Source organism: Podarcis gaigeae, assembly GCF_964106915.1.
Source record: "Podarcis gaigeae genome assembly, chromosome: 18".
In the NCBI taxonomy this organism is placed as follows: Eukaryota; Metazoa; Chordata; class Lepidosauria; order Squamata; family Lacertidae; genus Podarcis; species Podarcis gaigeae.
This window is the reverse complement of record NC_139696.1, coordinates 4,786,436-4,894,529: the sequence shown is the minus strand read 5'-3', so window position 1 is coordinate 4,894,529 and position 108,094 is coordinate 4,786,436. Positions and strand designations below refer to the sequence as shown.

Genomic DNA, 108,094 nt, shown 5'->3' with positions numbered 1-108,094 from the left:
GAAGGAGAAATAATAGTGTGGGTTCCAGACTCCCCTAAATTCCTGTTTCCAGTAGGTGTTAGAATTTAATCAAGGCTTGGGGAGTTAAACTGGATGCCGGACTCCTAATCCCTGTTCAGGAGATCATCTGGGAGATGGGCCATTAGGAGGACAAAGGAAGGGTAATGGGTCATTAAGAAAACCAAGGAGAGGAGGCTCTGTGCTAGATCGAAAATGGGTGGGACCCATCCTCCATCTCTGAGTTAGTTAGAGAACATGTACCATAGTTTAGCATTGAGAGCTGGCTGCGATGCAGCCCAGAGGTTGCAGGCTGTTAAAGGCAGCAAGCTGGAGAGAGGGCTGGAGCATGATGGCTGATTCCTGTTTGATCCTGATGCTCCGGCTGCAAGGGAAGAGGTTGCAGACTGTTAAAGGCGGTGAGCTGGAGAGAGAGAGTGCCGGAGCACTTGAACCCGAGGCTCCAGCTGTAGGAGAAGCTTGTTGCATATATGAGTCGATAAACCACGGATCCTTACAAAGGGCTGCTGTACGTCTGTTAATTTCCCGGATTTTTGGGGAGATTTTGCAAAGAAAGCTCAGCAACTTTTGTGTCTGGATTTCCCCTTTTTGACACACAGCAACCCTAACTTACGACACCCAGTCGCGACTCATTCCCAAAAGGAAACAAAAGGCCTCCTGGAGTCCAGTGCTGCTCAGAAATTGGGGAGGTGGGCAAAAATTGTTGTTGTTTAGTCGTTTAGTCGTGTCCGCCTCTTCGTGACCCCCTGGACCAGAGCACGCCAGGCCCTCCTGTCTTCCACTGCCTCCTGCAGATTGGTCAAACTCATGCTGGTAGCTTCAAGAACACTGTCCCACCATCTCGTCCTCTGTCGTCCCCTTCTCCTTGCACCCTCCATCTTTCCCAACATCAGGGACTTTCCCAGGGAGTCTTCTCTTCTCATGAGGTGGCCAAAGTCTTGGAGTCTCAGCTTCAGGATCTGTCCTCCCAGTGATTTCCTTCAAATGGAGAGGTTTGATCTTCTTTAAGTCCATGGGACTCTCAAGAGTCTCCTCCAGCACCAGAATTCAAAAGCATCCATTCTTCGGCGATCAGCCTTCTTTATGGTCCAGCACTCACTTCCATACATCACTACTGGGAAAACCAGAGCTTTAACTATACGGACCTTTGTTGGCAAGGTGATGTCTCTGCTTTTTAAGATGCTGTCTAGGTTTGTCATTGCTTTTCTCCCAAGGAGCAGGCCTCTTTGAATCTTGCGGGGGGAAATACACGAGCAATTCTGGATCATGCCAGCGGCCTGTGAGATCTGGCGTCCTGTGGTCACCTGGGAAGCCAGCAAACAGCACCCGACCACGAGAGCAACACCCTCCCCTCCTGCGGTACTCAGCTGTAACCACTAGCCGCTGCTGCCCCCATTCCAGAAAGCGTGATGAGCCGCAGCGGTTTGGAGGCTCGTCGTTCTTCGGTTCGGAAGATCCACCTTAAGCTCGTCGTTTGAAAGATCATCTTCCCCTGGGCTCGCAATAGCAGCTGCTTTTGCAGACAGGGACTGCTGTTGAAATCCGGCCAGATTTTCGCCTGACCTTCTGTTTGCGCTCTCCCTCTCCAGCTCCCTTCCCTCAGCGCACCCCACCCCGGCCAGCCGGGCTCCCACCCCCGACAACTCCCCCCCCCCAAACATCTCCTCCCTTTTCTTTCCAGCAATTCCACAAAATCTCCTTTTGCTCCCATCCCACTGAGTCTCCTGACCCCCACATTCCAATGGGGGCGAAATTTCCTCCTCTGCTACTTCCAGCCTTCGCAAAGGAAATACTGTTTTTTTTGGCACGGTTTTCTTTTAAGGGATATAATTCTTTTTAATTGATTCAAAGGAAAAACAACAACAACAAGCCTCTACTTAGATCTGTGGAGCTTCGAAACGGGGGGGGGGGGAGTTTTTTCTCTCTTCCCCCCCTCCTTTTGCTTTTCGAGTTATTTCCCCCTGGATAATCTGAAAGAAGAAAAAAAAGGAGTCTCTCCTTTTTCCTCGGGTGGGTTTTTGGGGTTTTTTGGAGGCGGGGGGGGGTTATCCCCCAGGATGTATCCACAAGGACGGCATGCTGTAAGTATCAATATTTGGGGTGTTTTTTTTGGGGGGGTCGTTGTTTGAAGGAACATGCCAAAATGTCGTGAGAAATAATTCAAAGCAATAGCTTTTGGTGAAAGAATCTGGGTTTTTTTTTTTGTGTGTGTGTGTGTGTGTGTGTGTTTTTGGGGGGGAGAAGGGGGTTTAAATTGTGCCACGATTCTAAACATTTGCAGGTTAAAAAAACACAAGTAGACCCTGAAACCCTAGGCATCTTTACTGTGCAGAAACCTGTGCAGAAACCTTGGTTTGAGAAGATGAATTATCCCTTGAAATCCTATTGCTTCTCTGATATACTGGATAGCAGAGGCAGTTCTGCCTCCCAGCCCATGATTACGGATTAATATTGTGCTTAGAGTGTTGTTGTTGTGTCTTTTTGCACGGTATATTTTTCTCCAATGGGGTCCTCCCCAAAGGAATTAGGGATGTTTCAAGATGCAGTTTAAAATACAAAAAAAAAAAAAAAAAGAGGGGGGAAACGTAGCGTTGTTTGTGGGACAGGGTCTGGTGACAAACTGAATGCGTGCCGCTAGCTGCAAAGAGTTGACTCACTCAGGGGTGCAACAGGGAACCTCGCTTCCAGGTACGCATTCCTGCTGCCTCATTTGCTTCAGCGGGGGTTCCTTGATACGGGCGCGCCTGGCGGATGGTTGTGGCCGAATTAGCTTCTCCCTGCCCGAGGCTGGTTGGCAGGAATGGGGACTCGCCAAGAGAAGCGGCAGGCAGCCTCTCCCGAGGGCAGCTACTAAGGCCGTGTCTGTGCTATGGGCCCAGATCAGAACAACTCACAGGCGCAGAAATAAGTTGACCCGAAATGAACTTCCTGGGTTTTCTTCTTATGATGCATTTTGCTTTTCTTAATCTTGTATTTTTATGTTGCGATCTGCTCCAAGATCTTAATAATAAATAGTGCAGAGTGGAACCCGGATCTCTCAAGTCTTAGCCCGATGCTCTAACCACTGCACAACCGCTGCCTTTTTGTTCGAAAGAGAGATGTTTTGGAATCTATCTATCTCTCTCACACATACAATTTGCAGGGTCTTCCTGCCCTACATAACTTTTGGGCACCATTAACTTTTTCGGACATGGTTTTCCAGCTGCCAAGGGGATGGCACTCTTACCATGCTCAGGAGACCCTGCTCAGGGGCAGTTCTTCTCCGCAGGTGTCTCCCTGAGAATGGCTTGAGGGGAAGGCAGCAAAACTGGTGAGGCTTTCAATACCCAAAGGGGTTTCTGCAGCCCCCCCACAAAGCTCACGAACAAGTTGCAGATTTCGGGTGAGCATTAGGAAAAAGTTATTTGGCAGTGGGGTCCATACCCTAGAGAAGTGGGGTCCATCCCTCGCTGGAGGAGTTGAAGGAGGCCACAAGCTGTCAGGGAACTGCAAGATTTCGGCGTTTCCTCCCTTGACCCGGCATTAGGGTTGGACTAGATGACCCCAAAGAGCCCTCTTCTCACTTTTTCGAGCCCGCTGATATTTCAGAAGGGTCTCTGAGGCTTCTTCCTCAAACGTGAGGAAGGAACCAGGGTGGGAGTCGTGGGTCCCCAGCAAACTAATGTGCTGAGGAGGGAGAGAAAAAGATCTGGAAACCAAGCTGGATGAGGAACAGTCGAAGGAGCTAAGAGTACGTATAGCTGAGAGGAGATAGGATAAAGGTAAAGGTAAAGGGACCCCTGACCATTAGGTCCAGTCATGGCTGACTCTGGGGTTGCAGCGCTCATCTCGTTTTATTGACCGAGGGAGCCAGCGTACAGCTTCCGGGTCATGTGGCCAGCAGGACTAAGCCTCTTCTGGCGAACCAGAGCAGCGCACGGAAACGCCGTTTACCTTCCCGCTGGAGTGGTACCTATTTATCTACTTGTATTTTGATGTGCTTTTGAACTGCTAGGTTGGCAGGAGCAGGGACTGAGCAACGGGCGCTCACCCCGTCCATCGTGGGGATTCGAACCACCGACCTTCTGATCGGCAAGTCCTAGGCTCTGTGGTTTAACCCACAGCGCCACCCGCGTCCCTTCAAATATCTTCAAATATCTGAAGCACTGTCGCGTGGAAGATGGAGGCAGCTTGGTTGCTATTGCTCCAGGGGGTCAGATTTGAACCACTGGGTTCAAGTTGATGATAAGGAGATTCTGACTGAACATCAGGAACAACTTTGGGTGCTAAGAGTTGTTCAGCTGGCTCTCTCAGAAGTTGGTTGGTGGTTTCAAAGCAGAGGTTGGGTTGCTGTCTGTCAGTGATTCTTTAGCTGATATTCCTGGGGGTTGGATTAGATTACGGTTTGCCACACAGTGGTTCTTTGGTTCTCAAACTTAATCCGTTCCGGAAGTCCGTTCCAAAACCAAAGCGTTCCAAAACCAAGGCGCGCTTTCCCATAGAAAGTAATGCGAAACACATTAACCCGTTCCAGACTTTTAAAAACAACCCCCGAAACAGCAACGGAACATGAATTTTGCTATCGAACGAGACTGTTGATCCATAAAATGAAAGCGATAAACTATGTATAATAATAGTAGTAGTAGTAATAATAATAATAATAATAATAATAATAATAATAATTTATACCCCCAGCCACTCTGGGCGGCTCCCAATCAAGTGTTAAAAACAGTACAGCGTTAAATATTAAAAACCCTGGGCAGCTCCCAACAGAATATTAAAAACATGATGAAACATCAAACATTAAAAACTTCCCTAAACAGTGCTGCCTTCAGATGTCTGCTTAAAGTCAGGTAGTTGTTTATTTCCCTGACATCTGACGGGAGGGCATTCCACAGGGCAGGCGCCACCACCGAAAAGGCCCTCTGCCTTGTTCCCTGTAACTTGGCTTCTCGCAGGGAGGGAACCGCCAGAAGGCCCTCAGAGCTGGACCTCAGTGTCCAGGTAGAACGATGGAGGTGGAGACGCTCCTTCAGGTATACAGGACCGAGGCTGTTTAGGGCTTTCAAGGTCAGCACCAACACTTTGAATTGTGCTCAGAAACATACTGGGAGCCAATGCAGATCTCTCAGAACCGGTGTTATGTGGTCCCGGCGGCCGCTCCCAGTCCCCAGTCTAGCTGCCGCATTCTGGATTAATTGCAGTTTCCTGGTCACCTTCAAAGGTAGCCCCACGTAGAGTTCGTTGCAGTAGTCCAAGCGGGAGATAACCAGAGCATGCACCACTCTGGCAAGACAGTCCACGGGCGGGGGAGGGGGTCTCATCCTGTGTACCAGAGGGAGCTGGCCTGGACACAGAATTGACCTGCGCCTCCATGGACAGCTGTGAGTCCAAAATGACTCCTAGGCTGTGCACCTGGTTCTTCAGGGGCACAGCTATCCCATTCAGGACCAGGGAATCCTCCACACCTGCCCACCCTCTGTCCCCCCAAAACAGTACTTCAGTCTTGTCAGGATTCAACCTCAATCTGTTAGCCGCCATCCATCCTCCAACCGCCTCCAGGCACTAACACAGGACCTTCACCGCCTTCGCTGGTTCTGATTTAAAGGAGAGGTAGAGCTGTATTGCAGTCACACAATCAATCCATCAGTAGCTGAACTGGGTTCCACACAGTCACAAAAACAAAAAGAGCCGCAAAAACGCAAAATAAATAGCAAAAACAGACCGACCTCAGCGTAACACTCAAATCAGAAGCGTAAAATTCAGAACGAAGCACGTTCGACTTGCGGAAAAAGTTTGTAAACCGGAACACTTCCTTCCGGGTTTCCAGTGTTTGGGTTCCAAGTTGTTTGAGTACCTAGGCGTTTGAGAACCAAGGTACCGCTGTATTCCCCAAAGTGACAACCCAGAAATCTAGGCCTTTTGCAGATTCAGCAAAAATGGTACCCGAAGGTCATTTTGCTGCCCGAATCCCGGACGTGTCCAGGATAAACCCGGACTTATGGCAGCTCAAGAATAGATGGTCCATGATTCTGTGATTCCAGAGAGCATATCTTGTCTATATGCAAGGCGAATGGGGATAGTTTCTAACCCGGCGTTATTTGATCATTCTTTTCTCCCTGCCTCGTTCCTGCTCTTTTGCTCTTTTGCAAAGTCTGGACAGCCCTTCAAGTTCTCGGTTTTGGAAATCTGCGACCGGATAAAGGAAGAGTTCCAGTTCCTGCAGGCTCAATATCACAGGTATTTGCCAGGGAAGGGAAGGAAAAAAGAGGGATGGCCTCAAACTGTGCCGGCTAAAGTAGAGCTTCAGAGTTCAGGGGCAGTCTACCTTTGAACACAACCTTGCATTTCCGAAGGGCAATTTCAGAGGATCCATTCCTTCCTTCCATGGACGTTGGATCACCATCTGTTAGGGATGCTTTGGCTGAGATTCCTGCATTGCAGTGGGGTTGGACTAGATGATTTTATTGGGGGGGGTGTCCCCTTCCACCTCTACAATCCTACGATTCTACATGCTTTGCTTTATTATTTATTGGTCTCCTTTTGTGGGTGGGCTGTGTTAGACCGCCCTTTTACGGATCCAAACGCTTCTAGCCTTTTATCATTCTAGTTTTAAATTATTATATTTATTGGGGGGGAATTCTGTTGCAAGTCGCTTTGAGGTTCTGTTCCGTTATAAACAACAACAGTTCACAAGTCCAATTAATCGTCACTGCCAATCTATATTGGACTTTTAAAAAATGGCTTTGATTTTTTTTTATTATAATTCAAAGTTATAACAAGACATATTATCCAAAAACATATCCTTATTCCCCCCCCATTTTTCCTCCCTCCCCCCCACAGAACCCCCCCCCCACTCCACCCCCCCAACTTCCCTCAGTTCCAGTCTTTGGTTTCTCCAATAATGCTGTCTTCTGCATGTTACAAAGTTGTATAGATCCTCAAACTGTTTAGCTGATTATTATCAGTAAAAAAAATTGTGAATGTTTATTCAAAACCTGCCAAGGAGTCCAGTTCGCTTTGTTGCGTCTTCAGATACTTTGCGAAAGGTTCCCATTCATCCTTAAAGTCACAGTTATCCTTGTCCCGTAGCTTATATGTCAGTTTTGCCAGTTCTGCATAGTCCATCAATTTTTCTTGCCATGATTCTTTAGTTGGGATTTCTTCAGTCTTCCATCCTTTTTTCCAGGTTAAGGTTTTATCGCTGCCTTGAACTTTTGAGACAGGAAGGCAGCATTCTGAATCTCCGTTTATTTTCTAAACTTATGTCCCAGTTTTCCTCCAAAGATATGTGGTTATTCCACCCGGTTTTACCTCCCAAAGACCCTGAGAAATAGGTTAGAACTGGTCATCCCAGGACTGACTTTTGACCCAAACATACCAGTTTCTCAATCTTTTGCTGCAGCTTGGATCAGGCCACAACCCAGCGGGTTAAACTGAGAGACGGCATCTAGCCCACTGAGCTTTGTGGCTGAGTGGGAGGATTTGAACCCAAGTCCCAGTCCAACGCTCTAACCCAGTGGTACCCAACGTGGGTCCTAGCACCCCCTGGAGGCAGATTACCTGGGGGCGCTAAGAGTCGGGTTAGTGTGTGTAAATACTATTTTTTTTGCTCTATAAGACTCCCTTTTTCCCTCCTCAAAAGTCAGGGGAAATGTGTGTGCGTCTTATGGAGCGAGTGCAGGCTGCGCAGCTATCCCAGAAGCCAGAACAGCAAGAGGGATCGCTGCTTTCGCTGCACAGCGATCCCTCTTGCTGTTCTGGCTTCTGAGATTCAGAATATTTTTTTTTCTTGTTTTCCTCCTCCAAAAACTAGGTGCATCTTATGGTCTGGTGCATCTTATAGAGCGAAAAATATGGTAACCACCCGATTTTGTAAATCTGGTATCGCTGACTCCAGTTCATCCATTTTGCCCAATTAATTAAACCGAATAGTTTTAATTGAACTTTGAATAAATGTGCAATTAATTGCTAGGGCTTTGAGTTTGCGTTATTATCTGCCTTCGTGAAAACCGCTGTTCCGGATAACAGGGCACTGGGGGATACTAGGGAACCGGGGGTGAGTTTATGGAAAGCAGGGCAGGCGGTGGCCTCAAATAAAATTGGGGACCGCTGCTCCAACCACTAGGCTGCGGAGGTGAAGCAGGCGGGGTCTGCAGCAAAATGTTGCAGCGTGTCCTCGGCTCCTAGAGAGCGCATCTTCGGAGTTCCTGCCAGCCGCAATCCTTTCCGGGATACGGAGACATAAGTGTTTTGTTTTTCCTTTTCAAAAGGCACTCAGGATCCCATGACTATAGAAAAAGGCTTGTTGCCACTGAGATCATGCATAAATAATCTCCCGCTCTCGATTATATTTTTCGTTGTTCCGCAAGCTCCCTGCCTGTGTTGGAGATTAGAGGGACCGCTCTAAGTGCAAGAGGCATTTTCCTGTCTCCTTGTGTGTTCCTTTCATTTCTCTCTCTCTCCCCCCCGTCCCCCCCCCTATATTTCCCTCCTCTTCTCACTGTCCCTCCACCCTGTCTAAATTTCCCATCTCAATGGAGGGAAATGTCAAAAACATCACTTGGGTCTCATACCCAGCACTGAGAACCCCACAGTCATTTTGCGTGCGGTCTTTGGTTGTTTTTTGGGGGGAATTTGTGGGCTGGGGAGGGAAGGTCCCCCCCCAGAAAAAACACAGTGAGGAGGTTGCAAATAACGCTCTCTTTTTCTGCAGCTTGAAGTTGGAATGTGAGAAACTGGCTGGCGAGAAGACAGAAATGCAGAGGCATTATGTGATGGTAAATGCTGCTGTTTGTTTGTTTGTTTATTCATGTTTGTTTATTTGTTTATGTCTGTCTGTCTGTTTGGTGGTTGCGCATGCGCATAAGCGAGAATCATGCTTTGTGCATGCACAGAAGCACAGAATCGCAACCGTGCATGTGCAGACGCACCGCTGCGGGTTGCAGACACTGCGGGTTGCGAACGTGCACCCAGCACAGATCACGTTCACAAGCTGAGCGTCCACTGTATTATTATTATTATTATTATTATTATTATTATTATTACCGTGGCTGCAAACCTGGTTGGGTTAGCTCATGTGATTGTATGACAATAGACCAGACCTAGAGATGCATATAAGCCTTGAATCTGCAGGGATGTGGTCTTTACAAAAATTGCCTGTCTTGGTTTTGTTTTTTTTTTAAACCCAAGTTTCTAGACTTTTTAAACCCAAGTTTCTAGATGCCTCTCTCCCACTTTTGGCTGAGCAAGGAGAGGCTCTCATCTCTGAACATTGGAAGCTAAAATGAATTATCTATTACATCTCCCTTCCTCCCTCCCTCCCTCCATATTAATTTTCCTTCCTCCCTTCATCTTTCCCTTCCTTCCTTCCTTCCTTCCTTCCTTCCTTCCTTCCTTCCTTCCTTCCTTCCTTCCTTCCTTCCCTCCCTCCCTCCCTCCCTCCCTCCCTCCCTCCCTCCCTCTCTCCCTCATCTTTCCCTTCCTTCCTTCCTTCCTTCCCTCCCTCCCTCCCTCATCTTTCTTTTCCTTCCCATCTTTCTTTTCCTTCCTTCCTTCCTTCCTTCCTTCCTTCCTTCCTTCCTTCCTTCCTTCCTTCCTTCCTTCCTTCCTTCCCTCCCTCCCTCTCTCCCTCCCTCCCTCCCTCCCTCCCTCATCTTTCTTTTCCTTCCGCCCTCCCTCCCTCCCTCCCTCCCTCCCTTCCTTCCTTCCTTCCTTCCTCCCTCTCTCCCTCCCTTACCGATATTTGTTCTTGATCTGTTTCAGTATTACGAGATGTCTTACGGCTTGAACATCGAGATGCATAAGCAGGTATGCGACTTTCAGGTTCATCTGGAGGAGGAGCTGGGAACTGTACACTCCTCGGGGCAGAGACTTCTGATTTATTTCTTTAATGGCGTCACACACAGAGAGACAGATGTTTCAGGCTTTGTTTCCTGACTAGTGGTGAGGACTGAGGGCTTAAGAGGAAACAAGGGAGACGCTGGGTTTCAAAGACCTCCAAATGCTGCTGTCATCATTGATATTTGATATGCATCTTATGGAAAACGACGCACATTTATTTTCTGGCCTAACAGATTTCCTTCTGGGGGTGCCCCATAGCCTTTTCCTCCACTCTCTGGGTGGTGGCGATCCCTCAAGGGAGGGATTTGTATGCTCAGGAGCACTCTTGCCTATAGCATGCCCTTGCTTATTCCAGATACGTGGCCCATGGCATTTTAAAAAACGTGAATCCAGAGACTGAGCCCTGAATTTAAATTACATCCTTACGTCACCTCCACCTGCTTTGGAATAAAACTCCATTCAGCCCCAGCTAAATTAAAATCAAATCAAATCAAATTAAAGAGCATTGCAACCTACAATTTATTTTATTTTATTTTATTTTATTTTATTTTATTTTATTTTATTTTATTTTATTTTATTTTATTTTATTTTATTTTGCATTGCATTGCATTTTGCATTGCATTGCATTGCATTGCAATTATATCCCACTTTTTCCACCACGTGCTTCAAAATGATTCTCCCCCTTTTCTCATTTGATCCTCACAACGACCATGTAAGGAAGGGAAAGCTGAGGGAAAGCAGGGATCCACCCAAACACTTCTTGCAGCCGCGGAAGAAAACAGGGTGGCGTTTAACCACCGGGAGACTGTCGCGGGCACAAACTATTGTTTATGAGCGATACAAAGCGATGTCTCGGGAGAGGCCAGGAGCAGTCTGCCTGACCTAACCGCTTTTAGCTTGGGCTCCATGATCACTGCAGATGGTGACAGCAGCCACGAAATTAAAAGACACCTGCTTCTTTGGAGAAAAGCGATGACGAACCTAGACAGCATCTTAAAAAGTAGAGACATCACTTTGCCAACAAAGGTCCGTATAGTTAAAGCTATGGTTTCCCCAGTAGTGATGTATGGAAGTGAGAGCTGGACTATAAAGAAGGCTGATCACCAAAGAATGGAGGCTTTTGAATTCTGGTGCTGGAGGAGACTCTGGAGAGTCCCATGGACTGCAAGAAGATCCAACCTCTCCATTCGGAAGGAAATCAGCCCTGAGTGCTCACTGGAAGGACAGATCCTGAAGCTGAGGCTCCAAGACTTTGGCCACCTCAGGAGAAGAGAAGACTCCCTGGAAAAGACCCTGATGTTGGGAAAGATGGAGGCACAAGGAGAAGGGAACGACGGAGGACGAGATGGTGGGACAGTGTTCTTGAAGCTACAAACATGAGTCTGACCAAACTGCGGGAGGCAGTGGAAGACAGGAGGGCCTGGCGTGCTCTGGTCCAGGGGGTCACAAAGAGGCGGACACGACTAAACGACTAAACAACAACAACCGCTTTTAGCATGCAGAGATAGCTAACGTTCTTGGTTTCTTTCCAGCAAGGGAAGAGGCGGGGGGGGGGGGGCGGCGGAATCTTAAGGCACGTAAATCCTCCAGACCTCTGTATTCTGTGTGTTGTTTCATCAGAAGAAGCCAGAAGTCTCTCTCTCTCTCTCTCTGGTTTCCCAAGATCTCCCCGCCCCACTTGTAATTTGCTTCCTGTCTCTGGGTTTATCAATCCAGGGCATCATGGGGGGGGGGTTGGGAGCGGCTGCCCGGGAGAACAAGCTTGGCAAGGGGCCCGGGGAAAGTGGCAAGGCTGCCAGCCTTCCTGTGTGTTCGTTTGCTTGGGAGAAGACAGGGAGCCTCAAAGCGAGAGTCACTTGTTTGCTTGTTGCTTTCTGGCCAATATATTTCCCCCCCTTCTTCTCCTTGCAAATCTAGAGAGTGGTGTGTTAGGAGGGAAGCTGTTTTTTGCAGCAGCCGTGGCAATGTGTTGTTCTTTTTTAATATTTAATTTTTCATTTTTTAACTATGTTCTATACATTTAAAAGGGACGCGGGTGGTGCTGTGGGTTAAACCACAGAGCCTAGGACTTGCCGATCAGAAGGTCGGCGGTTCGAACCCCTAAACGACGGGGTGAGCTCCCGTTGCTCTGTCCCTGCTCCTGCCAACCTAGCAGTTCGAAAGCACGTCAAAGTGCAAGTAGATAAATAGGTACCCCTCCGGCGGGAAGGTAAACGGCGTTTCCATTCACTGCTCTGTTTCGCCAGAAGCGGCTTAGTCCTGCTGGCCACATGACCCGGAAGCTGTACGCCGGCTCCCTCGGCCAGTAAAGCGAGATGAACGCCGCAACCTCAGAGTCGGTCATGACTGGACCCAATGGTCAGGGGCCCCTTTACCTTTTTAATCCCCATGTTACACCCCCAGAAACTACATCACTCATATATCATGGTTACATCATGAAAGGGGAGGTCTGGTGGTAGTAATCTGAGCATTCTGGATCCTACCCCATGGTTCCCCTTGCCCTCCACCAAACACCCACACAGAGGCCCTTTGAACAGATAGGAAGAAACTGTGATGAAGTGGGAACAATCACAAAAGTCACAAAAGTGATTGTGCTGATTTTGGTAGTGGGCTGCATGTGAATGATATCTGCTGAAGGGGCAACCCCCCCCCCCAACCTATACATAAATTCCTGCACCAGCTTAAACTCTGATGTGACTGAGACCCCTGTCTCTTTTTGTTTTTCCAGGCGGAGATTGTTAAACGGCTCAGCGCTATTTGTGCCCAGATCATCCCCTTCTTGACGCAAGAGGTAAAAGAAATTTGTTTGTGTTTCGTATGGAAAGCAGTTAGCGTTTCACATGCAACACACTCTGGGCATCGGGGGTCCGCAATGACAAAACCTCAAACTGCCTTCGGCAGACTGAAGAATGGTTTGCCCCCAGGGCCGGATTTAGGTTTGATGCGGCCCTCAGCTACTGAAAGTAATGGGGCCCTTTCTATGTCCAGTTGTCCTTTGTCAACACAAATTGTCGCTGCTTTTTGTGTTTGGTATATGCTATATGGAGGGATGCGGGTGGCGCTGTGGGTTAAATCAGAAGGTCGGCGTTTTGAATCCCCATGATGGGGTCAGTGCCCATTGCTCGGTCCCTGCTCCTGCCAACCTAGCAGTTCGAAAGCACGTCAAAGTGCAAGCAGATAAATAGGTACTGCTCTGGCGGGAAGGCAAACGGCGTTTCCATGCGCTGCTCTGGTTCGCCAGAAGTGGCTTAGTCCTGCTGACCACGTGACCCGGAAGCTGTACGCCGGCTCCCTCGGCCAATAAAGCGAGCGCCGCAACCCCAGAGTCGGCCACGACTGGACCTAAACGGTCAGGGGTCCCTTTACCTTTACCTATATGCTATATGGTAATTTATGGACCTCATAGGTATCTCGGACCATTTGCCCATGTTGCCCTGCAACCAGTCCATGCAGAATGTCTGCACCCTATATATAGAAAGGAGCAAACCAGTGATATTTTAGGGAGCAGGCTAGCAGGGGGGGCCCATGACCTACATCGCAGGAGCCTACACAACACAAAACATTGTTGCTGTATGTAGGCTTTGTTTTATTTTTTATTTTTTATCTTATATTTTTTATCTTTTATCTTTTATATCTTATATTTTCAAAATGTAAAAAAGGTAAAGGGACCCCTCACCATTAGGTCCAGTCGTGGCCGACTCTGGGGTTGCGGCACTCATCTCGCTTTACTGGCCGAGGGAGCCGGCGTACAGCTTCCGGGTCATGTGGCCAGCAGGACTAAGCCGCTTCTGGCGAACCATAGCAGCACATGGAAACACTGTTTACCATCCCGCCAGAGCGGTACCTATTTATCTACTTGTACTTTGACGTGCTTTCGAACTGCTAGGTTGGCAGGAGCAGGGACCGAGCAATGGGAGCTCACCCCGTCATTGCAGAGATTCGAACCGCCGACCTTCTGATCGGCAGGTCCTAGGCTCTGTGGTTTAACCCACAGCGCCACCCGCGTTCCTTTCAAAATGTACATGCAGGTTTTTTCCCTTTAAAATATTATCGAGAGAGGGAGAAAGACCCCCCCTAAATTTCCTGACGTGTTTTTTTCCTCCTTCCAGCACCAACAACAGGTGTTGCAAGCTATGGATCGGGCAAAACAGGTGACAATGGGTGAATTGAACAGCATTATTGGGGTGAGTGGCTGGGTCAGGCCAAAGGCCGGCTCTTTCCTGTTTACAATTCATTTCCTCAAGTTCTTTGCAAGGAGTTCTCATTGGAGCAGCTCCTCTCTTGCAAAGCTTGTCTTCTTGCTGGGCCATCTCATCTCTTGCAAAGCTTATCTTACTGTGGCAGAAGAGGCAGAGAATGGGCATTTAGGGATGCTTAGCTACCCGGAAGTAGGCAAAGATCCCAAGAGAGGGAACCAGCACATCCGTAATGGGCTAGGAGTGGAATAGCACTTTTGTTTCCTTTATTGATTTCATAAAATTCATATATACCACTTGATGGTAGGAGAAATGTTGACAGCAGGAATTTCAAACGTTCAGAAGCCAGACTAAAAACAGATTATAATAATTGATTATTTATATCCCTCCCATTCCCAGTCACCCTGGGCAGCTCCCAACAGAATATTAAAAACATGATGAAACATCAAACATTAAAAACTTCCCTAAACAGTGCTGCCTTCAGATGTCTGCTTAAAGTCAGGTAGTTGTTTATTTCCCTGACATCTGACGGGAGGGCATTCCACAGGGCAGGCGCCACCACTGAGAAGGCCCTCTGCCTTGTTCCCTGTAACTTGGCTTCTCGCAGGGAGGGAACTGCCAGAAGGCCCTCAGAGCTGGACCTCAGTGTCCGGGTAGAACGATGGGGGTGGAGACGCTCCTTCAGGTCTACTGGACTGAGGCCGTTTAGGGCTTTCAAGGTCAGCACCAACACTTTGAATTGTGCTTGGAAACGTACTGGGAGCCAGTGTAGGTCTTTCAAGACCGGTGTTATATGGTCTTGGCGGCCGCTCCCAGTCACCAGTCTAGCTGCCGCATTCTGGATTAGTTGTAGTTTCTGGGTCACCTTCAAAGGTAGCCCCACATAGAGCGCATTGCAGTAGTCCAAGCGGGAGATAACCAGAGCATGCACCACTCTGGCGAGACAGTCTGCAAGCAGGGAGGGTCTCATCCTGCGTACCAGATAGAGCTGGTAAACAGCCGCCCTGGACACAGATTTGACCTGCGCCTCCATGGACAGCTGTGAGTCCAAAATGACTCCCAGGCTGTGCACCTGGTCCTTCAGGGGCACAGTTACCCAATTCAGGACCAGGGATTCCCCCACAAAAGGCCCTTCTCGCCTCAGCCTCCAGTGACAGCTGAATCCAGGAGCGACCCCAAGCTGCAATCCTGTTCCTTCGGAAACAGCGCAGCCCAAGCCAGAGTACCGTATTTTTCGCTCTATATGAGGCACCAGACCACAAGACGCACCTACTTTTTGGAGGAGGAAAACAAGAAAAAAAAAATTCTGAATCTCAGAAGCCAGAACAGCAAGAGGGATCGCTGCGCAGTGAAAGCAGCAATCCCTCTTGTTGTTCTGGCTTCTGGGATAGCTGTACAGCCTGCATTTGCTCCATAAGACGCACACACGTTTCCCCTTACTTTTTAGGAGGGAAAAAGTGAGTCTTATAGAGCAAAAAATACGGTTTCCCAAACCCTTCCCCGTCTTCAGGAGTCTCTCCTTTTCTCTCCAGCAGCAGCAGCTCCAGAACCTCTCCCACCACGCTCCTCCCATCCCACTGACCCCACACCCTTCGGGCCCACAGACCTCCAACTTGGTGGCAGTCAGCACCTCCTCTGGGCTCCTGGCGCTGTCCGGGGTGCTGGCTGCTCAGACGGCGCTGGCGGCGAAGGAGGAGAGGTCGTCTCGCGACTCGGAGAACCACCAAGGTAAGCGGGGAGGGTGCGTGTGTACGAGGCAAGCTTGGCAGCCACAGGTTGGGCGAGGGTCTTGGGTTCGAATTCCCCACTGAAGCCCAGGGGGTGTGGGCTGTGCACATGGAAGGCTGCAGATTTAATAAGAGGAGCCTTGTGCATCGGTCCAATGGGGGAGAAATCTAGTCACGTTCTCGCAGGGGCCCCTTAAAGGAGTGCGGTAATAAAAATAACTGTGTTTTCGGAAGCTCTGTAACAGGAACGCAGCCGGCCGGTGGGAGCTATCGGCCGCCAGTCCCGGCAGAATTCGAACCCAAGAGCACTCTCCCCTCCCACAATTCTGTTGTTGTTTAGTCGTTTAGTCGTGTCCCCCTTTGGCCACTGGCTTCTTCTTAGTTTCTTTGTTGTTTAGTCGTGTCCGCCTCTTCGTGACCCCCTGGACCAGAGCACGCCAGGCACTCCTGTCTTCCACTGCCTCCCACAGTTTGGTCAAAGTCATGCTGGTAGCTTCGAGAACACTGTCCCACCATCTCGTCCTCCGTCGTCCCCTTCTCCTTGCGCCCTCCATCTTTCCCAACATCAGGGTCTTTTCCAGGGAGTCTTCTCTTCTCATGAGGTGGCCAAAGTCTTGGAGCCTCAGCTTCAGGATCTGTCCTTCCAGTGAGCACTCAGGGCTGATTTCCTTCCGAATGGAGAGGTTTGATCTTCTTGCAGTCCATGGGACTCTCAAGAGTCTCCTCCAGCACCAGAATTCAAAAGCATCCATTCTCAGCGATGGTCCAGCTCTCACTTCCATACATCACTCCTGGGAATACCAGAGCTTTAACTATATGGACCTTTGTTGGCAAGGTGATGTCTCTGCTTTTTAAGATGCTGTCTAGGTTTGTCATTGCTTTTCTCCCAAGGAGCAGGCGTCTTTTAATTTTGTGACTGCTGTCACCATCTGCAGTGATCATGGAGCCCAAGAAAGTAAAACCTCTCACTGCCTCCATTTCTTCCCCTTCTATTTGCCAGGAGGTTATATCCCTGACAGGGACGCAGGTGGCGCTGTGGGTTAAAGCCTCAGCGCCTAGGACTTGCCGATCGAAAGGTCGGCGGTTCGAATCCCTGCGGCGGGGTGCGCTCCCGCTGCTCGGTCCCAGCGCCTGCCAACCTAGCAGTTCGAAAGCACCTCCGGGTGCAAGTAGATAAATAGGGACCGCTTTCTAGCGGGAAGGTAAACGGCGTTTCCGTGTGCGGCTCTGGCTCGCCAGAGCAGCGATGTCACGCTGGCCACGTGACCCGGAAGTGTCTCCGGACAGCGCTGGCCCCTGGCCTCTTAAGTGAGATGGGCGCACAACCCCAGAGTCTGTCAAGACTGGCCCGTACGGGCAGGGGTACCTTTACCTTTACCTTTTACCTTTATATCCCTGACATGCTCGGTGTCTATTTGCAGGGAGATGTTGTTCACCCCTTTCTCCTTTTTCAGAAGGGGGGGGATGTCTCCCTGAGCTGTAACTCTGAAGCGAGGCAGCCCGTTCTCCTTCTGCACATGTAGACACAGACACATTGAGTTTTTTTTTTGGGGGGGGAAATATTATTATTAATGTAAAAGCATCGATAGCGTGGTCGCCTGCGGAAGAGCCCTCTCGCCGTAGGCGACCAGGAGGCTTTTGAAATCAACACAGATGTATTAGACAGCGGTATGGAGGGAGGGGGAGAGAGAGAGAGAGAAAGAAGCCCTTTATTCCCTCCCACCCACCTAGAACAGAGAGGAAATTTGCCAAAAAAAGGAGGGGGGGGTCCTAAGAGGCGCTGGATGCAATCCCACAATGCAAGCCTGCCAAAAAGCTTTTCTAGGCTACATTTGGCTTTGATCACAGCCTGCATGCAAAGCAATTTGTAACAAAGGGGGGGCGAGAGAGAGCCCCCCCAAAAAACCACACACACTTCTAAGAGCCAGCTGGGGCGACTCCAGATTCCACACGCTTGCCCCCATTGCTCCACAAGTCTAGACAGGTTCATCTTCAATTCTGCAATTCTCCCAAATTGGTTTCTACCTGAGCTGTAAACACAGAGATTTTATATTCTATCTATCTTTGGGGTGGGGTGGGGATAGAGAAGCAGGATTACGCGCCTCCCCGCATAAATCATGCAAATTAGGCATGTATTGAGGGACACGGGTGGCGCTGTGGGTTAAACCACAGAGCCTAGGGCTTGCCTCAGAAGGTTGGTGGTTCGAATCCCCGCAATGACGGGATGAGCTCCCATTGCTCAGTCCCTGCTCCTGCCAATATAGCAGTTCGAAAGCACGTCAAAGTGCAAGTAGATAAATAGGTACCGCTCCAGCAGGAAGGTAAACGGCGTTTCCGTGAGGTGCTCTGGTTCGCCAGAAGCGGCTTAGTCCTGCTGGCCACATGACCCCGAAGCTGTACTCCGGCTCCCTCGGCCAGTAAAGCGAGATGAGCACCGCAACCCCAGAGTTGTCCACAACTGGACCTAATGGTTAGCGGTCCCTTTACCTTTACCTTTAATGATAATGATAATAAGTGCCAATTAAAAAAAATTATTGAGTCCCCCGCTGCTATGGGAAAGCACGCCTTGGTTTAAGAACGCTTTGGTTTAAGAACGGACTTCCGGAACGAATTAAGTTCGTAAACCATGGTACTGCTGTATTGTTTTAGTCTCCTGGTAAACCACCTGGAGAAGTTATTGTTTGTTGTCGTCGTCTTACAATCAAGGGGCGCACAGTTTTTCTGGGGGTGGGTAACCCCATAATAGGGACGCGGGTGGTGTTGTGGGTTAAACCACAGAGCCCAGGACTTGCCGATCAGAAGGTCGGTGGTTCAAATCCCCGCGACGGGGTGAGCTCCCGTTGCTCGGTCCCTGCTCCTGCCAACCTAGCAGCTCGAAAGCACATCAAAGTGCAAGTAGATCAATAGCTACCGCTCCGGCGGGAAGGGAAACGGCGTTTCCCTGCGCTGCTCTGGTTCGCCAGAAGCGGCTTAGTCCTGCTGGCCACATGACCCCGAAGCTGTACGCCGGCTCCCTCGGCCAGTAAAGCAAGATGAGCGCCGCAACCCCAGAGTCGGCCACGACTGGACCTAATGGTCAGGGGTCCCTTTACCTTTAAAGGTATAAGCTTCCGGGTCATGTGGCCAGCATGACTAAGCTGCTTCTGGTGAACCAGAGCAGCGCACGGATCTGGGATTTGCAAGCTGGGGGGGGGGGGGGCTTGGCAAGGCTCCCAGACCACAGCCTTAATCTATCAGGCTGCGCCTCTCATTTTAGAAATCAACAGCCCACGCTAGAGTTTAGCCACACCAGACCATGCAGCTGTTCCCCGGGTCAAAAATAGTGCCAGTCTCCACGGCATGTTGGAGAGACTTAATTAGCAAAGTTATTATTATTAATCGAACCGTTTCCTCCCAAAGAAACAGCTGCAGCGTGGAAAGAGGGGGGTTGGGTGGGGGTGGGCGGTCGGAGGGTGCGAGAGGAGCCCCCCTCACGCAAACCCTACTGCAAAGGTCTCTCACCCACAACTAGAAAGAAGCTTGAAGTAACTATATTCCTATCCCTCTTCCCCATCAGACAAAGCTCATTTTGATTGTAAGCGCTTTGGGGCAGAGGACTCTTCAATCTGGAGACCTTATGCTTTTTAACATGAGACGCCAGTGAGGAGAGAGGAGGTTTTTTCCCTTGTTAGGAGTGGTTGCAGCACTCGGGGCTTTTTTAGCTTACGAGGAAAACGGCAAACGAGAAGGGGAAACGCTAGATGTATTGCAAAGTCAGTCGTAGCGCAGAGAGTACAGAGAGAGGAAAGCTCTCCTCACTCTCTTGTAACACAGCTGGAGATAAGTTATGCGCCTGGGTACAATTGTGGGCCCATCACCTCCTGGCAAATAGAAGGGGAAGAGATGGAGGCAGTGAGAGATTTCACTTTCTTGGGCTCCATGATCACTGCAGATGGTGACAGCAGCCACGAAATTAAAAGACGCCTGCTTCTTGGGAGGAAAGCAATAACAAACCTAGACAGCATCTTAAAAAGCAGAGACATCACCTTGCCAACAAAGGTCCGTATAGTTAAAGCTCTGGTTTTCCCAGTAGTAATGTATGGAAGTGAGAGCTGGACCATCAAGAAGGCTGATCGCCCAAGAATGGATGCTTTTGACTTATGGTGTTGGAGGAGACTCTGGAGAGTCCCGTGGACTGCAAGAAGATCAAACCTCTCCATTCGGAAGGAAATCAGCCCTGAGTGCTCACTGGAAGGACAGATCCTGAAGCTGAGGCTCCAAGACTTTGGCCACCTCAGGAGAAGAGAAGACTCCCTGGAAAAGACCCTGATGTTGGGAAAGATGGAGGGCACAAGGAGAAGGGGACAACAGAGGACAAGATGGTTGGACAGTGTTCTCGATGCTACCTCCTTTATTTACATGCATGCTTTAGCTGAGGTTCCTGCATTGCAGTGGGTTGGACTAGATGACCCTAGCAGTGGGGAGGTCCCTTCCAACGTTACAATTCTGCGCTCTGGAGCAGCGCCTCTCTTCTCCCCTTTGGGGGGCTGGCGTTGAATCACAACGAAACTCGCATCCGGTCGCTGTCTTGGATTAACGATAGCCCTTTCCCCCGTTTCCCATGATCCTCCCTGGCCCGCAACTCAACGCTCTCGTTATCACCGCACGGTTATATTTTTGCTTTTCTCTAACTAAATGTCTTTGTTTCTTTGTGTGTCTCCCTCGGTTATCTGAATACCTTCTTGGCTGGGCTCGCCTGTTCCAGAACACACTTCGAGTCGGGTAAGGCTTTCTGCAATAGATACAACTATCTGCTCCCATTTGTACTGATCCAGGTGACTCAAGTGTCATAAAATATATTTTATTACTGGTAACCTCAAGGTTAGATTACTGCATTCTACGTAGGACTGCCTCGGAAGATGGTTCGGAAACTTCAGCTGGTGCAAAATTCATCGGCCGGGTTGTTCACTGGAGCAAGACTGAGCATATTGCACCGATCCTGATCCAATTGGCTACCGATTAGTTTCCGGGCCCAGTTCAAAGTTCTGGTTCTGACCTATAAAGCCTTAAATGGCCTTCTCGGTGGTGGCTCCCTCCCTGTGCAACGCCCTCCCATCAGATGTCAAGGAAATAAACATCTATCTGACTTGCAGAAGACATCTGAAGGCAGCCCTGTTTAGGGAAGTTTTTAATGTTTGCTGGTGATTTTAATATTCTGTTGGGAGCCGCCCACAGTGGCTGGGGAGGCCTGGCCAGATGGGCAGGGTATAAGTAATTTTTTATTATTATTATTATTATTATTATTATTATTATTATTATTACACCACCTGGAGCCTCCGGATCAGGCCCAAGAGCAGCGCCACGGAGAGCAATGCAAGGGGGAAAGAAGCATCTGTTATAAATGCATACATTCGTTATTTTATTTTTTTTCCAAAAAAAATATTAGTTTTCCAAATTTACATACGAATCGAAAGAAAACATCAAAAAGAAAACAAACAAACATTTATCCTAACTGTAATAATTCCACTTTTGTTAACATTGTTGGGTGACTTTCCTCAAGTCCCCCTGGCTGAGTTTCCATATAAATCATTGTAGCAGTTTTCCAAAACTATTTTACTTAGTCAATTAACATCTTTCTTTCTTTTCAATTTTTTTTTTAACTGTAATATTCTACAACATCACTTATTTAAATCCTAGGCCAATCTGATGCTCGCAAGTAATTCTATTTAAATTATCTGAACATATTTAGCTAAATAGACTTTAAATTTCTTCTGTTCCTCCTGGTACTCCTCCTCCTCCTTCTGGTCGCGGACTCTTCCGGTCAGGTCGGCTAGCTCCCAAAAGTCCATCATCTTCCTCTTGCATTCGTTATTTGATTTGAATCAATTTTATAATGAATGATTTTAGAGTGTTGTTTGTGCTGTACCTTTGTACTGTTTTAATGTTGTTAGCCGCCCTGAGCCCGGCTTCGGCTGGGGAGGGTGGGATATAAATAAAAATTATTATTATTATTATTATTATTATTTGCAAGAAATAAAAAGCCTACTTTAGGATGAACGCTCGCTAAAATGTGAATTAATTTTCGTGAGGACGGGCAGTGTTTTTGATGCCGGAAATGCTCTCATTCTCTCTCTATAATAAATAATAATAATAATAATAATAATAATAATAATAATAATAATTTATTTGTACCCCGCCCATCTGGCTGGGTTTCCCCAGCCACTCTGGGCGGCTTCCACAGAGACCAATAATACACTAAGATGTCACACATTAAAAACTTCCCTGAACAGGGCTGCCTTAAGATGTCTTCTGAATGTCAGGTAGTTGTTCTTCTCTTTGACATCTGACGGGAGGGCGTTCCACAGGGAGGGTGCCACCACCGAGAAGGCCCTCTGTCTGGTTCCCTGTAACCTGACTTCTCACAATGAGGGAACTGCCAGAAGGCCCTCGGCGCTGGATCTCAGTGTCCGGGCAGAACGATGGGGGTGGAGACGCTCCTTCAGGTATACGGGACCGAGGCCGTTTGGGGCTTTAAAGGTCAACACCAACACTTTGAATTGTACTCGGAAACGTACTGGGAGCCAATGCAGATCTCTCAGGACCGGTGTTATCTGGTCCCAGCGGCTGCTCCCAGTCCCCAGTCTGGCTGCCGCATTCTGGATTAGTTGTAGTTTCCGGGTCACCTTCAAAGGTAGCCCCACGTAGAGCGCATTTCAGTAGTCCAAGCGGGAGATAACCAGAGCATGCACCACTCTGGCCAGACAGTCCAAAGGCGGGGGGAGGGTCTCATCCTGCATACCAGATGGAGCTGGTAGACAGTCACCCTGGACACGGAATTAACCTGCGCCTCCATGGACAGCGGTGAGTCCAGAATGACTCCCAGGCTGCACACCTGGTCCTTCAGGGGCACAGTCACCCCATTCAGGACCAGGGAGTCCCCCACACCCACCCGCCCCCTGTCCCCCCAAAACAGTACTTCAGTCTTGTCAGGATTTAACCTCAATCTGTTAGCCGCCATCCATCCTCCAACCGCCTCCAGACACTCACACAGGACCTTCACCAACTTCAGTGGTTCTGATTTAAAAGAGAGGTAGAGCTGGGTATCATCTGCATACTGATGAACACCCAGCCCCCTCCTTCGCCCTCTCGCACCCTGCTCTCTTGGAGACACCCCCAATGAATTTTTGCATTTCTCCTTATTTTCTTCCTCCCCAAAGAGCAATTCTGCCTCTCCCCCCGAGAGCCTGCAAGGCGAGGAGCCGCTGGACAGCGCCGGAGCAAAGCGCAAGCAGGAGGGCAAGGAGGAGGTGAGGCTCTACGTAAGTGTCGCTTCCGGATCCGGCCCCGGCCACCCCAGGTCGGAACCCGGGAAAGGGTCGGCTTGGCGGCCAGAGCACTGAAGACCCCTGGTTCAGTTCCCCAACCAAGCACAAAACTCGCTGGGTGACCTTGAGCCAACTGACTCGCCTCACAAGGTTGTTGTGAGGGCTAAAGCATAGCTGTCAACTGTCCCTTGTTTGGCGGGAAAGTCCCTTATCCCAGCGCCGTGTCCCGCTGCTGTCCCGGATTGATGATGTCCCTTAAATTTCCCAGGTTTCAAAGGAAGCAGCTCCTCTCCCTCCCTCCCTGCCGGCAAGAGAGGAGGGAGGCTCCAACCGTGTTGCTTGGCTGCGTTGCTCACCCAATAAGACGTCTAAGAACGACTGGGGGGTGGAGCTTGCATGCCTTGGGCCAATCAAATCGGCCGCGTTGACTGGGGACTCGCCTTTGCTCAGCGCTTCCCAGCGGAGAGGTGACGGTGGTTTTCCTTGCTGCATCCCCTTTGCCGGGTTGCTGCGCTGTGGGAACCACTGCTTAAGGCTTCGTTTGGCTGCTGGCTGGGCTTTCTGCCTTTGGCTCGGAGGGGCTCAAAAGCTGAACGTACCCGTGCCCGGAAAATCCCTTATTTTGGCTGCTGATCCCTTATTTTCGAGGCTGCTGGTCCCTAATTTCAAATCTGTAAGTTGACAGCTATGGGCTAAAGGAAACGGGGAGGACTCTGTGTCGGTCGCCCCAGATTCGTTAGAGGGGCGCTGGTAGCAAAAGGTGGAACGCGAACTTGTCAGAACACTCTGAGGCTCGAGGCGTGTCTGAAACCGGCCTAGCTGTCATTCCTTCCCCCTGTGGGGACCCTGGAAACTCTCATTCCTGCCTCCAATGGGGAACGTGGAAACTCTCATTGCTGCCCCCAATGGGGACCCTGGAAACTCTCATTCCTGCCTCCAATGGGGAACCTGGAAACTCTCATTCCTGCCTCCAATGAGGACCCTGGAAACTCTCATTCCTCCCTCCTCGTGTAGACCAATAGCAGTTAATGGCCATGACTAACTCAGGTCTCTTTGTTTCGGTGGGTTGACTCCTGAATACAACTTACTCCAGTTTTTAGGGAGCTGGATTCGAGAGCTGTGCCCGACGAGGTATTGAGATGCATAACGACCCTGCCCCCTTTCCCCCCCTTCTCTTGCAGGAAAGCGACGGGGAGAGGAGCGACTACAATTTGGTTGTGGACGAGGTACGTTGGCATCCTGGTTTGCAGAGACGGAGGCAGAATTCAATTATGCAAGATGGCAAACACCGGCAGAGCAAATCTGCATAATTCATGCGGGTCGCGGAGTTTATTTTTCCCTCCCCCCCCCCCTTAGCGTAGGACTGTGCTTTTAAAAAACATATTCATAAAAAATTGAAGCGAGGGAAGGCACGGGGCTTGCCCCCCACCGAGGTGTGCTTTTTCTCAAAGGTTTTTTGAAATCACTGATGGCACGATCCGAGGGGCGCCAGGGAAAAAAGAAGCCCCCCCTCCTTTCTTGTTGTTGTTGAGTCGTTTAGTGGTGTCTGCCTCTTCGTGACCCCCTGGACCAGAGCACGCCAGGCCCTCCTGTCTTCCACTGCCTCCCACAGTTTGATCAAACTCATGCTGGTAGCTTCAAGAACACTGTCCCACCATCTCGTCCTCTGTCGTCCCCTTCTCCTTGCGCCCTCCATCTTTCCCAACATCAGGGTCTTTTCCAGGGAGTCTTCTCTTCTCATGAGGTGGCCAAAGTCTTGGGGCCTCAGCTTCAGGATCTGTCCTTCCAGTGAGCACTCAGGGCTGATTTCCTTCAGAATGGAGAGGTTTGATCTTCTTGCAGTCCATGGGACTCTCAAGAGTCTCCTCCAGCACCACAATTCAAAAGCATCCATTCTCCGGCGATCAGCCTTCTTTATGGTCCAGCTCTCACTTCCAGACATCACTACTGGGAAAACCATAGCTTGAACTATACGGACCTTTGTTGGCAAGGTGATGTCTCTGCTTTTGATGCTGTCCAGGTTTGTCATTGCTTTTCTCCCAAGAAGCAGGCGTCTTTTAATTTCGTGGCTGCTGTCACCATCTGCAGTGATCATGGAGCCCAAGAAAGTCAAATCTCTCACTGCCTCCATTTCTTCCCCTTCTATTTGCCAGGAGGTGATGGGACCAGGGGCCATGATCTTCATGATCCTTAGATCATGTATTTGTCCGATTCTCTTTTCAAGCCGTCCAGGTTTGCGGTCTCATCCCTGTTTACTGAAGCAGGGAGTTTTGTTTCAGTGTATAGCATTCTGTGATTTTCATATCTACATTCCACGCAGCCTTTTCAATATTATATCCTAGATCTTCTTTGGCGATCCCTTGTAGCCGAGTAAGATTGCCTTCCATAAACATGGTTTTAACAATGAGTCCATAAGCGACTGTGGAGGCCAATTCTGGACCCACACATCCTTCCACAGTGGGGACATTGGTTTCTGGACAGGAGTTGATCCCGGTGAGGGTTTGCCAAGTGTGCCTTCCTCTTAGCACGTTTCTCGCTTGCGTCCTGAGTTTGAGTGTCTTCAAAGCCCACAACACCTTTGGCAAAGGCTGTTCTCCAACTGGAGCACTCGCAGGCCAGTGTTTTCCAGTTGTCAGTGTTTATACTACACTTTAAAAGATTTGCCTTGAGAGAGTCTTTAAACCTCTTTTGTTCTGTACAGTGGTGCCCCGCAAGACGAACGCCTCGCAAGACGGAAAACCCGCTAGACGAAAGGGTTTTCCGTTTTGGAGGCACTTCGCAAAACGAATTTCCCTATGGGCTTGTTTCGCAAGACGAAAATGTCTTGCAAGTTCCTGCGGGTTTTTCCCCCCTCCCCCCCTTTTTCTAAGCCGCTAAGCCGCTTATAAGCTGATCCGCTAAGCCGCTAAAAGCCGCTAATAGCGCTAATCCGCTAATCCGTCAATGGGCTTGCTTCGCAAGACGAAAAAACCGCTAGACGAAGAGAATCGCGGAACGGATTCTTTTCGTCTTGCGAGGCACCACTGTATATAAATTTTCTATTAGTTTTTTAACATATCATTTTCAACAGTAATTAAACATACTTATGCCATTTTTTTTTTACTTCCATCAATCCTGTCTGAAAATTTTCCAATCTATTCTCTTAGTATGCATTTCTTATCTTCCCTATTACATTTCAAACTCATAACCAATAACTCTATCGTTTTCTACTTTGTAACACTTTGTATACTGCATTTCTCCTTATAAAACTTCTTTTAAACCTCTTTTGTTGACCACCAGCATTACGCTTTCCATTTTTAAGTCCGGAGTAGAGTAGTTGCTTTGGAAGACGATTGTCAGGTGTCCGCACCACAAAGTTGATGTTGAAGAATCATTGCTTCGACACCTGTGATCTTTGCTTCTTCCAGTACACTGGCATCAGTTTGCCTGTCTTCGCAAGTGATGTGTTGAATGTATCATCACAGAGACCAACAAATTTAATGAACTAAGGAACGAACAAGCGAACGAACGAAATAATAGGGACTGGAATTGACCAGTTTTTGGTTTTTTAAAGCACCGTATTTTTCACTCTATAAGACGCACCAGACCACAAGACGCACCTAGTTTTTGGAGGAGGAAAACGAGAGCGAAAATATTCTGAATCACGGAAGCCAGAACAGCAAGAGGGATCGCTGCGCAGCGAAAGCAGCAATCCCTCTTGCTGTTCTGGCTTCTGGGATAGCTACGCAGCCTGCATTCGCTCCATAAGACGCACACACATTTCCCCTTATTTTTTAGGCGGGGAAAAGTGCGTCTTATAGAGCGAAAAATGCAGTACAGTGGTGCCTCGCAAGACGAAAAGAATCCGTTCCGCGATTCTTTTCGTCTAGCGGTTTTTTCGTCTTGCGAAGCAAGCCCATTAGCGGCTTAGCAGATTAGCGGCTTAGCGGCTTTTAGCGGCTTAGCGGCTTAGCGGATCAGCTGAAAAGCGGCTTAGCGGCTTAGAAAAAGGAGGGGGGAAGGGGAAAAAACCCGCAGGAACTCGCAAGACATTTTCGTCTTGCAAAGCAAGCCCATAGGGAAATTCGTTTTGCGAAGCACCTCCAAAACGGAAAACCCTTTCATCTAGCGGGTTTTCCGTCTTGCGAGGCGTTCGTCTTGCGGGGCACCACTGTAATTCATTTGAGCACTTTGCCCCTTCCTTCCTGCAATCCCTGCTGTCTCTTTTGCCCAGGACCCCTCTTCTGAACACGGCAGTCCACCCTGCGCATCTGCCACGAAGGTCGTTCCGGTCCGGAGGGATCTCCCGGGCAGCCCTGCCTCTCTGCCATCCAGCAGGAGCGACACCCCCCTCAAAGCGAAAAAGCAGAGCCCGGTAAACAAAGTGGGGTGCATATCACTTGCCAAACCCATCTAGCTGGCTGTTGTCTACCCTGGCTGGCAGCTGCGATCCAGGAGTTCAGACATCTGGGGTCTCTTCCATCTAGGGATGGGCAAAGGGGTCACGACTCTTTCTCATTTTCCACCCACCCGACAGTCTTCTCCGTGTTTGCAGAGATGCTGGTTATCCCCCCCCCAAAGGGATGCGGGTGGCGCTGTGGGTTAAAACCACAGAGCCTAGGGCTTGCCGATCAGAAGGTCGGCGGTTCGAACCCTGCGATGGGGTGAGCTCCCATTGCTCGGTCCCTGCTCCTGCCAACCTAGCAGTTCGAAAGCACGTCAAAGCGCAAGTAGATAAATAGGTACCACTCCGGCGGGAAGGGAAACGGCGTTTCCATGCGCTGCTCTGGTTCGCCAGAAGCGGCTTAGTCCTGCTGGCCACATGACCCGGAAGCTGTACGCTGGCTCCCTTGGCCAATAAAGCGAGATGAGCGCCGCAACCCCAGAGTCGGCCACGACTGGACCTAATGGTCAGGGGTCCCTTTACTTTTACCCCCCCCCAAGTTCTGATGAAAACCTATCAGCGTTTTGATGTGACTTGCTCTGAACATAAGGATTTCCGTGAGCCGTTTTCCCTAATGCACACATTTCTGCAAAGCAGTTTTGCATAATAATAATAATAATAATAAATTTACTTATACAGTGGTACCTCGGGTTACATACGCTTCAGGTTACAGACTCCGCTAACCCAGAAATGGTTCCTCGGGTTAAAAACTTTGCTTCAGGATGAGAACAGAAATCGTGCTCCAGCGGCGCAGCGGCAGCAGGAGGCCCCATTAGCTAAAGTGGTGCTTCGGGTTAAGAATAGTTTCAGGTTAAGAACGGACCTCTGGAATGAATTAAGTACTTAACCCGAGGTACCACTGTACCCTGCCCTGCTGGCTGGGTTTCCCAGATGGGCGGGGTATAAGTAATAAATTATTTCTGGGTGTTATCCAGAGATAGACTGCCCCTGATGGTGGGTGTTCTACTTAAGAAGGAACTCGTTTCTGCAGGAAATTGCTCACTGTGCAATATTCTTTTCACCATCTCTGACCCCGCAAACTTTTATTCTGTTCTTCCTTATGCCCCCTGCCCCCCCACAAAAAAAACATCCAAAAGTTGTCCCGGTTTTGCAATTTTCAGCCCAGCAGATTCGCCGCCTTGCCAGAGCCGGACGCCTGGGTTCCATTTTGAGATGCGCCTCCTACTGCTTCTGAGTCACCCCCCTCCCCTTATTCTCCTCTGGTTTTGTGTGCATGCCTTCCCCCCTTCCCCAAACCAGCCCCCTCCTCAAATGCACGGGGGGGGGGCACGTGGCTCGGTTAATTAGTGGCCCACAGGGGAGCTTTGAGATTCCTCAGAGGATTTTAATGTATAATTAATTGCTATTAGCGCTGCCTTGCAGGGAGCGAGGGGCTTGTGGGGGGGCAATTGCAGAGGTGGGGGGGCTTGGCGTACCATCTGGGTTAGACTGGGAGGAGAGCGTCCCAAACAGAGGTCATTGAAGTGGTGATAATTCTTTTCGTGGAGGGTTTTTTTGCCGTCCCCTCCTTCCTTCCTTCCTTCTTTCCTTCTTTCTTATTTTCTTTCTTTCCCTTCCTCCCTCCCTCCCTCCCTCCCTCATTTTCTTTCTTTCTTTCATTCATTCCTTCTTTCCTTCCTTATTTTCCTTCCTTCCTTCCTTCCTTCCTTCCTTCCTTCCTTCCTTCCTTCCTTCCTTCCTTTCCTTTCTTTCCTCCTCCTTCTCTCTCTCTCTCTCTCTCTCTCTCTCTCTCTCTTTCTTTCTTTCCGGCAGGCTGAATTTCTGCCTCTCTCCCTCCTTTCCTTGCGGTGTGTGTGTGTGTGTGTGTGTGTGTGTTTAAAACACACAGTGCGACCGAGGGAGAGAGAGAGAAAAGCAAAGCCTATTGATCTCCCCACAACCTGCCAAGATCTCTGGATTGAAACATCAGTGCGGGAGGACGACAGCGGCTGGAAGGAAGGAAGACGGCATTGATCCGCCTGTCAAATCCTCAAGGCTTCATTTGCCAGCCCGCCCCCCTCCCTCCCTAACTCCCCAGACAGGCTGGAGGGCAGACTCTCCCCCCAAATGCACACTGGGTGAGTGGCTGAGCTCAATCGGATTAGCACGGTCTCCGCTCCCTGAATAACGACAGCCCTGCTGTGCGGCGAAAAGGCTTTTCCTACCTCCCCACCACCACTAAAAAAGGAGAAGGCGAAAGAGGCGGAAAGCCCCTTGCGATTCTTCCACATACCACCCCCAAGATCTTGGCTACCCACTCATCCCTGATTCGCTGAAAATTTTATTTTATTTTATTTTATTTTATTTTATTTTATTCTGTTCTACTCTATATTCTGTATTCTATTCTATATTCTATATTCTATATTCTATATTCTATATTCTATATTCTATATTCTATATTCTATATTCTATTCTATTCTGTATTCTATTCTGTATTCTATTCTGTATTCTATTCTATATTCTATTCTATTCTGTATTCTATTCTGTATTCTATTCTATATTCTATTCTATTCTATTCTATATTCTATTCTATAAGCAGTTTGTTGCGTCGCTGCAAGCTGAGAGAGAAGGACGCAGAGAAAATGCAGCTTGATTCAGATGGCTGTTGGAAATTGTAAACGCGCTATTTTGTTTCAATAAAGAGACTTTAGGACAGAAGAAACGTTTGGGACTGATTTACTGCCTTTTCGACACACAACCGCTGTGCAACTTTGCTAATTGCTAATTGCTTTACGACCTGCAGAGGTTCGCAGGGGGAAGCGTGCTGGACGCCGAACAATAAAGCAATAAATCTATTCCGAAGATATTCTATTCTATTCTATTCTGTAGTCTATTCTATATTCTATTCTATATTCTATTCTATTCTCTATTCTATTCTATTCCGGAGGTCCGTTCTTAGCCTGAAACTGTTCTTAACCTGAAGCACCACTTTAGCTAATGGGGCCTCCCACGGCCGCACGATTTCTGTTCTCATCCTGAAGCAGAGTTCTTAACCCGAGGTACTATTTCTGGGTTAGCGGAGTCTGTAACCTGAAGCGTATGTAACCCGAGGTATCACTGTATATAAATTCTCATTCGTTTTTTAACATCATTTCCAACAATAATTAAACATTACTTTTACATCTTATCCAATTTTTTGACTTCCATCAATCACCTCTGAAAACTTTCCAATCTGATCATTTAATATACATTTCTTACTTTCACTCTTCCATTTAAATCTCATAACTAATATCTCTCCTCTTTCTCTACTTTGCAATGTTTTGTATATTTCTCCTAACGAAAATATGAGCCGGTACTTTAGAACAAGTTTGTGACGTGTGTGTGTGTATATATATATATATAAAGGTAAAGGTAAAGGTACCCCTGCCCGTACGGGCCAGTCTTGACAGACTCTGGGGTTGTGCGCCCATCTCACTCAAGAGGCCAGGGGCCAGCGCTGTCCGGAGACACTTCCGGGTCACGTGGCCAGCGTGACATCGCTGCTCTGGCGAGCCAGAGCCGCACACGGAAACGCTGTTTACCTTCCCGCTGGTAAGCGGTCCCTATTTATCTACTTGCACCCGGAGGTGCTTTCGAACTGCTAGGTTGGCAGGCGCTGGGACCGAGCAGCGGGAGCGCACCCCGCCGCAGGGATTCGAACCGCCGACCTTTCAATCGGCAAGCCCTAGGCGCTGAGGCTTTAACCCACAGCGCCACCTGCGTCCCTTAATATATATATATATATATATATACACACACATACAGTGGTGCCCCGCAAGACGAATGCCTCGCAAGACGGAAAACCCGCTAGACGAAAGGGTTTTCCGTTTTGGAGGCGCTTCGCAAAACGAATTTCCCTATGGGCTTGCTTCGCAAGACGAAAATGTCTTGCGAGTTCCTGCGGGGTTTTTTCCCTCCCCCCCTTTTCCTAAGCCGCTTATCAGCTGATCCGCTAAAAGCCGCTAAACCGCTAATAGCGCTAATCCGCTAAGCCGTCAATGGGCTTGCTTCGCAAGACAAAAAAACCGCTATACGAAGAGCCTCACGGAACGGATTAATTTCGTCTTGCGAGGCACCACTGTATATATATATATTATGAAGATCACCCACTCTGAGACCCCACAGCTGATTCTCCCCTGACCTCCTCGCTGGCCTAAGTAGGACCAATTCAGCCAGCTAGCCCTGGAGATTATCTAATTGATTTTTGAATTTTGAATTTTACTGTTACTATGTTTTTATACTGTATTTCATGCTGCTTTTATAATTAAGTGTTTTAAATTTGTGGTTAGCCGCCCTGAGCCCAGTTTTTGAACTGGGAAGGGCGGGGTATAATAATAATAATAATAATAATAATAATAATAATAATAATAATAAAAAATAAATTATTTATACCCCACCCATCAGGCTGGGTTTGCCCAGCCACTCTGGGCGGCTTCCAACAAAACACTAAAATACAATAACCTATTAAACATTAAAAGCTTCCCTAAACAGGGCTGCCTTCAGATGTCTTCTAAAAGTCTGGTAGTTGTTGTTCTCTTTGACATCTGGTGGGAGGGCGTTCCACAGGGCGGGTGCCACCACCGAGAAGGCCCCCTGCCTGGTTCCCTGTAACTTGGCTTCTTATAGCTTTATTATTATTATTATTATTATTATTATTATTATTATTATTATTATCAAGAGGTGTCTTGGAGGTTGGAGCCTCGTTCCTTAAAACGGACACCCCCTTTTTCCTTTCCCTCCACAGAATGACGACAACCCTGCCCCATGCAAATCCGCCAGCCTCTCTCCGCCCCACGATTCCTTAACCCCCGGCCTCGGTCCCAGCTGCGCCCCTCAACTCCAACAGATCTCCTCTAAGCCATCCACCACAGATGCCATCAGTAAGTCGTTTGTGCAATTCCTTTTTTTTTAATTATACTTTATTGAAAATTTCCAGTAGAGTGAAAAAAAAAGGTGTAGAGAAATCCCCCAGGTCTGGTCTGACGCTCTAACCAGTGCATCACTGTCGATGTTTTAAGGGATGCCCTTTTGGGCAGAAACACAGAGAATTGTTTGGTTTGGAATACAGCGGTACCTTGGTTCTCAAACGCTGAACACCCGGAAGTAAGTGTTCTGGTTTTCAAACGTTTTTCGGAAGCAGGACGTCCGATTTGGCTGTCAGCTATTGTTTCCGGGGCACTTGCACCAATCAGAAAACGCGCCTTGGTTTTCAAACATTTTGGAACGGATTAAGTTGGGCGCTTTTGTTTTTTGCTATTTTGCGGTTTTGTTTCTGAGGCTTTTTCGGTTAATTTGTTTTTTGTGACTGCGTGGAACCCAGTTCAGCTGATTGATTGATTGTGCGACTGCAGAAATGGATAAAATCCCCCCCTCCAAACAATCAGAGCAAGTAAGAAAAAAAAATATTTTAATTTCTATCATCTACAATACAATATTTATTTTATATTACAGCACATTGATTATTGCTTTCATCTTATGGATCAACGGTCTCGTTAGAGAGCAAAGTTCATGTTTAAGGCATTGTTTTTAAAAGTCTGGAACGGATTAATCCATTTTGCACTACTTTCTATGGGAAAGCGTGCCTTGGTTTTGGAACGCTTTGGTTTTGGAACGGACTTCTGGAACGGATTATGTTTGAGAACCAAGGTACCACTGTACCTTGGAAATGGTTTGTGTCAATTTTGCAGCCACATTTATATTTGTATTTGCACGGATCTGCTTCTCCTTTGCGAGTTTGCCCCACAAGCCTGTTTTGCATATAAATAAAATGGCAGCATAATGTAATCTATTCGGCTTTATGGAGTCTCCCCCCCCCCCCAATCTTTCTTTTCTTCCTAGCCCTCCGGAGCCCCCTGAGTATGGCCAGTTCATATGCTTCATCCTTCGGGCTAATGCCTCAAGCCACACTCAACGGCGATCTCACCTCTCCGCGATCGTACGTCAGCATACACCTCTCCCCGCAAATTAGTGGGACGGTTCTGTACGGACGTTCCCCCATGGTAAGCTGAGAGGCTGTTTTTACCCCCCACACGTAAATATATGGGACGCGGCTGGCGCTGTGGGTTAAACCACAGAGCCTAAGACTTGCCAATCAGAAGGTCAGCGGTTCGAATTCCCGCGACGGGGTGAGCTCCCGTTGCTCGGTCCCTGCTCCTGCCAACCTAGCAGTTCGAAAGCACGTCAAAGTGCAAGTAGATAAATAGGTACCACTGTGGCGGGAAGGTAAACGGCGTTTCCATGCGCTCTGGCTTCCGTCACTGTGTCCCATTGCACCAGAAGTGGTTTAGTCCTGCTAGCCACATGACCCGGAAAGCTGTCTGTGGATAAACGCCGGCTCCCTCGGCCTGAAAGTGAGATGAGCGCCGCAACCCCATAGTCACGTTTGACTAGAAAAATACCACTGATCTAGATCAGGGTTCAGCATACTTTTTCAGCAGGGGGCCAGTCCACTGTCCCTCAGACCTTGTGGGGGGCCAGACTATATTTTTTTGGGGGAAATAATGAATGAATTCCTGTGCCCCACAAATAACCCAGAGATGCATTTTAAATAAAAGCACACATTCTACTCCTGTAAAAACACGCTGATTCCTGGACTGTCCACGGGCCGGATTGAGAAGGCGATTGGGCCGCATCCGGCCCCCGGGCCTTAGTTTGCCTACCGATGGTCTAGATCAGGGGTCTGCAACCCGCGGCTCCGGAGCCGCATGTGGCTCTTTTACACCTTTGCCGCGGCTCCGGGGCGGATACTAGCGAGGGGAGGAGGCGCATTGTGCGCCCCGACACTCCCCACTGTGGCGGGCGCTGTACTGGCTGTGACGTCGCATGGGTGTTAGTCACGCACCGTCCCGCCGTCACCTTCCCGCCTGCTCGCCCGCCCGCTACATTGTACGCTGGTCACTGTTTTGAAGGGGAGTGAAGAACACACACACACAAAAATGTAACTTGTTAATTTAACATTTATTTCTATGAGGAGGAGTAATTCTGAGGGGTCAAACAAATAAATAATAAAAAAGTGACAAAAAAGTTATTTTTATAATGACAAGTTTTGCGGCTCCCAGGTTTTTTTCCTTCGGAAACGGGTCCAAGTGGCTCTTTTTGTCTTAAAGGTTGCAGACCCCTGGTCTAGATGAACGCTCAGCTGAGCATTTGTGACCATCTGTGTTAAAAATGCGCAATGGAGAAATTTCTGTGGTGCTCCCTTCCTTTAATGTACATGCTTATTATTTGAGAACATGGAGTTGTTATGCACCCCATTTTTGAGCTGGAGACCCGCATTGTGAACTTCAGCAAAAGAGCAAGTTTGAAAAGGGCATTTTGATCCACTGATTATTCTGGTAGGTTTACACTAAAATGCAAGCAGGACAATTCCCCCCCTTTTTTTAAAAAAAGCAAGAGTCTGGTCCTCATGGTTTGAACAAAGTCTGATCAAAACAGGAATGTCATTCCTCCACAAAATTTAATATTCTGCTGGTTTGTTTGTTTCTAAACAAAAGCCTCAAAGCTGTTTACAAAAAAAAAAGATAAGAAAAAAGATAAGAAGAATCAACAGCAATAATTTAGGGTTAAAACGAGAGGCGAAAAGCCGATTGAAGCTTGTGCCGGCTCCCTAAATGTGTGTGACCAAGAATTTGAGCCGGTGTCAGAAAGAGTGCAGTGAGGGAAACCTCTCAAGTGGCAGGGAGTTCCATAGGGCAGACGCTGCTTTCTGTTGTTCTTTAGCCGCAGATCCCAAGGGCTGAGCCCGAGTTTGTGTGCCAAGCGGGTGCTCTAACCACTCGGCAACACTCTCTCCCTGTTGACAGCGCCTCTTCTTGATTCCGCCCGCAGGTAGCCTTTGAATCTCACCCCCACTTACGAGCGTCGACCGCTTCGGCTTCCCTGTCTTCCGTTCCGGGTGGCAAACCGTAAGTAACTGGCCGCCTGTGGCCCTATGGGGAGAGGGCGCTTCATGGGGGCTGGAATTGAGCGATCTGAGCCTCGAAAGCGAAGGAACGATGGCAATAAACCGTGTCTAAAAATCCTCCCCCTTTTGCGTTCCTGTGTCTGAGCCTCTGAAGCTAACAGACGCAGCAATAATAGATTGAGAATTTCCATCTGGCGACCGCCTCCAGTCACCAGTCTAGCTGCCACATTCTAGATTAGTTGTAGTTTCCGGGTCACCTTCAAAGGTAGCCCCACATAGAGCGCACTCTGGCGACACAGTCTGCGGGCAGGGAGGGTCTCATCCTGCATACCAGGTGGAGCTGCCCTGGACACAGAACTGACCTGTGCCTCCATGGACAGCTGTGAGTCCAGAATGACTCCCAGGCTGCACACCTGGTCCTTCAGGGGCACAGTCACCCCATTCAGGACCAGGGAGTGCCCCAAACCTGCCCGCCCCCTGTCCCCCCAAAACAGTGCTTCTGTCTTGTCAGGATTCAACCTCATTAGCCACCACCCATCCTCCAACCGCCTCCAGACACTCACACAGGACCTTCACCGCCTTCACTGGTTCTGATTTGAAAGAGAGGTAGAGGTAGATAATAGACAATAATAGATTGAGAATTTCCATCTGCATTTTCATCCCCCTGCTTTCTTCAGAAGATCATTGGGCACTGCTGGCTTTGAAATGTAACCTGTTTAGCCTTAAATAAATAAATGGGGGTTCACAACAGCCCTGGGAAGTAGGTTAGGGAGTTTACGGGGAAATGGCTTGGCTGGCAGGGCAAGAGAGGCCCACACCGCAACAACGTTTTGCAAGGTCTCCCTTGTTTGGTGCAGAACTTTTCCTTAAGTCGTGCAGTTATTTAGTTCAAGGGCGGCAAAGATTTTAGGCGAATGGCAGTTCACGGCGCCTTCCCACTATTCCCTTCCTAGGCCCCAGTGTGGGAATAGCCAGTGTGGGAAGAGCCAGTGTGGTGTAGTGGTTAAGAGCGATGGACTCGTAATCTGGTGAACCGGGTTCGATTCCCCGCTCCTCCACCTGCAGCTGCTGGGTGACCTTGGGCCAGTCACACTGCTCTGAAGTCTCTCAGCCCCACTCACCTCACAGAGTGTTTGTTGTGGGGGAGGAAGGGAAAGGAGAATGTTATCCGCTTTGAGACTCCTTCGGGTAGTGAAAAAGCGGGATATCACATCCAAACTCATCTTCCCCTGGAGGGGGGCCTTACCCCGCAGGGAATGGCGGTCTGGGGTCTTTTGGCCATTCCGTTCCCACCCAAAGCCTTCTCCCCGCTTCCCCTGCAGAGCGTACTCCTTCCACGTCAGCTCTGACGGGCAGATGCAGCCGGTGCCCTTCCCGCCCGATGCCCTCATCGGCTCGGGCATCCCTCGCCACGCCCGCCAGCTCCACACACTGACGCACGGGGAGGTGGTCTGCGCCGTCACCATCAGCAATTCCACGCAGCACGTCTACACGGGGGGCAAAGGCTGCGTGAAGGTGTGGGACGTAGCCCAGCCGGGCGCCAAGACCCCCGTGGCGCAGCTGGACTGCCTGGTACGTATGAGGACGGATGTGCGTGTGTGTGCAGGCGCGTTGGTTTGTGTGACTCGGTTTCCCCGGCGCAAGATGGTTTCCTGCTGCGGCTGCCATTTTTATTGCTTCCTGTCTTTTAAAAGAAACTCCGCCTGCTAAAATAAAAAACAGTTTAAAACATTTAAGGAATCGTTAAGATCCATGCCAAACTAAAAATTAAAAAATCATATCTGGATACCAAAAAAATGTTTTCAGCAGGAGGTTGCGAAGATGAGGCTTGGAAGTGCATGAGCTAATCTTGCAGAGATGTTATAATAATAAATTCTTTATACCCTGCCCATCTGGCCAGGTTTCCCCAGCCACACTGGGCAGCTTCCGACAGAATATTAAAAATACAATAAAACACCAATCATTAAAACTTCCCTTAACAGGGCTGCCCTCAGATGTCTTCTACAAGTCAGATAGTTGTTTATTTCCTTGACATCTGGTGGGAGGGCGTTCCACAGGGGAGGTGCCACCACCAAGAAGGTCGTCTGCCTGGTTCCCTGCAACCTCCCTTCTCACAGTGAGGGAACAGCCAGAAGGCCCTCGGAGCTGGACTTCAGTGTCCAGGCTGGACGATGGGGGTGGAGACGCTCCTTCAGGTCTACTGGGCCCTTTAGGGCTTTCAAGGTCAGCACCAACACTTTGAATTGTGCTCGGAAACATCCTGGGAGCCAATGTAGGTCTTTCAGGACTGGTGTTATATGGTCTTGGCGGCCGCTCCCAATCCCCAGTCTAGCTGCCGCGTTCTGGATTAGTTGTCATTTCCAAGTCACCTTCAAAGGGAGCCCCATGTAGAGCGCATGACAGTAGTCCAAGCAGGAGATAACCAGAGCATGCAACACTCTGGCGAGACAGTCTGTGGGCAGGGAGGGTCTCATCCTGCGTACCAGATGGAGTTGGTAGACAGCCGCCCTGGACACAGAATTAACCTGCACCTCCATGGACAGCTGTGAGTCCAAAATGACTCCCAGGCTGTGCACCTGGTCCTTCAGGGGCACAGTTACCCCATTCAGGACCAGGGAGTCCCCCACACCTGCCCGCCCCCTGTCCCCCCAAAACAGTACTTCTGTCTTATCAGGATTCAACCTCAATCTATTAGCCGCCATCCATCCTCCAATGAAAGATCTTCCTGGTTGGGACGTGACGTCCTGCTTCTGTGTCATTCTCTTGCCTCTTGTCTCCCCACCCAGAACCGGGACAACTATATCCGGTCGTGCAAGCTCCTCCCAGATGGGCGGAGTCTGATCGTGGGCGGGGAGGCCAGCACCCTGTCCATTTGGGACCTGGCGGCTCCGACTCCCCGGATCAAGGCGGAACTGACGTCCTCTGCCCCGGCCTGCTATGCCCTTGCCATCAGCCCCGATGCCAAGGTCTGCTTTTCCTGCTGCAGCGATGGCAACATCGTGGTCTGGGACCTTCAGAACCAGACTATGGTCAGGTGAGATTTATTGGCGAACGAGGTTTGATGCAAGGTCATTCATGGAACGCCCTTCCACCCTCAACACCTGGATAAACGGTGCACACCTTGAGATACCCTGCAATCATTATTCTACAGTGGTACCTCGGTTCTCAGATTTAATCCTTTCCGGAAGTCTGTTCCAAAACCAAAGCGTTCCAAAACCAAGGCGCGCTTTCCCATAGGAAGTAATGCAGAACGGATCAATCCGTTCCAGACTTTTAAAAACAGCAATTTAATGTGAATTTTACTATCTGACGAGACCACTGATCCATAGAATGAAAGCAATAAACAATGTACTGCAGTCACACAGTCAGTCCATCAGTAGCTAAACTGGATTCCACACAGTCACAAAAACAAAAGAGCCGCAAAAACGCAAAATAAATAGCAAAAGCAGGCAGACCTCAGTGTAACGCTCAAATCGGAAGTGTAACACTCAAAACGGAGCACGTTTGACTTCTGAAAAAAGTTTGCAAACTAAAACACTTCCTTCCAGATTTGCAGTGTTTGGGTTCCGAGTTGTTTGGGTATCAAGGTGTTTGAGAACCAAGGCACCACTGTATCTGTTTATTTCACGAGATTTATATAGCGTTTCAGAGGAGTTGGCACCTATGTGCCTCTTAATTGTGGGGTGCGTGGGTGGGGAAATCCTCAAAGCAGTTTGCAATATTAAAACGTTCGAATCATCAAGTCAAATCCTCAGGCAACCCCTGGAGATCTCTGAGAACAGCATCCCTTCCTTCCCCCTCCCTTTCCTTTCCTTTCAGAAAATAGCACACAGTGCTTTGAAGGCCCAAAGTTCAGCTGTCTTATTGGGGCTTCAAAGGGTGTGCAAGACCCAGCCCATTCTTCTGTGATGCAGGGGAGACCCATAAGTCAGAACTGCTTCATTTGCCAGCCAGGGGTTCTGAATGCTTTTAGAAAACAGCACCTGGTGCTTTGAAGGCCCAGAGTTCAGCTATCTATTGGGCCTTCAAAGCACCAGCGCTGTGCGAGACCCAGCAGATCGCTTATTCCGACGTGTCTAATCTGTCATTCCTGGCATATAGGGTGACTCCCTTCTCCCTTCCTTTCTAGGCAGTTCCAGGGCCACACGGACGGCGCCAGTTGCATCGACATCTCCAATTACGGCACCAAGCTTTGGACTGGGGGCCTGGACAACACCGTGCGGTGCTGGGACCTACGGGAAGGGCGCCAGCTACAGCAGCATGACTTCAGCTCTCAGGTCAGCTTTGGGGAGTCAGGGGGGTCGGCTGGGTATGTGACATGCACAACGCACTTGTTTAAAACCACCTCTTTTGCTTGGCACATTCCGGAAGTGGTTCAATGGGAAATGTTTCTCCCCTGCCTCGCAGCGCTCAACGAGGCTGTTGGACACGATCCGTTTCAGGGTGCCGTTCGCACCCTGAAAAGTCCGTAAGTAGAGCGCCACCACTGCGAGTGCGCGAAGCATGGTAGATCGCTTCTGCGCATGCGCAAAGATCGCGATAGATCGCTTCTCTGTGTGTGCGCGCGCAGCGAACCCAGAAGTTAACACTTCTGGGTTTGCTGCATTCGTAACCTGAAAAGCCGCAACATGAAGCAAACGTAAAACGAGGTATGACTGTATATACCATTGCCCAGAAAGCCATTTCCTCTTTACAAGTCCACCACATACGGCAAAAGATACCGTATTTTTTGCTCTATAAGACTCACTTTTTCCCTCCTAAAAAGTAAGAGGAAATGTGTGTGCGTCTTACGGGGCGAATGCAGGCTGTGCAGCTATCCCAGAAGCCAGAACAGCAAGAGGGATTGCTGCTTTCACTGTGCAGCGATCCCTCTTGTTGTTCTGGCTTCTGAGATTCAGAATATTATTTTTCTTGTTTTCCTCCTCCAAAAACTAGGTGCGTCTTGTGGTCTGGTGCGTCTTATAGAGAGAAAAATACGGCACTTTGCGAACATAATCCGTTCCGGAGGTCTGTCAGGAGGTCGAAACGGGTCGCCGGGAGAGGTGCCATTGTGCACAGGCGTGGACGGCGATCGCCTGGTTCTGCGCATGTGTGAACGGCAATCGCCGCTCCTGCGCATGCGCAGACAGCGGCAAACCGCCGGTTACTTCCGGGTTTGCCGCTGGCGCGACTTGGAACGGCGGTGGGAGTGCCCCAAAATCCAACTATTCTGGACAACAGCCATACGAGAATTATGTAAAATAACTAAGCAAGTACAGTGGTGCCTCGCAAGATGAAAAGAATCCATTCTCTTCGTCTTGCGGTTTTTTCATCTTGCGAAGCAAGCCCATTAGCAGCTTAGCGGATTAGCGCTATTAGCGGCTTAGGGGCTTAGCGGATCAGCTGATAAGCGGCTTAGCGGATCAGCTGTTAAGCGGCTTAGCGGATCAGCTGTTAAGCGGCTTAGCGGATCAGCTGATAAGCGGCTTAGCGGATCAGCTGTTAAGCGGCTTAGTGGATCAGCTGATAAGCGGCTTAGCGGATCAGCTGTTAAGCAGCTTAGCGGATCAGCTGTTAAGCGGCTTAGCGGATCAGCTGTTAAGCAGCTTAGCGGATCAGCTGTTAAGCGGCTTAGCGGATCAGCTGTTAAGCGGCTTAGCGGCTTAGAAAAGGGGGGGGAGGAAAAAAACCCCGCAGGAACTCGCAAGACATTTTCGTCTTGCGAAGCAAGCCCATAGGAAATTCGTTTTGCAAAGCACCTCCAAAACTGAAAACCCTTTCGTCTAGCGGGTTTTCCGTCTTGTGAGGCATTCGTCTTGTGGGGGACCACTGTATTAGACATCACCTCAGAATTGGCCCATCTGAACATCTTCCAAGACAACGATGCCCACTTACACCACAAAGAACTCATAACCCACCTACTTTCAGCAGCCAGAAACACCATAACCAGACACTGGAGAGACCTGTCAGGAGTAAGCATGGACCAATGGTACCAAATAGTATGGGGAACAGCCCTACTAGAAAAATTAACCAATAAACTGAAACTGACACGGGGACAAACAGAAGAAGACGCCTTCACCCCGGTATGGCTTCCCTTTATCACATACACAGCCCAACAAGACAATGACAATAACCCACCAACAGCATACAAATCAATATGGCTAACCTGATCCAAAACACCCACCCACCTCACTCACACACGAAAACAAAGATCACCACAGCCAACCACAAGTGAACAGCCACACCCTGGGACAACCCCAACCTCTCTCACCACCAAAGGAACACAAGTGAACAGCAGGAGCAACGCTGACACCAAACCCTACATACATTAAGCAAAATAGAAACATCGCCACCCGACCCCCCTCCAACTCCCGACCCCCAATGTCTCAACAAATGAAACTGATTTGTAAAAATGTTACATGGAAAAAATACGAGAGACATTGCACATGCTTCTGTAAAACAAGAAAATAATAATAATAATAATAATAATAATAATAATAATAATAATAATAATAATAACAACAACAATAAATAATAATAATAATGTGGTGGTAAGTAGATATTCGACTGTGCCTTCCTTTCCTTTACATTTGCAACACTCGTTGGAGATCTTGTCCTACGCATTTCAGCAAATTTTGATGGTGTTAAATGCTATCTATACATTATTTATCTAATAATTTATTTACTTATTTATTTATAAATAATAATTTATTTATATAATAATACGAGGGATGCGGGTGGCGCTGTGGGTTAAACCACAGAGCCTAGGACTTGCTGATCAGAAGGTTTGCGGTTCGAATCCCTGCAACGACGGGGTGAGCTCCCGTTGCTCAGTCCCTGCTCCTGCCAACCTAGAAGTTCGAAAGCACGTCAAAGTGCAAGTAGATCAATAGGTACCACTCCGGCGGGAAGGTAAACGGCGTTTCCATGCACTGCTCTGGTTCGCCAGAAGTGGCTTAGTCCTACTGGCCACATGACCCGGAAGCTGTACGCCGGCTCCCTCGGCCAGTAAAGCGAGATGAGCGCCGCAACCCCAGAGTCGAACACGACTGGGCCTAATGGTCAGGGGTCCCTTTACCTTTTTATACATTATTTTCTTTGCGTGCAATGACCTGACTCTGACCACTCTCGCCTGCAGATTTTCTCCCTGGGCTACTGCCCCACGGGCGAGTGGCTGGCGGTGGGGATGGAGAGCAGCCACGTCGAGATTCTTCACGTCACCAAGTCGGAGAAGTACCAGCTCCACCTGCATGAGAGTTGCGTTCTCTCCCTCAAGTTTGCGTCCTGTGGTAGGTGTGTGAGCCGTCTCCCTGCCCTAAGGCTTCCAGTTTAGCTTAAGCCCGCCGGTGTGGTGGTCCGGGGTTTCAGGGAGTCGGGAAACACCCCCTCCGATTTGTGCCATTTCCGCCGTCCTGGACCTCCACCCAGCGAGCAGGAAAAAGGAGCTTTTCTGCCGCCGCTGGGAATTGTAGTGCCGCGAGGAGTCCGCTCCAATTCCCAGGGTTCTTTATATGCAAACTGCTAAAGATGAGGTAGGGATGCGGGTGGCACTGTGGGTTAAACCACAGAGCCTAGGACTTGCCGATCAGAAGGTCGGCGGTTCGAATCCCTGCAATAACGGGGTGAGCTCCCGTTGCTCGGTCCCTGCTCCTGCCAACCTAGCAGTTCGAAAGCACATCAAAGTGCAAGTAGATAAATAGGTGCCACTCTGGCGGGAAGGTAAACGGCGTTTCTGTGTGCTGCTCTGGTTCGCCAGAAGAGGAAGGAAGATCCTTTCTGGGCTCTGAACCCGCCAATATCTCCCCCTTTCTCTCTCTCCCTACAGGAAAATGGTTTATCAGCACAGGGAAAGATAATCTCCTCAATGCCTGGCGAACGCCTTACGGTGCAAGCATATTCCAGGTATGGTGGGGGCTGGAGCTATCATAGAATCCTAGAGTTGGAAGAGACCACAAGGGCCATCGAGTCCAACCCCCTGCCAAGCAGGAAACACCATCAGAGCACTCCTGACATATGGTTGTCAAGCCTCTGCTTAAAGACCTCCAAAGAAGGAGACTCCACCACACTCCTTGGCAGCAAATTCCACTGTCGAACAGCTCTTACTGTCAGGAGGTTCTTCCTAATGTTGAGGTGGAATCTTCTTTCTTGTAGTTTGGAACCATTGCTCCGTGTCCGCTTCTCTGGAGCAGCAGAAAACAACCTTTCTCCCTCCTCTATGGGACATCCTTTTACATATTTGAACATGGCTATCATATCACCCCTTAACTCCTCTTCTCCAGGCGAAACATGCCCAGCTCCCTTAGCCGTTCCTCATAAGGCATCGTTTCCAGGCCTTTGACCATTTTGGTTGCCCTCCTCTGGACATGTTCCAGAGGGGTTCAGGGTGTGGGGAGACCCCCGATTTATATATTTCATTTATATCCCAACTCCCTTCTCTTGTTTTATCCTCATAACAACCCTTTGGGGTAGGCTAGTTCGAGAGGCGGCCTCAAGTGAGCTTTGCTGCTCAAGGGGGGATTCAAACCCAGGACCTCGCATGTGGCTCCCGTCTGGTCCAGTAATCTGTTCTCACAGAGGGTCCCTTAACACGGGGAGGGGGCGCTCCCTCTCAACCCCACCAACCACATCCCTGAGTGGTTTGCTCACACGCGGACGGGAGTTTTCAATGCTTTTTTTTTTAAAAAAATCCGAGTTTCTGCAAGTTTGTTTGACCTATGTAATGTCCAGGGCCGGATTTCAGTTTGATGCGGCCCTCAGCTACTGAAGGTAATGGGCCCCTTTATATTTCCAGCTGTCCTTTGCCAACAACAAATTGTCGCTGTTTTTTGTGTTGAATACAGTGGTACCTCGGGTTAAGTACTTAATTCCTTCCAGAGGTCCGTTCTTAACCTGAAACTGTTCTTAACCTGAAGCACCACTTTAGCTAATGGGGCCTCCTGCTGCTGTCTCACCGCCAGAGCACGATTTCTGTTCTCATCCTGAAGCAAAGTTCTTAACCTGAAGCACTATTTCTGGGTTAGCGGAGTCTGTAACCTGAAGCGTATGTAACCTGGAGTGTCTGTAACCTGAGGTACCACTGTATATGGTAATTGATGGACCTAATAGGTATCTCAAGCCATTTGCCCATGTGGCCCTGCAACCAGTCTATGCAGAATGAAGGCACCCTATATATAGAAAGGAGCAAACCAGTGATATTTTAGGGAGCAGGCTAGCAGGCGGGGCCCATGACTTACATCATAGGAGCCTACAAAACACAAAACACTGTTGCTGTCTGTAGGTTTTGTTTCGTTTGTTTTTTATCTTATATTTTGGAAATGTAGATCCAGTGGTTTTTCCCCCCTTTAAATTATTTTGGGGCCCCCATGAGAGTGAGGCCCTAAGCTATAGTTGTTTAGCTTATACAGTGGTACCTCGGGTTACATATGCTTCAGGTTACAGACTCCGCTAACCCAGAAATAGTACCTTAGGTTAAGAAATTTGCTTCAGGATGAGAACAGAAATCGTGCTCCGGCGGTGCGGCAGCAGCGGGAGGCCCCATTAGCTAAAGTGGCACTTCAGGTTAAGAACAGACCTCCGGAACGAATTAAGTTCTTAACCTGAGGTACCACTATACGTAAATCCGGCACTGGTAATGTCCATTTGTAGGAGGCGCACGGCTGTCCCCCATTGGAAACACAATGCCAGGTCAAAAACGTCCCAATCGAGGCAGGCCGCTCGCGTTTTCGAGCCGCGAAATTAAGAATTCTCCCTTTGCTTTCCTTCGGCAGTCCAAAGAGTCATCTTCGGTGCTGAGCTGCGACATCTCGGCCAACGACAAATTCATCGTGACGGGATCGGGAGACAAGAAGGCCACCGTTTATGAACTGGTGTACTGAGAAGGAAGGAAGGAAGGAAGGAAGGAAGGAAGGAAGGAAGGAAGGAAGGAGGGAAGAAAGAAAGGAAGGAGGGGTCTTGACTGTCCTTGTAATCCCCCAGCTAGAGCCTCTAGCTCCCACCTCCCTCTGACAGCCATGAACTTGATGGACGGAGACTTGGCCAGAAAATCCTATCCGGCGATCTTCTTCCCTTTTGACGTCACTCGCCACCTCATGAGGACTAGGAACCTCCCTTTTTCAAATTGAAAGCAGCGGCGAACGTTCTCAGGAAGCTGCACTGGAATCAAGGGGTCCCCAAGCAGTTTTGCTCACCTAGAGGGGTCTCCCTGCCACCCCCCCCCATGAGCAAAGGAGATTTTCCCCTTCCCCACACTTTGATTGACAAGCAAGAGACCAACCGCTGCCCTTCTCTATGTCTCCTTCCCACCACACAGACGTTTAAAAGCACCGCCAACTTTCCCCTCTGGTGCGTGCTAAAGAAATCGGCCGTCTTAAATCGCCCCCTAATTAAACGTGTTGGAAAACGGTGGCTGGATCTGTGGGTCCGCGTGGGGTGGGTAAGGGGAAGAATCAATCACAGAATGGATTATCAGTGTCGGGGGGACCCCCAGAGCTCATCCAGCTCAACCCCTTGCACGCCGCTAAATAAATCCCCGATGCGATTGGCCGCGGAAGCAGCAGCCACCGTTCATTAACCGGAAGAACTGGCTCAAAAGTCGCAGAGAGCATAGCTGTCAACCGTCCCTTATTTGGTGGGAAACTCCCTTATCCCAGCGCCGTGTCCCGCTGCTGCCCCTTATTGTTGTTGTCCCTTAAATTTCCCGGGTTTCAAAGGAAGCAGCTCCTCTCCCTCCCTCACTCTCTGCCGGCCAGGGGGGAGGGAGGCTCCAGCTGTGTTGCTTGGCTGCGTTGCTCACCCAATAAGGAGTCGAAGAACGACTGGGGGGTGGAGCTTGCATGCCTTGTGCCGATCAAATTGGCCGCGTTGCCTGGGGACTCGCCTTTGCTCAGCGCTTCCCAGCGGAGAGGTGACAGTGGTTTCCCTTGCTGCATCCCCTTTGCCGGGTTGCTGCGCTGTGGGAACCACTGCTTGAGGCTTCGTTTGGCTGCTGGCTGGGCTTTCTGCCTTTGGCTTGGAGGGGCTCAGAAGTTGAACATACCTGTCCCCGGAAAATCCCTTATTTTGGCTGCTGATCCCTTATTTTCGAGGCTGCTGGTCCCTTATTTTCAAATCTGTAAGTTGACAGCTATGGCAGAGAGACGGGGAAGTTTTGCAGTCTAGGAAAGGCTGCTTTCGTCAGGCCGGAAGGGAAGAGATGGAAAAGGCACAGTGAGGGGTCCCGTTTGGCTTGTGGCGTCCTTTTCCCCAAACCCCACCCAGTTCCTTCAAACTTCACCAGGGTTGCTGCGCTACGGTTCCCAGAATCCCCTGCGAGAAAGGATTGACTACCCCCTTCGAGTATCACAGCACCCTGAGCAAACTTGACTTCCCAGGGCTCTTTTGGGTGGGGGGAAGGCTGGCTGTTCAATGGGGAAAAACACAGGAAAAGGGCCTCCCCCCCCCATAAAAACTTGCTGTAGGTAAGGAGGGGGGAACAGGCATTGAACAGCTCACCTGGGTCAGCCGACCGTTCCTCGCTCAGCTGTCAAATTGCAGTGTGACAACGTCATTACATTTCCATTTATATAGGCAGATAATGAAGAGGTTTGTTCCCTCCTGGTTTCCTTTTTTGAGTTTGTCTCCGCCATTGTTTATTCAATAATGACAATTATCAGTGGAATTTTCTGGTTTTGTGCACACCTGAGGGATCTCCCTCTCTCTATATATATCTATATAAAAGCTCAGGGTACTAATTGGCTGGAAAAGAAATTCGAGCAATTGTAAAATCTCAGCACACAATTCCTACAATGTTGAAGAGTTGGGACCCCAAGAGTCATCTAGATGAACCCCGCTGCCATGCAGATTCTTGCCCGATATATCCGGTGCAGAATTATTATTATTTTAAAAAAATGTGGTTTGCTTTATGCAGTTTTCTGGGTTTGGGAAAATCCGAGGGGTCAAAAGGGGGCAGGAGGGAGGGAAAATACCGTATTTTTCGCTCTATAAGACGCACCAGACCACGAGACGCACCTAGTTTTTGGAAGAGGAAAACAAGAAAAAAAATATTCTGAATCTCAGAATCCAGAACAATAATAGGGATTGCTGTGCAGTGAAAGCAGCAATCCCTCTTGCTGTTCTGGCTTCTGGGATAGCTGTGCAGCCTGCATTCGCTCCATAAGACGCACACACATTTCCTCTTACTTTTTAGGAGGGAAAAAGTGAATCTTATAGAGCAAAAAATACGGTACATGCTTCCATTCTGCACTGGGCAGTTATGAGCCCAGGCAAAAAAAGAAACATTCAAGTGTTGGGGAAGCAGCAGGTCTACAAAGAGAAGCATCGCACTGAATAATCTGCAACCCTGTGTGGAGGGTTTGGAGCCCCATTTCCCCCCAAATTTATTGGGTTGTCCCCAATACCTCAGGTTACAGACGCTTCAGATTGTGTTTTTTCGGGTTACGGATTGCCAAAACCTGGAAGTATTGGAACGGTTTACTTCCGGGTTTCGGCGGTCGTGCATGCGCATGTTAAATCGTGCTTTGCACATGCGCAGAAGCTCTGAATTGCAACCTGCATGTACGCAGATGTGCCGCTGCGGGTTGCGAATGTGCACCCTGCACAGATCACGTTCACAACCCAAGCGTCCACTGGATTGTGTAAGCCTGAATTTACGAGGCGAAGCATCGAGATTGGTGGTGTTTTGAGAGTAAGGCTATGCGAATTTGCGGAAATTATACAGGAACATAAATGGCTGTGTGCGCACAGTGAATTCTGGCGTGGGCAAGCCCTCTGTCGACTGTCAGCAAGTCCTTCGGGGTTTCGACCGGACGCCTTTCCCATCCCTACCTGGAGATGTCGGAGATTTGACCCCGGGTCCTTCCATGTGCTCTCTGGCACAGACCACGAGAGCCGGGACCACAAGGGACGTGGGTGGCAGTGTGGGTTAAACCACAGAGCCTAGGACTTGCCAGTCAGAAGGTTGGTGATTCGAATCCCCGCAATGACGGGGTGAGCTCCCGTTGCTCGGTCCCTGCTCCTGCCAACCTAGCAGTTCGAAAGCACGTCAAAATGCAAGTAGATAAATAGATACCACTCCGGCAGGAAGGTAAACGGCGTTTCCGTGTGCTGCTCTGGTTTGCCAGAAGCGGCTTAGTCATGCTGGCCACATGACCCGGAAGCTGGACGCCGGCTCCCTCGGCCAATAAAGCAAGATGAGCGCCACAACCCCAGTCGGACACAGGGGTCAGGGGTCCCTTTACCTTTACCTTACCTTCCACGTGCTCTTTGGCACAGACCACGAGAGCCAAGTCCACAAGGTGCCTCAACCGATTTGGGCAATCTCGCCTTGAAGGGGAACGCAGTAAAATCCATTCACATTTCCACAGGGTGCTATAAGCACTCATCCGTAGGGGTGGGGGGGGGGAGTAGAGGGCTCTCTTGTCTGGCCCTTGGGGCTGTTCCCCAGGCCACATGTCCCAGCCACGTTCCTTGAATGTCTTTGCCCGTCTGGAAAAGAACCTTGAACCACAATATACCATATTTTTCGCTCTATAAGACGCACCAGACCAAAAGACGCGCCTAGTTTTTGGAGGAGGAAAACAAGAAAAAAAATATGCTGAATCTCAGAAGCCAGAACAGCAAGAGGGATCTCTGCGCAGCGAAAGCAGCAATCCCTCTTGCTGATCTGGCTTCTGGGATAGCTGCGCAGCCTGCATTCGCTCCATAAGACGCACACACATTTCCCCTTACTTTTTAGGAGGGAAAAAGTGAGTCTTATAGAGCAAAAAATACGGTATGTTCTCTAGCTTGCATGGGAAGATGGAGTTTCTTGTCAGCGCAGAGAATTCTGGGATTAAAGGTCAGTCGCATCCTGTCGTTTCGAAAAATACCTTCAGACCTGTCCCTTTCTCCCTGGAAGCTCCCCAGGGAAAGAAGGAAGGAAGGAGACAGAAAAGATGAAAGAGAGAAAGACACAGAGAGGAGGACGGCTAGTAAGAAAGAGATGAAAGACAGGCAGAGAGAAATATCCCAAACAAAAGGAACAGAAGCCGAGTTGTGCCACAAAACAACCCATCCCGTTTTTATTTTAAAGATTCTGAAAAAAAAGAGATCAAAACACACAAGAAACAGTTCTGAGAGTTTAGATTTGAACACACAATTAAGGAGAGAGCGAGTTGCGGGGAAAGAGACAACCCTACTCCCTCTTGAACCCACCAGGAATAAAAATTAAAAAATCAGATCGGGGAGAATTAAAAGCAGCAGCAGAGTCCTATTTCTGAAATCCGTGTTTCTTTCCCCAAACGCAGGCACACACACAAACCCTCATCCACGAAAGGAACGTGCTTAGCAGGAGAAAGGAGGTCCAACTTTGCTCTCCAGGCTAAGTTTGTTTTAAGTGTATTCTTTGGCTGGGGGGTGGGGAGACACTATGGGGCTCATCCGCCCCTCTTTCGGCGAGGAGGCCGACTTGTCCTCAATACATCACTTCGTAGACGGACGCCTTCTTGTCTCCGGAACCGGTGACGATGAACTGGTCGTCGGTGGAAACGTCGCAGCTGAGGACCGATGAAGATTCCTTGGACTGAAAGTTTTTATAAAAAGGGGGAGAGAAAGGGTTAATGTTGAAAGGAAGCCGGGCTTGGTTTTCACGAGAGCAGGAGGTCACCACCCTTCTCGCCCCGAACCTCAGGAAACAAAACTTTAAAACTAAAACCCTCCCATAAATGCTCGGGTGCTACACTCTATATGCCAGCAAGTTTGGAAAACTCAACAGTGGCCAGAAGATTGGAGAAGATCAGTCTACATCCCAATCCCAAAGAAGGGCAGTGCCAAAGAATGCTCCAACTACCGCACAATTGCACTCATTTCACACGCTAGCAAGGTTATGCTTAAAATTCTACAAGGAGGGCTCAAGCAGTATGTGGACCGAGAACTCCCAGAAGTGCAAGCTGGATTTAGAAGAGGCAGAGGAACCAGAGACCAAATTGCAAACATGCGCTGGATTATGAAGAAGGCTAGAGAGTTCCAGAAAGACATCTACTTCTGCTTCATTGACTATGCAAAAGCCTTGGACTGTGTCGACCACGGCAAACTATGGCAAGTTCTTAAAGAAATGGGAGTGCCAGATCACCTCATCTGTCTCCTGAGAAATCTCTATGTGGGACAAGAAGCTACAGTCAGAACTGGATGTGGAACAACTGATTGGTTCAAAATTGGGAAAGGAGTACGGCAAGGCTGTATATTGTCTCCCTGCTTATTCAACTTATATGCAGAATTCATCATGCGAAAGGCTGGGCTGGATGAATCCCTAGCCGGAATTAAGATTGCCGGAAGAAATATCAACAACCTCAGATATGCAGATGACCCTGATGTTGGGAAAGATGGAGGGCGCAAGGAGAAGGGGACGACGGAGGACGAGATGGTGGGACAGTGTTCTCAAAGCTACCAGCATGAGCCTGACCAAACTGGGGGTGGCAGGGGAAGACAGGAGGGCCTGGCGTGCTCTGGTCCAGGGGGTCACAAAGAGGCGGACATGATTAAACGACTAAACAACAACAACAAATAAATGCTAGGGAAAAAATGGAAGCAGAAAAGTTGGAAGGAACCCAAAGGTCATGCATCCCAACCCCTCTGCAATGCAGGAATCTCAGCTAAAGCATCGATTGAACTTCTGCCTAAAAGCCTTCAAGGAAGGAGAGAGCCCATTTCCCAATGGAGTCCGTTTTCCCCGTGCTGAAAATTTATTCCTAATGTTTAGTCGGAACCATCACTGGAACCTGTGGGTTCGAGTCCTACCCTCGGAAGCAGAAGAAAACAAATTTTCCCCATCCGCCATGCGACAGCTCTGGAGATATTTGAAGGTGGCTCTCATTATCTCCTCTATCTCCCAAGCTAAACATACTCAGCTCCTTCAACCGTTCCTCATCAGGCTCGGTTTCTGGACCCTTGACCGTCTAGAACAGGGGTCAACAAACTTTTTCTGCAGGGGGCCGGTCCCTTAGACCTTGTGGGGGGCCGGACTATATTTTGAAGAAAAAAATGTACGGATTCCTATGCCCCACAAATAACCCAGAGGTGCATTTTAAATAAAAGGATACATTCTACTCATGTAAAAACACGGTGATTCCCGGACCGCCCGCAGGCCAGATTTAGAAGGCGATTGGGCCGGATCCAGCCCCCGGGCCTTAGGTTGCCTACCCCTTGTCTAGAAAAAAACTCTCCAGACAACTTATTTGATCAGAGAAAAGGGTGTGGGTTCGAAAGCTAGACGAATTACCACCAATTCTTATGGATAAATGAATTATTGGTCCACAGCCACTTTGCATAGGTCTCCTCTCTCACCCATCAGCGGCCTGACCCTGGCTCTCTCTTACCTGGAATATGCTGGCTCCGTACGGCGTTCGCCAGGCGTTCAATAAGTTGTCCTTGCCAGTGCTTACGAACCATTTTCCTGTAATGGGGAAGAAACAGGCTCTTTGCTGCCTCTCAATAAAGAGAATAATCTCATCTGACCATAGTTGTCAACTTACAGATTTGAAAATAAGGGACCAGCAGCCTCGAAAATAAGGGATCAGCAGCCAAAATAAGGGATTTTCCAAACACAGGTATGTTCAACTTCTGAGCCCCTCCAAGCCAAAGGCAGAAAGCCCAGCCAGCAGCCAAGCGAAGCCTCAAGCGGTGGTTCCCACAGCACAGCAACCCGGCAAAGGGGATGCAGCAAGGGAAACCACCGTCCCCTCTCCGCTGGGAAGCACTGAGCAAAGGCGAGTCCTCAGGCAAGACGGCCGATTTGATCGGCACAAGGCATGCAAGCTCCACCCCCCAAGTCGTTCTTAGACTCCTTATTGGGTGAGCAGCACAGCCAAGCAACCCAGTTGGAGCTTCCCTGGCTGGAAGGGAAGGAGGGAGAGGAGCTGCTTCCTTTGAAACCCGGGAAATTTAAGGGACATCATCAATAAGGGATAGCAGTGGGATACGGCGCTGGGATAAGGGACTGTCCCACCAAATAAGGGACGGTTGACAGGTATGGCTGGAAGGGGCCCTATCTTGCAGAAGCACCCGTCGGTCTGTCTACTCTTTACCTCCTCCCCCGATTTAAAAGCTGCACTTGGCAATTTGAGCTGTTCATAGTACAAAAGATGTCTCTTATGTAATTTTATTCTGTGAACTGCACCAAGACGCTGTGCTGAAGGGCAGTATATAAATCAACAATAATAATAATTTTAGCAGAAACCCCAGGCTTACCGCAGGAGGCGAACTTGAGGGAGAGGACACAGCTCTCGTGGAGATGGAGTTGGTACTTTTCGGGCTTCGAGACGTGAAGGATTTCGACGTGGCTACTTTCCATACCGACCGCCAACCACTCCCCCGTGGGGCAGTAACCCAAGGAAAATATCTGGAAGGGCAAGAGTGGGGGGGGGGGGAGATGGGAGACAGTGGAGGATGAGCCATTAGGGTGAAGGGAGCAGTGCAAAACCTACTTCCAGCCTGACTTCTCACTTCAACCTGTCAGGAAGTGGCTCTGCCTGCCATGAGCTTTAGCACCACCAACTGGTCAGCTCCCAACCTCCCGCCCAATCAGGGCTTCAGTGAGCACCAGCCATCACTGATGGGGACAGAGGGAAGAGAATTGAAAGCAGGCCACGCACCAGGGTTGTGGCCGAGCGGTGGCCACAGTCCCGTGGGTTCCGCACGCCTCTGCCTTAATTTCAGCCCCCACCAAGTTTCTAGACCTCAATTCTAGTTGCAACGCGGGCGGAGGCGAGAAGCAAAAATGGAAAGTGCTGGGCGGATGGTGTAATTTTTTCGGTTGTCCAGGACGCAGTGATTTCTCTCACATGTGCACCCAAGTTTCTAGTTCTCGTTAATTATTGACAGGGAACAACCTGCTGAAATCTCCAAGAAACCAGAGGGCGAGTGGATGGAAAGAAGATTGCCAGGAGTTTGGAGACGGATTTGTTTTTTTGTTTTTTTGTTTGTTGTTGTTTTTTGAGACTGTAGCACCCCTCTCTGCTCCTCACATTTCTGAATCCTTGTTTTTAAGCTAAAGAAAACACGGCAGAAAATCCCCCGGGGATTTACCACCTCCCCATGCCAAAAAGTATTTTGAAAACAACAAAAAAGGCATTTTTTAAAAAAACAACGATGTGATATGTATAAAGTTATGCCCAGTGCCAATATAAGAAAGAAAGCTTTTTCTCCCTTGTTCATAAATCTAGAAATTAGTAAGGGAAGTCCTTGTTCACACAAGGACTCGCTAACCTATGGAACTCACCGCCACAAGAAAGCGATAGACGCTAACACAGATGTCTTTTTCAAGAGGGTTCTGGGAGGCTGCGTCTATCATTGCCGACTGTTAATGGCTGCCCAGAGGCCACACCCACTTCAACCAGGTGAGTCTCCTCCCCCTTCTGCCCCCTCCTTTGCCCCCCTCCCCATGCCTGTGAGGTGAAGTCGTGCTGTTGAAGCTGGCGGCCTTCGCGGAGGTCCCAGCACCGCACGGTGTTGTCCAGGCCTCCCGTCCAAAGTTTGGTGCCGTCGTTCGAGATGTCGATGCAACTGGCGCCGTCCGTGTGGCCCTGGAACTGCCTGGAAAGAAAGATATAAAAGGAGAAGGGAGTCACCCAATATTCCAGGAATGACAGTGTGACGCAGCAGCTAAAAAAGCCAATGCAATTCTGGGCTGCATCAATAGGAGTATAGCATCTAGATCAAGGGAAGTAACAGTGCCACTGTATTCTGCTCTGGTCAGACCTCACCTGGAGTACTGTGTCCAGTTCTGGGCACCACAGTTCAAGAAGGACACTGACAAACTGGAACGTGTCCAGAGGAGGGCAACCCAAATGGTCAAAGGCCTGGAAACGATGCCTTATGAGGAACGGCTAAGGGAGCTGGGCATGTTTAGCCTGGAGAAGAGGAGGTGACGGGGTGATATGATAGCCATGTTCAAATATATAAAAGGATGCCACATAGAGGAGGGAGAAAGGTTGTTTTCTGCTGCTCCAGAGAAGCGGATCCAAACTACAAGAAAGAAGATTCCACCTAAACATTAGGAAGAACTTCCTGACAGTAAGAGCTGTTGGACAGTGGAATTTGCTGCCCAGGAGTGTGGTGGAGTCTCCTTCTTTGGAGGTCTTTAAGCAAAGGCTTGACAACCATATGTCAGGAGTGCTCTGATGGGGTTTCCTGCTTGGCAGGGGGTTGGACTCGATGGCCCTTGTGGTCTCTTCCAACTCTAGGATTCTATGATTCTATGACAGATTAGACATGTTGGAATAATCGATCATCTGGGTCTCGCACAGAGCTGGTGCTTTGAAGCCCCAATAGACACCTGAACTTTGGGCCTTCAAAGCACCAGGTGCTATTTTCTGAAAGCATTCAGAACCATAGCTGTCAACTTTCCCCTTTTCTTGCGAGGAATCCTATTCGGAATAAGGGAATTTCCCTTTAAAAAAGGGGAAACGTTGACAGCTATGCTCAGAACCCCTGACTGGCAAATGAAGCAGTTCTTACTTAATGATGGTGAAAGAGGAGAGCGCAAAATATGGTCTGAAGCCCATCATCAAAAAAACGAAGATCATGGCCACTGGGCCCATCACCTCCTGGCAAATAGAAGGGGAAGAAATGGAGGCAGCGAGAGATTTTACTTTCTTGGGCTCCATGATCACTGCAGGTGGTGACAGCAGTCACAAAATTAAAAGACGCCTGCTTCTTGGGAGAAAAGCAATGACAAACCTAGACAGCATCTTAAAAAGCAGAGACATCACCTTGCCAACAAAGTGCGTATAGTAAAAGCTCTGGTTTTCCCAGCAGTGATGTATGGAAGTGAGAGCTGGACCATAAAGAAGGCTGATCGTCAAAGAATTGAATTCTGGTGCTGGAGGAGACTCTTGAGAGTCCCATGGACTGCAAGAAGATCAAACCTCTCCATTCTGAAGGAAACCAGCCCTGAGCGCTCACTGGAAGGACAGATCCTGAAGCTGAGGCCCCAAGACTTTGGCCACCTCATGAGAAGAGAAGGCTCCCTGGAAAAGACCCTGATGTTGGGAAAGATGGAGGGTGCAAGGAGAAGGGGACGACGGAGGACGAGATGGTGGGACGGTGTTCTCGAAGCTACCAGCATGAGTTTGACCAAACTGCGGGAGGCAGTGGAAGACAGGAGTGCCTGGTGTGCTCTGGTCCAGGGGGTCACTAAGAGTCAGACACGACTAAACGACAACACTTAGGGGTCATCACAGAAGGGTGACATTTTTGCTGGCCAAAAGGCCTTTGTTCTGAAACCGGTGTCCCACTAAAGCAGTAATTTCCAAAGTTGGTTGTTTAGTGTCCGGGTAGAACGATGGGGGTGGAGATGCTCCTTCAGGTCTACTGGGCCCTTTAGGGCTTTCAAGGTCAGCACCAACACTTTGAATTGTGCTCGGAAACGTACTGGGAGCCAATGTAGGTCTTTCAAGACCGGTGTTATATGGTTTCAGCGGCCGCTCCCAGTCCTCAGTCTAGCTGCCGCATTCTGGATTAATTGTCATTTCCAGGTCACCTTCAAAGGTAGCCCCACGTAGAGCACATGGCAGTAGTCCAAGCGCGAGATAACTAGAGCATGCACCACTCTGGCGAGACAGTCCGCGGGCAGGAAGGGTCTCATCCTGCGTACCAGATGGAGCTGCCCTGGACACAGAATTGACCTGTGCCTCCAGGGACAGCTGTGAGTCCAGAATGACTCCCAGGCTGCGCACCTGGTCCTTCAGGGACACAGTCGCCCCATTCAGGACCAGAGAGTCCCCCACACCCGCCCGCCTCCTTGGACAGACTGCCAGCAGGTAACACTCACCTAACAAGGGTCTGGTTCTGGAGGTCCCAGACCACGATGTTGCCATCGCTGCAGCAGGAAAAGCAGACCTTGGCATCGGGGCTGATGGCGAGGGCATAGCAGGCCGGGGCAGAGGACGTCAGCTCCGCCTTGATCCGGGGAGTCGGCGCCGCCAGGTCCCAAATGGACAGGGTGCTGGCCTCCCCGCCCACGATCAAACTTCTGCTGTCGGGGAGGAGCTTGCACGACCGAATGTAGTTTTCTCGGTTCTGTGGCGAGGGAGGAAGAGGTTTAAGGAAGCGGCCGGCACGTTTGGAACGGATAAAACGATCAGCGCTCACCCCTGAAGATCGCGAATACAGCCGTACCTCTGGAATCTGTTCCTGAAGTCCGTTTGACTTCCAAAACATTCGGAAACCAAAGCGCGGCTTCTGATTGGCTTCAGGAAGCTTCAATCGGAAGCCGCGTCGGACGTTCGGGTTCCAAAGAACGTTCGCAAACCGGAAGAGGCACCTCCGGGTTTGCGGCGTTCGGGAGCCGAAAGGTTCGACTTGCAAGGCGTTCGGGATTCGACTGTAGAGGGAATGGCGATATTCCCAGTTTCTTTCGTAAGCGATAGAAATAGCACACGCAACACAGAAATATCCCACACGTCTGAATTCTAGGCCAACCGAAGAGGCAAACGGTTTATTAAGTCGCGCTTGGAAAATAAAATTGCAGCTGGAGTGATCCTGCTCAGGGCTGCAGCCTGCCAGTTACAACCTTTGTCGGAGACTCCATTCCATGTCCGCATCCCCCCCCCCACCTGACCCCATTCCAGATACTCCCCATTCCAGCCTTTAAGCAGCTTAAGGTTTGCTCTAGGTTAGAATATAAAACTGCAAATGGAGTGATTCTGCTCAGGGCTGCAGCCTGCCAGCCACAACCTTTGTCGGAAACTCCATTCCATGTTTGCTTCAACTCCACCCCCCGACCCCATTCCAGCCTTTAAGCAGCTTAAGGTTTACTCTACCTTAGAATATAAAATTGCAAATGGAGTGATCCTGCTCAGGGCTGCAGCCCGCCAGCCACAACCTTTGTCAGAGACTCCATTCCGTGTCCTCTTTCCCTGACCTGACCCCAAACAGAAAGTCATAATTCCAGGCCCATCCCTCATTAACTGATTAATTTTTAGCGGGTTGACCCTTTGGGTTTTCTCCCCTTCTTGCACATGGAAAATGCCGTTTTGAATGAGAAATGATTGGCACTCACCCCCGAAGATTGGTGCTAGAAGGAATGATGGTGATATATTTCTTTTAAAAGACAGGAAGCAATAAAAACCATCTTGCAAGGACCACGAGAACACCCAAGTCCTGGGAGACCCTAGGGATGCGCTTGGGAAACCGAGTCACGCAAACCAACACACACACACACACACCCCTGTCCTCGTACATACCAGGCAGTCCAGCTGCGCCACGGGGGTCTTGGCGCCCGGCTGGGCCACGTCCCACACCTTCACGCAGCCTTTTCCCCCCGTGTAGACGTGCTGCGTCGAATTGCTGATGGTGACGGCGCAGACCACCTCCCCGTGCGTCAGCGTGTGGAGCTGGCGGGCGTGGCGAGGGATGCCCGAGCCGATGAGGGCGTCGGGCGGGAAGGGCACCGGCTGCATCTGCCCGTCGGAGCTGACGTGGAAGGAGTAGGCTCTGCGGGGGAACCGGGGAGAAGGCTTTGTGGAGGGGGAACGGAACGGCCCCTTGGGCTTCGCAAAAAGACCCCGGACCCTGCGGGGTGAGGCCTCCCTCCAGGGGCCCAGGAAGGCGCCGCGAACTGCCAATCCCCTAAAATCTTTGCCGCCACTGAACTAAATATCAGCACGACTTAAGGGAAAGTTCTGCACCAAACAAGGGAGACCTTGCAAAACGCTGTTGCGGCGTAGGCCTCTCCTGCCCTGCCAGCCAAGCCCTTTTCCTGTAAACTCCGTTCCAGGCCTCTCGGCCACCCCCCACCCCAAAACCCAAACACAGAACTGTCCACACAAGGGAAGCTGCAAATAACAATGTTTGGGTCTGGAGGGCTGTGTTTTTTTCTCAAAAACTCTCCATGCCATTGTTTGCGAGATATTTGAGGACTCGGAGGTGATGGCAGCTGCAATCTGAAACCCTCATCAGGCGAGGGTTTGAGTTTGCCCATCGGCCAGGAAAGTCCCAGGGCAACCTTAAGCCGGTCCCTCTCCCTCTCTCCCTAACCTACATCGCAGGGCTGTTGTGAACCCCCATTTATTTATTTAAGGCTAAGCAGTTTGCATTTTGAAGCCGGCAGCACCCAATGATCTTCTGAAGAAAGCAGGGGCACAAAAAAGCAGATAGAAATTCTCAATCTATTATTGTCTATTATCTACCTCTCTACCTCTCTTTCAAATCGGAACCGGTAAAAGTGGTGAAGGTCCTGTGTGAGTGTCTGGAGGCGGTTGGAGGATGGATGGCGGCTAACAGATTGAGGTTGAATCCTGACATGATAGAAGGACTGTTTCTGGGGGACAGGAGGCAGGCGGGTGTGGGGGACTCCCTGGTCCTGAATGGGGTCACTGTGCGCCTGAAGGACCAGGTGTGCAGCCTGGGAGTCATTCTGGACTCACAGCTGTCCATGGAGGTGCAGGTTAATTCTGTGTCCAGGGCAGCTCCATCTGGTACGCAGAATGAGACCCTTCCTGCCCGCAGACTGTCTCGCCATGCTCTGGTTATCTCTCGCTTGGACTACTGCAAGCTACCTTTGAATGTGACCCGGAAACTACAACTAATCCAGAATGCGGCAGCTAGACTGAGGACCGGGAGCAGCCGCCAAGACCATATAACACCGGTCTTGAAAGACCTACACTGGCTCCCAGTACGTTTCTGAGCACAATTCAAAGTGTTGGTGCTGACCTTGAAAGCCCTAAACGGCCCAGTATACCTGAAGGAGCGTCTCCATCTCCATCATTCTGCCCAGACACTGATGTCCAGCTCTGAGGGCCTTCTGGCGGTTCCCTCCCTGTGAGAAGCCAAGTTACAGGGAACCAGGCAGAGGGCCTTCTCGGTGGTGGCGCCCGCCCTGTGGAATGCCCTCCCACCAGATATCAAAGAAAACAACAACTACCAGACTTTTAGAAGACATCTAAAGGCAGCCCTGTTTAGGGAAGCTTTTAATGTTTAAATAGGTTATTGTATTTTAGTGTTTTGTTGGGAGCTGCCCAGAGTGGCTGGGGAAACCCAGCCAGATGGGCTGGGTACAAATAAATAATAATAATAATAATAATAATAATTATTATTATTATTATTGTCATCGTCTGTTAGCTTGAGAGGCTCAGACATGGGAATGCAAAGGGGGAGGTTTTTAGACACTGTTTATTGTCATCGTTGCTTCGCTTCCCTTGGGACGGCACCCTCCTCAATCCCCAAATTTGTCCCTTGCTGTGCACACAGACCCCCACGCCATCACTTACGGCTTTGCTGAAGGCACACCTGTCTGCATCCCTGTCGACAATCCCGGGACCCGCAGGTGAGAGTGAGGGTCATAGGCGACCTGGTCAGACCAGAGGAGAGGATTAGCTTTGGTTAACAGACAGCAACTTGAGTTTCACAAAGCCACCGAATCAAAGTGGGAGCAAACTCTTTATTGGCAAAAACACAGACTTGGCCTAGTGGGCGGGGCAGCTCATCTCTGGCAGGTCTTTCTACATTTAAACCAGTCGGTGGGACTGGAAGCACCTGTCTCCCCATAGTCCCTTCCTCTCCAGGGTTTTTGCCAAGCAATTGGAGACTGCGCCTGCGTCAGCCAACCTATCCTCTGCCCTTTTCATGCCTCTCCTGGTTCTGGGAGAGCAGTAGGGAAGCGAGCTTGTCGCAGTGTAGCCTTATTAGACTTTACCGATTGGTGGGCTCTGCGTTGCTCCCGGAAGGGAGGGAGGAAGTCAAATGACACCGAGGGTTGGTTCAGAGAAAGAGTTCTTTATTTCTGCTGTCCGGAACAGCAGAAAGGCACCTGTGTGGTGAGTCCACAGCAAGTCCAAAGAAGCAAGCCCATAGGGAAATTCGTCTTGCGAAGCAACTCAAAAAACGAAAAACTCTTTCGTCTTGCGAGTTTTTCGTCTTACGAGGCATTAATCTTGCGAGGTACCACTGTACACGCAGGTTGACATCACATATGTTCCTGCTCCAGTATTCTTAACCATAAAAGGGTTTTCCTTCCTGTTCTTCTGACCATAAAAGGGTATTCCTGTCCCCCCCTATACTCTTATCTTGGAGCAAGAGGTCACCAACTCCAAGAACACACTCTGGCGCTGTTCCCGGACTAGGTCTGTGCATCTTTGTAGTCAGGACGTAAGATAAGGCCCAGACGTACCATCCCCGTTCCACTTTGGAACGGACAAGGCCATTACCCGCCTTCATGGACTGATAAGGGAGAGAGCTTTGAGCACTTGTTTATACAGCTGGGTTTTGGCTCAAGAGCTCAAGTTAAAGCATTTTAGAAACGCTCCCTTGGAAAAGGAAAAATGGGGATTTGGGGTCCCTGCACAGAAACCCATTCCTTCAGCAGCGACAGTGAAAAGATCCAGATAATGATTTGAATCAACGACCCAGCAGGGCAAGATTCCTGCATCGCAGGCGGTGTGATCCGGTCCAACTCTACAATTCTATGATAAGCTACACAACCAGATTGGAACACAGGCCAATATTCTACACATCTGGTTTGGGCTTGAACAGGCGGGAAAATGTTTTCAGCCGGTGCCAAAATAAGCAGGGAGTTTCAAAGTGACCACAGCAAAAGATCAGTTTCTGACAAGCGCAGAATAACGAAAAAGGCTTCTTCCCATGGAGAGATGGCCATTTGCCACAAGAAATAAATCATTTACTGCTACTTCAATCCGCCCTTGATTTCACAACCATGAAGACCAGACACTTTTCAGTTTTAGGTGGAAGGTTTTAATTCAGTGGCAGAGTGGCCAGTCTTCAGCTGGTCCCGGATGCAACTCCCTGGCATCTCTGGGTTCGGCTAAGCCTGGCACCTGAAATGCTGGTGAGCTGCTGCCAGCCAGTGTATGCAGCACTGGTCTAGATGGGCTTCGACTCGGGTAGGACTTATCTTTCGTTCAGAAACTTGAGGACTGGAACCTTGCATTTTGCTTTGAGGAAGCGCGGTGGCTCATTGGCAGTCTCAATCCACAGCATCTATAGGCTGGGCCGAGCATGTTCCCCCTGCCTGAAATACTGGAGAGATGCTGCCAACCTGTGTAGGCAGCACTGGTCTAGATGGAGCAAGGGTCTGGCTCACCATAGGGCAGCCCCCTCTCGTTTCCCTAAGCGGCAATGGCCCGAAACACTTACCAGAGGGGAACGCCCGTAGCTGGCGGCCCCTACGACCGCCGCCCCATTGAGCTGGGGGGTTACCAGGTGCAGCCCCGCGTAAGGCCCCGCACTCGCCATGTCGCCGTTGACAGACGCGTGCGCCACGTTGAAGGCGGCTTGGTAGGAGCTCTGGACCGTGAGTGGATTTCGCAGGCTCAGGGCTGAAGTGGAAGAAAAGGATCAAGGAATAGATGAGAGATGGATGTAAAGGGATGGGACGCGGGTGGCGCTGTGGGTTAAACCACAGAGCCTAGGACTTGCCGATCAGAAGGTCGGCGGTTCGAATCCCCGCGACGGGGTGAGCTCCCGTTGCTCGGTCCCTGCTCCTGCCCACCTAGCAGTTCGAAAGCACGTCGAAGTGCAAGTAGATAAATAGGTACCGCTCCGGCGGGAAGGTAAACGGCATTTCCGTGTGCTGCTCTGGTTCACCAGAAGCGGCTTAGTCCTGCTGGCCACATGACCCAGAAATTGTACGCTGTAAAGGGACCCCTGACCATTAGGTCCAGTCGTGGATGACTCTGGGGTTGCGGCGCTCATCTCGCTTTACTGGCCGAGGGAGCCGGTGTACAGCTTCCGGGTCATGTGGCCAGCAGGACTAAGCCGCTACTGGCGAACCAGAGCAGCGCACGGAAACGCCGTTTACCTTCCTGCCGGAGTGGTACCTATTTATCTACTTGCACTTTGATGTGCTTTCGAACTGCTAGGTTGGCAGGAGCAGGGACCGAGCAACGGGAGCTCACCCCGTCATTGCGGGGATTCGAACCGCCGACCTTCTGATCAGCAAGTCCTAGGCTCTGTGGTTTAACCCACAGCGCCACCCGCGTCCCACAATGGATTATTAGGATATAATAATAAGCACTCCATTAAACATGTCCGCAGTGAAGTTTAATTTGGCGAGTGCTTCACACAGCAGGTTAGCAAGCTGTTCTTGTGAAGCTTTTGCTGCTCTGTGAAGCACACAACAGCTCTGAAAGCTTCACAGTGCCTCTGCCTCCATTAAAAGGTTCACCTGGGCTCCCTGCCCTACTTGCTTTCTCTCTCTCCTGCCTGCTGCTCATCACACTGGCGTTGGAGTGGCCCCCTACTGGCAGCTACAGGAACTGCAGCGTGACGATAGCCTTACAACCTTATTTCTATAGGAAGAAAAAGCCAAAAGGACTTGAAGCCTAGTTTGATAGCAGTTCACACACCTCCCCACTCTGCCCCGCTCAAATCACAGACCCACTTCCGATCTCCCCCAAATTACCGAGAGATTCCACTGTCTGCTTCGCGACCCCTGGACGGAGCTGGGGCGTGCTGCTGCTGGAGGATCCCTGCGCCGTCCCTTCGCCTTGGGAAGTCGGGGTGCTGGATTTCAAACCGGGGGTGCCCGCTTTCTCTACCTGGAAGGTATTACTGCTTTAATTTTATTTATTTACACCTCTGCCCCCATCCCTTTCTCAGAGACGCTCGGGGAGAGCGGACAAAGTCCTTCCCACTCTTAAAAGAAGAAAAAATCACGACGACAACTGAGGTCTAGCTCGGGGTGTGTGTGTGTCTTCTGGTGGTTGTGTCTCTGCGAGACATGAGGCATAGCTGTCAACTTACAGATTTGAAAATAAGGGACCAGCAGCCTCGAAAATAAGGCATCAGCAGCCAAAATAAGGGATTTTCAGAGTGCTGGTATGTTCAACTTCTGAGCCCCTCCGAGCCAAAGTCGGAAAGCCCAGCCAGCAGCCAAACGAAGCCTCAAGGGGTGGTTCCCACAGCGCAGCAACCCAGCAAAGGGGATGCAGCAAGTAAAACCACCGTCACCTCTCCGCTGGGAAGCGCTGAGCAAAGGCGAGTCCCCAGGCAACGCGGCCGATTTGATCAGCACAAGGCATGCAAGCTCCACCCCCCAGTCGTTCTTAGACTCCTTATAGGGTGAGCAACGCAGCCAAGCAACACAGTTGGAGCCTCCCTCCTCCCTGGCCGGCAGGGAGGGAGGGAGAGGAGCCGCTTCTTTTGAAACCCGGGAAATTTAAGGGGCATCATCAATAAGGGACAGCAGCGGGACACGGCGCTGGGATAAGGGACTTTCCCGCCAAATAAGGGATGGCTGACAGCTATGACGTGAGGTAGCAGGGCCTTCTCTGTAGTGTCACCCTCCCATCAGATGTCAAGGAAATAAACAATGGCGCGGGCTTTTAGAAGACACCTGAAGGTAACCTTGTACAGGGATGTTTTTAAGCTTTACTGTGGCTTCATAATTTGATGGAAGCAAATTTATTATATTATAAATATAACGTAATCATTAGCTGGAGGCACCAAACATGGTGAGCTTCAAATATCTGAAGGACCGTCTGTTCCGACCAGGTCTGCTGGACGCTTACGGTGTTTTCAAGGTTCAAGGTGTCACTATCAGTGTGTAAAGCCCTTCGCAACTCGGGACCAGTTTACGTGCGAGATCCTTTTCCTACTCTAAGCGGCATAGAAACGTACGGAATCCATCAAACAAAGCCCAGACCTTCGTGGAAACAGGACGAGAATGTGCTGCTCTGTGCCTCAATTGTCGGGGCTTTCCCCCCCAAAATGCTCCCTGGATCCCCTGAACGCAGGAAGGCATAGATCCTCCGAAATTACGCACATACCGTGACCACCTCCTTGGTGATCCGGGGTGGTGAGGAGCTGCAGGATGTGGGACTGAGCTGCATGGATTCCTTCCTCTGCAGGGAGATTTTATCGACACCGTTTTCCCGGGAGGAGAAGGAATTGACGCTGTGCGGGGAGGAGGGATCCTGGTATGGAGAAAACAGAGAGAGAGAGAGAGAGAGAGAGAGAAACAGACAGACAGGTATCAGAGGTCCTTTCCAACTACCGTATTTTTTGCTCTATAAGACTCACTTTTTCCCTCCTAAAAAGTAAGGGGAAATGTGTGTGCATCTTATGGAGCGAATGCAGGCTGCGCAGCTATCCCAGAAGCCAGAACAGCAAGAGGGATTGCTGCTTTCACTGCGCAGCGATCCCTCTTGCTGTTCTGGCTTCTGAGATTCAGAATATTTTTTTTCTTGTTTTCCTCCTCCAAAAACCAGGTGCATCTTGTGGTCTGGTGCGTCTTATAGAGCGAAAAACATGGTAAATTATTCCTGTTCAGATATCTGCTTTCTGCAGACCTCAAACAAAAATTCTCAGCAGCCAATATTGGTGCATCGAATAAGCAAATCGGGCTTCAGTTTGTGAAGCGGGACTAACCCCCTTCTTGAATTCAGCCTGATCTTTTATTTCCTTTCTCTTCCCTTTTATGAAGGGAAGAGATCGGCAAGTCCTAGGCTCTGTGGTTTAACCCACAGACTATAGCCTACTGTCATGAACTTGGAAATATCTATACGCCCGCGAGAAGTTCTATTATACGCACGCAAAGCTCGTCAACCACCAAATTTTCTTCGCTCTTGTCTCCGTCGCTGCCCTGTAAAGAAAAGGGGGGAAACGAAAGCTATAAGACTCTCCCCCAAAACCAGCTCTGTGAATTCGTTAAACTAAATACTTTCAATAAATGTGCAATTACAGCGGTACCTCAGTTCTCAAACGCCTTGGTTCCCAAACGCCGAAAACCCGGTGTTAGGGAACTGCCATCGGAGCCAGAGGGAGAGGGAGGGCTCCAGAGGGGTTCCGGAGAGCGTCCCGGGAGGGAGAGAAGCAGCCCATCTTCTGGGGAAAGAATTCAGCATAGCACCAGTGGAGAAGGGGGGCAGATGGGGGAATCGGCGAGGTGGCCCCATGACACCTCGCCGGAGACCAGCGGGGAGAGCACGGGTCCTCCGCTGCCCACACCCTCCCTGCACAGAAGGCTTCCGTGCAGGGAGAGTAGGCGGCGACTAGGCGTCAAAGAGCTTCTTTGCTGGAAGAAGTTCAAGAAATGCCCACTGACGGATTCTGCCAGCGATTGAGACAGCCACGGGTGAGTGGCTGTCCGGACAGAAAGGGTTCACCCAGGTAACCCAGCCAGGTGTGGCGTCGATTTACGCACGAGCAACCCCTAAAACCATTACACCCGGAAGCAAGTGTTCCAGTTTTCGAAAGTTTTTCGGAAGCCGAACATCCAGGGCGCCTGCACCAATCAGAAGCTGCGCTTTGGTTTTTGAACATTTCGGAAGTCAAACGGACTTCCGGAACGAATGAAGTTTGGTGCTTTTGTTTTTGCTATTTATTTTGCATTTTGGGGGCTCTTTCAGTTAATTTGTTTTCATGGCTGTGGAACCCAGTTCAGCTACTGATTGATTGATTGATTGATTGATTGTGTGTCTGCAGAAATGGATAAAAGCCCCCCATCCAAACAATGACTATCATCAGTTCAGGTAAGGAAAAAAATGATTTTTATCATCTACAATACTATCTTATTTAGTTTATAGTACAGTACATTGGTTATTGCTTTTGTTTTAGGGATCAATGGTCTTGCTGGATAGTAAAATTCATGTTAAATTGCTGATTTAGGGGTTGTTTTTAAAAGTCTGGGACGGATTAATCCCTTTTGCATGACTTTGTATGGGACAGCGCGCCTTGGTTTTGGAATCTTTGGTTTTGGAACGGACTTCCGGAACGGATTAAGTTTGACAACCAAGGTACCACTGTAATTGTCACTGTTATGCACACTGCAGTGTGTGCCTAGTTTTCCATTCCCCAAGCCCCCAAACCCAGCCCGCCGTACGTAGTCTGTGGCATATTCCTTCTCCTCTGTTTTCCTCTTTTTGCTGCTGTTCAGATATTCCGAAATGGCTCGCATTCGCTCCCCGTTGGACAGCGCTAAGGAGCTCTGGGGAAGGAGGGGAGAGAAGCAAGTGTCTGTTTTAGTATTTGAATCGCCGCACCTGCCCTCCCCGTGAAAAGCCCTCCCATCAGACGTCAAGGAAATAAACGTCTATCCAATTTTTAGAAGACACCTGAGTTCCATAGTGAGAGACTACAAGGGGTCAAAAAAAATGGATGTACCGTGCCATATTAGAAGCAAAAAAAAACTTGTTTTGATGAATTGGAAGAGCCGCAAAAAGATCCCATTGAGCCAATGGATTGACAGTACAGACAGACTAGTTGCCTACGAACGGATTGCATATCGACGCAAATTAAGAAGGGATAAATATGAAGAAATCTGGAATAAATACTTAAGCGATTAGGCGGGATGTAGGGAGAGGAGAGGTGGGGAAATATTGTTAAAAGGGTGTAGTTATAGGTATAAAAGGTAAAGGGACCCCTGACCATTAGGTCCAGTCGTGGCCGACTCTGGGGTTGCGGCGCTCATCTCGCTTTATTGGCCAGGGAGCCGGCATACAGCTTCCGGGTATGTGGCCAGCAGGACTAAGCCGCTTCTGGCGAACCAGAGCAGCGCACAGAAACACCGTTTACCTTCCCGCCGGAGCGGTACCTATTTATCTACTTGCACTTTGACTTGCTTTCGAACTGCTAGGTTGGCAGGAGCAGGGACCGAGCAACGGGAGCTCACCCCGTCGCAGGGATTCGAACCGCCGACCTTCTGATCGGCAAGCCCTAGGCTCTGTGGTTTAACTCATAGCGCCACCTGCGTCCCTAGTTATAGGTATATCAGTACTCAAATCTGAATTGTTAAATTGTATTAATATTGTTATTGTGGTTTTCGTTGTATGTGTTTTTTGTGGTTGATGTCTGTATTGAAAAAACGATTAAATAAATTAATATACTGTATATATAAAAATAAGGAAACCCAAATGGGATGGGGCAACGTGATTTGCAGGCCCCCACCCAAGGAGAAGGGGTGTGTGTCACATGCTCAATGCCCCCCTCCCAGGGAAAAAAACAGGGGACACACACAAACATCATTTTCAAAAGCGCAAGTTGGCTGCCTCCCAAACCCTTACAGCAAATGTTTTGTTCAACGGGCATTTCCCACTCATTCTTCTCCATCTCTCCCCCCCCAGCTCCAAACACATACAGAGCTTTAAAAATAAAATAAGGGGGGACCCAGATGCTCTCCAAAATGCATGACTCCCCCCCAAAAAAATTATTCATCTCTCTGTTTAGAAGTGATTTCTTGAGCGAAGGGTGGGGGAAAAGGAAAGGGGCGTCTGTACGGCTAAACAATTGGGGGGGGGGAGCGAAGGATTGAAGAATGGAAGGGAAGGGGTGGGAGGAAAAAAAGAGACTTACGGGACCCGGGTCTCTCTCTGTCGCCATGGCAACGGGGATCAGCAAAAGGGAAAGGATGGAGAGAGAGAGAGAGAGAGAGAGAGAGAGAGAGAGAGAGAGAGAGAGAGATTTTTCAGTATTTCAAAAACAGCCACAATGGTGCACAGAGGAAAATAACAGCAGAATTGATATTTGTGAGCAAAATGTTAAAATAATATTGTATCTATCTACCTATCTATCATCTATCTTTCTATCATCTATCTATCTATATCTATCTATCATCATCTATCTATCTATCTATCAATCTATCATCTATCTATCTAAAATCTATCTGTCTATATCTATATCTATATCATCTATCTATCTATCTATCTATCTATCTATCTATCTATCTATCTATCTATCTATCATCTATCTATATCTATCTATCATCATCTATCATCTAGCATGCATCTATCTATCATCTATCAATCAATCAATCTATCATCTATCTATCTATCTATCTATCTATCTATCTATCTATCTATCTATCATCCAGCATCCATCTATCTATCATCTATCTATTTATCTATTTATCTATTTATCTATCTATCTATCTATCTATCTATCTATCTATCTATATCATCTCTATCATCTATATCTATATATCAGTACCCCTGTTTTTAAATGGCTAACAGGATTTTTTCTCTCTCTGTGTGTGTGTTATTGAACAGCACATTTCTTCCTTCCATGAAATAAACAACAAAAAAAGTTAGGTAATTTGTCATCGTCGTCGCCGCCTAAAAATGAGCAGCCGCTGACCCCAGGCGACTAGTCGGTCTACAAAAAGCAGGTTGTTCCCCTAGGCTGTGAACCGACTAAACCCAGGGAACTAGCGGCAAGTTACTTACTTCTGACTTAACAAACGTGAGCCGGTCTGAAGTTATCGGCGAGGCTGTTATCTGCGCGACCTTTATTTTAGTATACACCGTATTTTTGGCTCTATAAGACTCCCTTTTCCCCTCCTAAAAAGTAAGGGGAAATGTGTGTGCGTCTTATGGAGCGAATGCAGGCTGCGCAGCTATCCCAGAAGCCAGAACAGCAAGAGGGATTGCTGCTTTCACTGCGCAGCGATCCCTCTTGCTGTTCTGGCTTCTGAGATTCAGAATATTCTGGGATACCTGCGCAGCCTGCATTCGCTCCATAAGACGCACACACATTTCCCCTTACTTTTTAGGAGGGGAAAAGTGAGTCTTGCAGAGCAAAAAATACAGTATGTTTTCTAATTTGTACTTAATAAAAATTATTTTTTTTAAAAGAGAGGAAAGGTTAGACTTTGGTACCTCTGTGATCCGTGTCGAGAAGACCTCGGTCATCCTTGGCGAGGAGCTGGGCTTGAGCGCCCAGCACTCCAGACAAAGCCAGCAAGCCGGACGCACTGCCCAGGGTGGCCAGAGTGGCCGACTGCATGCCGGACGGGTGAGGGGTCAGTGGGATAGGAGGCGCGTGGTGCGAAAGGTGCTGAGCTTGGAGTTGATGCTGCGGGGAGACAGAAGGGGGTTTGTAGAAGGGGGGGGGGGACCAAATGTGGAATCACAGGACCATAGCTGTCAACTTACAGATTTGAAAATAAGGGGCCAGCAGCCTCGAAAATAAGGGATCAGCAGCCAAAATAAGGGATTTCCCCAGCACAGGTATGTTCAACTTCTGAGCCCCTCCAAGCCAAAGGCAGAAAGCCCAGCCAGCAGCCAAACGAAGTCTCAAGCGGTGGTTCCCACAGCGCAGCAACCCGGCAAAGGGGACGCAGCAAGGGAAACCACCGTCACCTCTCCGCTGGGAAGCGCTGAGCAAAGGCGAGTCCCCAGGCAACGCGGCCGATTTGAGTGGCACAAGGCATGCAAGCTCCACCCCCCAGTCGTTCTTAGACTCCTTATTGGGTGAGCAACGCAGCCAAGCAACACAGTTGGAGCCTCCCTCCTCCCTGGCTGGCAGGGAGGGAGGGAGAGGAGCTGCTTCCTTTGAAACCCGGGAAATTTAAGGGACATCATCAATAAGGGACAGCAGTGGGACACGGCGCTAGGATAAGGGACTTTCCCGCCAAATAAGGGACGCTTGACAGCTATGTACAGGACCGGGGAGCTGGAAGGGACCCAGCGGTCATCTAGACCAACCCCCTGAAATGAAGGCATCTCAGCGAAAGCACCCATGAGAGACGGCCGTCCAACCTCTGCTTAGAAACCTCCAAGGAAGGAGAGTTCACCACTTCTAGTGGGAGTCTGTTCCACTGTCAAACAACTCTTAATTTCAGAAAGTTCTTCCTCATGTTTTGTCAGAATCTCCTTTTTGACAACCAGCTCGCCAAGAGGCAGTTTCCTACGAGCTTCATGGTTGAGTGGGGATTTGAATCCTGGGTCTCCCAGGTCAAATCCGGTGCTCTAACCACTAAGCCACACTGCCTCCCAGGAGGAGGGGGTGTGGAGAGTTTGCTCATCTCCTTCGCTCCTTAACTCCCTCCTCATCAGAAAAAACCATGCGTGCTCAAGAAACTGGGTCAGCCTTCACTTTCTCGAGCCTTTTAAATTAAATATGGCCCGTTCGTTCTGCTATAAAGGAAAGAAAACACCCTCTTTTTTTTAACAAAAAGGAACCAATAGGAACAGCTGCCTCACAGGTTAACCACGTTACCGCAAACCAATTCCCCGCTCGGGATTTCTGCAGCCACCACTCAGAGCTGTTTCCATTCTCTCACTATCTTTCAACACACTGAAGAAAAATTATAACACTTTTATTAATTATTTGTGCCCTGCCTGGGTTGCCCCAGCCACTCAAACAGAACCCCCTTTTTTATATTAAAAAAAACCTCTTTTCCACGATTTTATTTTAAGAATGACTCTGGAATATTAAGCAGAGAGGGACACTGTCCAGTCTGTGTGCTTTGCCTTTGCACTGTGTGAAAGCAGTGTTTTCCTCTACCATCCCTGTTCCTTTTTCCTTGCCTGTCGTAGGCACGGGTTGTTTGTTTTTCGAAATAATAAGTCTGCGGGTAGATACCGTCTTGTTCCAATTGTGCGAAAGCCGCTCTGGGAGGTTTTCCTGGCCGGAGAGCGGGGAGCAAACACTCCAAATAAATAACAGAGCATAAAATCGAGCTCAGCCCTTATCAACTGTTTCCATTTAGAAGAAGGAGAAATAAGAAAAATGGAGTCAAGTGTCTAGTCCTCAAGATAAAAACAGCCCACAGACTCTGCTACCAGGACTATGGGGTCATCAGAGGCCTTATATCTGTTGGGAGGGGATTGGAATGGAGTGTCTTGGGAAAGGGCTTGGCTGGCTACTTTTCCAGGCCTGGAAATGTTGCATGGGGAAAGGGCTGGCACCCTGGAAATGGAGTGCTTTCAAAAGGGCACGCCTGGCTGGCACCCTGAAAATGGTGTTTGGGGAAAGGGTATGGCTGGCTGGTACCCTGAAAATGGAGTGCTTTGGAAAGAGCACGGCTGGCTGGTATCCTAAAAATGGTGTTTGGGGAAAGGGTACGGCTGGCACCCTGAAAATGGTGTTTGGGGAAAGGGTATGGCTGGCTGGAACCCTGAAAATGGTACTTGGGGAAATGATACGGCTGGCTGGCACCCTGAAAATGGTTCCTGGGGAAAGGGTACGGCTGGCTGGCACCCTGGAAATGGTGCTTGGGGAAAGGGTATGGCTGGCTGGTACCCTGAAAATGGAGTGCTTTGGAAAGAGCACGGCTGGCTGGTATCCTAAAAATGGTGTTTGGGGAAAGGGTATGGCTGGCTGGTACCCTGAAAATGGAGTGCTTTGGAAAGGGTATGGCTGGCTGGCCCCCTGAAAACAGTATTTGGGGAAAGGGACGGCTGGCTGGCATTCAGAACGTGTGAAAACCTCCCGCAGCCAAGTCCTTCTCGGCAGACACAAACCTGCCATCCTTTCCTAGAGCTTGCCGGCTCCAGTTTCAGTCTTTCCGCCGCTGTGTGCGACCACGTGCCCCCTTTCCTCCCCATTCCAGACGTCCCACTCAGGACTCCCCAGCCTCTCGCGCTAAATCCAATTACCCACAGCCATTATCATTACCGCGTCCCACCGGTTAGAGCCTTTTCTAATCCGCTCATTAACCGCGGCAATGGAGCAATCTGCCGTCCCTGCCAAGACACCTTTAAAAGGGCTCCCCTTTCTCCCTCCCTCTCTGTAAGATTCAGGATGGCATCCGTGCTGAGCTCTCGTCAGCGAGAAACACAAGACGACCCGGGAGAAATCAGATTCCGTTTGCATTTAAAGGCGAGCCTAGGACTCCTAGGAAATTGCACACCGAAAGGGCAGAACCACCTCTCAAAATTTGCACCATCCCCAAATTCTGCATTGCTCGTTCGAGCAACCACATCTTGTACACACACACACAAAAAGCACGCTTTAGGAAAGCGCGTTAAAACACATTTACATACCTATGTGGAATTAACGTGCAAATCAAGCGTCGCGTTATGAAAACACCGGAGGGTTTTTCGACTGCTTTTCGGGAGTTGTGGCTGGGTTTTCGTTTTACAATCCAAAAGTATACGCTTGTTAACAAATAAATTTTGCTCTGGAAAACTGTATACGAAGCAGAACACGATACAAAAAAGTGTTCAGCGGTGGTGTGTGTATGTGTGTTTATATATTTCTTTACACAGTGGAAAACCTTGGTTTCCAACCGTCTCGGAAGCCGAACGTTTTGGTTTCCGAACGCCGGAAACCCAGAAGTAATCGCTTCTGTTTTCGAACAATTTTCGGAAGTCAAACGGTTTCCGTTGCGGTTTTTTTTTCCAATTTCCCCCAATCACTTTGACGACTGCCCTTTGCGCCTCGGTGGTCGAACGTTTTGGAAGTGGACCGGTCTTCCGGCACAGATTGCGTTCGACAACAGAGGTACCACTGTGTTGACATAATCTGTAATATATCTGAAAGGCCGTTAAGTAAAGGTAAAGGGACCCCTGACCATTAGGTCCAGTCATGGTCGACTCTGGGGTTGTGGCGCTCATCTCGCTTTACTGGCCGAGGGAGCCGGTGTACAGCTTCCGGGTCATGTGGCCAGCAGGACTAAGACGCTTCTGGCGAACCAGAGCAGCGCACGGAAACGCCGTTTACCTTCCCGCTGGAGTGGTACCTATTTATCTACTTGCACTTTGACGTGCTTTCGAACTGCTGGGTTGGCAGGAGCAGGGACCGAGCAACGGGAGCTCACACCATTGCGGGGATTCGAACCGCCGACCTTCTGATCGGCAAGTTCTAGGCTCCGTGGTTTAACCCACAGCGCCACCCGTTAGAAGGATGATAATAAAGACCTGTTGGACAGCTGCCTTAGGAGGCGATGCTGGAGGTACTAGAAAGCAGAAGTTAGACAACTGTTTCCCAGGGATATTGCACTTGCATCGAGTAGAGGTGTTTTGTGCTGGGTGTGTGTGTGTGTGTTAAATATTCCAACCTGAAAAATATTTGGCCACGGGTCTCAGGCTGGCCATCGATTTGCCCAGCGCGGTGGAGAAGAAAAAGGGGGGGGTTTCGACTGGGGAGAAAACCTTTCAGTGCATAAATAGAGAGAGCCTGTCAACATCATTGCGAAACTTTCTATAGCAGTGATACCCCGTGTGTTTGCTCCAGGTTAAGAGAACACTTGTCTGGCTAGCCTCAAGGTGACTCGTTCTCCTCGGGAGCAGAAAGTGGGGGGCAGGTTTCTTAGATCGGGAGGAGCCCCCCCCCCCCGAGCTACAAATCTCACCAGTCCTCTTAAGAACCATAAAAAACTCCAGGGCAGCAACTTGGATCAGACCGTCTGGCGCAGCATCCTTTTCCGCAAGACCCAAACGGAAGACCACTTTCCCGCCCTCTCCCGAAAATGGTTTCTGGAAGCCTTCCCGGCTCCAACTGCGGAGGCAGCCATCGAAAACCCCCTGCATGGCAAATTTGCCTAATCCTTCTTTTTGAAGCCATCCCAAGTTGGCAGCCTTTGCTGCCTTGTGGCGAAGCGAGTTCCCACGGTCTATCTTTCGAGCCAAAGGAAGAAAGGGCTTTCTTTTCTCTGCCCTGAATCACCCAGCGGTCAGTTCCCTCGGTCCTAGATTTTCTCTAGCCGGTGGTTTTCGGTGGGGTGCCTGGAATGATGGTCAGGGGTGCGCGGAAAACACTGGCCTCTGTCCCTCTTTCCTTCCTCTCATGCCCTCTGGCGTCTCTGTCTCCCCAAGGCTTGCACAGCTGTTTGTTGCAGCAGCCCTGGATGCAAGCTCCCCGTGCGAATGGCGCCTCTAGGGCTGGCTAGGTGGTGCTGGGCACCAGGAACTGAGCCGGCCTCGGAGTAAGCAAGCAAGTGGGCGAGGGAGCCCAGTCCACCAGCCCTTGCTGTTGGGAATGGGCAGGGAAGTCCCAGGCCCCTGAGGGGCAGTTTGAGGAGGCACCTCTCTTTGGGGGGGGGCAGCTCAGAGACCAGGGGGGGCGGCAGCAGCTGCCCAGACGACTCCCCAGGAGAGGGGAGAAGAGGGAATGCTGGGGGAACGCTCCACAAGGGAGGGTGTTCGAAAAGGAGTGAGGGGCTGCCAGCTCTGCGGTCATAACTGAGCCCCCTATGGATGCCGCAGAAATAACATACAGTGGTACCTCAGGTTAAGTACTTAATTCGTTCCGGAGGTCCGTTCTTAACCTGAAACTGTTCTTAACCTGAAGCGCCACTTTAGCTAACGGGGCCTCCCGCTGCTGCCGCCCCGCTGGAGCACGATTTCTGTCCTCATCCTGAAGCAAAGTTCTTAACCTGAAGCACTGTTTCTGGGTTAGCAGAGTCTGTAACCTGAAGCGTATGTAACCCGAGGTACCACTGTAGTTGCTCAAGGGAGCCGTGGACTTGAAAAGGATGAAAGACCCTGCTCTATCCCCATGCATAATTTTTATAAACTACTGCAATGAGCTCTACATGGGGCTACCTTTGAAGGTGACCCGGAAACTACAACTAATCCAAAATGCGGCAGCTAGACTGGGAGCGGCCGCCGAGACCACATAACACCGGTCCTGAAAGACCTACATTGGCTCCCAGTACGTTTCCGAGCACAATTCAAAGTGTTGGTGCTGACCATTTTAAGCCCTAAACAGCCTCAGTCCAGTATACCTGAAGGAGCGTCTCCACCCCCATCATTCTGCCTGGACGCTGAGGTCCAGCTCCGAGGGCCTTCTGGTGGTTCCCTCATTGCGAGAAGCAAAGCTACAGGGAACCAGGCAGAGGGCCTTCTCGGTAGTGGCGCCTGGCCTGTGGAACGCCCTCCCACCAGATATCAAAGAGATAAACAACTACCTGACATTCAGAAGACATCTTAAGGCAGCCCTGTTCAGGGAAGTTTTTAATGTGTGACATCTTAGTGTATTTTTGGTCTCTGTGGAAGCCGCCCAGAGTGGCTGGGGAAACCCGGCCCTATGGGCGGGGTACAAATTATAAATTATTATTATTATTATTATAAACTAAAAAGCCACCCAACTCTGCAGAGGAAGTGTTCCTTTCCTGAACTGTTTTTTCCCCCCATTTCGAGGTGAGGGATAAGAATGGGAGTTATAGTTCAGCAGCGCCCAGAAGCTCAAAGATACACGAGCTGCTCTAGGTAGTTAAAGGGTTTGGGGTGGGGTGGGGAGGAGAGGAAGGCTTCGGGCTCCCCCAAAAGCGTGGGAGGGAAGTGGGGGTCCACATACCCCGATTGAAACATTCACTTCTTCCATAGTCACCTGCTTGGCTCGTTCGACCGCTTGAACCACTTGTTGTTGATGCTGGAAGGGAAAAAAGGAGGGGAAGGATAATTTAACGAGTGAATCAGAAAAGAAAAAAGGTCGGGAGTCCATCAGGGCTGGTGGGAAGGTGTGGGGGACTCCCTGGTCCTGAATGGGGTAACTGTGCCCCTGAAGGACCAGGTGCGCGCCTGGGAGTCATTTTGGACCCACAGCTGTCCACGGAGGTGCAGGTCAGTTCTGTGTCCAGGGCAGCTGTCTACCAGGTCCATCTAGTATGCAGGATCATAGAATCATAGAATCCTAGAGTTGGAAGAGACCCCAAGGGCCATCGAGTCCAACCCCCTGCCAAGCAGGAAACACCATCAGAGCACTCCTGACATATGGCTGTCAAGCCTCTGCTTCAAGACCTCCAAAGAAGGAGACTCCACCACACTCCTTGGCAGCAAATTCCACTGTCAAACAGCTCTTACTGTCAGGAAGTTCTTCCTCATGTTTAGGTGGAATCTTCTTTCTTGGAGTTTGGATCCATTGCTCCGTGTCCGCTTCTCTGGAGCAGCAGAAAACAACCTTTCTCCCTCCTCTATGTGACATCCTTTTATATATTTGAACATGGCTATCATATCACCCCTTAACCTCCTCTTCTCCAGGCTAAACATGCCCAGCTCCCTTAGCCGTTCCTCATAAGGCATCGTTTCCAGGCCTTTGACCGTTTTGGTTGCCCTCCTCTGGACACGTTCCAGTTTGTCAGTGTCCTTCTTGAACTGTGGTGCCCAGAACTGGACACAGTACTCCAGGTGAGGTCTGACCAGAGCAGAATACAGTGGCACTATTACTTCCCTTGATCTAGATGCTATACTCCTATTGATGCAGCCCAGAATTGGACCCCCTGGACCCTCCCTGCCTGCGCACTGTCTCACCAGTGTGGTGCATGCTCTGGTTATCTCCCACTTGGACTACTGCCATGCGCTCTACGTGGGGCTGCCTTTGAGGGGACCCGGAAACTGCAATTAATCCAGAATGCGGCAGTGAGACTGGGGACTGGGAGCGGCCACCGAGACCATATAACACTGGTCCTGAAAGAGCTATGTTGGCTCCCAGTACAATCAACAGTGTTGGTGCTGAGGGGGATGGAATGGAGTGCCTTCTGGAAGGGCATGGCCGGCGGGCATCCAGAGCAAAAGTACCCCATTGCTGTAAACTTCGGGTGAGTGTCTCACTTGCAACTGTCTACACGTCCTGCCACTAATAATATCAGGCCCTCATATCTATAGGACGCTGAGGATCTGTTGTAGGGGAAGGAAAACTGGGAAGAGGGAATGGAGTCGATTGCGAAAGGGCATGGCTGGCATCGTGAGAAAGAACACCCCGCACTGCAAAGTTCAGTTTGAAGGCTTCGCTTGTAACAATAGCAACACTAATAAATATTCTGGCTAGCAGTCCCCCTCTATTGAAGGAGGATGGAAAACCAGGAAGGAGAAGGAATGGAGTCAATGGCGAAAGGGCATGGCTGGCATATTTAGAAGAGCATGTGTGAAGACGAGACACTCACCTCCTGGGACAAAAACGGGATGAGCTGAGCACAGATGACGTTGAGTCGCTTGGCAATCTCCGTCTGCAAAGGCAAGGAGGAGAGACAAGAGAGGAAAAGGAAGATGGCAGGCTTAGACAGAAAAGAAGAGCTGGGCATCGATGCTTCTCAGCTGGAGGCAAACAGTTAAATCGGGGGCCATATAAGTCCCCTTAACGGCTTGGGATCAGTTGAGACCTTCTCCCCTCCCTAAATTCCCATTTGGCCACTTCGATCCGTGGCAGGTTAACACCTGCTCGGAATTTGCAAGAATTTGCAAGAATTTGCAAGTGCCTTTGGAACTCCCTGCCACTTGACCGTTCTATTTTGCGGCCCCTGCTAAAAACATTCTTTCCTGAAACAAGCCTCCCCAGAGGTTCAGTTTTAATCTGTTCTTCGTCAACTGTTACCTTTTTTTTAACCCTTAAATTATTGCAGGTAATTTTCCTTGGTGGATAATTTTATTGTTTTCTTCATTGCTTATTTTTTCAGTGTTTTCTTTGTGGAGTATAAAAGGTAAAGGGACCCCTGACTGTTAAGTCCAGTCGCGGACGACTCTGGGGTTGCGGTGCTCATCTCGCTTTACTGGCCAATGGAGCCGGCGTTTGTCCGCAGACAGCTTCCGGGTCATGTGGCCAGCAGGACTAAGCCACTTCTGGCGAACCACAGCAGCGCACGGAAACGCCGTTTACCTTCCCGCCGGAGCGGTACCTATTGATCTACTTGCACTTTGACGTGCTTTCGAACTGCTAGGTTGGCAGGAGCAGGGACCGAGCAACGGGAGCTCACCCCGTCATTGCAGGGATTCGAACCGCCGACCTTCTAATCAGCAAGTCCTAGGCTCTGTGGTTTAACCCACAGCACCACCCGCGTCCCTTTTGTGGAGTATAAAAGAGCAACCGGCCTCGCTTCTCCCCATCTTCCTCGCGCAACAACGAGGTGCCACTACCTTCCTGCCTATGGCAGCGGCAGCTTCATTCAGAGTAGGGACAAGGAGCCTTGTGTGTCCGGCCCCCCGACGCTTTCAACTGGCCCTCGTGATCCCCGCCCGGCTACGGACACCCTAGTCCGGCTGCGTTGTTGTTGTTTAGTCGTGTCCGCCTCTTCGTGACCCCCTGGACCAGAGCACGCCAGGCCCTCCTGTCTTCCACTGCCTCCCGCAGTTTGGTCAAACCCATGCTGGTCCCTTCAAGAACACCATCCAACCATCTCATCCTCTGTTGTCCCCTTCTCCTTGTGCCCTCCATCTTTCCCAACATCAGGGTCTTTTCCAGGGAGTCTTCTCTTCTTGTGAGGTGGCCAAAGTCTTGGAGCCTCAGCTTCAGGATCTGTCCTTCCAGTGAGCACTCAGGGCTGATTTCCTTCAGAATGGAGAGGTTGGATCTTCTTGCAGTCCGTGGGACTCTCAAGTGTCTCCTCCAGCACCAGAATTCAAAAGCCTCCATTCTTCGGCAATCAGCCTTCTTTATAGTCCAGCTCTCACTTCCATACATCACTACTGGGAAAACCAGAGCTTTAAACCATACGGACCTTTGTCGGCAAGGTGGGTGTCTCTGCTGCAGTCTGGCTATAAATGCAACCCACGGGTGCTTAGAAGTCTCCCGTTTCCACGCCGCTCCGCGGGAAACGAAAACCTCGCGGCAGAGAGACCAGATGCTTGATTGCACATCCGCCAAAAACAGGGAGGGGGAAACCGAGGCAGGAATAGAGGAATCGAGGCAGCGCCAGTAGGTACTTTCTGGGAAAGATTTAATTCTCTCCCGGGCCTGGCAGTAATGGATTCTCCCTCCTTAATGCACCAATGGGCAGGGTTGGCTCCTGAGGAAAGAGCCAGCCTCCAATTCACTTGCGCTCGTTAATGTTCAATTTAGTGGCACTTTAACGCTCGGGGTATGAAAAACGATCAGGGCCGAATCAGCAGGCTTCCCCCCCCGCCCCACCCTTCCTTCTCCGCAGCCCCCACAGCTTCCTCTCCCAAAGACCTCTCCCCTTTCCTGCAGGGAATATATATATATATATATTTATTGACAGCCTGCTTCTGCACGCAGAAATCGCTCTCCCGCCTTCGCCCGAAAGGCAAGAGCGATTAACCAGAGTTTGGCTTCTTTGCAAAACCACGACAACGTGTTTCATTGCACGCCCCCCTCAAATAAATAAATAAATAAATAAATAAATAAAAATAATAATAATAATAATTACGTAAAGGTAAAGGGACCCCTGACCATAGAGCCTAGGACTTGCTGATCAGAAGGTCGGCGGTTCGAATCCCTGCAATGGCGGGGTGAGCTCCCGTTGCACACCGGCGCAAGTAGATAAATAGGTACCGCTCCGGCGGGAAGGTAAACGGCGTTTCCGTGCACTGCCCTGGTTTGCCAGAAGCAGCTTAGTCATGCTGGCCACATGACCCGGAAGCTGTACGCCGGGCCAATAAAGCGAGATGAGCGCCGCAACCCCAGAGTCGTCCGCGACTGGACCTAATGGTCAGGGGTCCCTTTACCTTAGGATGTATGTATGCTTGTTTTTATTTGGGGGGGGGATTAATTTTAAAAAATGGGGGGGGGGAAGTTTGTGGGTTGGAGGTGAGCAAGAAGGATCCGTTGGCACGGCCAAGGCGATAACTCCAAAAGCGGGCATCCCCGCAAAAGCCCAGCTCCTATTTGTCACGCAGGGGCTGTCAAGAGTCTTAGAGTTACGAGCCCTTGTTAAAAGGTGAGGGTTTGGGGGGAGAGCGAGAAGGAGGGGGAAACCCCCCCCCAAGGAGTGCAGACAGGCTGTTGGCAGCCGGCCAGCGGCACCTGAAGTCAACTGTAAATCTTGCCAGAGGAAATGAACAAAGGGGGGCAGCGGTTGTGGGGTGCGGAGAGAGCTGGCAGTAGGAGAATTCCAAGCAGGAGCGAAATTAAAAGGACGAAGCGTTGTGGAGACGACGACGAGTCGGAAAAAAGACCAGATGGAGGTCCTGAGCCATATGGTCCTGAGCCATGCATAGGCTTCTGCCCAGATCGGAGGGGGGGGGGTCTTCCTACACAGAGACACACACCCCACTCTGGGCAGGCACCAAGTGCCAGGTGGTTTCAGGCTGAGGGAGCCGGCATTTGTCCGCAAACAGCTTTGCGGGTCATGTGGCCAGCCGGACTAAACTGCTTCTGGTGCAATGGGACACCATGATGGAAACCAGAACGCACGGAAACGCCGTTTACCTTCCCGCTGCAGTGGTACCTATTTATCTACTTGCGCTGGCGTGCTTTCTATTAGGTTGGCAGGAGCTGGGACAGAGCAACAGGAGCTCACTCCAGGGATTCAAACCACTGACCTTTTGATCGGTAAGCCCAAGAGCACAGGTAGGCAAACTAAGGCCCCGGGGGCCAAATCCAGCCCAATCGCCTTCCAAATCCGGCCCCCGGACGGTCCGGGAATCAGCGTGTTTTTACACGAGTAGAATGTGTCCTCTGATTTAAAATGCATCTCTGGGTTATTTGTGGGGCCTGCCTGGTGTTTTCACATGAGTAATAATAATAATCATAATAATAATACTTTTTATTTATACCCCGCCCTCCCCAGCATCAGGGCCGGGCTCACAAGCAGTAATAAAAACAAGTTGAATGAATACAACTTAAAAACAAAATTAAAATACAACATTAAAATATTTAAACATTAAAATATTAAAATGTGTGGTTTTATTTAAAATGCATCTCTGGGTTATTTGTGGGCCCTGCCTGGTCTTTTCACATGAGTAGAATGTGCCCTTTTATTTAATATGCATCTCTGGGTTATTTGTGGGGCATAGGAACTCGTTCATTTTTTTTTCCCTTTCCAAAATATAGTCTGCCCCCACCCCCAAGGTCTGAGGGACAGTGGACCGGCCCCCTGCTGAAAAATTTGCTGACCCCTGTTTGAGAGCATCGAGGAGACGGGGAGCAGGGTTCGAATCCTAACCCGCTTGGTCCCCCATAGCTGTCAATGTTTCCCTTTTTTAAAGGGAAATTCCCTTATTCCGAATAGGATTCCTCGCAAGAAAAGGGGAAAGTTGACAGCTACGGCTCGGTCCCTTGTGGGCATAGCTGTCAACTGTTCCTTATTTGGTGGGAAAGTCCCTTATCCCAGCACCGTGTCCCGCTGCTGTCCCTTATTGATGATATCCCTTAAATTTCCCGGGTTTCAAAGGAAGCAGCTCCTTTCCCTCCCTCCCTGCCGGCCAGGGAGGAGGGAGGCTCCAACTGGGTTGCTTGGCTGCGTTGCTCACCCAATAAGGAGTCTAAGAACGACTGGGGGGTGGAGCTTGCATGCCTTGTGCTGATCAAATCGGCCGCGTTGCCTGGGGACTCGCCTTTGCTCAGCGCTTCCCAGCGGAGAGGTGACGGTGGTTTTCCTTGCTGCATCCCCTTTGCCGGGTTGCTGCACTGTGGGAACCACCCCTTGAGGCTTCGTTTGGCTGCTGGCTGGGCTTTCTGCCTTTGGCTCGGAGGGGCTCAGAAGTTGAACATACCTGTGCTCTGAAAATTCCTTATTTTGGCTGCTGGTCCCTTATTTCCGAGGCTGCTGGTCCCTTATTTTCAAATTTGTAAGTTGACAGCTATGCTTGTGAGTAGCCTTATGGAGCCAATGGCTGACTCTCTCTCAGGCTGACTCTACATGGCAGGGCTGTTTTTAGGATGAAATTGCAAGGGGGGGCAGAGGTGGGGACGTCACCTGGGGCTCCTTATAGGTGGGCCACGAATGCAACACATTAATGCCTCTGGGAAAGTTCAGAAGAGGCGTGATCAGAGGCAATTGCTGCCTCTGAACGGTGGAGGGAAAACGCAGGCATTGTTTGTAGCCTGCTCCTCCCAGAATTTGCCTAAGCTTGTTTTGCAGCTATTCTAGGCCATCAAAAGCACAGCAAAGAGGGAGCCAGTCTTAACCTCTCTCAGGAAGCGATGCAGCAATCTGGGAGCAGCCACCGAAAAGGCCCTGCTCTCTCGCACAACACTTGCCGCGCTTCTACGGTTGGCAGGCCCGAGAAAACTGTAAACAGCTTTAAAACGCCAGCAGGGGTGGACTTAAAACAAGCAGCCAACTAATAATTTGAACTGAGCGGAAAAGGACAAATAATAAATAGATTTAAATCGGATATGCGGCGATATCGGGCATAAGCAACTACGGAGAGGCAAGGGGAAAGGGTTTGATATTCTTATTTGGTAACTTTAACCGGATGCGTAAATTTGTTTGGAAAATGAGAGATAAAATAAGGCCGGGCGCCATTATGCTATCCGATTCCCGGGAAAACATGGGCGTACGGCAGCCCTAGGAAACAGAGTAGGTCCCACAGCCCTTCCTTGAATATTGATCGATTGCCATCGTTCGTTACATTTGTATATCCCCTTTCAAGCGTCCTCAAGGTTGTGAGGCTCGGAAGCAGACGCCTGAAATTGCTATTCTCAGCAAGGCTCGTTGCTGTCTAGATTGGAGGATCTTGGGGGCAGAGACCCTGCGTGATTTTGCTTCCCCCTACACACGGAGGCTGATCGCCGGAGAATGGATGCTTTTGAATTCTGGTGCTGGAGGAGACTCTTGAGAGTCCCATGGACTGCAAGAAGATCCAACCTCTCCATTCTGAAGGAAATCAGCCCTGAGTGCTCCCTGGAAGGACAGATCCTGAAGCTGAGGCTCCAAGACTTTGGCCACCTCATGAGAAGAGAAGACTCCCTGGAAAAGACCCTGATGTTGGGAAAGATGGAGGGCGCAAGGAGAAGGGGAAGATGGAGGACGAGATGGTGGGACAGTGTTCTCAAAGCTACCAGCATGAGTTTGACCCAACTGCAGGAGGCGCTGGAAGACAGGAGGGCCTGGCGTGCTCTGGTCCAGGGGGTCACGAAGAGGCGGACACAACTAAGTGACTAAACAACAACAACACATGGAGGGGCCTTGTCAGATCAGAGCCAAACACATACATACACAAACACATCTATAAATAAACACATATATAAATAAATGTACCTGTTTGTGCATTTCGATGTTCAAACCGTAGGACATTTCGTAGTACTGCAAAACAAAGATTTTTATTTTATTTTTCTGAAGCAAGAGAACAGATCCTGTGCATATAAGAGTGTGGTAAGTCACGGCTTAAAGTTAAAGGTAAAGGGACCCCTGACCATTAGGTCCAGTCGTGGCCGATTCTGGGGTTGCGGCGCTCATCTTGCTTTATTGGCCGAGGGAGCCGGCGTACAGCTTCCGGGTCATGTGGCCAGCAGGACTAAGCCGCTTCTGGCGAACCAGAGCAGCACACGGAAACGCCGTTTACCTTCCTCCGGAGTGGTACCTATTTATCTACTTGCACTTTCATGTGCTTTCGAACTGCTAGGTTGGCAGGAGCAGGGAACGAGCAACGGGAGCTCACCCCGTCACGGGGATTCGAACCGCCGACCTTCTGATCGGCAAGTCCTAGGCTCTGTGGTTTAACCCACAGCGCCACCCATGTCACGGCTTAGGTGGACCCTCTTTACACTATCATCCAAGCCTTCCCCACCCCGCCCCCAAAACCCCACATTTGCCCCAGTACGGCGCTTACCATGACATAATGCCTCTGGATTTCTGTTTTTTCCGTGGCAAGTTTCTCACATTCCAGTTTCAAGCTGCAAAGAGAAGGGAACGGACATGGGAAGATCAAAAATTATATCAAAAATTACTGATCTGGTTATACCAGGGGTCAGCAACCTAAGGGCCATGGGCCAGAAGTGGCCACAGAGGCCGTTTAACCAGCCCACAAACAGCCCACAAACTAAGCCACCTACTCAGCGAGTCTCCGTGTGCTGCGCTAACCCGGGGCAGCGCGGTGCGGACTCTCTTCCGTGGCTTCAGAAATCGCTTCTGCGCATGGCCAGACACCAGAAATCGCGTCTGCACATGTCTGCAGTGCCGGAAATCGCTTCTGCGCATGCCCAGATGGCGGGAATTGCATCTGCGCATGCCCAGGCGCCAGAAATCGCTTCTGTGCATGTCCGCGGTGCCGGAAATCGCTTCTGCACAGGTGCAAATTTCAGCGTCTGGCCATGCGCAGACACTATTTCTAGCGTCACGCTGCGCCAGCCCGGCCCGTGGAGTATCCGACCCCTTGCCGACCCCTGGGTTATACTATTAGAATACATAGGCAGGTCATTATGAACCCCAGTAAAGGTAAAGGGACCGCTGACCATTAGGTCCAGTCGTGACCGACTCTGGGGTTGCGGCGCTCATCTCACTTTATTGGCCGAGGGAGCCGGCGTACAGCTTCCGGGTCATGTGGCCAGCAGGACTAAGCCGCCTCTGGCGAACCAGAGCAGCGCACGGAAACGCTGTTTACCTTCCCGCTGGAGCGGTACCTATTTATCTACTTGCACTTTGAGATGCTTTCGAACTGCTAGGTTGGCAGGAGCAGGGACCAAGCAATGGGAGCTCCGTCATTGCGGGGATTCGAACCGCCGACCTTCTGATCGGCAAGCCCTAGGCTCTGTGGTTTAACCCACAGCGCCACCCACGCCCCACTGAGTATGAACCCCACCCACCCCAAAAAAGAGCCTGGCCGTTTTACCTGTGGTACTGGTTTTGCAAGAACTGGAATTCCTCCTTGATCCGGTCCAAGATCTCCGGGTAAGTCAGCTTCAAGGACTGTTGGGCCGTCGAGACGACACTGGTCGCGGCAGCAGTGACCACGGGTGCTGCCTGCAGGTGACCCTGGGAGAGACAGGTAGTGAAAAGGCCAATCACCACCGACGTCGGACCGTAAGGAAACAGGAGCTTGCCGGGTCTTCGGAGTGCTCACATTGCATCGGAGATAGAGGGCCCCCCAGAGGACATCCATACCAACCCCACCACAACAAGCGGTCGCCCAACCTCAGAGAGAGATTGGCACACCCTGATTCCCAGGTTGTCAAAAAAGGTTATTTATGTATGCTGCTACTGCGCCCCCGTGTTTCGTGAGCCCCCCAAAAAGTAAAACGAGCTAAAGAATGGCAACTTAAGTTGACGGAATATGCACAACTCGCAGACTTAACATACAGAATAAGAGAACAAGGAGAATATACCTTTAGAGAAGACAGGATAACGTTTATTTAATATATGGAAAATAATCGTGTACAGCTGAAAACGCTGGAAGCCTTAAGATAAATTCAACAGTGTAAATAAGTTTTGATGGATGCAATGATGGAATACTTGAATGGTATAAAAAGGTAAAGGGACCCCTGACCGTTAGGTCCAGTCGTGGCCGACTCTGGAGTTGCAGCGCTCATCTTGCTTTATTGGCCGAGGGAGCCGGCGTACAGCTTCCGGGTCATGTGGCCAGCAGGACTAGGCCCCTTCTGGCGAACCAGAGCAGCGCACGGAGACGCCGTTTACCTTCCCGCCGGAATGGTACCTATTTATCTACTTCCACTTTGACGTGCTTTCAAACTGCTAGGTTGGCAGGAGCAGGGACCGAGCAACGGGAGCTCACCCCGTCATTGCGGGGATTCGAACCGCTGACCTTCTGATCGGCAAGTCCTAGGTGCTGCGGCTTCTGAAAATGGTTCAAAAACCGGAACACTCATTTCCAGGTTTTGATTGTTCGGGAACCGATTTCTTCGGGAGCCAATGCATTTGAGTTCCAAGGTACAACTGTACGGTAGTCCCAGGTAACATTTTGTTGCCTGATAACCTAGAGCTAAAAATCACAGCGACCTGGGACCTAGCTCTACCTGATGAGCTACGGCCTGGCCGCTTCAGCCTGCTGGGCAGGGAAAGAGAGAAAGGGAGGTTGCAGAAACCTTGGGATGCGGCCCCCGCCAGATTTAACTCCCCTGGGAAGATGGCCCTCTTTACTTACAGGGAGAAGGCTGATCGCTAGATTGATATAAACCATTCTGTGGTTTTATTGCAAAACAATTAAGGAAACGTGCTGTTTGCAGCTTAAAGTAGTTTTGCTTATAGATCAAAGTATTTATCTAAACCAACAACTCCTTTATATATTTATATATACATATATGTAACGATATGGATATTGATATCAATATCAACAGCAGCGTACATCAAAATAAAATAAAAAATCATAAAGCACAGAACCAGTGAGCGACACTTGTTTATTTTTATCTTTTGGCGAGGCCAGAAATATATAGACAGATCTCTTTTCGCTCTGTTGTTTTATTACAAAAAAAAAAAAGGATATCCCTGGTTTGATCAAAAGCAGGAGAGTGTACTATCCAAAAAAAGGCCTTTGCAAAACTTCTCACCACATACACACACAAAAACAGTTAACTGCCCAAGTTTGCAGCATGTGAAATTTGTGGGTGGATAGCATTTTGAAAGGCGAAAATCAGTTCCAAACGGACTATATTTAAGACGGTTTGGCGGCCTGCTCCCTTTCCAAAGAATTAGGAAACAGACATTTTCCACGGGACCTTTAAATCGGGGATAGACTCACCGGTGGTCGGTTTTGAGGGAACATCCTTCGAGCAAAACCATAGGAATGTTGTTTCTGCAATTTCACTCTCGATCCTGTTTTTCCGCAACGAACCAAACCCTGGTCACCTGTTGGGAAGCAAATTGTGAACTGGGAACCGATGGGCTGCACCTGGTCAAGCCTTACTCAAGAGTAAAAAAGGTAAAGGGACCCCTGACCATTAGGTCCAGTCGTGGCCAACTCTGGGGTTGCGGCGCTCATCTCGCTTTACTGGCCGAGGGAGCCGGCGTACAGCTTCCGGGTCATGTGGCCAGCAGGACTAAGCCACTTCTGGCGGACCAGAGCAGCACACGGAAATGCTGTTTACCTTCCCACCAGAGCGGTACCTATTTATCTACTTGCGCTTTGACGTGCTTTCGAACTGCTAGGTTGGCAGGAGCAGGGACCGAGCAACGGGAGCTCACTCCGTCATTGCGGGGATTCGAACCGCCGACCTTCTGATCAGCAAGCCCTAGGCTCTGTGGTTTAACCCACAGCGCCACCCGTATCCCTTACTCAAGAGTAGACCCGCTGAAATCCATGTTTGGCTTAGGCCGCCACCTGCAATGCGCGTTTGTAGCCGGATAGTCCCACTTTAAGCAACCCTCCCCAAAAAATTTAAAATCCTGGAAACCGTAGTTTGCTCAGGGTGCTGAGAGTTGTTAGGAGACACCCCCCTATTCCTCCTCATAGCACTACAGTTCCCAAAGCACTTTAATAGTCCGTCCCTCTTCCCAGCTAACGGGGAACTTACCTGGTCACCTATGGCGAACAAGAATGGACCGCAAGCGATCACACAGTACAGCTGTTTTTTGTGTTTTTTTGTTGTTGTGAAATTGCAGGTGCAAAGGGAGAAATTATAATTAAAAAGTAGAAATTACCACTGCCATTAGCTGGTAGTGATTAAATCAGGCTAGGAACTTTGGGAGATGTGTAGACTCAGCACTAAGGCCCGGGGGCTGGATCCGCCCCAATCGCCTTCTAAATCTGGCCTGCGGACGGTCCGGGAATCAGCGTGTTTTTACATGAGTCAAACGTGTCCTTTGATTTAAAATGCATCTCTGGGTTATTTGTGGGGCCTGCCTGGTGTTTTTACATGAGTAGAATATGTGCTTTTATTTAAAATGCATCTCTGGGTTATTTTGTGGGGCATAGGAATTCGTTCATTATTATTTTTTTCCAAAATATAGTCCGGCCACCCACAAGGTCTGAGGGACAGTGGACCGGCCCCCTGCTGAAAAAGTTTGCTGACCCCTGGTGCAGAGCATGTTTCACCCAGAAGTCCCGGTTTGTCACGGGGGGGCGTTTACGCTCAAGTTGCGCATAGACAGAATCGCAGCCTTAATTACCACTTTATATAAGAGCGTGTCAAACACACTGCCTTGCTCTTCTCCTACAAGCGCCACCCTTGCGGGGTAAGGTAAAGGTAAAGGGACCCCTGACCATTAGGTCCAGTTGTGGCCGACTCTGGGGTTGTGGCGCTCATCTCACTTTACTGGCCGAGGGAGCCGGCGTACAGCTTCCGGGTCATGTGGCCAGCAGGACTAAGCCACTTCTGGCGAACCAGAGCAGCACACGGAAACGCCATTTACCTTCCCGCCAGAGTGGTACCTATTTATCTACTTGCGCTTTGGAAGTACTTTTGAACTGCTAGGTTGGCAGGGGCAGGGACCGAGCAACGGGAGCTCACCCCGTCGCGGGGGTTCGAACCGCCAACCTTCTGATCGGCAAGTCCTAGGCTCTGTGTTTTAACCCACAGCGCCACCCGCGTAGGCCGGCATTATTAACCCCACACTGAGCGAATGCACCTTGCAAGGTGCCCTAATTTCTCCTCCTGTCCATGTGGGGTTTTTTTCCTGCAGAAAGGGGGGGTGGGGTGGGGCTGAATCAGGGCTTCAATCCCTTAATTTTTTCTCTCCATGCATAAAAAAACCCCCACACTTCAGTTAAAATATTTTAATACGACAAGAGCGCCTCTGGGCATGTAAAGTGTATAATTTCTCACGCCTGCGGGGGCCAGATCATCAGAGGCAGACATCATGCAGATTAAATTGGGCATTTGAGGAGGGGTCTTATTTTGGGACAGGTGGCAGACCTCCACCCCAAATCCTGCAGTTTTATTGTTCCCTTCAGCGGCGCCAACAGAAACCCACCAAATCGCAGAATCGAAGCATGCCAATTCCACTTGCTTTGGTTATCGTGTGGTGCTGATGTTGCCAAGGTTGTGGGACAGAAGTACGGTTTTGGGGGGACAGGGGGCGGGCTGGTGTGGGGGACTCCCTGGTCCTGAATGGGGTAACTGTGCCCCTGAAGGACCAGGTGCGCAGTCTGGGAGTCATTCTGGACTCACAGCTGTCCATGGAGGCGCAGGTCTATTCTGTGTCCAGGGCAGCTGTCTACCAGCTCCATCTGGTACGCAGGATGAGACCCTACCTGCCTGCAGACTGTCTCACCAGAGTGGTGCATGCTCTAGTTATCTCCCGCTTGGACTACTGCCATGCGCTCTACGTGGGGCTGCCTTTGAAGGTGACCCGGAAACTACAACTAATCCAGAATGTGGCAGCCAGACTGGTGACTGGGAACGGCTGCCAAGACCACATAATACCGGTCTTGAAAGACCTACACTGACTCCTAGGATGTTTCCGAGCACAATTCAAAGTGTTGGCACTGACCTTTGAAGCCCTAAAACCCCTTGGTCCAGTAGACCTGAAGGAGCGTCTCCACCCCCATCGTTCTGCCTGGACGCTGAGGTCCAGCACCGAGGGCCTTCTGGCAGTTCCCTCCCTGCGAGAAGCCAAGTTACAGGGAACCAGGCAGAGGGCCTTCTCAGTAGTGGCACCCGCCCTGTGGAATGCCCTCCCACCAGATGTCAAAGAGATAAACAACTACCTGACATTCAGAAGACATCTTAAGGCAGCCCTGTTCAGGGAAGTTTTTAGTGTGTGACATTTTAGTGTATTTTTGGTCTCTGTGGAAGCTGCCCAGAGTGGCTGGGGAAACCCAGCCAGATGGGCGGGGTACAAATAAATTATTAATTAATTAATTAATTAATTATACCCCTCCCACTCTGGGCGGCTCCCAACATTATCCAGTTTCAAACCATGGGCAGCCCACAGAGGGGAAAAATCCCCCTTACTGGTTGTTTTCCCTCTCTTGCCACCAGATGGTATATAAAGGTAGACTGCCCCTGCAGGTGGGTGTTCTACTTAAGAGGGAAATCGTCTCTGCTGGAGCATGCTCAGTGTGGAATATTATTTTCATTACCCCTGCACAGCGGTGCCTGGGGCTGACAGAGAGGAAGAAGCGAGAGTATTTTTGCTGGCGGGCTTTTTTAGCAAAAACCGGGAAAGGTTTGCTTTCTCGACGCAGATAAGAAGTGGCTCTTATGAATGTGTTAAAAGAGGCGTGATTACTGAGAAATGACCTGTGCATTCAGGGGAACTCACTCCCTAGTAAGCTGGGTGCAGGATTGCAGCCAGACCGAAGCCAAAACCACAGAGTAAGCGTTTGAATTCTTGGGTTGTTTTTTTTTTGGGGGGGGGGGGAATTCAAACTCAGGACTGGCAGCTCGGCTGGAAGAGGACTGCCTCAGACAAAGGACTCAGGATGCCAAGAATCGGGTCCTTGGTCCATATAGCACAATATTGCCTATTCTGGCTTGCAGGGCCGCAGCAAAGAATTGAATCTGGGAGCTCCTGTCTCCAAAGTACTGAAGCCACAGTCCTTCTCCTAAACATCAAGTAAGATTCCAGTCCTCATTGTTAAAAAAGAGAGACCAATGTAATATAAAAACACAACAAACATTAAAAACTTCCCTAAACAGGGCTGCCTTCAGATGTCTTCTAAAAGTCTGGTAGTTGTTTACTTACTTGACATCTGGAGGGAGGGCGTTCCACAAGGCGGGCGCCACCACCGAGAAGGCCCTCTGCCTGGTTCCCTGTAACCTCGCTTCTCGCAGGGAGGGAACGGCCAGAAGGCCCTCGGAGCTGGACCTCAGTGTCCAGGCAGAACGATGGAGGTGGAGATGCTCCTTCAGGGATACTGGGCCGTTTAGGGCTTTAAAGGTCAGCACCAACACTTTGAATTGTGCTCGCAAACATATTGGGAGCCAGTGTAGGTCTTTCGGGACTGGTGTTATATGGTCTTGGCGGTCGCTCCCGGTCCTCAGTCTAGCTGCCGCATTCTGGATTAGTTGTGGTTTCCGGGTCACCTTCAAAGGTAGCCCCACGTAGAGCGCGTTGCAGTAGTCCAAGCGGGAGATAACCAGAGCATGCACCACTCTGGCCAGACAGTCTACGGGCAGGGAGGGTCTCATCCTGCGTACCAGATGGAGCTGGGAGACAGCCACCCTGGACACAGAATTGCAACCTCACCGGACCCTGCTTGGCTTTGCAAGGAGTGGGGATTGCGGGGAAAGACTGTAAAATGAAAGGTGGATGAGGCCCTGTATTGGAGAAATGGGGCACCCAGAGAGGAAGGGATGTTTTGGGGCACTGGATTTTGTTGTCGATCCCATACAACTTAGATGAGCATACCTGGACATCTTCGAACCCACTTGGGATTTTGGGGGGAACTTGTGGTCAGGCAAAGACTTGGGGGCCCCTCTGTAAAGAAACCCCATTACATTCCCAACCAACCAGTGGTGTTGTCTGGTGCCCAGTTGGGACAATCCCACTGGCCCTAATGTACATCCAGATATAAGGTAAAGGGACCCCTGACCATTAGGTCCAGTCGCGGACGACTCTGGGGTTGCGGCGCTCATCTCGCTTTATTGGCCGAGGGAGCCGGCGTACAGCTTCCGGGTCATGTGGCCAGCAGGACTAAGCCGCTTCTGGCGAACCAGAGCAGCGCACGGAAACGCCGTTGACCTTCCCGCCAGAGTGGTACCTATTTATCTACTTGCACTTTGACGTACTTTCAAACTGCTAGGTTGGCAGGAGCAGGAACCGAGCAACGGGAGCTCACCCTGTCATCGCGGGGATTCGAACCACCGACCTTCTGATCGGCAAGTCCTAGGCTCCGTGGTTTAACCCACAGGGCCACCCGCGTCCCAGATATATACACCCCCAATAGCCACCCAGATTTGCACGTTTGCTGTGTTTTTTATTCCCAATAAGTTTTTTTTTCCGGATGGAGGCAGGAATATGCAGAATTCTGTCCCTTACAGGGAATCGAACCCACAACCTTGGCGTTTATCAGCACCGAGCTCTGACCGACTGAGCTATCTTTCCTTGAGGTTCACGCACTAAATGAATCTTGGGGGGGGGGGGCCCTTCCCACTGGAAAATAGTATCAGATCTCCAAGCAGGGAAAATGCCCTTTTTGACACGCTCTAACAGCGTGGGGGATAGGAATGCACTTTGCACATGCTCAAGGTCAAGCAATGGGAATGCACTTTGCGCGTGCTCAAGGGCAAGTGATGGGAATGCACTTTGCACATGCTCAAGGGCAGCCTCTTAATTCCTTCGGCTTGGGAGGGGGCAGCAAGGAGGTTAAGCAAAAGTTTAAAACCCTGGGTAGCAGTTGGCAGTGGTTGGTTTGGGGGGGTGGCTCCCAAGAAAAAATGAGCGCCCCCCCCCACAACTAGGTGGTCTTCATCCTCAGGGAAATACAGGTGAGTTGGCAGGTGTGGGGGCAGAGAAGGGGGGAAAATCAAATAGACGCAAATGGGTATTTTTTTTGGGGGGGGGAGGCAGAAACCAGCATAAAGCCCTAGGAAAGAACAATTAGACCACAACTAGGGAGAAAACTTCTCCCCCCCTCAACAACCCCCCCCAATGCTCTGCTTAAAGTAAACCCCCGCCATCAAGTTCTCCCCACCTCACCAAATTCTCTTTTTAACTCCCCAAGAAACTCTCATTAGCCCCCCCCAATTAAAAAAAAAATAGATCCCATTTCCTCCTCTGGCGGCTTGCAGTCCTCCCTCTCACCGCGCCCCCCACCCTCGCCCCCCCCAAAAAAAACCACCCGCCCCCCCCCCGTCCTCATTGATAATCTCCCAGGCCGAACAAAAGGGTCTCCTTTTACTAGCAGGTAGGAAGAGAGAGGGGGGAATCAGACATGAGGAAAAGGCCCCTCCTGCCTTCTGCCTCTCGGCTAACGCCCCCCCCATCAAACCTCAGCGCCCCCCCCCCCATAAAGGCACTCACCAAACCACTGCACGCCAGGATCGGGCCCTCCAGGAGCCTAGGGAGGTGGGTGGGTGGGTGGGACGCAGGCCCGTTGCCTCGAATGGGTGTGAGACCCCCCCCTCTCCCTCTCTCTCTTCCTCTCTCTCTTCCTCCCCCCCCCCCGCCACCCCCCCACACAGCAGCCTTGCGGGGGAGGGCGATCAATGAACGAGCGCCAAGCTCCACGTGGGGTCTGGCTGCTTCTCTTTCGCTACAGTCCGGCGCGCCGCAGCCAATCGGAAGGCAAGGAGGGGGGGAAAACGTTCGGTCCCCACGTGGGGTGGGGAGAGGGGTGCTTCCGATTGGTCCGAGGCGGCCGCCCGTAGAAAATGTGTCAATCTGGAAGGACGCGGTGTAGCCAAGAGGCGGGGGAGGAGGGGGGAGCGTGGAGAGAGAAAGAGATTTTTTTTGTTAACCCTTTCGGAGGACTTGGAGCGGCGGGAGAGGAGAAAATTGGATTAACCCGTAAAAGGCTGGAGGGGGAAAAGGTGGAAATGGGTTTAACCCTTCAAAGGCGGAGATTTTTTCCCTTAGGGGAGAATGAGTTTTAACCCTTAAAAGGGCCAGAGGGCGTCGCTTAACCCTTAAAGGGCTAGTGAGGGAGAATGAGTTTTAACCCGTAAAAGGGCCAGAGGGTGAATGTTTTAACCCTTAAAAGGGCCAGAGGGCGTCGGTTAACCCTTAAAGGGCTAGTGAGGGAGAATGAGTTTTAACCCTTAAAAGGGCCAGAGTGCGTAGCTTAACACTTAAAGGGCTAGTGAGGAAGAATGAGTTTTAACCCTTAAAGGGCTAGTGAGGGAGAATGAGTTTTAACCCTTAAAAGGGCCAGAGGGCGTCGCTTAACCCTTAAAGGGCTAGTGAGGAAGAATGAGTTTTAACCCTTAAAAGGGCCAGAGGGAGAATGAGTTTTAACCCTTAAAAGGGCCAGAGGGCGTCGCTTAACCCTTCAAGGGCTAGTGAGGGAGAATGAGTTTTAACCCTTTAAAAGGGCCAGAGGGTGTCGCTTAACCCTTAAAGGTCTGGAGCAGGAGAAGAGGGGAGAATTGGTTTAACCCTTAAAAGCTTGGACAGAAATGGGGGGGGGGAATTGGTTCAACACAATTGCCTTACCCTTTAAAAAAACGTGGTGTTGTGTTGCTTAACCCTCAAAGGACCTGGGAGGAGGAGGAGGGAGAAAATTAACCCTTAAAAGGGCCAGAGAAGACAGGAGCAGAGGGGTCGCTTAACCCTTCAAGGCCCGGAGGGGGAGGAATTAGTTCAACTATTATTATTATTATTATTATTATTATTATTATTAGAACCTGAGGAGAAGAGGGTGTTGTTTAACCCTTGAAGGCCTGGAGGGGGTGGGTTGATTTTCCTGTGTTTGCAAACTGGGTTAACCCTTGACAGGACAAGAGCGGTACAATTAGTCTTTAAAAAAAACACACCCACCCACCACATATGAAGAAAATTCAGAAGGAATTCGGATTAAGGGCTGAACTGGGCTGAGGTTGGATTAACTCTTCCAGCCCTGGAGCACTGGCAGAATGGTAATGGACTTAGTCCTTTAAAATCTTGCAGTGCTAAGGGGGGGGGGATATCAGTGGGGGGTGGTGGGGAATTGGTTGAACCTTCAAAGGTCTGGATGGGGGGCGGAGGGGGAAAATAATCCTTAAAAGGTCTGGAGAGCAGGGAGAGGAGAGATTAACCTTAACCCTTAAAGGACTGGGAGGGAGGAAAAAGGCTAACCGTCAAAAGGATTACAGCTCTGAAGAAGCGGGAGGGGGGGGCGATGCTGTTAACCCTTTAAAGGAAGTGAACGGAGAGGGAGGGGAGGTTGTCATTGGGCTCCATGATCACGGCAGATGGTGACAGCAGTCACGAAATTAAAAGACGCCTGCTCCTTGGGAGAAAGGCGATGGCAAATCTGGACAGCATCTTAAAAAGCAGAGACATCACCTTGCCAACAAAGGTCCGTATAGTTAAAGCTATGGTTTTCCCAGTAGTGATGTATTTGAATTGTGGTGCTGGAGGAGACTCTTGAGAGTCCCATGGACTGCAAGAAGATCAAACCTCTCCATTCGGAAGGAAATCAGCCCTGAGTGCTCACTGGAAGGACAGATCCTGAAGCTGAGGCTCCAAGACTTTGGCCACCTCATGAGAAGAGAAGACTCCCTGGAAAAGACCCTGATGCTGGGAAAGATGGAGGGCACAAGGAGAAGGGGACGACGGAGGACGAGATGGTGGGACAGTGTTCTCGAAGCTCCCAGCATGAGTTTGACCAAACTGTGGGAGGCAGTGGAAGACAGGAGTGCCTGGTATGCTCTGGTCCAGGGGGTCACGAAGAGGCGGACAGGACTAAACGACTCAACAACAACAACAACAACAATAACAACAACAATAATTTGTCCCATTTCAAGCTGCAACTCCCAGATGCTCTTGAAAGATGTATGCTGTATGCTAATGCAATAAAGGTTTGATTGATTGAAAGATGGCTCTCATCACCCCTGTGACTATTGGGCATGCTGGCTGGAACGGGGTGGGGGAGAGGAGGCTGGTGGGAACTGGAATCCAACAACATCTGAAAGGCCGAAGAGTCAGTGTGTACCTGGTCTAACCCCTTTGGAAAGCCACCAGCATGTTGGACAAGCCATCACCGATTTGTCCAATCTTCTTCCAAAGCTGGTGGCCGTCATTCCTGTGGCAGAGAGTTCCACAGTTCAACTCTGCGCGCATAAAGTTTTCCCTCCTCCCTGTTCTGCTGCCATTCTTTCCAACGACTTCTCTGTCCCGGTCCTCAAACAACTCTGGGGTAAAGCTGCACTCGCAGAGCTCAGGCGGTGCTGGATTTTGGCATCCATGTCGTCAGCCCTTGTGGAAAGATAGCTGCCCAGGTAGGAGAACATTTGAGGACCGGGACCTTGGCAGGCAAACCAAAATGCTTGTTTACATTGTACAGTGGTACCTTGGGTTACAGATGCTTCAGGTTACAGACATCTCAGGTTACAGACTCTGCTAACCCAGAAATAGTACCTCAGGTTAAGAACTTTGCTTCAGGATGAGAACAGAAATCGTGCGGTGGCAGTGGGAGGCCCCATTAGCTAAAATGGTACCTCAAGTTAAGAACAATTTCAGGTTAAGAACGGACCTCCAGAATGAATTACGTTCTTAACCCGAGGTACCACTGTAATGCCAACCTTACTGTATACTTGTGAAACATGGACCACTTATAAACGCCATCTCCAACTCCTTGAAAGATTCCATCAACGGTGTCTCTGAAAATTTTTACACGTCACCTGAAAAGAGAAGCGAACTAATGCCAGTGTACTGGAAGAAGCAACGATCACCAGCAATGATTCTTCAACATCAACTTCGTTGGACTGGTCATGTTGTTTGGATGCCTGATGATCGTCTTCCAAAGCAACTACTCTATTCCCAACTTAAAAATGGAAAGCTGGTGGTCAACAAAAGAGGCTTAAAGACTCTCTCAAGGCAAATCTTTAAAATGTAGTATAAACACCAAAAACTGGGAAACACTGGCCTGCGAGTGCTCCAGCTGGAGAACAGCCTTTACCAAAGGTGTCGTGGGCTTTGAAGACACTCAAACTCGTGCTAAGAGGAAGAAACGCTTGGCAAACCCTCACCGGGATCAACTCCCGCCCAGAAACCAATGTCCCCACTGTGGAAGGACGTGTGGGTCCAGAATTGGCCTCCACAGTCACTTATGGACTCACTTTTAAAACCGTGTTTATGGAAGACAATCTGACCCGGCTATGAGGGATCGCCGAAGAAGAGGAGGAAGAAGAAGAAGCAGAAGAGGAGGAGGAGGAAGAAGAGGAGGAAGAAGAAGAAGAGGAGGAAGAAGAAGAGGAAGAAGAGGAAGAGGAAGAGGAAGAAGCAGAGCTACGAGAGAGAGAGAGAGAGAGAGAGAGAGAGAGAGAGTATGTGTATGTGTGTGTGTGTGTGTGGATAGATATAGAAAGAGAGAGAGAGAGAGAGAGAGAGAGAGAGAGAGTGTGTTTCTTGCAGGGTTTTCTCCCCTGCAATCATACCCCCCCTCCCTCCGACAACATCCCTCCTCGCCACATCTCTGAGAACAGATGTAGGTCACTTCTTGTGTTGTTGTGTGTGGGTTTTTTTTGCATTTGCTCAAAACAGCAGCCCGCCCCTGTCGCCAAACTCCCAGCCCTCTTCCCACCCTCTTTAGAAGTCAGCTATGGCCTCTGTTGTACTTGACTCCCACTGGGAAACACGCAGGCTCTTTGCACGCCAGACCCCCCCCCCCAGCACCCAGGGATAAGGAAAAATCTGTCTAGCCTCCCCCCCCCCTCACCCAGCCGCCCTCCCTGCCATGTGTCAGAACCAATCTTTTCAAATCTGCTTCCATGAGCATGGATGAGTTTTGGTGTGAGCCGGATTTAAAAGGGTGTGTGTGTGTGTGTGTGTGTGGATTAAAATTAAAACGGAGGTCTTGTCATTTAAATGGGAAATCTGGGAGGGGGCGAGGCAAGGCCGTTCCATTTTAGGTCTGGCCTGGGTTTTAAACCTGCCAACCGAGAAGGTTTGACGAGAAATCGAAGGGATTTGATTACCGACTCTCCCCTTCGCCATCTCCCGCTTTTGCAAACGCTGGAAATAGAAAGATAGAGCCATCTCTCTGATCTTGCAAATCCCAGGGCTGGGTGACTTCCTTACAGAACTGGAAGGGTGTTTTTTTGGCAGGGGGCAACCCAAGGTTTGCAAAAGTAGAAAATTGGGATTTAAAAAAAAAAAAACTGATGAGAGGAGAAGGACTCCGCTCCCCCCAAAAAAGACCAATGAGCATGTTTGATGTGCATGAATGGATGGATGGCGGCTAACAGATTGAGGTTGAATCCTGACAAGACAGAAGTACTGTTTTGGGGGGACAGTGGGCAGGCAGGTGTGGGGGATTCCCTGGTCCTGAATGGGGTAACTGTGCCTCTGAAGGACCAGGTGCGCAGCCTGGGAGTCATTTTGGACTCACAGCTGTACATAGAGGCAAAGGTTAATTCTGTGTCCAGTGCGGCTGTCTACCAGCTCCATCTGGTACGCAGGATGAGACCCTACCTGCCTGCGGACTGTCTTGCCAGAGTGGTGCATGCTCTGGTTATCTTCCGCTTTGACTACTGCAATGCACTCTATGTGGGGCTACCTTTGAAGGTGACCCGGAAACTGCAATTAATCCAGAATGCGGCAGCTAGACTGGGGACTGGGAGTGGCCGCCGGGACCACATAACACCGGTTCTGAGAGATCTGCATTGGCTTCCAGTACGTTTCCGAGCACAATTCAACGTGTTGGTGCTGACCTTTAAAGCCCTAAACTGCCTCGGTCCTGTATACCTGAAGGAGCGTCTTTACCCCCATCGTTCTGCCCGGACACTGAGGTCCAGCTCCGAGGGCCTTCTGGCGGTTCCCTCCCTGCGAGAAGTGAGGTTACAGGGAACCAGGCAGAGGGCCTTTTCGGTGTTGGCACCCGCCCTGTGGAACGCCCTCCCTTCAGGGAAGTTCAGGGAAGTTTTTAATATTTAAGGCTGTACTGTTTTTAACATTTTATTGGGAGCCGCCCAGAGTGACTGGGGAAGCTCAGCCAGATGGGCGGGGTATAAATAATAAATTATTATATTATTATTATTATAAACTGCCGTTGATCTTGGTAAGGATAAAAAGAAAATGAGAGAGAAGGTTAAAATAGAGTCTCTTGAAAATGGGCGTGTCTGGCAGGTAACCTGAACAGGAAGCCGCCTCAACTGAGCAAAATTCATCTTAGCTTCCACTTAGCACTAAATCGGACCAGAAGACCCCTTTCTGATAACGGCTCTCCAAATACTCAGAACCAGGTGGCAAATTCGTTTATAAGAATACTTTCCAGGCACGCCGGCAAATTCTTCCCAACCAAAATTCAGACCAAGCTATTTTTATTTTTTATTTATTTGGGGAGAGGGAGGGTTCCTTTGGGGTTAGTTTGATTTTGTTCTAATGCATTTCCTTTTGGAATTTAATGCCCCCCCCAAAAAAACCCATGGTTTGAAAGCATCGCCAGAACAGCTTCTAGCCTAGAAATGCAGACAAGAATGTTATGATCAATAAAATAGGACAGGTTATAAAAGATCAGGACGGTTGAACTGAGTCGATTTAAAAACCGAATCCTAAACCCCTCCGACAACATCACACATCGTCACCAAATTCTTGATACACCTTGAAGACTTGAAGCTTAGAACTGATGCAGAACAAGACAAACGACTAACTTCCCTATGCGGTTCTGGGGGTTTAGGAGGGTTAGAAGTAACAGGGGGGTGGCAATGTTTTCTCTCTCCCTCCTTCCCAAAAATGCACCTGGAAGGACATGCGAGGTATGCTTAGATGCAGAGATATTGTGGGATAATATAGCGTGTTTAAATCTAATTAACACAGCAAAGGGTTAATACCATAGAGTAAGCTGTCCTGCCAGGCTTAGCTTAGATCACTTCCCCCCACCCTGGGAGGAAATGGGTAAGCAAGCCGATTGTTCACCGCCCCCCCCCCCCCAGGTCTACCGGAGTAGCTCAGCATGTGAAGAAGTTTGAGCTGGTCGCTTCAGCTCGGCCGCATGGCTTTCACAAGCCATTTTTGAGTTCTAATACCAATAATTTAGGAACTTTCATCCCTTTGGAACTGAACTAGGTCTTACTGCCTGTGCAACTTTCTGAAGCACAGGAATCTGACCTTTGGGAAGTTGGTAAGTAAACCATTTTTAAACTTACCAGACGTGTGGCGGAAGACAGAGTTTGGAAAGAAGTTTTTTAAGGTACTCATGCGAAAGGGCATCTTTTAAAGGTTTTACAGCCTATATTTTCATGCTTTACAGTGGTACCTCGGGTTACATACGCTTCAGGTTACATACTCCGCTAACCCAGAAATAGTGCTTCAGGTTAAGAACTTTGCTTCAGGATGAGAACAGAAATTGCGCTGCGGCAGCAGGAGGCCCTATTAGCTAAAGTGGTGCTTCAGGCTAAGAACAGTTTCATGTTAAGTACGGACCTCCGGAACGAATTAAGTACTTAACCCGAGGTACCACTGTAGGTCTTACTGCCTGTGCAACTTTCTGAAGCTCAGGAGTCTGACCTTTGGAAAGTTGGTAAGTAAACCATTTTTTTAACTTACCAATCGTGTGACGTAAGACGGAAACTTTGGAAGAAGAAGAAGAAGAAGAGTTTGGATTTGATATCCCGCCTTTCACTCCCTTTAAGGAGTCTCAAAGCGGCTAACATTCTCCTTTCCCTTCCTCCCCCACAACAAACCCTCTGTGGGGTGTGTGGGGCTGAGAGACTTCAGAGAAGTGTGACCAGCCCATGGTCACCCAGCAGCTGCATGTGGAGGAGCGGGGAATCAAACCTGGTTCACCAGATTACGAGTCTACCGCTCTTAACCACTACACCACCCTGGCTCTCAAAAGAAGCTTTTTAAGGGAACTCACTCGAAAGAGCGTCTTTTAAAGATTTTACAGCCTATATTTCCATGCTTTACTTTGCATCCGAGACTGGTGGGGCAGCTCTCCATTCACTACAGTGGGGCACCCTCCCCGTTCATTGCAATGGCTGTCATTGGCAGGAGTGCCATCATGGCCTCCCCTTGGTAGCAAAACGGATATCTTCCTATATGCATAGAAATGTAATGCTGTCGTCACGCAGCTCCCGTTGGAGGATTTGTAGTGTTGCATTGCGATTGTGGATTACCATGAAGAAAATAAATGGGGAGACAAAGAAAAGTGTGGGGAGGGGAAGCTCTGGAGGTTGGGGGGGAATGCCCAAGTGGGGGATTTGAACCCAGATCTTAGTCCAGCACTCTAACCACTAGGCGACACTGGAGAGAAAGACAAGTACCTGCTTCTGTCAAGTACAGTGGTACCTCGGGTTACATACGCTTCAGGTTACATACTCCGCTAACCCAGAAATAGTGCTTCAGGTTAAGAACTTTGCTTCAGGATGAGAACAGAAATTGCGCTGCGGCAGCAGGAGGCCCTATTAGCTAAAGTGGTGCTTCAGGCTAAGAACAGTTTCATGTTAAGTACGGACCTCCGGAACGAATTAAGTACTTAACCCGAGGTACCACTGTAGGTCTTACTGCCTGTGCAACTTTCTGAAGCTCAGGAGTCTGACCTTTGGAAAGTTGGTAAGTAAACCATTTTTTTAACTTACCAATCGTGTGACGTAAGACGGAAACTTTGGAAGAAGAAGAAGAAGAAGAAGAGTTTGGATTTGATATCCCGCCTTTCACTCCCTTTAAGGAGTCTCAAAGCGGCTAACATTCTCCTTTCCCTTCCTCCCCCACAACAAACCCTCTGTGGGGTGTGTGGGGCTGAGAGACTTCAGAGAAGTGTGACCAGCCCATGGTCACCCAGCAGCTGCATGTGGAGGAGCGGGGAATCAAACCTGGTTCACCAGATTACGAGTCTACCGCTCTTAACCACTACACCACCCTGGCTCTCAAAAGAAGCTTTTTAAGGGAACTCACTTGAAAGAGCGTCTTTTAAAGATTTTACAGCCTATATTTCCATGCTTTACTTTGCATCCGAGACTGGTGGGGCAGCTCTCCATTCACTACAGTGGGGCACCCTCCCCGTTCATTGCAATGGCTGTCATTGGCCATCATGGCCTCCCCTTGGTAGCAAAACGGATATCTTCCTATATGCATAGAAATGTAATGCTGTCGTCACACAGCTCCCGTTGGAGGATTTGTAGTGTTGCATTGCGATTGTGGATTACCATGAAGAAAATAAATGGGGAGACAAAGAAAAGTTTGGGGAGGGGAAGCTCTGGAGGTTGGGGGGGGGAATGCCCAAGTGGGGGATTTGAACCCAGATCTTAGTCCAGCACTCTAACCACTAGGCGACACTGGAGAGAAAGACAAGTACCTGCTTCTGTCAAGTACAGTGGTACCTCGGGTTACATACGCTTCAGGTTACATACGCTTCAGGTTACAGACTCTGCTAACCCAGAAATAGTGCTTCAGGTTAAGAACTTTGCTTCAGGATGAGAACAGAAATTGTGCTCTGGTAGCGCGGCAGCAGCAGGAGGCCCCATTAGCTAAAGTGGTGCTTCAGGTTAAGAACAGTTTCAGGTTAAGAACAGACCTCCAGAATGAATTAAGTACTTAACCCGAGGTACCACTGTACAAGCACAAAACCCTGAAAGCTGCCCTCTTGAACTTGCAGGGCGACCAAACAGAGGCTTTTCGATTTAAGGCACATCTGCCAGGAATGCTGGTTGCAGTGAGAACATCTTTGGCTAAGATGTGGAATATGCTGCAAGACTTAAACCTCAGAAAACTCTGGCTGTTGGTAGAAAAAATAACCCAGAAATTGTGCCTCTCTAAGGGTACGGGATGCGGGTGGCGCTGTGGTGTAAACCACAGAGCCTAGGGCTTGCCGATCAGAAGGTCGGCGGTTCGAATCCCTATGACGGGGTGAGCTCCCATTGCTCAGTCCCTGCTCCTGCCAACCTAGCAGTTCGAAAGCGTGTGAAAATGCAGGTAGATAAATAGGTACCGCTCCGGCAGGAAGGTAAACGGCGTTTCCGTGCACTGCTATGGTTCGCCAGAAGCGGCTTAGTCATGCTATGCCACATGACCCAGAAAAAAACAGTCTGTGGACAAGTGCCAGCTCCCTCGGCCTACAGAGCGAGATGAGCGCCGCAACCCTAGAGTCGGCTACAACTTGACTTAACGGTCAAGGGTCCCTTTACCCCTGACACTCCATTCTTTTCACGTCAATTCCAGATATGCACAAAATTCTCTTTCCCCCAGCAAACAGCGAAAATCTAATTAACACATGCATTTTGCTGATTTTATTTTGCTGCTGGGTTGTAGCCTTGATGTTTTTTGGAAAACGCAACCTCTGTCTCTCTGTCACGTTTCTTGCAATTTGGACGGTGCTTTTTCTCGTTTGCGCTTTTGATTTTACAATTATAATGTAACCTTTTTTTGAAAAAAAAGAGCAAAACAAAAAAAACCAATCCCCCTGGAATCTGGGAGGTTTCGGCTACCCAGCCCAGCTGCTGATAGAAAATTGGGAGTTCACACACGCAGCACGTTTACCTGGGCAGATCTGGCAGGAAGTCCCATTGCACCTGGTGGGCCTTACTCCCGAGTAGACGCCTACAGGGCTGCCTTGGCAATGCACCTCTTTGATTAGAAATTTGGGCAAAGCTGCCTTTTGTGGATATGATCCTGTCTGCGACAATTTCTGGAGACAGATTGGGCATGGGACTTTTTTGACCCACCCTCGCCTGCCATCTGACAGGTTCCTGGTTAAGGGACGGGGCTCCAGGGATGAACAACTTCGCCCCCTCCATCTAAATAGGAGCTGGCACCCTCCATTTGAGTCTTAAGGAGCAAGAGACAGCAGGAATTCTCTCTAGGTAGATAATATTTTTCCCCCATCTGTCGTCTCTTATGGAGCTATTTTAGCAGTGGGCACACTGCCCTCTACTGTCCTTATTGGGAATAGCGGGTGGTTCCTTATGCTGTGTTCATATACAGTGGTACCTCGGGTTACATACACTTCAGGTTACACACTCCGCTAACCCAGAAATAGTGCTTCAGGTTCAGAACTTTGCTTCAGGATGAGAACAGAAATCGTGCTCCGGCGGCGCGGCAGCAGCAGGAGGCCCCATTAGCTAAAGTGGTGCTTCAGGTTAAGAACAGCTTCAGGTTAAGTACAGACCTCTGGAACGAATTAAGTACTTAACCAGAGGCCTTGGTTTTCAAACTTAATCCGTTCTGGAAGTCCGTTCCAAAACCAAGGCGTTCCAAAACCGAGGCACGCTTTCCCATAGGAAGCAATGCAAAACGGATTAATCCGTTGCAGGCTTTTAAAAACAACCCCTAAAACAGCAATTGAACATGAATTTTACTAACGAACGAGGCCACAAAATGAAAGAAATAAACACTGTAGTGCAGTCACACAATCAATCAATCGGTAGCTAAACTGGGTTCCACACAGTCACAAAAACAAAACGAAAAACAGAAATGCAAAATAAATAGCAAAAACCGACAGACCTCAGTGTAACACTCAAAGCAGAGCATGGTCGGCTTCCAAAAAAAGTTCGCTGGGTTTCCAGTGTTTGGGTTCCAAGTTGTTTCGCTTCCAAGGCATTTGAGAACCAAGGTACCACTGTATTGGGGCATTTTCAACACACCATAGGTCTATTAAAAAGGTCTATTAAAAAGGGATAAAGGTAAAGGTAAAGGGACCCCTGACCATTAGGTCCAGTCGTGGCCGACTCTGTGTTTGCGGCACTCATCTCGCTTTACTGGCCATGGGAGCCGGCGTACAGCTTCCGGGTCATGTGGCCAGCAGGACTAAGCCGCTTCTGACAAACCAGAGCAGCGCACAGAAACGCTGTTTACCTTCCCGCTGGAGTGATATCTATTTATCTACTTGCACTTGGACGTGCTTGCAAACTGCTAGGTTGGCAGGAGCTGGGACTGAACGACGGGAGCTCACCCCATCGTCTCAGGGATTCGAACCGCCAACCTGATCAGCAAGTCCTAGGCTCTGTGGTTTAACCCACAGCGCCACCCGCGTCCCTATATAAACAGTGTACGAGGCATATTTCAGTCCAAGGGCCATATTTCCTCACAGACAGCCTTCTGGGGGCTGAATCCCATTGTGTGGGTGGGGCTTGTGGCAAAAGCGGGTGGGGCGGAGCAAAGGATGCTAATTTTAACCCCTGCCAATCAAGTGACATTCCAGCCAAGGCACAGGGACACAGCCAGCTCCATCCTTTTACCCGGGCAGACAATCACACAAGGTGGGTGTGGCCTGAGGGAGAGGGCGTGGTCTATGGGAGAGGGTGTGGCTTGGGGGAAGTCCCACGGGCCACACAGATAGGCTTAGGCAGCTGCCACTCTTCATCTGGGGCTGAGATTGGGAGAAAATTGCTGACAATTTGGGTTGCCTTGAGAATTTGCATTACGGGGTTGGGCTGGATGACCTTTGGGAGCACCATTCAATAATAATAATAATAATAATAATAATAATAATAATAATAATAATAGATTTATACCCGGCCCATCTGGCTGAGTCTCCCCAGCCACTCTGGGCGGCTCCCAATCAAGTGTTAAAAACATTACAGTGTTAAATATTAAAAACTTCCCTGAAGAGGGCTGCCTTCAGATGTTTTTTAAAGATAGGATAGCTGCTTATTTCCTTCACATCTGAAGGGAGGGCGTTCCACAGGGCGGGCGCCACCACCAAGAAGGCCCTCTGCCTGGTTCCCTGTAACCTCACTTCTCGCAATGAGGGAACTGCCAGAAGGCCCTCGGCGCTGGACCTGTGTCCGGGCTGAACGATGGGGGTGGAGACGCTCCTTCAGGTATACAGGACCGAGGCCATTTAGGGCTTTCAAGGTGAGCACCAACACTTTGAATTGTGCCCGGAAATGTACTGGGAGCCAATGCAGATCTCTCAGAACCGGTGTTATGTGGTCCCGGCGGCCACTCCCAGTCACCAGTCTAGCTGCCACATTCTGGATTAGTTGTAGTTTCCGGGTCACCTTCAAAGGTAGCCCCACGTAGAGCGCATGGCAGTAGTCCAAGCAGGAGATAACCAGAGCATGCACCACTCTGGCCAGACAGTCTGTGGGCAGGGAGGGTCTCATCCTGCGTACCTGGTGGAGCTGGTAGACAGCCGCCCTGGACACAGAGTTAACCTGTGCCTCCATGGGCAGCTGTGATTCCAAAATGACTCCCAGGCTGCACACCTGGTCCTTCAGGGGCAGAGTTACCCCATTCAGGACCAAAAGTTTGTTTCAGCCGGACTTGCCAGATCCCTTATCTGACGTCTCAAGTGTCGGCACCAATGCCAGGGGTTTAAAATCCCCACTTCTGAAACCCACAGGAATCCATGTCCCAATGCCATTATCCGCCGCTCTTTAGGAATAAGTCATGACCAAAACATCTCTGCTAATGGAGCGGTTGTTATAAAGCCATTGAGGGGAAATAATGCACGCTTTTTCCCTCCAGGCCGCCAGCAAAAGGGCCGGAATCAGCCATTCCTGAAGGGTGACGTGGATTTTTTTAAAAAAAAAACGGGTGAATTTGGAAAAAGCTCTGGGGCTCTGCTCACAAATATTCCACATTTGGTAGCGTTTTGACTTCTCCTTTCGCTGCTGATTATGTTTGTATACAGTGGTACCTTGGGTTACATACGCTTTAGGTTACATACGCTTCAGGTTACAGACTCCACTAACCCAGAAATAGTGCTTCAGGTTAAGAACTTTGCTTCAGGATGAGAACAAAAATCGTGCTCCGGCGGCGCGGCGACAGCAGGAGGCCCCATTAGCTAAAGTGGTGCTTCAGGTTAAGAACAGTTTCAGGTTAAGAACGGACCTCTGGAACGAATTAAGTACTTAACCCAAGGTATCACTGTACATGTGTATTTTTTTGTGTGTGTGTACATGTGAGGATAGCCAAATCTGTGCTTTTCAGTTTCAATTTCTTGATTCCCTCCAGTCGCCCCACTGAGATTTGTGTGTGCGTTTTAGTAACGCGGGTGGCACTGTGGGTTAAACCACAGAGCCTAGGACTTGCCGATCAGAAAGTTGGCGGTTCGAATCCCTGCGACGTTGCTCGGTCCCTTCTCCTGCCAACCTAGCAGTTCGAAAGCACGTCAAAGTGCAAGTAGATAAATAGGTACCACTCCGGCGGGAAGTAAACGGCATTTCCGTGCGCTGCTCTGGTTCGCCAGAAGCGGCTTAGTCCTGCTGGCCACATGACCCGGAAGCTGTACGCCAGCTCCCTCGGCCAGTAAAGCGAGATGAGCGCCGCAACCCCAGAGTCGGCCACGACTGGACCTAATGGTCAGGGGTCCCTTTACCTAAGAAGAGCCCCACCTAGTCCAGCACCCTTTCTTTGCAATGTCCGAATATCCCTGAGAACACAGGAATCTGGGTAGACTGGCTCTGCGCTTGGAGGTTCCATGAGAACAGACTGCTGGTTTCAGACCAGTGGCCCATCTATTCCTATATCCTAATCTCGCAGATGCCTCAGGAGGAAAAACCCACAATCAGGATTTGAACCGAAGAGCAACTCTCCCCTCCGGGGGCATTCAGAAGCATTGCCCCTTCTGACTGCAAAGGCAGAATACAACCACTGTGTTTGAGTAATTACTGAGAGGCAGCTTTGTGGGCTTGGCATTTATAGCCACGCTTATAAAATTCACGCTTATAAAATGTGATGCTTTTGGATTCTGGTGCTGGAGGAGACTCTCGAGAGTCCCATGGACTGCAAGAAGAACAAACCTCGCCATTCCGAAGGAAATCAGCCCTGAGTGCTCACTGGAAGGACAGATCCTGAAGCTGAGGCTCCAGGACTTTGGCCACCTCATGAGAAGAGAAGACTCCCTGGAAAAGACCCTGATGTTGGGAAAGATGGAGGGCGCAAGGAGAAGGGGACGACGGAGGACGAGGTGGTGGGACAGTGTTCTCGAAGCTGCCAGCATGAGTTTGACCCAATTGCGCGAGGCAGTGGAAGACAGGAGGGCCTGGCGTGCTCTGGTCCAGGGGGTCACAAAGACGTGGACACAACTAAACAACTACAACATTATGGAAGAAACGTCTTGAAATAGTAAGATTTGACCGTGGAACCAGTGATCTGGCTCCAAGACTTTAATAATAATAATAATAATAATAATAATAATAATAATAATAATAATATAATAATAATAATAATAATAATAATAATAATAATTTATTATTTATACCCCGCCCATCTGCCTGGGCTTCCCCAGCCACTCTGGGCGGCTTTCAAGAAAATATTAAAATACTGTAATACATCAAACATTAAAAGCTTCCCTAAACAGGGCTACCTTCAGATGTCTTCTAAAAGTTTGGTAGTTGTTTTTCTCTTTGACATCTGGTGGGAGGGCGTTCCACAGGGAGGGCGCCACTACCGAGAAGGCCCTCTGCCTGGTTCCCTGCAACCTCACTTCTTGCAGGTAGGGAACCGCCAGAAGGCCTTCGGCGCTGGACCTCAGTGTCTGGGCTGAACCATGGAGGTGAAGACGCTCCTTCAGGTCTACTGGGCCGTTTAGGGCTTTAAAGGTCAGCACCAACACTTTGAATTGTACTCGGAAACGTACTTTGGCCACCTCATGAGAAAGACCCTGATGTTGGGAAAGATGGAGGGCAGAAGGGGAAGGGGACGACAGAGGACGAGATGGTGGGACAGTGTTCTTGAAGCTACTAATACGAGTTTGACCAAACTGTGGGAGGCAGTGGAAGACAGGAGGGGCTGGCGTGCTCTGGTCCAGGGGGTCATGAAAAGGCGGACACGACTAAACGACTAAACAACAACAATACAATTCACAATGCGCCGTTCCTCCGAAAACAACAAAACAATTAAAAAAACGTATCAAAAGCAATTCCGGTATAGGCACAGTTTGGGGGAGATTTGGGTAAAAGGCCCGTCGAAAGAGGAAGGTCTTCGGCAGGTGCCGAAAAGACGACAGAAAAGCTCCTATCCAATATCCAGTGGCAGTCAGTTCCGAAGGTGAGATGCCACAACTCTAAAGGCCCGGTGCTGAGCTCTATCTGCGTGGCCTGTGGCAGAGAAG

At 49.8% G+C, this 108,094-nt stretch overlaps 2 protein-coding genes across 6 annotated transcripts; one reads left to right on the top strand and one right to left on the bottom strand.

Annotated features, from left to right (window-relative positions):
* Positions 1–1,451: 1,451 nt before the first annotated feature.
* Positions 1,452–45,754, top strand: TLE2 (TLE family member 2, transcriptional corepressor). 4 transcript variants are annotated; one of them, XM_083720348.1, is made up of 19 exons: positions 1,452–2,099; positions 6,152–6,237; positions 8,714–8,777; positions 9,763–9,807; positions 12,569–12,631; positions 13,950–14,024; positions 15,569–15,781; positions 22,960–23,061; positions 24,249–24,293; positions 27,281–27,421; positions 32,214–32,349; positions 33,308–33,468; positions 35,297–35,373; positions 36,695–36,944; positions 38,159–38,406; positions 39,502–39,649; positions 42,490–42,644; positions 43,177–43,253; positions 45,119–45,274. In XM_083720348.1, exons 1-18 carry the CDS (start codon positions 2,076–2,078, stop codon positions 43,205–43,207), a joined length of 2,064 nt encoding a protein of 687 aa, XP_083576474.1. In that variant the 5' UTR covers positions 1,452–2,075; the 3' UTR covers positions 43,208–43,253; positions 45,119–45,274. The 4 variants fall into 4 exon arrangements, with proteins under 4 accessions (XP_083576474.1, XP_083576473.1, XP_083576471.1 ...); XM_083720347.1 differs by having other exon boundaries at positions 1,454–2,099; positions 22,960–23,049; positions 42,490–42,640; positions 45,119–45,754; XM_083720345.1 differs by having other exon boundaries at positions 1,454–2,099; positions 42,490–42,640; positions 45,119–45,309.
* Positions 45,755–49,380: 3,626 nt separating this feature from the next.
* Positions 49,381–92,728, bottom strand: LOC310835580 (transducin-like enhancer protein 1). Of its 2 annotated transcripts, none has more exons than XM_083720339.1 (21): positions 92,479–92,728; positions 86,312–86,418; positions 84,449–84,591; positions 83,450–83,513; positions 82,879–82,923; positions 76,885–76,947; positions 75,333–75,374; positions 68,933–69,128; positions 67,632–67,648; positions 66,163–66,267; positions 64,873–64,923; positions 64,109–64,255; positions 62,743–62,878; positions 61,476–61,657; positions 59,594–59,673; positions 57,569–57,818; positions 56,155–56,402; positions 53,768–53,915; positions 52,572–52,722; positions 51,701–51,777; positions 49,381–49,908 (listed from the first exon to the last, which is right to left on the bottom strand). In XM_083720339.1, the coding sequence occupies exons 2-21, from the start codon at positions 86,333–86,335 to the stop codon at positions 49,801–49,803; spliced, it is 2,277 nt and encodes a 758-aa protein (XP_083576465.1). In that variant the 5' UTR covers positions 86,336–86,418; positions 92,479–92,728; the 3' UTR covers positions 49,381–49,800. The 2 variants fall into 2 exon arrangements, with proteins under 2 accessions (XP_083576465.1, XP_083576464.1); XM_083720338.1 differs by having other exon boundaries at positions 75,300–75,374; positions 92,479–92,615.
* Between the last annotated feature and the right edge of the window lie 15,366 nt (positions 92,729–108,094).

Bases quoted from the DNA above. Each gene is read 5' to 3' on its own strand.
- LOC310835580 (XM_083720338.1), bottom strand. From the start codon at position 86,335: ATGTTCCCTCAAAACCGACCACCG. The intron at 75,375-76,884 runs GTGAGTGTCTCG...TTTCCCTTCCAG, and splicing joins TCCCGTTTTTGTCCCAGGAG to CATCAACAACAAGTGGTTCA. The intron at 69,129-75,299 runs GTATGTGGACCC...GTCTCCCCGCAG, and splicing joins AAGTGAATGTTTCAATCGGG to CATCAACTCCAAGCTCAGCA.
- TLE2 (XM_083720345.1), top strand. From the start codon at position 2,076: ATGTATCCACAAGGACGGCATGCT. The intron at 8,778-9,762 runs GTAAATGCTGCT...GATCTGTTTCAG, and splicing joins TGCAGAGGCATTATGTGATG to TATTACGAGATGTCTTACGG. The intron at 14,025-15,568 runs GTGAGTGGCTGG...TTTTCTCTCCAG, and splicing joins AATTGAACAGCATTATTGGG to CAGCAGCAGCTCCAGAACCT.